This window comes from Homo sapiens, chromosome 18, assembly GCF_000001405.40.
Source record: "Homo sapiens chromosome 18, GRCh38.p14 Primary Assembly".
Lineage (NCBI taxonomy): Eukaryota > Metazoa > Chordata > Mammalia > Primates > Hominidae > Homo > Homo sapiens.
Window position 1 is genome coordinate 35,220,580 of NC_000018.10, and position 130,560 is coordinate 35,351,139.

The 130,560-nt window shown below is 40.0% G+C and overlaps 3 protein-coding genes, 1 long non-coding RNA gene and 1 pseudogene across 24 annotated transcripts, besides 8 other annotated features; 3 read left to right on the top strand and 2 right to left on the bottom strand.

The window, feature by feature from the left end:
- Nucleotides 20,137-20,246: an enhancer, noted in NCBI's record as "active region_13221". NCBI's record gives its function as "activates an Ori minimal core promoter by ATAC-STARR-seq in GM12878 lymphoblastoid cells {active_cell/tissue: GM12878}" and the evidence as "EXISTENCE:reporter gene assay evidence [ECO:0000049][PMID:35858748]".
- Nucleotides 20,137-20,717: a biological region, named in NCBI's record as "NANOG-H3K27ac-H3K4me1 hESC enhancer GRCh37_chr18:32820735-32821260".
- Nucleotides 20,192-20,717: an enhancer, noted in NCBI's record as "NANOG-H3K27ac-H3K4me1 hESC enhancer chr18:32820735-32821260 (GRCh37/hg19 assembly coordinates)". NCBI's record gives its function as "activates a minimal SCP1, AML or CMV promoter by ChIP-STARR-seq in naive H9 embryonic stem cells {active_cell/tissue: H9 hESC(naive)}" and the evidence as "EXISTENCE:reporter gene assay evidence [ECO:0000049][PMID:30033119]".
- ZNF397 (zinc finger protein 397) lies at nucleotides 20,455-38,648 on the top strand. 10 transcript variants are annotated; one of them, NM_032347.3, is made up of 6 exons: nucleotides 20,455-20,530; nucleotides 21,812-22,305; nucleotides 22,573-22,714; nucleotides 24,683-24,772; nucleotides 33,653-33,823; nucleotides 37,349-38,648. In NM_032347.3, the coding sequence occupies exons 2-6, from the start codon at nucleotides 21,892-21,894 to the stop codon at nucleotides 37,357-37,359; spliced, it is 828 nt and encodes a 275-aa protein (NP_115723.1). In that variant the 5' UTR covers nucleotides 20,455-20,530; nucleotides 21,812-21,891; the 3' UTR covers nucleotides 37,360-38,648. The 10 variants fall into 10 exon arrangements, with proteins under 10 accessions (NP_115723.1, XP_011524531.1, XP_047293844.1 ...); XM_011526229.3 differs by lacking the exons at nucleotides 33,653-33,823; nucleotides 37,349-38,648 and adding an exon at nucleotides 21,023-21,111 and having other exon boundaries at nucleotides 21,812-22,362; nucleotides 24,683-29,229; XM_047437888.1 differs by lacking the exons at nucleotides 33,653-33,823; nucleotides 37,349-38,648 and adding an exon at nucleotides 21,023-21,111 and having other exon boundaries at nucleotides 24,683-29,229.
- Nucleotides 20,507-20,636: a silencer, noted in NCBI's record as "silent region_9395". NCBI's record gives its function as "represses an Ori minimal core promoter by ATAC-STARR-seq in GM12878 lymphoblastoid cells {active_cell/tissue: GM12878}" and the evidence as "EXISTENCE:reporter gene assay evidence [ECO:0000049][PMID:35858748]".
- Nucleotides 30,483-69,650, bottom strand: ZSCAN30 (zinc finger and SCAN domain containing 30). Of its 8 annotated transcripts, none has more exons than XM_047437267.1 (5): nucleotides 69,552-69,650; nucleotides 46,929-47,103; nucleotides 43,366-43,876; nucleotides 42,934-43,078; nucleotides 30,483-33,802 (listed from the first exon to the last, which is right to left on the bottom strand). In XM_047437267.1, the coding sequence occupies exons 3-5, from the start codon at nucleotides 43,771-43,773 to the stop codon at nucleotides 32,871-32,873; spliced, it is 1,485 nt and encodes a 494-aa protein (XP_047293223.1). In that variant the 5' UTR covers nucleotides 43,774-43,876; nucleotides 46,929-47,103; nucleotides 69,552-69,650; the 3' UTR covers nucleotides 30,483-32,870. The 8 variants fall into 8 exon arrangements, with proteins under 8 accessions (XP_047293223.1, NP_001159484.1, XP_047293222.1 ...); NM_001166012.3 differs by having other exon boundaries at nucleotides 46,897-47,100; nucleotides 69,505-69,650; XM_047437266.1 differs by having other exon boundaries at nucleotides 69,505-69,650.
- Nucleotides 69,693-90,187, top strand: ZNF271P (zinc finger protein 271, pseudogene; annotated as a pseudogene). 2 transcript variants are annotated; one of them, NR_024565.1, is made up of 3 exons: nucleotides 69,693-69,812; nucleotides 70,431-70,653; nucleotides 85,397-90,187. The product of NR_024565.1 is annotated as a zinc finger protein 271, pseudogene, transcript variant 1 (transcript). The 2 variants fall into 2 exon arrangements; NR_024566.1 differs by lacking the exon at nucleotides 70,431-70,653.
- Nucleotides 69,767-69,926: an enhancer, noted in NCBI's record as "active region_13222". NCBI's record gives its function as "activates an Ori minimal core promoter by ATAC-STARR-seq in GM12878 lymphoblastoid cells {active_cell/tissue: GM12878}" and the evidence as "EXISTENCE:reporter gene assay evidence [ECO:0000049][PMID:35858748]".
- Nucleotides 104,316-105,011: an enhancer, noted in NCBI's record as "OCT4-NANOG hESC enhancer chr18:32904859-32905554 (GRCh37/hg19 assembly coordinates)". NCBI's record gives its function as "activates a minimal SCP1, AML or CMV promoter by ChIP-STARR-seq in naive H9 embryonic stem cells {active_cell/tissue: H9 hESC(naive)}" and the evidence as "EXISTENCE:reporter gene assay evidence [ECO:0000049][PMID:30033119]".
- ZNF24 (zinc finger protein 24) lies at nucleotides 111,648-123,841 on the bottom strand. Of its 3 annotated transcripts, none has more exons than NM_001375815.1 (4): nucleotides 123,791-123,841; nucleotides 119,652-120,154; nucleotides 119,250-119,397; nucleotides 111,648-117,191 (listed from the first exon to the last, which is right to left on the bottom strand). In NM_001375815.1, exons 2-4 carry the CDS (start codon nucleotides 120,069-120,071, stop codon nucleotides 116,653-116,655), a joined length of 1,107 nt encoding a protein of 368 aa, NP_001362744.1. In that variant the 5' UTR covers nucleotides 120,072-120,154; nucleotides 123,791-123,841; the 3' UTR covers nucleotides 111,648-116,652. The 3 variants fall into 3 exon arrangements, with proteins under 3 accessions (NP_001362744.1, NP_001295052.1, NP_008896.2); NM_001308123.2 differs by having other exon boundaries at nucleotides 111,648-118,494; NM_006965.4 differs by having other exon boundaries at nucleotides 123,781-123,841.
- Nucleotides 123,159-123,218: an enhancer, noted in NCBI's record as "active region_13223". NCBI's record gives its function as "activates an Ori minimal core promoter by ATAC-STARR-seq in GM12878 lymphoblastoid cells {active_cell/tissue: GM12878}" and the evidence as "EXISTENCE:reporter gene assay evidence [ECO:0000049][PMID:35858748]".
- Nucleotides 123,475-128,300, top strand: LOC124904283 (uncharacterized). Its single transcript, XR_007066337.1, has 2 exons — nucleotides 123,475-124,160; nucleotides 125,849-128,300. It is a non-coding gene; the product is annotated as an uncharacterized LOC124904283 (long non-coding RNA).
- Nucleotides 123,899-124,068: a silencer, noted in NCBI's record as "silent region_9396". NCBI's record gives its function as "represses an Ori minimal core promoter by ATAC-STARR-seq in GM12878 lymphoblastoid cells {active_cell/tissue: GM12878}" and the evidence as "EXISTENCE:reporter gene assay evidence [ECO:0000049][PMID:35858748]".
- Nucleotides 128,301-130,560: the final 2,260 nt, after the last annotated feature.

Consider the following 130,560-nt stretch of genomic DNA (forward strand, 5'->3'; position numbering starts at 1 on the left):
CACATCAGCAAGCTGCCGCCCCCCTCCGTACTTACTTAAAAAACTTTTCTCCTTATGTCAACTCTACTCCTCCCATATTTACACTTCTCACAACACAAACTACTACTCCTGTGGCCACTCCTTTATGTATCTTTGGGCAAAGACCCACTGGAATTCCCCTAAGTAACCTTTCACCTTCTCAATGTTCCTTCACTCTTCATCTCCAAAGCCTAACTACACACATCACTGAAACAATTGGAGCCTTCCAGCTCCGTATTACAGACAAGCCCTCTATCAATACTGGCAAACTTAAAAACATTAGCAGTAATTATTGCTTAGGAAGACACCCTGTATTTCACTCCATCCTTGGCTACCTTCCCCTTGCTCATCAGACTCTCCTCCCAGGCCCTCTTCTTGTTTACTTATACCCAGCCCCGAAAATAACAGTGAAAGGTTGCTCGTAGACACTCGACGATTTTCTCTTACACCATGAAAATTGAACCTCCCCCTCTACGTAGTTACCTCATCAGTCCCCATTACAACCTCTGACAGCTGCCGTCCTAGCTGGATCCCTAGGAGTCTGGGTACAAGACACCCCTTTCAGCACTCCTTCTCATCTTTTTACTTTGCATCTCCAGTTTTGCCTAGCACAAGGTCTATTCTTCCTCTGTGGATCCTCTGCCTACACGTGTCTACCTGCTAATTGGACAGGCACATGCACACTAGTTTTTCTTAGTCCCAAAATTCAATTTGCAAATAGGACCGAAGAGCTCCCTGTTCCCCCTCATGACACCAACATGACAAAAAAGAGTTATTCCATGAATTCCCTTGCTTGTCAGTTTAGGACTTTCTGCCTCCACTATTGCTCTCGGTACTGGAATAGCAGGCGTTTCAACCTCTGTCACGACCTTCCACAGCCTCTCTAATGACTTCTCTGCTAGCATCACAGACATATCACAAACTTTATCAGTCCTCCAGGCCCAAGTTTACTCTTTAGCTGCAGTTGTCCTCCAAAACCGCTGAGGCCTTGACTTACTCACTGCTGAAAAAGGACAACTCTGTATATTCTTAAATGAAGACTGTTATTTTTACCTAAATCAATCTGACCTGGTGTATGACAACATAAAAAAACTTCAGGATAGAGCCCAAAAACTTGCCAACCAAGCAAGTAATTACGCTGAACCCCCCTTGGGTACTCTCTAATTGGATGTCCTGGGTCCTCAATTCTTAGTCCTTTAATACCTGTTTTTCTCCTTCTCTTATTCTGTTTAGTTTTTCAATTCATACAAAACCATATCTAGGCCATCACCAATAATTCTACATGACAAATGTTTCTTCTAACAACCCCACAATATCATCCCTTACCACAAAATCTTCCTTCAGCTTAATCTTTCCCACTCTAGGTTCCCACACCTCCCCAATCCCGCTTGAAACAGCCCTGAGAAACATCGTCCATTTCTCTCCATATCACTCCCAAAAATTTTCACCACCCCAACACTCACTTTACCACTATTTCGTTTTATTTTTCATATTAATATAAGAAGACAGGAATGTCAGGCCTCTGAGCCCAAGCTAAGCCGTCATATCCCCTGTGATCTGCACGTACACATCCAGATGGCTAATTCCTGCCTTAACTGATGACATTCCACCACAAAGAAGTGAAAATGGCCTGTTCCTGCCCTAACTGATGATATTACCTTGTGAAATTCCTTCTCCTGGCTCATCCTGGCTCAAAAGCTCCCCTGCTGAGCACCTTGTGACCCCCCCACCCCTGCCCACCAGAGAACAACCCCACTTTTTTCCTTTACCTACCCAAATCTTATAAAACGGCCCCACCCCTATCTCCCTTCGATGACTCTCTTTTAGGACTCAGCCTGCCTGCACCCAGGTGATTAAAAAGCTTTATTTCTCACACAAAGACTGTTTGGTGGTCTCTTCACATGGACGCGAGTGAAAGGGGATATGAACTGTTACTGTCCTAAGGGCTGAAATTGATTTAACTTAACCGCAATTTACTTGTGCAAGCCATTCTATAGGAGTTGTAAGCCTTCAATTCAATAGATGCCAGAGTTCCAAAAATATTTACATCAGACAGATTCTGCCGGTGCAGTTGCTGTCTAGGTGAGGAGACAGATTCCTGAGACTTTTTACTCTGCCATCTTCCCAGAATCCTCCTAGTTTTAATATTGTACTCTCTAATGAGATGTAACTCTTTACCCAGTTTCCCCAATTGCTGCAACTTACGGTTAAATAAGATGGTTATATAAATTATATAAATGTTTACATCTTATGTGCATCTTCTCCAATGACAAAACCACTGGGGAAAACTTGGTAAAGTGTACATAGGACCTCTCTACCATTTTTGCAGCTAACTGTGAATATTTATTTATCTCAAAAACAAAACAAAAAACAAATAGGAAAAAAAAATGCCAAACTTGAAATTTAGGCTCTAACACTGTCTGTGTGAACTTGGGCTCATTTAACCAATCTGTGACTTCGTCATCCATAAAATAACAGTATCTACCAAGTTATGGTAAGAAATAACTGAAATAACATATCAAAAGAAAAACTGTTTACTTAGATCCCAGTTGTCACTTTTTGCTTTTGTTGCAATTGCTTTTGGCGTCTTCATCATGAAATCTTTGCCTGTGCCTATGTCTTGAATGGTATCGTCTAGGTTGTCTTCCAGGATTTTTATAGTTTTGGGTTTTACATTTAAGGTATTTCAAGTTAATTTTTGTATATGGTGTAAGGAAGTGGTCCAGTTTCAATCTTCTGCATATGGCTAGCCAATTCTTCTGCATCACTTATTGAATAAGGAATCCTTTCCCCATTGCTTGCTTTTGTCAGATTTGTCAGAGATCAGATAGTTGCAGGTATGTGGTCTTATTTCTGGGATCTCTATTCTGTTCCATTGGTCTATGTGTCTGTTTTTGTACCAGTACCATGCTGGTTTTGGTTACTATAGCCTTATGATATAGATTCAAGTTGAATAGTGTGATGCCTCCAGGTTTTTTCTTTTTGCTTAGGATTGCCTTGGCTATCCAGGCTCTGTTTTTGTTCCATATGAATTGTAAAATAGTTTTCTCTAGATCTGGGAAGAATGTCAATAGTGGTTTAATAGTAATAGCATTGAATCTATAAATTGCTTTGGGCAATATGACTGTTTTAATAAAATTGATTCTACCTATCCATGATCATGGGATGATTTTCCATTTGTTTGCGTCTTCTGTGTTTTCTTTGAGCAGTGTTTTGTAGTTCTCCTTGTAGAGATCTTTCACCTCCCTAGTTAGCCGTGTTACTATGTATTTTATTTCTTTTGTGGCAATTGTGAATGGGAGTTCATTCCTGATTTGGTCCTTGGCTTAACTATTGTTGGTGTATGGGGATGCTAGTGACTTTTGCACATTAATTTTGTATCCTGAGACTTTTTGCTGACATTGTTATTATTAAAAAAAATCAAAAGATAACGGATGCTGGTGAGGCTGTGGAGAAAGGGGATAGCTTATACACTGTTGGCGGGAGTGTAAATTAGTTCAGCCATTGTGGAAGACAGTGTGGTGATTCCTCAAAGACATAAAGACAAAAATACCATTCAATCAGCAATCCCATTACTGGGATCCCATTATACCCAAAGGAATATAAATCATTCTACCATAAAGACACATGCATGTGTATGTTTTTGCAGCACTATTCACAATAGCAAAGACATGAAACCAAGTCAAATGCCCATCAATGACAGATTGGATAAAGAAAATGTGGTACATATATACCATGGAATACTATGCATCCACAAAAGAGAACAAAATCATGTCCTTTGCTGGGACATGGATGGAGCTGGAGGCCATTATCCTTAGCAAACTAACACAGGAACAAAAAAACCAAATACCACATGTTCTCAGTTATAAGTGGAAGCTAAATGATGAGAACACATGGACACATAGTGGAGAACAACACAAACAGGGGCCTTTTGGAGGGTGAAGGGTAGGAGAAGGGAGAAGATCTTAAAAAATAACTAATGAGTACTAGGCTTAATATCTGGGTGATAATCTGTATGACAAACCTCCATGACACAAGTTTACCTTTGTAACAAATCACTTGTACCCCTGAACTTAAAAGTCAAAATAATAAAATAAATAAAAAAGAAAAAAAAATAAAAGAAAAACCGTTCTGTGAGTACTAAGTGATTACTCTTATATTTCTGTTTTTCCTGTGTTGTAGAGCTGGGCAAGATCAATCCTTCTTTCAATCTTTGATTATTTGCATGATCTAGTGCATGTCCAAATTATACAACTATTATCCAGAGCCTACATGACTAATAAAATGTTTTCAGCATTTCTCCATCACATCTTAGAAAACATTGTCCTTCAGGATAAACACAAAAGGACTAGACACTGAGTATGCCAAGGTGCAGGCACAAGCAGGCTTATCATCTGACTTTATTCACACCTTACCTTAATGATCAAAATATGCCTTCCAAAGCACAGGATGCTTACAACCCCTTGTTATTCATCAAACAAAAATAAATGAAAACCATATTAATGTTTAATAGCTCAAAAGACAATTAGGAAAAGTGGCACATGTATAGCCAGACAAATCCAGAGGAAAAGAATAAAACATGAAGCCAAGAAATAAGTCAAGCGCATATGGGGAGTTAGTATATGAAAAGGTTGTCATCTGAAATTAATGGGGGGAACGATGAACTATTTAATAAATGGCATTGTAATAATTAGATAGCCACCTAGAAAAATATATATGTTACACCCACATTCTACATCAGGACAAATTCTAAATGGATCAAATATTTAGATGTGAAAATATAACAATAAAATTCTAGAAGAAAATATAATTTTTTTTATAATCTTGAAGTAAGAAAGACTTTTCTAACCATGACACAAAATGAAGAACCCATAGAAGAAACAAATAATAAAATTCACTATGTGAAAATCAAGAAGTTCTGCATGGTAAAAACAAAAACAAATCCAAAAACTGAAAAAAAAAAAGAGGAAAAAATACTCATATAACACAATAACAGGTCAATAATCTTCTTTTGAAATGCATATGGTTATTTCTTATAACGTTGCTTATAACAGTGAAACATTGGAAACAACCTAAATTTTCATCACTAGGAGGCTGATTGAATAAATTATGGTTTAATAAATTATATGTTATAGAATATTAGGCAATTGTAAAAAAACTGAGAAAGCTCTTTAAGTAAATAATATGGAAAGATCTTTAGGTATATTATTAGCTTTCTAAAAAGCAAAGTGAAAACCGGGTGTATAGTATGCTACCTTTTGAGTAAAAGGGGTAGAATAAGGAAACGTATTTTTTCATTGCTTCTGCAGACATAAAGAAACTCTGGAATGACTTATAATAAACCAATTATGCTGGCTATCCAGAGGGTAGGCAGGTAAGTGGGAAATGAATAGGTAATTACAATTTTTCATCTTATACCTTTTGCAATTTTTTGAACCATTAAAAAATTTATCTGTTCAAAAATTGGATTACAACAACATTTAAGCAGATGAGAAAATGTTATTTTATTCATTTTAACCTCCACTAAAAAATATCCCAAGAGATTCTTTTTTAGACTGAAAATATTCTGGAAAACACCTTCTAATCGGAGACCAGGAGACTTAAGATACTACAAAAAGCCCCTGGATTAAAATGCTGAAAGATGACTTCCCATTCAGCTGTCTAAGAAATTAGTTAAAATTTACTTTAAAATACGAACAATGGGCTTGGCGCAGTGGCTCATGCCATAATCCCAGCACTTTGGGAAGTTGAGGTGGAAAGATTGCTTGAGCTCCGGAGTTCAAGACCAGTCTGGGCAACATGTCAAGTCTCCGACTCTACAAAAAATACAAAAATTAGCCAGGTGTGGGGGCACATACCTTCAATCCCAGATACTTGGGAGGCTGAAGCAGGAGAATCCTTGAGCCCAGAAGGCGAAAGCTGCAGTGAGCCATGATTGTGCCACTACACTCTGGGTGACAGAGCCAGGCCTTGTCTAAAAAACTAATAATGGTAAAGTAAAATAAAATAAAACATGAACATCGTATAATTTTTTGCAAATCTTAAAGGTATTAACAATTGAACCATATAAAATTCTGAGACCTAGCAATGCCATACTATATTAAAGGAACATAAAACATAAGAAAAAGATAACAATGAAGGTAAGCAATTGTAGGAGAGGAGAAAAAGGCTTTGCAGTAGACAGGTGAATAGTAGAAAAATATCAAAGATCTGCAGTTCATTACAGGAGTAACTAAAGTTTGAGAAAAATATTCCAGCAGGTCATTATATGTGTGTACTCTGTGTGTGTGTGCTTGTTTATTTGTTTATTTATTTATTTATTTATTTTATTCATTCCAAACTGGCAACTTTTCCTTTCATTTTAAATACACAATTTAAAAGCAGGAGGGAACTGTATTCCCAAAACTTATAGACCTACAGAAATAAAAATTGACTTAGAGGCCAGGAGCCCTGGCTCATGCCTGTAATCCCAGTGTTACTGGTGGAGGGTGTCCAGATTCTTGGCGTCTTGAACAAAGAATTGGACAAAATGCACAAACAAAGCAAGGAAAGAATGAATCGACAAAAGCAGAGATTTATTGAAAACAAAAGTACACTCCACAGGGCAGGAATGGGCCTGAGCATAGGGGCTTAAGAGCCCCAGTTAAATAATTTTCTGGGGCTTAAATACCCTGTAGAAATTTCCTGTTGGTGACTTGATGTACACCCTATGTAAATGAACCAGTCCTAGTGGTTGCAGAAAGCAGCCAATCAAAGGCTGAAGTGAAGTTACAGAGTTACATCCTATGCAAACGTCTGATTGGTTTTGGAAAGCAACCAATCAGAGGCTTAAGTGAAGTTACAAAGTTATACTCCTATGCAAATGAAGACTTGGCCCACTACCAGCCTGATTGGTTGCATGAGGGGACCAATCAGAGGTACTTTCAATTTTTCATCTGCCAGGCAGAAAAGCAGGGGCAATACAAAGGGAATAGCCTCTGGTCCTTTCCTTTTGCTTTACTTCTAGGAAGTCAGTGTGAATTGGCCTTAGGTTCTCTGCCTCCAGACCCTATTCTTCTGCCTTGCCAGCACTTTGGGAGGCCAAGGAAGGCAGATCCCTTGAGGCCAGGAGTTCAAGACCAATTTGGCCAACATGGCAGAACCATGTCTCTACAAAAAATACAAAAATTAGCCAGATGTGATGGCACATGCCTGTAATCCCAGCTGCTCGGAAGGCTGAGGCATGAGAATCGCTTGAACCTGGGAGGTGGAGGTTGCAGTAAGCCAAGATCACTCCACTGTAATCCAGCCTGGGTGACAGAGTGAGACTCTGTCTCAAAACAAACAAACAAACAAAATCTATTTAGAGAAGAAGTCTTTACAAAACATTAACCTAAATTATAAGATGGGGGACAGCATAATTATAATATTGGTAAGTGACCACAAAAAGTAAACATGATCATTCCTGAAACACTGACTATTAAGTCCAGAGAGATTATAAACATACACACTTTTATAACTGCTAGTCATTTCTGTCTAAGCTTTAGTTATTAAGTTAAATTATTTACATCTAAACCATGAAAAGAATTCACAATTTTTCTGAAGTTAAGTTTTCTCTTCAAGAGAAGAGGAAATTTTACAATGAAACATACTCTTTAGATGGAAATCTGACAATATAAAATTGGAGTTTAAATTTTTTGTGGGGCTGGGCACGGTGGCTCATGCCTGTAATCTCAGCACTTTGGGGGACAGAGGTGGGTGGATCACGAGGTCAGGAGATCGAGACCAGCCTGCCCAACATGGTGAAACCCCATCTCTACTAAAAATACAAAAATTAGCTACGCGTGGTAGTGCACACTTGTAGTCCCAGCTACTTAGGAGGCTGAGGCAGGAGAATCACTTGAACCCGGGAGGCAGAGGTTGCAGTGAGCCGAGATCCTGCCACTGCACTCCAGCCTAGGCAACAGAGCAAGACTCCGTCTCAAAAAAAAAAAAAAATTGTCGAAGATGTAAATTTAAGTCTGTATTTGTCAGCTATAAAGTAGCTTACCAATTAAAAAAATTTACATTAATCTGGTGATATGGTTTAGCTATATCCCCACCCAAATCTCATCTTGAATTGTAGTTCCAATAATCCCCACATGTCATGGGAGGGCTCCAGTGGGAGGTAACTGAAACATGGGGGCGGTTTACCCCATGCAGTTCTCATGATAGTGAGTGAGTTCTCATGAGATCTGATGGTTTTATAAGGGTCTTTTTCCTCTTTGCTTGGCACCTCTCCTTCCTGCCATCATGTGAAAAAGGATGTGTTTGCTTCCCTTTCCTCCATGATTTTAAGTTTCCTGGAGGCCTCCCCAGCCATGCGGAACTGGGAGTCAATTAGACCTCTTTCCTTTATCAGTTATCCAGTCTTGGGCAGTTCTTTATAGCAGCATGAAAATGGACTAATACATCTGGTTTGTTTCTTATTTTCCATAATCTAAGTTGGGGTTCAGAGTTCTTCCTCAATTCTTCCCAAGCACTCTAAACTCTACCTACTTTTGTTGTTCTAGAATACTCTTGATGTCTCTGTCTTACCCTAGATGGATTCTAGAGGCCCAGTCCATGTGTCTTTTATTTACAGTTGACCCTTAAACAAAAAACAATTTTTGAACTCTGTGGGCCTGCTTATATGTGGATTTCTTCAACCTTTGCCATCCCTGAGACAGCAAGACCAACCCCTCCACTTCCTCCTACTCCTCGGCCTACTCAACATGAAGATGAGAAGGTTGAAGACCTTTATGATGATCCACTTCCACTTAATGGATAGTAAATATATTTCTCTTCCTTATGATTTTCTTAATAACATTTTCTTTTCTCTAGCTTACTTTATTATAAGAATACAGTATATAATCATATAACATACAAAATATATGTTAATCAACTGTTTATGTTATGGGCAAGGCTTGCAGCCAACAGTAGGCTATCAGTAGTTAAGTTTGGGGGGAGTCGACTGTGGGCTGGGGCACTGTGGTTCATGCCTGTAATCCCAGCACTTTGGGACGCTGACACCAAGGCATGAGGAGCACTTGAGGCCAGACATCAAGACCAGCCTGAGCAACTTAGCAAGACTCCCCCATCACTCTCCCCACAAAAAATGTATATGTATATGTCAGTCTGGCCTGGTGGTACACACCTATAATCCCAATTACTCAGAAGCTGAGGCAGGGGGGTCATTTGAGCCCAGGAGTTCAAGCCTGCAGTGAGCTATGGTATGCCACTGCACTCCAGCCTGGACAACAGAGTGAGATTCTGTCTCAAAAAAAAAAAAAAAAATTATATGCTTTTTTTTTTTTTTTTGAGACAGGTTCTCTCTCTGTCACCCAGGCTGGAGTGTGGTGGCGTGATCTCAGCTCATTGCAGCCTCAACCTCTGAGGCTCAGGTGATTCTCCTACCTCAGCCTCCCAAGTAGCTGGTACTCAGGTGTGTGCCACCACGCCTGGCTAATTTTTTATATTTTTAGTAGAGATGGGGTTTTGTTATGTTGCCCAGGCTGGTCCTGAGCTCCTGGACTCAAGCAATACCCCCACTTCAGCCTCCCAGAGTGCTGGGATTACAGGTGTGAGCCACTGTGTCTGGCCGATATGCAGATTTTTTACCTATATGTAGGTGTATGAGTTCCCCTAACCCCCAAGTTGTTCAAGGGTCAACTGGTACTGTGGTATTCACAGAACCTAGTACAGTGCCTGGCTCATTGATGCTCAATAAACATTTTTTGAATTTAATTAAGTATTTAAAAATTAAGACATAGTAATATTTTGTATATTAATGACATTTTAAATACCCAACATTTTCATTTAGGCCAAAGTTATTTAGTTTTCACATACACCATCACTTAATAAGTGATGCTGAATTTATAAGACTAAATAAGTTTACGAGAAATTCAGCCTTAGGAGATTCACTGTAAAATTCTAGTAAACAAATTCTTCAGGGCTAATTTTCTTTCTCTGTTCATATAACTCAAAAGTAGCTATAATAAAATTTGGTTTTTTTTGTTTGTTTTTTGTTTTTGTTTGGATGGAGTTTCGCTCTTGTTGCCCAAGCTGGAGTGCAATGGTGCAACCTCGGCTCACTGCAACCTCCATCTCCCAGGTTCAAGCAATTCTCCTGCCTCAGCCTCCCGAGTAGCTGGGATTACAGGTGCTCGCCACCACGCCCGGCTAATTTTTTGTATTTTTGGTAGAAACGGGGTATCACTATCTTAGCTAGGCTGGTCTCGAACTCCTGACCTCAGGTGATCCGCCGGCCTCGGCCTACCAAAGTGCTGGGATTACAGGAGTGAGCCACTGCACTCGGCCATAAAATTTATTCTTTTACAGCATCTTTATATTCAAGTATTTTGTAGAAAGTATTCAAGATTATTTGGTTCCTTAGGATGTTATATAATTTTTATTTATAATTAAAATATTTGATAAAGCCTTTAGACATTTAAAATCCAAATTTCTATGTCCAGAAATTATGTGTTACTGGGAATGAGAAATTACACTGCAGGCTCCGCTAGGATCCTTCTGAACGTGCCCTGCTTTAAATGGCCAACAGGGGGCAGCATGTTCTAGGGCAATGTCTCGAATCCTGCAACAGTCTTTGTGACGAAAAACAGTCGCCGAACTGCCACCAGAACTCTTGGACTGTGGAATGCAGGGTAAACAAAAATCTATTTACTGGCTCCAGTCAAACTACTTCTAAAGCAGTAGAGGTCATCTTATGGTTTCAATCATTTTACAATTAGTTTCAATACCACCACTAATTATCACCTGCTTGTTAATGCATAATAATAGGTGAATATAACACAAAATAGCAAGTTTCCTGTCAAGCCAGAGAGGAGAGAAGAAAGAGCTAAAAGAATCTTGGGAACATGAAATATTGAAAAATGCTTAAGTAATCTGGAACACTTATTACCTGCACACTTAATGATTTTTCAGTCTAATAAACATGATTAATATGTGATTTTTTACTGTTTATAATACTAACGCCTTATATATATTATTAACATAGATACTAATAATAGTAATGCACTCAAATAACTATAAGAACTAGTGAGGATTTTTAGGCTAATGTATTCATTCTTTGTACAAGTAAATTCTGTAAAAACAGAAAAATTTATCCTATGAAATAGATTGACATTCAATATCATATATTTTACTATAACTGTAGGATGTTACTAGTATGGGGTCCTTTTATAGACTAATATACAGTAGTAAAAATTATGGTAAAATCGTAGGCAAGTTAGATTAGAAAGATAATTACTTTTTTATTTTGTTCAATTTGGTTAGATTTGTTCTTTAGCAAAAGGCATTCATTTGTGTATATTCTTAATTTTACTCTGCTATGTTGTCATGCTTACCCACACAAACTGTTAATTAATAGTACCCTTGATTTTGAAGCTTGAAGAGATCCTGACATTCCCTCTATTTAAAGAGTCTTTGAGTCCCTACTTTTGATGCAGTTTCCTAGGATACTGAGAAATCAGTTGCTATTTAAACATTGGCTAGACTTGTCTAACTTCAAATAATTTACTTGAGACTTGTTTAAAATTATATTAGCCACTAAGCTTAGAAATGTGTCAAGTAGGAGTCAGGTTATGACCTCATACTTCAAATGAGACTTGAAGACTTGGTTGGCTCTCATAATCTCAGCTAGTCCTCACTGATGGCTCTATGGCAGTGCAGCACTGAAGAAGTACAATCAGGAAACATCACTCTAGCTCTATTATACAGTTCACTTAGTTGATGAGTATTGAACCAATTATTAAATTTTTCTGTACCTCAATTGTATGTAAACAGTGTAGACATTTTTTAAATGTTTGTCAAAGTGATTATGACCATCATATTACTTTGGTTTTCTAAGAAATCAAAAAGGAGATTTACAAATAAAGAACTAAATGGTAATGAAAAGTTCCTTTTAAGGGTAATTTCTAAATATGAGTAATTTTAATTTTAAAAAGAAATTAACAGTGTGCTCAAAGTGCTTTGCCAGGTCCTGAGAAGACTAACATAAATAAGTTAAGAGGAGCAGTGGCTCACGCCTATAATCCCAGCACTCTGGGAGGCAGACATGGGTGGATCCCTTGAGCTTGGTATTGGATCCCAGGAGTTCAATACCAGCCTGGGCAACACGGCAAACCCCATTTCTACCAAATACACACACACACACACACACACACACACACACACACACGCGCGCGCGCGCGCGCACTTATTAGCTGGGTGTGGTGTCTCACGCCTGTAGTCCCAGCTACTCTGGAGGCTGAGGTGGGAGGATTGCTTGAGTTGGTGAGGCAGAGATTGCAGTAAGCAGAGATCAGGCCACTGCACATAGCCTGGGCAACAGAGTGAGACCCTGTCTCAAATAAATAAGTCAAGAGGAGCATATCATAGCAGAGCCCTTCCTAGGGAGCTGAGGAAGGTTTCACAAGGAAAATAACATAATGTGGCCTGAAGGATGCTGAAAATTTCAACCAAAAGCAAAAAGATTATTAAAAATAATAGGCCCGGTGCAGTGGCTCACGCCTGTAATCCCAGCACTTTGGGAGGCCGAGGTGGGCGGATCATGAGGTCAGGAGATCGAGACAATCCTGGCTAACACGGTGAAACCCCGTCTCCACTGAAAAATACAAAAAAATTAGCCGGGCGTGGTGGCAGGTGCCTGTAGTTCCAGCTACTCGGGATGCTGAGCCAGAAGAACGGCGTGAACCCGGGAGGCGGAGCTTGCAGTGAGCAGAGATCGCTCCACTGCACTCCAGCATGGACGACAGAGCTAGACTCCGTCTCAAAATAATAATAATAATATTCGGAGCAAATTCAAGGAAGTTGGACAGAATAGGATAACAGAAATGGCATATCACCTTTAGTGCCTGAGTATGTGGGGTGTACATGAGTATGGGTCAGAAGAAGGAAGATGTTGGATGGTATGTCAAGGGTATGTACCTTATATTCAGTGGACATGGCAAAGCAGCAAATATTTATAAAATAGCATGATTACATAATCAAATTCATATTAAGACTCTGGCAGCAATCTGAAAGATGCATTGGAATAAGAGGAGAGATAGGAGACAAGGACTGAAAAGCTATTACAAGAAAGACAGCGAAGACCGGAATTGAAACAGCAGTAAGAAAAAGAAGATAAATTTGAGTTATTTCAAATGATGCTTTAATAGGACCACAGTTAAAGAATGGCCAATTTTTCTGGTCCCTTACACTGGCCCTAAAATTTCTACTTAGTCTTGACAGTGTGAGGCAAAAAGGAAAGTTAAGAAAGTAAGATAATTATTCTATTTTAATAATTCATAATAATAACATGATTAATAATAAAATTTAAGATAGAGGAAGGTAGTCGAATTGGATTTGGCTGTGTGAATGTCGAGGCATTGGTGAATTGTCCAGAACAGACGCTCACACAAATTGGATATTAAGATTTAGGGCTTGGTAGACAAGTCAGGGTTGGAAGTAGAAATTTGGGGACAGTTTATGCATAAGTGGAAGAATGAAATCACTGCCAGAGAAGGAATATATATGGAAAAGAGAGGAGTGTTGAAGATGACCTCAGAAGGAAGTAAGCAGAAAAGAGGAGGCAGCTGTAAGGCAAAGGTGTGGATGGAGAGGTAGAGAAAAAATAGTGCCCTAGAATCTAAAAAAATGGACAAGTTATCAGCAGTGATAAATGCTAAAATGCAGGAAGGCTAAGGATTGAGATGTCATTATGTTCAAGGAGGCAACTTAAGTGGAATGGTAAGAGGAAAGTGGATTGCCTCAGGTTGAACAGTAAATGAGAAGTGAGTTTGTATCCTTATTTCCATACTTCCATAATTTCCAAAAATCATACTTTGTGTGAAAGTAAATTATAGCCCTAAGAGTGTTCAATATACTCTGTAAAGAGATGGAAATGTACAACATAACTAGAATGTGCAAAAATGTGATAACTCTGGCTCTTAAAGAGGTAAGCTTCAGCTATCTAAAATGCCACTAGAATGAACATCTCATTTCCTCCACAGCAATGTCCAAAATGCATGTTTGTTTTTAATGTTTTTTAATACTGTACTTAATGCATGAGCACCAACAGTAGAAAGAATAGAAAACCACCATAGCCAGTGGGAGATATATCCAGAATCTGCAAATCAAAGGATAAAAACTGCAATACTCAAAAGATTCCAAGAAAATAGTATTTTATCTTTAATGTCTATTTTTCACAGTATTAAATTAAATAGCACTCTTACATTGATCTTAATACTAGTGTTCTTTAATTCATTTACTAAAAAACAAACAAAACAGGGTTTCTGTTCCTATTTTGATCTTAGAAGTAGATAAGGACACCAATTATATTAAATGAACTCCAATTCAAACCACTGTCAAATACTTTTTGGTATTACAAATTTGGTAAATATGGGCCGGGCATGGTGGCTGACACCTGTAATCCCAACACTTTGGGAGACCAAGCCAGACAGACTGCTGAGCCCAGAAGCTCGATAACAGCCAGGGCAACATGGTGAGACCCCATCTCTACAAAAAAAAAAAAAATTACAAAAATTAGCCAGGCTCGGAGATGGGCACCTGTCATCCCAGCTACTCAGGAGTTGAGACAGGAGGATCAAATGAGCAGATTGACAGAGTAAGACTATGTCTCTAAACTAAAAAAATAAAAAATAAGTCCATTAAAGTCACTCAGTGAGGCCCTGGTTGGTGCCTTAGAGTCGTAATCCCAGTATATACTATAAGGTCTATAAGGATAAATGTAGAAATATTTTTTATCAGATTTAGTATCTGCTGTAGCCAAAGAATGGTACACGTAGACATTTACACATAATTGTTTAATGGATGGATCAGAATCCACATCTGTCTGACCCTAAAGCCTGTACTCTGTCTACCATATCACAGTTTCCTAAACTAATTGATACTAAGAATCATCTGGGGTAATTGCTAAAAAATAGATAAAACCCCCTCCCCAGGTGTTCTGATTGAAGGCCTAGAAATGTTTATTTTTAATAATGACCCTAAATTGTTCTTATCATTGGGCATATCCAAACCTGCAGAAATATTCCTTCTTCTAGCCTCCGCATTCTCCCCACTGACTCAATACCTCCTCCCACAAATAACAATACACATCCACTGACTCAATATCTCCTCCCACAAATAATAATACACATTTATTGTGCACTGTTCTAAATGTATTGATTCACTTGATGCTTACAACAACGTTATGAGGTAGACACAATAATTATCCTTATTTTTCAGAAGAAGAAACTGAGGTATACAGAGTTTAAGAAACTTGTACAAGGTCACAGAGCTAAGAATTAAGAGAGCAGAGATTTGAACCAGGCTTTCTCCAGAACCTGAACTTTTAATCATTATATTATTCTGTCCATACTCACTTGCCCCTTCCTCCCCAAGGTGCTAGCCCCAAAAGTTCCCTTTGGATAATCATTTCCATAACCGGTAATGAAAGTCAATTTATTGTCTCTGTATACTTGATTACAATTTCAAACTGGTAGATTATAAATAAAGGAAGTTCCACAAGAAGGTATTCAACTAGATATTTTAAATATAAGAAGTAGCCATTTATAAGAAAAGTATTACCTGCAGCAGTATAATCCCAGTCATAAAAACATAATGTGTAAAATAATATATATAAAATAACTTTTAAAAGCTACACATATCCAAAAAGATAAGCAAATTATATTGTACCACCTGAAAGATATTTAAAAATAAAAGTATATTTGGCATTTAGGGGGCTTTAAGGTAATTTGGGGGAATATATAAATTAGTTATTCATTTACCACTATGTTGCCAAGCAAGATTAAAAGAAATAAATTTCTTATTAGACACTGTCAAACAGAAACCCAATGAGTATTCAATAAATTCACTGTATATCAAGAATTCAATTAAAATCTAAATCTCCTTTTAATAATGATAGCTACAACAAAATAATTTAGGCAAATAATACAAGCTCAAGGCAACCAGATTAGATTATTAAACATATCCACAGATTAGATTTTTAAACATATCCACCTTATCACATATAATAGGTGTAATGAAATGGGGTGAGTGTCTTTTATCACTTAATTCCTACAGCTTTTTTTTAATGCTTTCTCTCCAAATGCTCAAGGTTCCTACCCACAAAACTATGAGAACATGTGTTTTTCTTTTTATTACTCATACGCCATGCTTTTAGGCATTGCCTTTTTTTAAAAAAAGTTCTTAGAATGTATCTATGTATCATGGTTGAATTATCCCTAAGACAGAACAGAATCCCAGTGGAAGATCTTTCTGAAGTGGCTGACAGAATTAAGAGTTGGGGTGGGACCCTGTCAAATGATTTATCATTGTGATTAACCTGAAAAAAATAAAACAATAATAACAGCCTACCTGAAGCTTTAACTCTGTTCTATACATGATAAATACAAGAATGAATGTCAGGAGAAACCTCAAAGGCTTTCTTTGACATTAGCAGCAAACAGAAACAACAGTAACAGAAACAACAGTAACTAAGGCCTTTGTTTACTGTTTTGGATACTACAAATAAGCACTGTCATGCTCTGTTAATACATCCTATTATCTGTCTCTAAAAAATACAACTGCTAAATTAGTGACATCATAGAAGAGCCATAGAATACATTGTGAGTAATAAAAAACTCTTTTTGTAAAGGCAATGGCCTCTGTGTCTGTCATCTTACCATAACTGATAAAAACAAATCCTGGGTTCATATTAAAATAGTCTAAGCATATTATTAAAAATGTTCCTACCTGTATACTCCGTTTCTTTGAATGCTTCAAATACTGTCACTAGTTTTTGCATCAATACTTCCTCTTGTATATATGTATTATATATTCATTCATTTATTCATCAAAATATCTACACAATGCTAGGCCATACAGGAGAGACAACAATGGAAGACAAAATCCTTCCCCTCATGGAATTTATACTCTAGGAATTACAGTGATGAGTGAGGTGAAAGGGTATATATTTTACTTCATTTGAATCCCTACTTTTCTTCTCAGTGTTTCACATATACAAATATTTCATAACATTTGCTGAATGAGAAAATGATTTGGCCAGGCGTGGTGTCTCATGTCTGTAATCCTAGTACTTTGGGAGGCTGAGATGGGAGGATCACTTGAGCCCAGGAGTTTAAGACCATCCTGGGCAATATATTGAGACCTCGTCTCTATGAAAAAAAATGTTTTCTATAAAAAATAAAAATAAAAGAAAATGATTCCTTTCCTTTGTGCATCAGAAGCCATTTTCTCTATCCTTTATTATTGAATGGTTGTTTATAGTTAAGAGACTTTCAATGGGCTTATCTCACTTGATAAATATCATAAAGTAGACCAATGTTGTATGATACAGTAATTCAAGCAGTTGGACTTCACTGAATGAGCAACCTTACTCACTAATCACTGGTAATGCCTGGAGCTGACATTATTTCACACCTGTCATACATATCATTAAAAAAACAGAAACAAAAATCAAGAACATCTGAAGGAGGAGAAAAAAATTATACTTCTCTACCCTTGATTCAATAATTTTGCAAATATTTTCACATTAAAGCAGACTGGATATATGTGAAACTGGGGATGGGGGAAGATAGAGGGAATGATTTCAAGGGCATTGATATAACCGATAGCACTGAAAGTTAAATAAGTCATGGAAATTGTTGGCTAAGGTCCTTAAGGGGCTCTAAGGAGGCCCTAAGGCCCTACAGTCCTATGGGGTAATCAGTTGCTCTCTCAGTGGGAACTTAAACTATGTCCCAGAAACTGGCTCTAGATCTCTAATCTACATCTCTTGCAAGTAAGTAATTACTAATATTTTATATTTTAAACATAGGTAACATCTTATAAGGAAGGACAGGAGTCTGGATTTTTTCTCAGTGTCTCACTTTCTTACCTATACAAGGGAATCAGATTACCTATCAAAGCAGATATTACTGTTGCAAATTCAACATTCATCTATTTATCTCCCTTTTCTGCCTTTTTAACACAGCCCTAATTTCATGCATTCTCCCCAGAGTGTCTGTGTCCTTTAGGAGAGGCTGGCCTTCTCCTTAGCCCTGGGATATAAATTTCAATTGTCCTAATCCCACCATGGAGGCCTTACCTCCCTTGTTAGTGATAGACATAAGCACTCAAAGCAATTTCAGTTAATAAGACATGATGGAGAAATCTATCAGGGAAAAAGAGTTTCCTTAATCGTATAAAGGGGCAAAAGATAAAGGTGTTCCCCTTTTTGGTCTCTGAACATTATCTGTAATCTGGAACTGAGGAAATCATTTTAGGACCATAAAGGAAGCCAGACTGGAGAACAACACACTTAAAGATGGCAGAGCCAAAAGAAGGAAGAAACCTGTGTCCTTGACAATATTGTCCAGATGCAGAAGTAACCAACCCTGGGAATGATTTTATCTCCATGCATCTAGCTATTAGGATTTGTTTTTAAAAGGCTTGAACAATAAGGACATTTAGTAAGGTTCCTGTTACTGCAGCCAAAAGCATTTCAACTGATATGCCTTCTCTCTTTCAATAGTTTCACTCTTACATAGTAGGTTTCTCAATATAACAAGGTGTGTTAGGTTGGATGCAAAGATAACTGCCAAAATTTCCTCCTATGATCAAGCTGCTTAATGTCTATTTCCCTTTTCCACCATTCTAGTCCTTCTGTCATGGAATACTGCAGAAAAATATAATGCCAGTTCCAGACTCAGGCTTTAAGAGAATTAGCATCTTTCCTCCTCCTTAACTCTCTTGGAAGCCAGTCACCATGTAAGAAAGCTTAGGCTAAACTCCTGAATGGAGAGAGGCCTTGTGGAGAAGAATCAAGTAACTTCAACCAAGAGGCAACACCAAGACTTCAGCAATTTGAGTGAAGCCATCTTGGACCTTCCACCCCAGTTAAGTGAAGATAGCTGACACATCATAAAGCAGACTAGCCATCTCCGCTAAGCCCTTCCTGAATTCCTGGCAACAGAACTGTGAGCAATAAAACATCTGCTGTTTTTAGTCACTAAGTCTTGAAGTGGTTCATTATGAAGCAATTGATAATTTATAAACAAATTAATATTATTTGGTTTTTTGCTTTGTAAAATTGCTGTAGTCATTTCACAATGATAAAATTATTTAGTGAGTCACTAATAGCTTTGAATGCTAACGAACATTTTTCTCAAATATGTGTTTTAAGTCTTGGCTCACAAAGGAGAATTTGTTTCTATGTATGTATGTATCGCTTTGTTATTATCCTGTGTACTTTTTTAATATAACATTTTAAAAATATGTAACATTTAAACATGTAAAATGTAACGTTTTAAAAATAAATACAAATAAATGGGAAACGATTTGCAACAAACGAGTTGCTATCCTTAATAAGCAAAAAATTCTCACAAATAAAAAAGAAAAATCTTACTCCCTTAATTTTTTAAATGGGAAAAGCCATCTCTGAAGAACCATAAATGGTCAGTAAACATGAAGGGGGACTATCTTAAGCTCACAAAGTTGAAACATGAGGCATCATTTTTCACCGACTAAATAGCCAAAGAAAAATTTAAACAGTGAGACAATACCAGCAAGCTTCCACTGAAGAACGGGAAGACCCTAAGATAGGCTCCAGGAGTCTACGATACCAGTCTCCTTGAACTATGGGGACGTGGACGTCCCTGGTCACAAGTTGCCTGACTTTGGGCGATGTCTACGGCTGTAAATTTGGGATTATATAGCCACAGCACAGAACTGTTGTAAGGCTCCAGTGATACTCATAGGCAAAAGCAATATAAGTGACTGTTAGTTTTTGTTCAGCCTATTCATCCTTACATTTACTTTTGTCGGAAAAGAACTGGAATCACAGGAAAATCTGAGGTTTTTTTTTTTTTTTTTTTTTTGAGACAGAGTCTCGCTCTGTCGCCCAGGCTGGAGTGCAGCACATCTCAGTTCACTGCAAGCTCCGCCTCCCGGGTTCACGCCATTCTCCTGCCTCAGCCTCCCGAGTAGCTGGAACTACAGGCGCCCGCCAACATGCCCAGCTAAATTTTTGTATTTTTAGTAGAGACGGGGTTTCACCGTGTTAGCCAGGATGGTCTCTATCTCCTGACCTCGTGATCCGCCCGCCTCGGCCACCGCGCCCGGCCGAAAATCTGAATATTTTAATGGAAAACTGGGAGTGAGATTCGGGAATTACTTGAGACCAACAATGATGGGTGGTGCCAGGAGAAAGCCAGGGTGGGAACGGCCCAGGCGAGATGCGGGACCCTCCAGGTGCCGCCGCTCACAAGGACCCCTGACTCCTAGCGCACCCTCCCCTGGCCTTGGAGATTCCGCCGGGCTAGCGGCTACCGGGAGAAGGCGGTGGAAACTGTAGAGCCCGCGGCTCTGATTGGCTACCTCAGAGCAAGGGGCGGGGCGGCGGAGGACCCGAAGGGCGCGAGAGCGGAACACTGCGTACGCGCACTTCCGGTCTTTGTGGCTTGCAGCTCGGGGTGGGTGGCTCATTTCCTGGCCGCTCCTGGGCTTCGCGGTGAGGGACGTGGGCCCCTAGGAAGAGGGAGGTGGGGTTGGGAGCGCGCGCCGGACAGTGGAGGAGCTCCGCTCCTCGGCCTGCCCATCCCCAGGTCGCGGCCCTTTGGCCCGCGCGGCGTCTCCAAGCGACTGGGGAACTCAGAGGAGGCCAGCACTCAAACTCCTGCTTTCCAAAGGAAAACGCAGTTCCGCTGACCCCGTGACTTCGTAAATGCTGCGGTTTAACCAAGGATATAAAAATAGAAGGGCTAGTTAGTTAGTTAGTTAGTGCGGCCGGACTGGTTAAACCTTAAATTTGTAGGCTAAATATTTTAATTCATCTCTTAACGTTAACCGTAGTGTGAGGAATGAATTTTACTCATCTGTCCTGACAAACTAAGGGCATACATTCCTATCGATATCTCGCCATCCTAAAAGCAGGTCAAGTTTGGTCTGTGTCACAACATTTAATACCTATTTGTTACCATATTTTGCTTTTGAACATTTTTAGTCTTGGGATATTCTAAGCTTTTTCAGAACTGATACGGATCTCTTTGCTGCTTTTGTGTATGTGATACCTATCATGTTTTTGAACACATGGTAAGCATTTTACAGATACGTCTTGGTTCTTGGTCAATTCCTCTGTAGACTCGTTTATTCATAAGCAAAAATCTTAATGCTCAGTAAGTGCCTCAGTGTTTGTTGAAGTAATTCGGTAAACACCAAATGCGATCAAATGACAAATATCCAATATTTACATCAACTCATGTTTAATGTGAACTTTTAAAAAAACGTTATTACTGCCTTAAATGAAAATCAACATTACTTGCTTTAGATAGAAAGTAAGTAAAAATAAATGTTTAAAATCAGTATTACTAAATTCTGCCTAAATATTTTTACTCTTGGAAGTCTGATTCTGAAGCCTGTATTTTATTTAAAAGAGAGTTCTACAAGTTTTATTAATACATACATGTTAAAGATAGACTTTTCTCCTTGATACAATCAGAATTGAAAGAATTGGAAAGGAAATTTTCTCACTATGTGATTGATGTTAATGTTGCATTCACATTCTTAGGCTTCTAAAATAGTTTTTTCTAACATTAGTGGTAGGAATTCTTCATAATGGGAGACACTAATTGAGGTTAATGATTTTTAGTTTATCATCACATTATTGTTTTATTTAGTGATAGCCCCAAATCTACTCCCTTTCAATATATTACTAAAGTTACTCATCTTTCTTATTACAAGTACTTAGAGATTTTATTGATTGCTGTAAGTTAACTGCTTTTATATCCTTCAGGAAAGAAGAGATTACTCACACTCCTTCGCAAGCACAGAACCAGTTGTACTGAGCTTTTTGCTAAGCTGTTTCAGCCAAGAATGGCTGTGGAATCTGGAGTGATTTCAACCCTGATACCTCAGGATCCTCCGGAACAAGAACTAATACTAGTGAAAGTAGAAGATAACTTTTCCTGGGATGAGAAATTTAAGCAGAATGGGAGTACTCAATCCTGCCAAGAATTGTTTCGTCAGCAATTCAGAAAATTTTGCTACCAGGAGACACCTGGGCCCCGGGAGGCTCTGAGCCGACTCCAGGAACTTTGCTATCAGTGGCTAATGCCAGAGTTGCACACAAAGGAGCAGATCTTAGAACTGCTGGTACTGGAGCAGTTCCTGAGCATTCTGCCTGAGGAGCTGCAGATCTGGGTTCAGCAACATAATCCAGAAAGCGGCGAGGAAGCTGTGACCCTGTTGGAGGATTTAGAGAGGGAGTTTGATGACCCAGGGCAGCAGGTGGGAACGGAGAAAAGTGATGTGGGAAAAGGAATTTACAGCCTGGAGCATGTAATGGTATCATAACAGTAGGATAAAAATTTTTATGTCTCTACTGAACCCTAACCTGAAGTGACTAATAGAGCCATACTTGTCTATACCCTTGAATGGTCTTTTTCCCCTGTCCTTCATCCCTGGAGATGTCATCATTGACCTCTTTGAGATTTTTACTAAGCAAGTTTTCTTAGGGATTTTCTCACAAAGCTAACCATATTTTACTGATTTCAGGTCCCAGCTAGTCCACAGGGACCAGCAGTGCCATGGAAGGATTTAACATGTCTCAGAGCATCCCAAGAGTCAACAGACATCCACCTCCAGCCCTTAAAGACACAGCTGAAATCCTGGAAACCATGCCTTTCCCCTAAAAGTGGTGAGGAATGGGAAATCATCTGGAAACTCTTGACACTTAGGCCTCTGTTTTTGAGAATGCAGAATTAATTGCACTTGACAAACTTGCCACATGTGAGCATCACCTTTATTATTCTAAACCAGAGGTGCTCGCTTTAGCGGCTTTGTATTCACCCCTCATGAATTGCTGTCAGCCCTCCTGTGTGAGTTTCCCTGTTATTCATTCATTCATTTCATTATGTTGTAACTTTATAAAGCGTCAATACATGTCTGGTACTGTGGTAGGCCCCAGGAGAGGTTTCAGGTCTAGGTGGGTGATGGACAAATAAAAAGGCAGTTGCAATGTAGTAAATTATAGAATATAAGTAGGCAGTGGGTACTGTTGGAGCACATCTAAAGGCACCTAACCCAATCTTAGAGGATCAAGGAACACTTCCTGAAGGAAGAAAATCTAAGCTAAGACTTGAACTATGAGTAAGAGAAAGCCAGGTAAATAGGTGGGAGGAGGAGTAGCCCAAGTAAAGGCCATACCATCCCGAAGGTGTGAGAATATAACCCATTCTGAAAATTGCAGGTAGTTTAATTTGACTTGAATGGAGAATTGACAGGTGGTAAGAGAAGAACCAGAGAGGAAAATAGGATCCAAGTCATGAAGACCTGTATGTCATGTTAATTTGTTTGTATAGTTTCTTAAGTGCAGTGGGATGCAGTTGAAGGATTTTGGACAAGGAGTGACATAGTTTGATTTGCAGTTTAGAAGTTAGCTGCAAATGGAGAATCATGTAAGGAAGGCAAGAGTATAGTCCTATTAAAGACTGCTGTAATCCAAGTGGCCACAGTGTATTCAATCAATATGTGTTATGGTAAGCGGTGGAGAACATAAAAGCTGACTCCTGTTCAACAGCATTTAAGTTGTTTTGCAACATCTGGTAATTATTAAAACTAGAGTGTGAGGGAGAGGAGTTGAGGATGATACTGAGGTTTCAGTCTTCAACAGTCTGGTTAATGGTAGTACTGTTCATGTGAATGAGAAAACATAAGGAAAAACAGATACATCTGATGATGTGTTTAGGTTGGTACATTTGGTGCTTGTGAAATATTCAAAAGTAAAATGCCCAATTAGCATAAGACTCTAGAGCTTAATAAAATATGGATATAATTGGGGATCTGGGCAGACATTAGTCAGACAATAGCTTACAATGTAAGATGTAATGGAAGCCAAGGGTAGAGAGTTTGTAGAGTAAGGATACATGAGAGCCCAAAACAGAATCTGGAGGAACGCTCGTGTTTGAGTGATTTACCCTAGAATCTAAGAAGGAACAGCCACAGAAATCAGGCTAATATCACTGGAAGAGAATGTCTCTAGAAGGAAGGTGTGATCCTCAGTGTCAATGCTACAGAGAGGCTAAGTAATAATCTAGAAAGTACTTAGTGGATTAAAGAGCTATGAAGTGATCTTGATGAGAGTAGTATCAGTGGAAGTAGGGGACGGGGCGGTGGGGGGCGGGGGAGGACAGTAAGGCAGAAACCAGATTGTGGAATGAGGATACTTTCACTTGAAAGGCTGCAGACAACTCTTTCAAGAAATCACTATGAGAGAGTGAGGTTGCGAAACCACTTGAGAGAGAGTGAGGTTGCTTGAGGGAGATATGTAGGCAAGAAGGTTGATTTTAAAAGGTGAGAGACACTTAAGCTTATTTAAAAGCTGATGAACAGGAATCAGTTGAGAAAGAGATTGTAAATAGTAGAAAAAAATTGTAGGTAATTTATCAGTTGATGTCTCAAAAGAGGCAGGAAAGGATGGAATTCGAAGTGTAGATGTAGACTTTATTATTAGATAAGAGAGACCCTCTTTTGGCCAGTTGAAAAAAAAGATACTGGAGGACAGTGACATCTTTGTAGGTAGAAGCTTCTGTTTTCTCTCATGTAGAAAGTTTTGACGGTGACAAGAGAAATGTAATATCTGTTTTTTTGCTACTTATTGTTTCAGATTGTGAGAACAGTGAAACAGCAACAAAAGAGGGCATCTCAGAAGAAAAATCACAGGGACTCCCTCAGGAACCTTCATTTCGAGGAATTAGTGAGCATGAAAGCAATTTAGTGTGGAAGCAAGGAAGTGCTACAGGGGAGAAACTAAGATCTCCTTCCCAAGGGGGCAGTTTTAGTCAAGTGATCTTCACAAACAAATCTCTAGGAAAGAGAGACCTTTATGATGAGGCTGAAAGATGCTTGATTCTAACTACAGACTCTATAATGTGTCAGAAAGTTCCTCCAGAAGAGAGACCTTATAGATGTGATGTATGTGGGCACAGCTTCAAGCAGCATTCCTCTCTAACACAACATCAGAGAATCCATACTGGAGAAAAGCCCTATAAATGTAACCAGTGTGGGAAGGCCTTTAGTTTGAGGTCCTATCTTATTATTCATCAGAGAATTCATAGTGGTGAGAAAGCATATGAATGTAGTGAATGTGGGAAAGCTTTCAATCAGAGCTCAGCCCTCATTAGACATCGGAAAATCCATACTGGTGAGAAAGCTTGTAAATGTAATGAGTGTGGCAAAGCATTCAGTCAAAGTTCATATCTCATTATACATCAAAGAATTCACACTGGTGAGAAACCTTATGAGTGTAATGAATGTGGGAAAACCTTTAGCCAGAGCTCAAAACTCATTAGACATCAGCGAATTCACACAGGAGAGAGACCCTATGAATGTAATGAATGTGGAAAAGCTTTCAGGCAGAGCTCAGAGCTGATTACTCATCAGAGAATACATAGTGGAGAGAAACCCTATGAATGTAGTGAATGTGGAAAAGCTTTCAGTTTGAGCTCAAACCTTATCAGACATCAGAGAATTCATAGTGGGGAGGAACCTTATCAGTGTAATGAATGTGGCAAAACTTTCAAAAGGAGCTCAGCCCTTGTTCAGCATCAGAGAATTCATTCTGGGGATGAAGCTTATATATGTAATGAATGTGGGAAGGCTTTCAGGCACAGATCGGTCCTTATGCGCCATCAAAGAGTCCACACTATAAAGTAATTTGTGAATACTGTGAATAGTGTAAATACTTCAGTCAGATTTTTAAGTTTGTTAGTCAAAAGAGTTTACTTTGGAGCAAAACTCCATAAAGGTTATAAAATACTAGGTCTTGAGTCTAGCTTGCTTTGTGCAGCATTTCCCAGTGCTAATGTAAAGTGTCCCTTGAAAGCTTTTCCTGTGACTAATCAGAACAGAATACAGAAGAATCATTACTTCCAGCTCTTCTCTTATTAGGAATACTCAGGAAATACGAAAAGTGGGAATGTAACATTGAAACCTCATTTTGTATGAAAGTGTCATGAATATAGCAACCCAGGCTCTGTCACTGCATCTGATTGTTAGTGTGCCAGGTTATGGGGCTGGTGTGGACTGTGTGAGGCACTTCGTCTCAGGAACTAAAAAAAAAAAAAAAACTGACCCAATAAAGAACAGTGACAGAGCAGCAGGAAAGGTGGGGAAATGGCTTCATCAATGATTTGTTGAGCCCAGGGCAGGCCAGGAATTAGATAGGCATGAGAAGAAAGAATATAATTTACCCAAAGGTTATTTTTTGAGTACCTACTTTGTCCCAGGAACTAGGAATACAGTGGAAAACAAGACTGTAGTCTCTACAGTCTAATGGGCAAGGCAGCCAGACAGGCAGTGAAAGTGGAATGCTCCTATGTGACCTTAAGGAGCACCTGACTCAGCCTTGGATAAGGAAATGGGGGAAATGGCCTGAAGGATGAGGAGGAGTTAGCCAAGGTGGTACTCTAGGGAAGTGGTACCCCAGTAAAGAACAGTAGCCAAAGGCCAGAAACAAAGTGTGGAGCATTCCTTGAGTTCCTGTTGTAGTGAGGTCTTGTCTGTCAGAGAAGTCTGGGTCTGGCCAGACTCTTAAGCAGTGCCAATGGAGAAGTTCCTGTTAATAGACAAAACCTGGAGCCCTTGGGCCACAGGGTAGTCAAGAGCTTTGTCTTGGTTTATGTGACCCCAGGGAAAGGGCAAATATGTGGTTTCCTTGCCCAACCTGTAGGCTATCCTAGAACTTCCATGAGGGTGGTGGTGGGAATGAGGGTGAGAAAGAGCCCAGCCTATACCTCAAGAGTCTGCTAGAGTGTTAAGACTCTATTCTCCTTTGATTCTAAAGACAATATCAGAGCTGCTGTCAGGTTTCTTAAAATTCCCAACGCTCTGGATCAGAAGCTGCCATATCATTTGTTTCTGGGGCTATACGCCCACAATTCCTAGTACATTCCCTTGGGCTTTGGTGCTCAAAAAATATTTGTCAGTTGCTGGGTCTGTGACATTCTTTGGGCACCTCGCACATGTTCAGTTTTGTCTTATGTCACCAGTATTTCACAATATCTTTTGCAATTTTTTTTTTTTTTTTTTTTTTTTTGAGATGGAGTTCGCTCTTGTCCAGGCTGGAGTGCAATGGCACGATCTTGGCTCACCGCAAACTCTGCCTCCTGGGTTCAAGCGATTCTCCTGCCTCAGCCTTCTGAGTAGCTGGGATTACAGGCATGCACCACCACAGCTGGCTAATTTTGTATTTTTAGGAAAGACAGGGTTTCTCCATGTTGGTCAGGCTGGTCTCGAATTCTCGATCTCAGGTGATCCGCCCGCCTCGGCCCCCCAAAGTGCTGGGATTACAGGCGTGAGCCATGGCGCCCAACCATCTTTTGCAAATTTTATTAAAGACAATGCTAAAAGGAAGTGACAACTGAAACTAATGGTCACAGTCAGTCAAGACTTCCCTTTTCTGAGGGGCCTAGCAGGAAGAGAATATTTAGACTGATGCTTAGTGTAAGAAGGAATGTTGTACAGGTTAACCAGCAACACAAAGACATATTCAAAAGACCTAATAGGTCAGAAGAATAACATACCACACCAAAAACAAATCTGTATGGAAATCTAGAATCATGTGCATAGAAAAAGAATTTTCATGAGGATAAAAAGAAGCAAAGAGAAGTAATGCTCTTATTGGGGCGTGCATCAGTGGACATGTGCTAACCAGTAAGAACAGCAGGAGGCCTAAATGCCCATGTTTAGGGAGAGAATATGGAAAAAATGGATGGGATTATTTGGAAAAGATGTAAGAGATTAAAATACGTGGTAAGAGCTACTCAACTCTTGTTTTTCTCCTTTTCCATAGATAAAGACCTGAACAAACTGAAAAGGTAGGACGTAAAGTAGGAATTGTAAAACGGAAATACTCTTTATATAAGAAAGCTCTACTGTATGTCAGAAAGCAATGTAATAGATAGACCAAGCACAGTGGCTCACACCTATAATGCCAGCACTTTGGGAGGCCAAGGCTGGAGGATTGCTTGAGTCTAGGAGTTCAAGCCGAGCCTGGGCAGCATAGTGAGACCCCATCTCTACAAAAAATAAACAGAATTTGCCAGACGTGGTAGTGCATGCCTGTAGACCCAAGTATTTGGGAGGCTGAGGTGAGAGGTTCGCTTGAGCCCTGGAAGTCGAGGCTTCAGTGAGGCAAGATCACACCACTGCACTCCAGCCTGGGAGAGCAAGACCCTGTCTCCAAACCAAAAAAAAAGGAAAAAAGTAAATGTAATAGATACTTGCTAAGGGCTTTGTATATACTTATTATTGTTATTTCTCAGCACGTATGTAGCAGATGAGGAAATGAAGGCTAAAGGTCATATATCTACAAAGTGGGGAGGTCAGACTTTGAACCCACAACCTGACTGTGGAGCCACTTCAGTATACTCTCTCCCCATAAGAAAGTTCCAATAGAAAAAAAATGCTACTTAAGTAGGGAAATCACAAAATAAGTGCCAATGAACAATAAATGTTCAACCTCACTACAGTTAAAATGTATATTAAAGCAAGAGTTGAGATGACACTTTTCCTTATAAAACAGACAGGGATTCAGGGACATTGGGACTCTAATGCTGCTGGTAAGACATGAATAAATACATACCATCTCTGGCAATCAATACCAGAAGCTTTAAGCATTGCCTTTTGACTTTGAAATTGTACCTGGAAATGTATGTTTCAGTAACCATCATGAATGTACACAAAATCCTGAAACTCTTAAAACTGATGTCACAGGCCAGGCACAGTGGCTCATGCCTGTAATCCCAGCACTTTGGGAGGCTGAGGCGGGTGGATCACCTGAGATCAGGAGTTCGAGACCAGCCTGACCAATATGGTGAAACCCCGTCTCTACTAAAAATACAAAACAATTAGCTGGTGTGGTGGCATGTGCCTGTAGTCCCAGCTACTTGGGAGGCTGAGACAGGAGAATTGCATGAACCCGGGAGGTGGAGGTTGCAGTGAGCCGAGATTGTACCACTGTATTCCAGCCTGGGTGACAGAGTGAGACTGTGTCTCAAAAAAAAAAAAAAAAAAAAAAAAAACACTGATGTCAATTAATATTAAATGAAGTATTCATGATATATTGTTAAGTAAAAATATTACAAAACAATATGTACAGTATGATCCTATGTAAAATATATATTTATGTATTAAAAATACTGAAAACATAAAGTGCTATACTGGTTATGTGTGGGTGCTGAGGTTGTAGGTGATGTAATTTTTTTCTTGTGCTTTTTTGTGTTTTCCAAATTTTTCTATAGTAAACCTCTAATACTCTTAAAATTAGGGGGCAAGAGTGAATGGAATCCCAGGATGCTTGAGAAAATATTTTAAAAGCACTTGCTTTTCATAGCATCTCTTGTCTCTTCCAAGTTTCAGGAAATTAGCTAACTTGTTAACTCTGATCCCTTCATCACTGGTAAAATGACAATGGTAAACATAACCATCTCACACCTAGTATATTAAAAAGTCTACAAAGTATAAATCTGGGTGCAAAAGGAATTCTTGCCTGAAAGATTTACAGTTGAGAAAAGCAATAGCTTTGAAGTGGAGATCTTTGATTATTAGAGTTTTTCCATGTATTCCATAGCCATAAGCAAGTCATCTTCCAACTCTAGACCCTCACTTAAAGGAGCTGATGTAGATGATCTCTTATGGTCAAAACTTCAACATTCCACTTTTTATGAAATGGAAGGGGCACCAATATAGGGTGGATGTCAAAGGAAATTTTTTCGTCTTCACCACTCTTGCTTGGAAGAAAAGTAATTCATGCCTTTCCCTTCTGCTCAGGGCTGTCCTGTTTCTCTTGGTATAGAAGCAGTCCAGGGAATAATAATGTCTACCTTAAATGAGTCTTAAACAGATTTTAAAAGATAATGTGCAATTTAGTGTACTTAACTTTGATTTCCTGCCTTTCCCCTTCCCTCATTTCCATAGCCTGCAACTAATACATCCAGCTGAAAGGATTGGAAATTTAAAGCAAATCTGACCCTCATCTCTCCAAGCTCATTGAAGACCTGCTGAGGGAGGAGGTGGTCATGGCAGGTCCACAGGTCTAAGCTTGGTCCTTCTCAGCAATTAGTGTTGAAGATTCCAGTCTGGTGCATACAGCCACCTCCACTAAAGGGAAGAGAGAGTCCTAATTCTGGTGAACACAGGACGTGTTTGTGTTTAAGAGGCTCCTTCTTGCTCTCATTCCCATTGTCTTCCAACAACAACTAAATCTCAGATGCCCCCTCACTTTGGTTAACTGCAGCCCCAGAGACTGTCTCTTTTAGTTTCCCGACACTTTTTGGCTCAGAAAATAGAAACTGAGAACACCAGTTCCCTATCTTCTTCCCACAACCTCTTCCCCATCGTCCTAGCATTATCTCTGTTCATGTTATTGTGTTCCGTATTCCTGAATGAATAATTTCAAAGCAAACTTTTAAAACTCAAGTTTTATTGCAATACATCTTGCATTACATTCTAATAATAAACGGTTGAAGTATAAATTTTGAAATTAGTTACCAAAAATCATTTACTAAACAGTAGTTTTACTAAAAATACTAGGATTGGGAAAAATAAACACTAATAGAAAGTACTCCAAAATGTTAACAACGTTTCTATGGGCATTGGGATTGGGGGTGGTTTATACTTTCTCATTTTCTGTATTACCAACACTTACAATTCACAATCAGGAGAAAAACCTATTATATGATACTTAAAACATTAAATCTCTGATTGTCACCTATAGGAAAAGGCAACTCACTATCCATTTGAAAGATCCCTTTAGACTTCTGATCGACCTCACTCGATAACTGCACAACCTCTGGACACAAAGAGGCCGAATTGTCCCCCCAATTTCACCTCCCCTATTACCCACAACAGCAGTGATATGGTTTGGCTCTTGTGTCCCCACCCAAATCTCCAATAGTAATCCCCAGGTGTTGAGGGAGGGTCGTGGTGGGAGGTGATTAGATCATGGGAGCAGATTTCCCCCTTGTTCTCATGATAGTGAATTCTCATGAGATTTGGCTGATTGATAAGTGCCTAGCATTTCCCCTGCACTCTCTCTTGCCACCTTGTGAAGAAGGTGCTTGCTTCCCCTTCGCCTTCCACCATGATTTAAGTTTCCTGAGGCCTCCCCAGCCCTGCAGAACTGTCAGTCAATTAAACCTCTTTTTTTTTTTTAATAAATTACCCAGTATCAGGTAGTATCTTCATAGCACTGTGAAAATGGACTAATACAAGCAGTGATCACCAAGTCTTCTTTAGAAATGACACTACCTAGGATATCTTAGAAGAGGAATCAAACTTTCTTTTAGGTATTAATTGCCCTCAGCAATTGTGGGTTAATTAAAACTGCCAAAATAAAAATTAGCAGAGAGAGTTACAGGCAGAGGTTATAGCCCATACAATGGCATGAAGATAAGATAGGATCTGGAGACAGCCCATCATCAGGACTCTTCTCTCCAGCAGGAATTAGTTGTCATAAAGCCTGGCTCAGAATCCCCATGTGTTGCTTTTCCTCTTCCTACTTATAATCACTGAGTTGGGGAGCCTATTCTAGACCCAGAATGACCTGTGAGACTCTGAAGTACTCAGAATTAGTGTGGTGAGAGACTGGTGCATTTTATGGGAAAAGGCATGTATATACACAGGGAAAGAATGCATATCAGAGGCTAGAGAGACAGTGGGGACTGGAGTGTTTGTGTCCCATGACTCTGGGACTCAGGCAGTGGGAAGTATAAAGGAACACGGTGATCTGCCTTCCCAGGCTCTGCTATTCCCCATTCCCTGCCCACACCCCTCCTTACCAGGCTTGCAGGCCCTGAGCTATTATACTTGAGGGCAATAAATATTTGTTGAATTACTCCTTCAGATTCATTTTTTTAAAAATTAGGTCTATGACAATTTCTGCAGTAGAGAAGAGTCTTCATGGAGTGTCTCCAGATCCTGTTCTCTTCTCCCCTGCCCTTGCTACCTTCTACCCACCTTTATGTCTGAGATACCATCATATCCAGGAAGTCTTTAGTGACTCATAGACCAGATTTAGGTATCCCTGCCATGTACTTTGATGGAAACCCGCATTTTTCCTACCAAAGCACTTACCACACTTTACTGTAATTACTGTTTAGTATATATGCATATCCTATTAGCCCTTAACTCTGGGAGGGCAATGACCAGGTCTACCTCAATGCCTAGCACATAGCAGGTGCTCAATAAACTAGTAGACTTGAATTAACCTCAGCAGGAAGCTCAGGATTGAGGAGACAACTGGCAAGGGGGCAGAATGAGGCACCATTCCTCAGGTACTATTTTACTGCCTCAGATATTATTAAACTAATAGCATAATTCAATATTTTCACAACCTCCAAATTCAACATTTCAGATAGTTGAATAACTCTCAGCACATGCCTCCACCTGACAAAATACAAATGCTCTTGCCAGGCACATTTGCCATCTTATAAGAAGCTCTTTCAGGATCTCTGCCCCAATCCTGGCATTACTGTGAAGGTGCCCAATGGAAATTATATCTGAGTTGGCAGAGAGTGGAGTGAAGGGGATATTGATGAGTCTCATCCAGAAATGGGTTAGGCATTTCAAGGAAATATCTACCATTCTTTTTGGAGAAGACTTGGGTAACATTTTTCTTCCATTTAACACTTCAATAATCATAACAAACATCTTTGTGTGCATGTCTTCTTATAGTACCGAACTGGGAGGGAAGGACAGAAGTTCTGCTCTCAGGAAACTTTTCTTTTCTGTGGAGTCTCACCCCTACAGTGAACTCCTTGCATTTCACAATTGTACAACTCTTACCCACAGAGTTAAACTCTGGTGTGTGTTCTCTGATGCTGCATAAGGCCTGACCTATGCCTAAATGTTTTTCTACATTCACTACATTCATAAGGCTTCTCTCCAGTGTGAATTCTCTGGTGCTGGGTGAGGGCTGAGCTCTGATTGAAGGATTTTCCACATTCATTACATTCATAAGGTTTCTCTCCAGTGTGAATTCTTTGATGTTCAATAAGGATAGAACTCCTACCAAAAGCCTTACCACATGCAATACATTCATAGCTTTTATCTCCAGTGTGAATTTTCTTATGCTGAATAAGGGCTGAGCTCCGGCTGAAGGCCTTCCCACATTCTCCACATTCATAAGGCTTCTCTCCAGTGTGGATTCTCCGATGCCTGATGAGCTCTGAACTGCCCCTGAAGGCTTTTCCACATTCACAACATTCATAGGGTTTTTCACCACTATGAATTCTCTGATGTCTAACAAGGTCTGAGCTCAAACTGAAGGCTTTGCCACATTCTTTACATGCATAAGGTCTCTCTCCAGTATGAATTCTCTGATGTCTAATCAGCTTTGAGCTCTGGCAAAAGGCCTTCCCACAGTCAAAGCACTCATAGAGCTTTTCCCTAGTGTCAACGCTCTGTTGTGTAATATCATTTGAATTCATACTGAAACTTCCTTCACTCTCATGAGATTCAAGGACACTGTGTTCTGTGGGGATTCTTCTGTTGAAGGTTGCCAGACTGAAATGTCTGTCCTGGGAAGGAAGCTGACTGATTTTGTTCCCTGCAGCATTTCCCTTTTGCTTCTTAGAGTTGTCCAGACCTCCCAAAGCTTCTTCAGCTATCCGTTGGGAATGTGTTTCTCCAGGAAGTTTTCCCGGCGATATCATAGCTGCTGAGGCTACACATTCAACAATTTCTTGCTTTGCCATCAACACTTTGCCAGCCACCATCCTGCCATCTAAAAATGTGAATAGAAAGTGTAAGTATCATTTACTTCCCATGACAGAAGAAACTGTTGTAGCAGGAACACAAACTCAATGAAATAGGTATTTATTTATTAGGAGGACAGTTCTCAAAACTAGATTCCCAATCTAGAATTCAGAGAAGTGGCCTGGGGTAGCCAAATATGGCCCCCTTGGAGAGTAAGGTAGACAAAGAAATGAATTAGTATTGGAGAAGAGGGATGGTGAACAAGGAAAGACATTAGTTAGAGGGAATGGTGACAAACAGGAATATTGGCGATAAACCAGGAAGCTAGGAGACAATCTTGGGTTAGAGAAGATACGTTTTTAGGTAATGAGATAATCAGGAAAAAAAAGTTAAAAGGAATGATCAGGATAAAGAAAGATATCTAAGAGTCTTAAATCTGTGGTCTTCTATCAATATAGGAGAGCAGAAGATATGATTAGGAAATGCTTTGGGAGTTAGCACTGAACAGAGGTAGCTGGGCAGCAACTAGAAAGCATTAAGGCAATTTCAGATTCTGATAGGTTCCAAATGAATTAAATAATTATAAGCAAATAGAATAAGACACAGACCCAGAGAAAAGAAATACAGGTTCCTGACTCATTCTCAGGTCAGGTGGGAATTTTTTTTAACTTTAAAAAAAATTTTGCACTTAAATCATCCATGGAATACAAAAGAATCTTATAGTTTTACTTTTTAAAATGTATAAGTATCAAAGAAGGGGATGGAGACAACTCCTTCTTTGAGCATTTATACCTAAAAACATGACTGCCCAGAGCCAGACCTTCTGGCTCTCACAAAACATGCCCCATCTCTAGTAGTCTCCTGTTATGAGTTACTGGAAATCTCTCTAGATAACTACAGTAACTCATAACAGAAGGCTACTAGAGATGGGGCATATTATGTCAGCCATCTACTAGTTATATCTAGAGATTTCTAGTAACTAGAAATGGCTGATATAACTTGAATTATTTTATTCTGAAAAATACATCTTCCCAAAAGCCCTCTAAATGTATATGCATTTTACATATCAGGAAACTGAGGCTCAGAGAAGCTAAGTCTGGCCATAGAAGTAATAATTGCTAAGAGTTAGGATTCAAATAAACATTCTTAACATCAAAACTTGTAATCTTTATGCTATCTGCCTTCCATATTGGAAGGATGCAGGGCTGTAGTTGCACTGAAACAAAATATAACTTAAAAATCATTTAAATTTGGCTTTGGAAAAGCATTATGCTTTTATATAAAAATGAATACCTATTTCTGATATTAAGTTCACAACACTTCAAACACAACAATAAAGCACCACAATTGATACCTGATCAAAGCAGAGGGTTGTCTGGCTTCCCGTTTTCCCCATTCCTTACCAGAAATTAAACACAGATGACATCACCTCTAAAATTCATATTGTCCTTGGATTTTAGATAGAAATTTAAATTATTCATTGTTTCATTCAAAAAGAAAACATTTATGAAAAATATACTTGCATACAATAGAGGCATAAAAATTAAAAGTACCAAATAGGTTAAAGTCAGAGACCCAACAACCTAATGAGAAATTTTCTGAAAGTAATAAATAGGTCAAATTATTAAGAGCATCAATTATAGGGTATAAAGTGGCAATATAATTGTGTAGGGACAAAATTAAGGGCAATGAAAATTAGAAAAGCAATGTAACTTATGGGATTTAAATACGTCTTCAAATTCTGTAACTATATGAAGTCAAATTATGAGACTAGAGAAAAATTTTGTCCTCAGATGTATACATCAGGAAGACATCAAGATTTTTATTTGTTCAACTATACATTTATTATTATATTTAAAAAGTTGGAATAAATAGCTAACTAGAGTAATTCTTAGAAAAGACAAATAGAGATTACAAGTAGAGACTGGGCACGGTGGCTCACACCTGTAATCCCAGCACTTTTGGAGGCTGAGGCAGGCAGATCGCTTGAGGCCAGGGGAGTTCAAAACCAACTTGGCCAACATGGCAAAACCCCATCTCTACTAAAAGTATAAAAAATTAGCCAGGCATGGTGGTGCACGCCTGTAATACCAGCTACTCGGGAGGATGAGGCACGAGAATCACTTGAACCAGGGACGTGGAGGTTGCAGTGAACCAAGATCACACCACTGCATGACAGAACAAGACTGTCTCAAAAAGAAAAAAAAAAAGATTACAATAAGAAATGGTCACTTGATTATTCAGAAATACTTGCATAGAGAGAACCCAATTACTATCTCCCAAGAATGAAAACTAATTTGTAATCAGGCTCAAGTCTGGAGGCTGGAGGGTGGGGTACAGATTTATAAGAGGCTCTTTGGAGGAGAAATAAGGCACAGGTATCTCTGTTAGAAGAGCTCTTCTGTTTTTGTTGTTGTTGTTGTTGTTTGTTTGTTTTTGAAACAGAGTCTTGCTCTGTCACTCAGGCTGGAGTTCAGTGGTACAATTATCAGCCACTGCAGCCTTGAAATCCTGGACTCAAGGGATCCTCCCACCTCAGTCTCCCCAGTAACTAAGAGTACAGGTGCGCATCATTGCATCCAGTTAATTAAAAAATTTTTTTTGTAGACACGGGGTCTTGCCATGTTGCCCAGACTGGTCTTGAACTCCTGGTCTCAAGCAATCCTCCTGCCTCAGCCTCCCAAAGTGATGGAACTACAGGCACGAGCCACCACACCCAGCTAGCTTTTCTCTTTAACACACCTCCTGCTTTTCTTACTTGTTCTCTGGGGTGGCTCCTCAGTGAGTTCTGCCAGCTCAGCAGTTCAGTGAGCAATTCCATCCTGTTTAGTTTAAAATCCTTTTAACTAGGGATGTGGCCTTCAATTGCATATTGACGAGTATGCTTTTAGCCTTAATGCTATGTCAGTGATGCTCCACTGCCCACCCAGTTCCCCTTTACCAATATGATGCCTCCTTCCCTCAGCCACTGTGAATGTTGGCTCCTCCAATGATGTGAATGTCTGTGTCTCCCCAAAATTCATATGTTGAAGTCCTAACCCCCAAGGTGATGGTATTAGGAAGTGCGGACCTTTGGAAGGTGACTAGGTCATGAGGGCTTAGTGATCTTATAAAATAGGCCCTATGGTGCTCATTTGCCCCTTCCACCACGTGAGGACACAGTGAAAAGGTGCCATCCATGAGAAAGTGGGACCTTACCAAATACAAAATCTGCTAGCACCTTGAACTTCTCAGCCTCCAGAACTGTGAGAAGTAAATCCGTGTTGTTTACAAGCCACTCAGTTGATGGTATTTTGTTATAGCAGTCCTAACCGATTAAGACAGCTCCTAACTATACAGAGATGCCTCCTTCTGTGGAGAATTACCCAGGCTGATGAGAGCCACTTGGCCCAGGAAGTAACTTCCACCTTCATTGCCCCATCTCTGCGTCAAGAAGAGACAACTCTGCAGTGCAATTATGCTTCAGCGGCCCATGAAATGCTCCAAGGATTAGACCAAGCCTAGACTGTAACTGAGACCACATCATTGCTTGCTCTTTTCCCTTCCTAATCCTGCTTCTCTCTCTCCATTACAGATTTTTCCTGAAGAACACATCGTCAATAAATCACCTGCACCCAAATCTCCATCTCAGGCGCTACTTCTGGCAAGGCATATCATGAGGCTAGTGAAGCACCTACAAGAAACTTATAACTCAAGGTTGTAAAAATGGCATGGTGACTCTTACAATCATATCACAGTGGGCCTCTCCAACAATTTAAACCTCATGACCTAGGTGAAAGCTGTGAAAGGATCCACATTAATTCTTCAGAGGCAGGGCTAAGACTTTCAAGACTGAAAAGAGACTAGCATAAGGAGACTTAACAGGAACCCAGTCAAGGCCATTCATGGCCATGGGACCACGCATAAATGGAGAACGAGTAAATTTTGCTAAGTCCAAGGACATTGGAGAGATAGAGTCACTATTACTGATATGGTGACTGAGTCAACAACATACTGCCACTATGAAGTAATAAGAAAATAAAAAGTTAAAAAATGTAACAGATAACAGTTGGAGGGTGAATATATTTTAAATCAATCAGATTCTCATTAGAGTATTTTATTTTGTCTTGATCCCCAAACTTCAGATGAATGTGGAGAAACTGAAGCATGTCCAGAGAAAAGTGGCAAGATATCCAAACAGACAGAACACAGATGGGATCAGAGGGAGTGAGAGGCTTAGTTAAAACAAGGTCAGGAGGCTGGGCACGGTGGCTCATGCCTGTAATTCCAGCACTTTGGGAGGCCGAGGCGGGTGGATAACAAGGTCAGGAGTTTGAGAACAGCCTGGCCAATATGGTGAAACCCCATCTCTACTAAAAATACAAAAATTAGCCAGGCGTGGTGGCGGGTGCCTGTAGTCCCAGCTACTCGGGAGGCTGAGGCAGGAGAATCACTTGAACCCAGGAGTTGGAGGTTGTAGTGAGCCAAGATCACACCACTGCACTCTAGCTTGGGCGACAGAGCCAGACTCCATCTCAAAAAAAAAAAAAAAAAAAAAAAAAAAAAAAAGGTCAAAGTGCAGTGTACTCACTGCATTCAAGTATAGATTGTGTTTTATGAGGACTCTGTAAACTAAAGAAAGTGGATTATGAATAAATTAAAGTTGGGAGTATTTCATATGGACATAAGGAAGAATTTTAATATAGTATGTTTACTAGGGTTTCCACAACAAAATACCACAGAATGGGTGGTAAACAACAGAAATCTCTTTTCTCACAATTCTAGAGACTAGAAGTCCAAGATCAATGTGTCAGCAGGTTTGGTTTCTTCTCTCTCCTTGGCTTGCAGATGATGGCCACCTTCTTTTCTTGTTGTTGTTGAGATAGTCTCACTCTGTCATCCAGGCTGGAGTGCAGTGGCGCAATCTTAGCTCACTGCAACCTCCACCTTCTGGGCTCAGGTGACCCTCCTGTCTCAGCCTCCCAAGTAGCTGGGGCTATAGGCATGCACCACCATCCCTGGCTAATTTTTGTATTTTTAGTAAAGACAGGGTTTCACAGTGGTCTTGAACTCCTGACCTCAAGTAATCTGCCTGCCTCAACCTCTTAAAGCGCTGGCATTACAGGCATAAGCCACTGCACCCGGCCACAGATGGCCACTTTCTTGCTAGGTCCTCACAAGATCATCCCTTGGTCTGTGTTGTGTCCTAATCTCCTCTTCTTTTAAGGACATCAATTATTTTGGATTAAGGCCAACCCTAATGACCCCATTTTAACCTTTATAAAGGCCCTATCTCTAAAAAAATGCAGTCATACTCTAAGGTTCTGGCTGGGGGTTACAGCTTCAACATATGAATTTTGAAGGGACACAACTCATCCCATAACAAATAACAATATGAAAAGCCCAAGAAACACTTACCACAGTCTCTGTTCCTTAAGATTTTAAAAAAAGAAAGTAAAAATAGTCTACCTAAATGATTTCGTCATTTACCTGATTTAAGGCAGGGGACCTGATGAGATGAATTTTCTTTTTTAAAAGTTTAATTTAAGTTCCAGGATGCATGTGCAGGACATGCAGGTTTGTTACGTAGGTAAATGTGTGCCATGGTGGTTTGCTGCACCTATCAACCCATCACCTAGGTATTAAGCCCCACATGCATTAGCTATTTATCCTGATGCTTTCTCTCCCACCCCCACAGGCCCCAGTGTGTGTTGTTCCTCTCTCTGTTTCTATGTGTTCTCATTGTTCAGCTCCCACTTATAAGTGAGAACACGTGGTGTTTGGTTTTCTGTTCCTGTGTTAGTTTGCTGAGGATAATGGCTTCAGGCTCCATCTATGTCCCTGCAAAGGACATGAACTCATTCCTGCTTATGGCTGTATAGTATTCGATGGTGTATACATACCACATTTTCTTTATCCACTCTATCACTGGTAGGCATTTGAGTTGAATCCATGTCTTTGCTATTGTGAGTAGTACTGCAATGAACATATGCATGCATATATCTTTATAATAGGATAATTTATATTCCTTTCAGTATATACCCAGTAATGGGATTGCTGGGTCAAGTGGTATTTCTGGTTCTAGGTCTTTGAGGAATCACCACACTGTCTTCCACAATGGTTGAACTAATTTACATTCCCACCAACACTGTAAAAGTGTTCCTACTCCTCCACAGCATTGCCAGCATCTGTTGTTTCTCGACTTTTTAATAATCGCCATTCTGACTGCCATGAGATTGTTTCTCATTGTGGTCTTGATTTGCATTTCTCTAATGATCAGTGATGTTGAGCTATTTTTTATATATTTTTTGGTGCATAAATGTCTTCTTTTGAGGTCTCTGTTCATGTCCTTTGCCCACTTTTTAATGGGGTTGTTTTTTTCTTGTAAATTTGTTTAAGTTTCTTGTAGATCCTGGATATTAGACCTTTGTCAGATGGATAGATTGCAAAAATTTTCTCCCATTCTGTACATTGTCTGTTCACTCTTATAATAGGTTCTTTTGCTGTGCAAAAGCTCTTTAATTACGTCCCATTTGTCAATTTTTGCTTCTATTGCAATTGCTTTTGACATTTTCATCATGAAATCTTTGCCCATGCCTATGTCCTGAATGGTATTACCTAGATTTTTTTACTAGGGATTTTATAGTTTTGGGTTTTACATTTAAGTCTTTAGTCCATGTTGAGTTTATTTTTGTACAAGGTGTAAAGGAGGGATCCAGTTTCAGTTTTCTGCATATGGCTAGCCAGTTTTCCCAGCACCATTTATCAAATAGGTAATCCTTTCCCCATTGCTTGTTTGTGTCAGGTTTGTCAAATATCAAGTGGTTGTAGATGTGCAGTCTTATTTCTCAGATCTCTATTCTGTTCCATTGGTCTATGTGTCTGTTTTTGTACCAGTACCATGCTGTTTGGGTTATAGTAGCCTTGTAGTACAGATTGAAGGCAGGTGGCATGATGCCTCCAGCTTTGTTCTTTTTGCTTAGGATTGTCTTGGCTATAAGGGCTCTTTTTTTTGTACCATATGAATTTTAAAGTATTTTTTTCTAATTCTGTGAAGAATGTCAATGGTAGTTTAATGGGAATAACACTGAATCTATAAATTACTTTGGGCAGTATGGCCATTTTCATGATATTAATTCTTCCTATCCATAAGCATGGAATGTTTCTCCATTTGTTTGTGTCCTCTCTGATTTCCTTGAGCAGTGGTTTGTAGTTCTCCTTGAAGAGGCCCTTCACCTCCCTTGTTAGCTGTATTCCTAGGTATTTTATTCTCTTTGTAGCAATTGTGAATGGGAGTTAATCATGTTTGGCTCTCTGGTTGTCTTATTGTTGTTCAGGTGTGCAGTACAGACACAGAGATATAGGAATCTCTGTATATAGGAATGCTTATGATTTTTGCACATTAATTTTGTATCCTGAGACTTTGCTGTAGTTGCTTCTTGGCTTAAGAAGCTTTGGGGCTGAGACGATAGGGTTTTCTAGACATGGGATCATATTATCTGCAAATAGAGACAGCTTGATTTCCTTGAGATGAATTTTCAAAACCCGTTTTAATGTAGCACCTGCTTGGTGCAGAAGATACTTAAGAGGGCCTGCTTGGCTAATGGTAGTATCAGGGTATGATGCCTGGGGAAGGTTGGGAAGCAGTTTCCCAGAAGAATTCAGTGGATGGATGGTATGGATTCCTTTGGTGAACTGCCGAGGTCCAGGGTCTGGCCTTTGGGCTTAGGTCCTCATATACCTAATTTTATCATCATACAAAAAATAGATTTATCTCTTGGGGTAGACTCTTAATAACTAAGCCCGTGAAACTCAGTAATAAAAACAGAATGAGAATTAATGAGTAATGTAACCATCACATGGACCAGACTGAACAAATGCAATTTTCTTATTACAGCTAAGCTTCATAGGAAGTTAATAAGATTGCTTGGTGAAGACAAAATCAGAAGGGTAGTCAGATTTAACAAAAGATTAATGAGAACAAGCTGGTATACCTGATATATCTGCTGCCCATAAGGATGATTTTGCCAATAACATAATCAAAGTCCTTTCAGTTCTAATCCCTGGCATCTGTGACAGCTATCAATTTATTGCCTCAGTTTCAAATCTACGCTTCATTGCCCTGTCTGTGATACTGGACTATTTGCCAGCTGGCATGCTGTGAGCTTTATCAATAGAGGGGGTTGCAGAGGAACTGGAAGAAAGGGCTTTTCTTCCTGGTTCTGGCATGTTCTTTGTGTTTGTTTCTGTAGCACATGGGACACCCAGCAGTGCACATCCCAATGAGTTCCAAAGGCCCCATCCCTATGGGTAGCTTCCCAGCAAGTTCTGTACCAGGTCAGCTCCCCATGGGGAGCTTCTAGCACCCCAGAGTGTGGCTCCTCAGTGAGTTCTGCCAGCTCAGCACTGCAGTGGCATCTCCATCCAGTGGGCTGTGGCTGTGCCCTCTCCAACAAGGCCTGGATCTAAGACCTGGCAGGAAAGGGGAAGTTGTGGCACCCTCCTGCAAATTTGTTCTTACCTTTGATGTTCTGCCTCAGCCCTAGAGACACTCTATATCTGTTATTGCTGTATTCTTTTGAGTTTCACTTTTTGTTATAACACTTAGTAGTTAATAATTCTTAACATTAAACTTTCCCTGTTCAAATGATTATGTGGTTTCTATTACTGAAAATGTATTCATCTCCATCTTAGGGACTGTCTTGCCAATGAAGCCAAAATTAAATAACAGAATACTGAGCTTTGAATATTATGGATATTTAGCCAGGCATGGTGGTGTACAACTGTAGTCCTAGCTACTCTGGAGGCTGAGGCAGGAGGATCACTTTAACCCAGGGGTTCAAGGCTGCTGCAGTGAGCTGTGGTTGCACCACTGCACTCCAACCTGGGTGATAGAGTGAGACCCCATCTAAAAAAAAAAAAAAGAAAAAAGAAAAAGAAAAAAAATAATTATGGGTATTAGAGAATTTTACTAAAGACTTTAATTCTTAACCCAAAGTTACAAATGATACTGGAATTTCAGATTCTAGGCAGAGCCTAAGGAAGAATATTTCTAGGCAAAGAAGCCTTTCCACAATACTTAGTGATAGCCACAAGTGGCTGTCGTTAAGAAAATGAACCGTGCCACAGTTGATAGCTCTCACCTCCATCCTCAACCCCACATGGACTGGGGCTTCTCACCTCTCTCCTGGAAAGCCTGGGACTCCTGAGTCTCAGTCTTGCACTGGTTCTCTAAGGGCTGCACCGGGCTATTCAGAGACAGAGACTTCAGTGCTCCTGTGGATGTCATTTCCTGCCAGAACATTTCTTGGCCATGAGTTGTGTCCTAGGAGTAATCAAGTACCAGCACTATCATTCTGAGGATACACAAGCAGAAAACTCCTAGAGCAACAGGGCAGGAACAGAAGAATCAAAAACTCATTCAAATGATTAGAGAGAAAAAAAACAGGACCTTAAGAGCCCTAGTGACTTGAACCCAATGAGTGAATAATTAATAACCCAAAAGAAAGAAACTGTATAATTCTCTGAGAGCTGAGTCAATGCCCCAGTCATAATTATGGCTTCCCCATTAACTTACAATAGATCAAACAAACAAAAATGTTTACTTCTTACCTGTTGCCTTGGCTCCTCCAGTTCTTTTTCCAGCTCCTCCAGCATAGTCACAGCTTCCTCTCCATTCTCTGGCCGATGCTCTCGCAGCCAAGCTTGCAGCTCCTCAGGAAGGATGGCCAGGAACTGCTCCAACATCAGCAGCTCCAGGATCTGCTCCTTGGAGTGCACCTCCGGCCTCAACCACTGACAGCAAAGCTCTCGCAGCCGGCTCAGAGCCTCCCGAGGGCCAGTGGAGTCAGAGTAACTAAACTGCCTGAACTTCTGCCGGAATACCTCTTGGCTCCAGGGGTTTTCCTGAAGGCCAAAGTCCTGGTCCAAAACATAATTTTCTTCTTCAACCTTGACAACTAGAAGTCCTTCCTGTTCTTCTGGAGCATGGTAGGCCAAGACTGTGGCCTCTCCTGACATTCTGGGCAGAGACAGTCTGAAAAGGCTGCCCAGGTGAGGCAGGGAGGAGATGGAGATTTGCGTCTGAGAGATTCCTTCTGAATTCCAACTCCCCAGGACGCTCCTGAGGGTGGACAATGCTCATGTTACACAGGGAAAATAATGTACTTGGAATATAAATACAGGTTTTTGAAGCCCAGTTGCCAGGGAGCATAGCATTGTAAAGAAAACTGACTAACAGGGCACTTCCACATAAATGATACATTTATAGATGACTCAGGATTTTTTTAGGATGTGAAAGAAAAATGTTAGTATGGCTGAAATCAATTTGGCCTTTAGTAATACTGTTAGGAACAACATTAGGGATAATAAAATAGTGCTTGTAGATTATAGAGAGCAAGAAAAGCACTATAGTATATGATTACATCTCAGAAATAACCACCATTTTATTGATCACTAGCTTGATACTTAACATAAATTTTATATGCTTTTCCTAACAACTCTATAAGGACAATCAAAATTATGCCCATTTTTGCCAGGCACGGTGGCTCACGCCTGTAATCCTAGCACTTTGGGAGGCCGAGGCGGGAGGATCACGAGGTCAGAAGATCGAGACCATCCTGGCTAACATGGTGAAACCCCATCTCTACTAAAAATACAAAAAATTAGCCGGGCGTGGTGGCGGGCGCCTATAGTCCCAGCTACTTGGGAGGCTGAGGCAGGAGAATGGCATGAACCCGGGAGGGGGAGCTTGCAGTGAGCCAAGATGGCGCCACTGCACTCCAGCCTGGGCAACAGAGACTCCGCCTCAGAAAAAAAAAAAAAAATTACGCCCATTTTCCTAACGAGGCTACTAAGTCATAAGTTGACCAAAGACAGCCAGGGAGCAGCAGAACTGGGCTCTGCAACCAAAGTCTTTAGCTCTTTCTATTATGCTATGGGGCATCCCAAAAGAAGGGAACTCACACTTAATAAACACCTACTATGGGCCAAGCACTTTACAAATACTATTTTACTGGAGCTTGACAATAACACCATCAGGTATTATCATCTCAATTTTACAAATGAGGAAACTAAGGTTCTTAAAAGCCAAGTAATTTGTCCAAGGCTACAAACTGGTAAATAGCAAAGTCGAGACATGAACCCAGGCTGCAACTCTACAGTACTTGCTCTTTTTATTTCTTTTTATTACAGAATGGGTTGATGCCCAGGACAATCTTGGCTGATACTAAATCAGAAATGATGGTGAAAATGTTAGGAAGGGATCATGGAGAATGGGCAAGGTGAATGTAGAAACAAGGAAAAATTATTCTTGACTTTTAAGTCGCAAGGTTCTGAAACAGCACAAAGAAAAATGGATTCTTTCAACAAATACTTCAGCATTTACTCTGTGCTAGATAGCGTACCAAAGAGCAGTCTCAGAATTAAAAGATGTGTACCAAAGGACTCTTAGTTTATTATGGGAAAGCAACACGTAAACACAGTGATAAATCCAAGGACGGAGCGAAGTAGACAAGGTAGCACAAGGGAAAGATGACTGACCAAGACCAAGGAGAAAGGGATGGGAAGAGCCAGAAAGAGCTGCCTGGAGGAGACATCTCAGCAGAGTCTGATATGAGTGAGCTGAGTGAGATGGAGAGGAAGGTCACCCAGGCAAAGTGAAAATGGGTATGAGAGAATGTGGCCCACTGAGGAAACTGAAGGTAGTTTGGGGAGACCAGATTAATGGCTGTCACTTCTGACTACGGCTCAAAATCAGCCATGAAACATGAACCGCAAGGCAGACTTCCTGAGTCAGAATCTCCATGGGACAGGGCTTTAGTAAGTGCCACAAGAGCTTCTGATGAGCAGCCAGGTTAAGAACCCGGTGCCAGACCCTGGGGCACAGTTAATGAATGGTGAGAGAGGAGGTCTGAGAGGTTGAACTACAGAGTTTGCATTGATCCCCATGGCCACAGTGATGGCTGGAAGGTCTGTGTGCCCACCCAGAGAGTGGCGTGGAGAAGACATGGGAAGGGGTTTGTTGCAACCATTCAGAAGAGAGACTGTGAGAGACTGAGCTATGGGAGGCAAAAGACAAAAAGACGGGAGATTTGACAGGACTTGACACACCGTATAAGGGCTTGGAAGAGAGAGGGGTCAAGGACTCAAGTTTGTGGTTGGCCCTTGTGACTAGAGGATGATGGTGCTATTTGCTGAGCTATTCATTAAGAAAGTTAGGTCTGAGATGCCTACGAAGCAGCGTCTCCTAAACCGTGCTTTGCCAGGTATTAATAGATTTTTCATACATATCTAAACACAAGAACCCTGGGGATATTTCTCCTAATTTTTTTTTTTTTTTTTTTTTTTTTTTTGAGACAGAGTCCACTCTTTCGCCCAGGCCAGACTGCAGTGGCGCTATCTCGGCTCACTGAAAGCTCCGCCTCCCGGGTTCACGCCATTCTCCTGCCTCAGCCTCCCGAGTAGCTGGGACTACAGGCGCCCGCCACTGCGCCTGGCTAATTTTTTGTATTTTTAGTACAGACAGGGTTTCACTGTGTTAGCCAGGATGGTCTCGATCTCCTGACCTCGTGATCCTCCCGCCTCGGCCTCCCAAAGTGCTGGGATTACAGGCATGAGCCACCGTGCAGGGCCTTCTCTTAATTTTTTAGTGTAAAATACTAGAGACCAAGCACAGTGGCTCATGCCTGTAATCCCAGCATTTTGGGAGGCCAAAGGCAGGAGGATCACTTGAGTCCAGGAGTTTGAGACCAGCCTGGGCAACACAGTGAGATCCTGTCCCCTCTTGGCTTCCTCGGGGAGCCAAGAGGAAGGCTGAGACCCGTCTCAAAACCGAGCTTTGGCCACGTGAGAAGTGGCAGGAAGGAGCCCATTGGCGAGTGTCAGACTCCTGAGCCTGCAGCCCGACACAAGACACGCTGGGTAAGCGCCTGAGGAGTCAGCTGACCAAAAAGGCGGGGTGGCTGAGTGGGCAAGTGGAAATGGATGGCGGGACTGACCGACGGAGAGGCGGGCGGGACCCCAGATACAGCCGAGCCCCGGCCTGTGGCCGAGGGGTCGAAGAAAGGCGGCGCGGAGGCCGGATGCGGGACAGGGGCGGTTTGGGAAGCACCCGGGACCGCCCTGCTGGACCGCCCCACTCACCCTTCGCTCTACCGGCGGCGGCGGGAACCCACCCCCGGGAGCGAGAACAATGCCCGGCCGCACGCGCGCCGGAAGTGGGAGAGTGCCCCTCTAGGAGCCCGGAGGACCGCAGCTCTGTGGCAGGCGCGGGTCGTGTCTCGCAGGAGGGGCGCGGGTCCGGCTCAGACCTGGCGGGGGCATCGCAGAGTACAAGCGGTTGACGCGCTGCTGAAAGGGTGGGGAGCATAAGATACATATTAAATATAATTATATATTCTATATATTTTAATACATAAAAATATACGTATATATTCAAACATATTTTTCCTCGTTATGTCGCGGGCTGGTATACCATCGAGAAAATAAAAACCGAGAACCCATGATCTCTACATTTTGAGAGGAAGAGGAGCTGACCACGCTCACCGCGGACGTGCTGACTGCGAAGACGACAGTCCTAGGAGCTGCGGAAGGGCTGGGGCGGGGACGGGTCCTGCCCACGAATGCCGAGGACGCCAGGTGCTGCGGAGGGGTCGGGATGGGGGGCAGGAGAAGCTGTAAAGATTTCCTGGTGGACTCTGCCCTCGAGCTGCCCGTGGCCGCGTGCTGGATGCTGACACAGCAGGAGGAGGAGCGCCACGGGTTTCCCGCGTAGGAAGCGACAGGAGCCAGGGCACAGCGGGGCGGGGTTCAGGGCACGCTCGGAATTGGCCCGGCATCTTAGCTGGCCAGAAACTAGGCCAAGGGGTTGGTTAGAGTGAGTTAGGTTGTGGAGAGTGTCAAATACCAGGCTCAGGTGTTAGAAATGCATTGAATCATCAGTGCAGGGTATTCACATATAACATGGCTGGAACAGTGTTCAGGGCGGTGTCTGTACCGTATAGAGTGGATTAAAGGACAAAAGAGATGAAAGAATACAGGTGACCCATGAATTTAGCAAAATGTAATAATCTGTGAAAGTATGATTGAAAATAGGGCAAGGGATGACATCGCCAAGGGAGGTCTTTTGGAAAATAAACGGGATTGTGAAATACCAACGTTTTGGAATGGGGAAGAAAAGGAGTTCGAGAAGAGGAGCTACTTAGGGAGCGCCCAGATGGTTCAAACATCATAAAAACAACAGTGTTTCAGGAGACGGAACACTGTTGCTTTGCTGCAGAGAGCCGAAAGAGGGTGAGAACTAAGCTGATGGTGGAATTTGGGGGAATGACAGAGGAGGGCAAGAGAGAGAGATGTTACCTGTGGACTGTCCTTTCGAGTGGTTCAGAAGAGTTGGTAAGACTAAAAATAGACAATAATCTCTTTTGAGAATTGTGATACTGCAAGAAAAGAAAAAGAATATTGGTTGAACTAAGCAACCGGATTTAAAGTATTCTTATTTTCAAGGGTAGTGGAAAGCTAATTTGTAGAAAAGAAAAGGTAAAGTTTAGTAGGCACAAGAAATTGAAGATGGAAGAAAAGAGATACAGCTGATGGGGAGGAAATGAGACCAGATGGGCTGGTGAAGTAGTTTGTCTCAGAAAAGAAGGAAGTGATTTGTTCCTGAATAGGAGGAAAGTGGAGGGTGAGTGCAAGAGAAAAGGGAGAAGTTGAAGATGTTTATGTCAGATGACTCTGACCACAAAGGTGTTAATCAGAAGATGTTACAGTTGAGCCAGACTTTGAAGAATGTTACAACGGCCAATGACTGGAAGAGACGACTTCAAGTGATGTTCTGTATCTACTATCCAATATGGAAGCCATTAGCCATTTATGGCTATGTGTAGGAAAGCTGCCTGTTGCATGGCAAGAGTAATGCTATCTTGAAGTGAAACATCATAATAACCAGTGTTTGACTCTTGCATACCAAGGCATTCCCCCAGCAAGGTGAAGAAACAATGCCTATAACATAGATAACCCCTCATAAAGAAACAATACCTGTAGCATAGAAAACCCCTCATAAAGATCCTTATCTAATTTTCCCACTGGTCAGAGTTTTGCAAGAGGGTCTCAGACATGACAAGCTGCACGTTTTACCAAAAAAAAAAAAAAAGCTTGCAATAGAAAGAATAATATCTGCAGGGCAGGTATGGGGATCCACCATCTTAAGTCCTTTTATCCCTACCAAATGTTTCCTTCTGAGAAACTGCATTTGTCAGCTCAGCTCTCTCAACCTCTGGGAGTAGGTTTACATATATTTGCTCACTTGATATATGGCTGATAGGAACTGAGCAAGTAAAATTTTCATTTCATTGAATTTTAATTAATTTACATTTAAATTGCTACATGGGATTAGTGGTTCCATACTAGACAGTGAAGCTAGCCTGTACTTGTTAAAAAGAACCCAATGAGTGAAATGAACAAAGTAAACATAGCACATTTCTAATGAAGCACATAAAATAATGAGTGGCCAAAAAAAAAAAAAAAGACTGTAAAGTTGTCTTCTATGTAAAAAGTCCATAAGGTTTATACACAGAACATACTCAATTTGTTCATTCCCTTAAAGGATCTAGCAACACACTTTTTAATGTAAGTACCCAATTTCCCCATTTTTAATGAACAGATGAATACCAGTATCTGCTAACACTGTGGGGTGGGGAGGGGAGAGTGATATATACCTAAGAAAATTAGCAACTTCATCAATAATAAACACTTCTCTATCATTTATTTATTTTCTTTTAAAAAATGTATTAACACCTGAATAATGCATGGATTTTAGATAATGAAGTATCAATTTTGGTCAACTAATTTTGACAAATATGTCACATCAGTGAAAGATGTTAATAAAAAGAAATGAATGCGAAAGTATATGGGATCTCTCTGTACTATCTTTGCAATAATAGATAAATTGAATTTTAAAATATCTTAATAAAAAGAAGGCAGAAATAGGGGAACGAGGGAACAAATACCTTGTCTGCCTTTCTTTGCTGTGGGGTTTCAATAACCTGTTAGACTTACACGCCATATCCTCTGTATCTCTTATCTGCTCTTTTTAATTTTTGTTTCTCATTTGCATATTTTACCACCTATTTTCCAATCACTAATTCTTTCTTTAGTGATAATGTACTTTTAAACATATTCCTTGAGTTCTCAATTTCTGTCATTGGATTTTTTAATTCAGAATTTCTCTTTGGTTCAAGTTCACATCCATTATTTTATTTATTTTTTGAGACAGGGTCTCACTCTCTTGCCTAGACTGGAGTGGAGTGGCACCATCTCAGCTCACTGCAACCTCCCCCTCCGCGGCTCAAGCAATTCTCCTGTCTCAGTCTCGCAAGTAGCTGGGATTACAGGCACAGGCCACTACTGTGTCCAGAATTGGTGGGTTCTTGATCTCACTGACTTCAAGAATAAAGCCGCGGACCCTCGCAGTGAGTGTTAACAGTTCTTAAAGATGGTGTGTCCTGAGTTTGTTCCTTCTAATGTTCGGACATGTTCAGAGTTTCTTTCTTCTGATGGGTTCGTGGTCTTGCTGGCTTCAGGAGTGAAGCTGCAGAACTTTGCAGTGAGTGTTAACAACTCTTAAGGTGGTGCATCTGGAGTTTGTTCCTTCCTCCCGTCCGGAGTTGTTCATTCCTCCCAGTAGGTTTGTGGTCTTGCTAGCCTCAGGAGTGAAACTGCAGACCTTCACAGTGAGTGTTACAGCTCATAAAGGCAGTGCAGACCCAAAGAGTGAACAGCAGCAAGATTTATTGCAAAAAGCAAAAAAACCCTCCGCACTGTGGAAAAGGACCCCACCAGGTTCCTGCTGCTTGCTGGGGCAGCCGGCTTTTATTCCCTTATCTGGCCCCACCCACATCCTACTGATTGGTCCATTTTACAGAGAGCTGATTGGTCCGTTTTATAGAGTGCTGATTGGTCAATTTTGACAGGGTGCTGATTGGTGCGTTTACAATCCCTGAGCTAGACACAGAGTGCTGATTGGTGTATTTACAATCCTCTAGCTAGACTTAAAAGTTCTCCAAGTCCACACTAGATTAGCTAGACAAAGAGCACTGATTGGTACATTTACAAACCTTAAGCTAGACACAGAGTGCTGATTGGTGTGTTTACAAACCTTGAACTAGACACAGAGTGCTGATTGGTGCATATACAACTCTCTGGCTAGACATAAAAGTTCTCCAAGTCCCCACCTGACTCAGGAGCCCAGCTGGCTTTGCCTAGTGGAACCCGTGCCAGGGCCGTGGGCGTAGCTGCCTGCCAGTCCTGCACCGCGTGCCTGCACTCCTCAGCCCTTGGGCAGTCGATCGGACCGGGCACCACGGAGCAGGGGGCGGCACCCGCCGGGGAGGCTCCAGCTGCGTGGGAGCCCATTGCGGGGAGGGGGGGCGCTTGGGCATGGCGGGCTGCAGGTCCTAAGCCCTGCCCCATGGGGAGGCGGCTAAGGCCCAGCAAGAATTTGATTGTGGCGCAGGCAGTTCTGTGGGACCCCGCGCCCCCTCCGCAGCTGCTGGCCCGGGTGCTAAGCCCCTTACTGCCTGGGGCCGGCGGCGCTGGCCGGCCGCTCCAAGTGCGGGGCCCGCCGAGCCCGCGCCCACCCGGAACTCGCGCTGGCACGGTTCCCGCCCACGCCTCTCTCTCCACAGCTCCCCGCAAGCAGAGGGAGCCAGCTCCCCCTCGGCCAGCCCAGAGAGGGGCTTCCACAGTGCAGCGGCTGGCTGAAGGGCCCCTCAAGCATGGCAAGAGCAGACGCTGAGGCCAAGGAGGTGCTGAGAGCGAGCGAGGGCTGCTAGCCCGTTGTCACCTCTCACTACCACCTGGCTAATTTTTTGTATTTTTAGTAGAGACAAGCTTTCACCATGTTAGCCAGGCTGGTCTCGAACTCCTGACCTCAAATGATCCACCTGCCTTGGCCTCCCAAAGTGCTGGGATTACAGGTGTGAGCCACCGTGCCCGGCCCATATCCATCATTTTAGAAAGTTTTTTTTTTTTTTTTAGATGGAGTCTCGCTCTGTGGACCAGGCTGCAGTGCAGTGGCACAATCTCGGCTCACTGCAACCTCAGCCTCCCAGCTTCAAGCGATTCTCCTGCCTCATCCTAGCTGGGATTACAGGTGTGTGTTACCACACCCAGTTAATTTTTGTATTTTTAGTAGACACGGGGTTTCACCATATTGGTTGGCCAGGCTGTTCTCAAACTCCTGACCTCAAATGATCTGCCTGCCTCAGCATCCCAAAGTGCTGGGATTACAGGCATGAGCCTCCGTGCCCGGCCCATTTTAGAAAGATTTTTATGGTAAAACACACATGCCATTAAATTTACCATTTTAACCATTTTTAAGTGTACATTTCTGTATTAGTCCGTTTTCACGCTGCTGATAAAGACGTGCCCAAAACTGGGCAATTTACCAAAGAAAGAGATTTAACTGGACTTACAGTTACACGTAGCTGGGGAGGTCTCACAAACATGGTGGAAGGTGAAAGGCATGTCTCACATGACAACAGCACAAGGGAGAATGAGAGCCAAGCAAAATGGGTTTCCCCTTATCAAACCATCAGATCTCATGAGACTTATTCACTTCCACGAGAACAGTATGAGGGAAACCACCCCCATGATTTAATTATCTCCCATTCCCTCCCACAACACATGGGAATTATGGGAGTACAATTCAAGATGAGATCTGGGTGGGGACACAGAGCCAAACCGTATCAACTTCAGTGGCATTAAGTGCATTCACAGTGTTGTACAACCTTCACAAACATCCATCTCCAGAACTTTTTTATCTTCCCAAACTGAAACTCCATACCAATTAAACAGTGATTCCCCATTTCTCCCTCCCCTGAGCCCCTGGCAACCACCATTCTACTTTCTGTCTCTATAAATTTGACTACCCTTAAGTACCTCAAATAAGTGGGATCGTACAATATTTGCCTTTTTGTGACTGGCTTATTTTACTTAACATAATGTCTCCAGGTTTATCCATGTTGTAGTATATGTCAGATTTTCCTTTCTTTTTAGGGCTGAATAATATTCTATTACATGTATACACCACATTTTATTTATCCATTCATCTGTTAACGGACACTTGGGTGGCTTCGCCCTTTTGGCTGTTTTGAATAATGCTACTATCATTATAACAGTACCTTTAATCCATTTTTAATTTTTGTATATGGTGTAAGGCAAGAGTCCAACTTCATTCCATTGTATGTATCCGGTTTTCCCAGTATCATTTCATGAAAAGACCACCATTTCCACCATTGAATGGTCTTAGCAACCTTGTTAAAAATCAGTTGACCACGTGTGAGGGTTTACTTCTGAGTGCTCTATTTCATTGGCCTGTATGTCTATTCTTATGCCAGTACCACACTGTTTTGATAATTGTAGCTTAATTAAATCAGGAATTAGAGTCTAATAAGTCATTCTAAAAATAGCTTCTGGTTTTCCATCAAATTCTTTTCAATCTTGTCTTTTACGTCCCTGAATAAAAAACAGTATTTTATCCAAATCTAATTATCCTAACATAAGAAACTCCAGTGATTCTACTTCTATCGTCAATTGTTTCTGCTGGTTGTTCTTAGCTCGGTTGCCTGGTTATCTTTTATCAGGAATTTTCATGAAAAGTTGATGGGGAAATAATTTGAAGGTACTCCTCTTCTTTATTTTTTGAGACGGAGTCTTGCTGTTGCTCAGGCTGGAGTGCAGTGGTGCGATCTCGGCTCACTGCAAGCTCCGTCTCCTGGGTTCACACCATTCTCCTGCCTCAGCCTCCCAAGTAGCTGGGACTACGGGCGCCCGCCACCATGCCCAGCTAATTTTTGGGGGCTTTTTTTTGCTTGTTTTTTGTTTTGGGTAGAGACAGGGTCTCACCGTGTTAGCCAGGATGGTCTCGATCTCCTGACCTCGTGATCTGCCCGCCTCAGCCTCCCAAAGTGCTGGGATTATAGGCATGAGCCACCGTGCCCGGCCGAAGGTACTCCTCTTCTAGAGAGAATCATTGTTTGCTTCTGCCAGCTATCTGGGAGCTCCAATAATTGTTGGTCATCACAAACCAGTTTTAGGTATTGAGATTTTTCTGGGTCAACCAGATGACTTGCAGTTGGGCTACAGTCTGTGGAAGGGCTGGTTTACTACAAGTTCACCTTTATTCCTAGAATGTAGTTGATTTTGGGTATAATTCAAAGTACCAAGGTCCCAACCCTTAGTCTCTGATTCCAACTTTCTTCTCTCTAGTCCTATGAGGCTATCAAAAATGCCATTCAGTACCCTCAGCTGCCTCTTCCAGATAAGCAAATAATCTGAAAGTGAAAGCCCACTAGATGCTTTGGTTCACCTCACTGGACTTAGATCATTTCTTGGATCTTGTTCTAGTATTCTGTACTACCTTGACAGTTCTAATGCCTTCCAGCTGATTTCATATTTTTATATGGATTTACTGGTTGTCCTTAAGGGAAGTGTGATCCACATTACTCACTGTACCAATAATGGAAGCTGAGTTCTGTGACTTTAATTTTCCCCTAAAAGATAGTATCTTTTGAAGAATAATAAGTTTTTAATTTTAATGTAGTCCAATTGAAATTTCCTTTTTATATATATTGGGCTTTACTGTCTTTTTTAAAGATTTCCTTCCCTACTCTGAAGTCATAAATATACTTTCACATATTTTCTTCTACAAATTTTACAAAAAGTTTGCTTTTCTCCCATGTATTTAATATACTTGCTATTTGCTTTGTGTGCAGTTATGAGGCAGAGATCTACAATAAGTATTTCTAGATGAATAACTAATTATCCATTAATCACTTACTGAATTGTCCTTCTTATCTATGCTGGTTTTCATGCCAGCTCATTCAACTACATTATTCATCTTTGATCCCACATATAGTGTTATGATGGAGATGGCTATAGGCTATTCCATCCATCTATAAAGTTAGCATCATAAGAATGATTAAGAATACATGAACACTACAGGTCACTCAGTATTGCTTATCAATCTTATGTTTTTCTAGTAAGCTCACCTTTGCACGAAGTTTATTTCAAGCCATTTTCTCAAGCATTATTCTCCTCACCCCTCATTCTTAAATGATGATATAACCTCCTTCTTCCCAATGAATTGGAATGTCCTCAGTTTCCCACTAACTTACCTGAGCTTGCACCCATTCTCTCCTATCATCTTAGCATAGGAGAAGGGCCACTCATATCTAAAGACCTATTCTTCCACTTGTATCTTGGATCCCATCTCCTTCCCCATCAATCATATGCCATCAACAGTTCATTCTCTTCCTGTGTTATCTACTCTCTCTCTCCTGGATTCTTCCTGCTATCTTTTACACATTACATATCTTTCCTATCTTAAAAATTATCAAGCCACCAACCAAGCAAATAAACCATCCCTAAACTCCACTATTACCCTATTTCTTATTTTCTTTTATTCATAACTGACTTATTGAAGTTGGTCTGTAATGACATTCTCCATTTCCAGATATCCCATTTTTTTCTCATACTGGTTCTCTTCAACGTTTGTTTTTTATGAAGAGGTGTTGGATTTTGTCAAATGCTTTTTCTGCATATTTTGTCCTTTATTCTGTTGATATGGATTTGGTTGATTTTTAAACTGATGCTCAGATGGATTCCTGGGATAAATTCCACTTGGTCGTAGTAGAAAATCCTTTTTTATATGTTACTGAATTCAGTTTACTAGTATTTTGTTGAGAATAAGACATACTGGTCTGTAGTTTATGTTTCTTGTGATGTATTTGACTGATTTGGATATCAAAGTAATATTAGCCTCATGAAATGAGATGGAAGATATTCCTTCTTCTTGTTTTGGGGAGGGGAAGAGTTTGTGAAGAACTGGTATTAATTCTTCTTTAAATGTTTGGTAGAATTCACCAGTGAAGCCCTTGGGGCCTGGGCTTTTCTTTGTGTGCCTTTTTTTTTTTTAAATTACTAACTCAATCTCTTTATTATACATCTATTCACATTTTCTATTTCTTCTTTAGTCAGTTTTCTGTCTGCAGGGCATGTCAGAGACCTTCACAGCAGCCCCTCCCATCACAGGGCTTGGGGCTTAGGAGGAAAAAATGGTTTTGTGGGTGGGGCCTAGGGCTCCCCTGCTGTGTGCAGCCTAGGGACTTGTTGCCCTGCATCCTAGCCGCTCCAGCCATGGCTGAAAGGGGCCAACGTAAAGCTCGGGCTGTGGGTTTAGAGAGTGCAAGCCCCAAGCCTTGGCAGCTTCCACATGGTGTTGAGCCTGTGGACACACAGAAGTTAAGAATTGAGGTTTGGGAACCTCTGCCTAGATTTCAGAGGATATATGAAATGCCTGGCTGTCAAAGCAAAAGTTTGCTGCAGGGGCAGAGTCCTCATGGAGAATCTCTGCTAGAGCAGTATGGAAGGGAAATGTGGGGATGGAGTCCCCACACAGAGTCCCCAACAGGGAACTGCCTAGTGGAGCTGTGAGAAGAGGACCTCTGTCCTCCAGACCCCAGAATGTTAGATCCACTGAAAGCTTGCACCATGCACCTGGAAAAGCCACAGACACTCAATGCCAGCCTGTGAAAGCAGCCAGGAGGGGTGCTGTACCCTGCAAAGCCACAGGGGCAGAGCTGCCCAAGGCTATGCAAGCCCACCTCTTACATCAGTGTGCCCTGGATGTGAGACATGAAGTCAAAGGAGATCATTTCAGAGCTTTAAGATTTGACTGCTCCAATGGATTTCAGACTTGCATGGGGCCTGTACCCCCTTTGTTTTGGCCAATTTCTCCCATTTGGAATAGGTGTATTTACCCAGTGCCTGTATCCCCATCATATCCAGGAAGTAACTAACTTACTTTTGATTTTACAGGCTCATAGGCAGAAGGGATTTGCCTTGTCTCAGACTTTGGATTTGGACTTTTGGGTTAATGCTGGAATGAGCTAAGACTTTGGGGGACTGTTGGAAAGGCATGATCATGTTTTGAAATGTGAGGACATGAGATTTGGGAGGGGCCAGGGGCAAAATGATATGATTTGGCTGCGTCCCCACCCAAATCTCATCTTGAATTGTAGGTCCCATAATCCCCATGTGTCATGAGAGGGACCCAGTGGGAGGTAATTGAATCATGGGGACAGCTACCTCCATGCTGTTCTTATGACAGTGAGTTCTCATGAGATTTGATGGTTTTATAAGGGGCTTTTCCCCTTTTGCTTGGCACTTCTTCTTACCACCATGTGAAGAAGGATATGTTTGCTTCCCCTTCTGCCATGATTGTAAGTTTCCCGAAGCCTCCCCAGTCATGCTGAACTGTGAGCCAATTAAACATCTTTCCTTTATATATTACCCAGTCTCAGGTATGTCTTTATTGGCAGCATGAGAACAGACTAATACAGTAGGCTATACCATCTAGGTTTGTGGATGTATACTCTATGATGTTCACACAAAGACAAAAGCACCTGATGATGCATTTATCAGAATGTATCCCTAGCATCAAGCAAAAGATGACTGTACTTCCTTCCTTCTGCTGTTCTGTTGCTGTTGTTTTTAAGTTTGCTCTCATTTTTAGTTTCTTAAGGTGGAAGCTTAGGTTTAGATAATTTTTTTTCTAAAATAGACATATTAAAGCTATAATATTTCCTCTAACCATTACTTTTGCAGCATCCCATAAAATATTTTATGTTGTACTTCACTTTTATTCAGTTTAAAGAATTTTCTAATTTCTCTTATGATTTCTTCTTTGGATCATGGTTATTTATATTATGTTATTTAATTTCCAAATATTTGTGGAGTTCTCAAATTATGCTGACTCAATATGCCCTCTGGGTCAGTGGAATCCTCACTGTCCCCAACCTCTTGGTCTATAGATACCCAACTGGTCCTATCTTCTAGACTCTAAGAGGCTTCACTGGTCCCTGAGCCACCCTCAGCTGAGGTGGCCCTGCCATCTCTGCCCTTGGTAGTGTCCCCACCCTCTGGGTACCTCGTTTCCTGCTTTTGTAATACCAGAAGTTGGACAGCTTTTCTTCTTTTCATCCTGTCTCTGTCCTCTTCAAAATTAGCAGTGTTTCTGGTGATAGCATTGTCAAAATCCTTGTCAGTTTTCCATAGATTTTAAGAGAATCCATACAATTAGGCACAAGGATTCTCTATGGATCCTTCCTGGATAACCCAATTTCTATCCTGGATTCTGCTGAAATAGTTAATTGGATCCATAAATCACACACCTAATCGCTTCACCAAAACGTTTGTCCCAGTGCTGTCTCCAGAGCATGCTATCTGAGATAGGCTGAGAAATTTCCAAATCATCAAATGATTTTTGCTTAACAGTTTCCTCCTCAGTGTATCTCTTTCCTCTCATATTTTACCATAAGAAGGAAGGAAAAAACAAGCTACACCTTCTACTCCTTGCTTGGAAATATCCTCAGCTAAATACTCAGGTTCATTAGTTACAAGTTCTACTTTCCACCCAATAGCACAGCATGATTCAGCCAAGTTTCTGCCACTTCTAACAAGGATTGCTTGTTCTCTAGTTTCTAATACATGTTCCTCCTTTCATCTGAGATCTCACCAGAAGTATCTTTAATGTTCATTATTTCTAGCAGCATTCTCTTCATAGCAATGTATGTATTCCCTAAAATGTAACTTTCTCTACTGTCCTCTTTACTTCCTTCTGAGCCCTTACCAGAATCACCTTTAATCCTCCTATTTCTACAGTCTCTTCAAGGCTTTTTCTATTAAGAATTTCAAAACTCTTCCAGCTCAATCACTTACTCAATTCCAAAGCCACATCTATATTTTTAGATATTTGTACATAGCACCCCACTTCTGGTACCACAAACAAGATGGCATAATAGAAATGTATTCTCTCATAGTCTGGAGGTTAGAAGTACAAGATCAAGGTGCCAGCAGGGCCATACTCTCTCTGAAAGCTCTAGGGAAGTGTCTGTTCCATCCCACTGTCTTAGCTTCAGGTTGCTGGCAATCATTTGCATTCTTTGCCTTTTGGATGCATTACTCCAATCTCTGCCTCCATCATCACATGCATTCTCCTCTGTCTCCTCTGTGTCTGAATTTGCCTATCTCATAAGAACACCAGGCATTGGATTAAGGCCCACTCTAATCCTTTATGACCTTAACTTGATTATATCTGCAAGGGCCCTGTCTTAGGCCATTCAGGCTGCTATAACAAAAAATAGCATAGCCTGGGTAGCTTATAAACAACAGAAATTTATTTCTCATAGTACTGGAGGCTGGAAAGTACAAGATCAAGGCACTGAAAGATTTGGTGTCTGGAGAGGGTCTGCTTCCTGGTTCATAGAAGCCATCTTCTCACTGTGTCCTCATACGGCAGAAAGCCTTGGAGCACTCCAAGTCCTATTTTATAAAGACACTTAATCCCACTCATAAAGGCTCTGCCCTTATAACCTAATTACCTCCCATAGGCCCATGTCCAAATACTATCACATGAGGAGTTACAATTTAATATATGAATTTTGGGGGGACATAACATTCAGCCTACACAGACCCTATTTTCAAGTAAAGTTACATTCACAGGTAATGGAGGTTAGGGCTTGAACCTATCTTTTGGGGGGATACAATTCAATCCACAACAATGTGATTAACATAAACCAAGATTTATTTAAACCACTGTGGGCCAGAAGCAGTGGCTCATGCCTGTAATCCCAGCAGTTTGGGAGACTGAGGTGGGTAGACTGATTGAGCCCAGGAGTTCAAGACCAGCCTGGGCAACATAGTAAACCCTGACTCTACAAAAAAATAGAAAAATTAGCCAGTCATGGTGGCATGCGCCTATATTCCCAGCCACTTAGAAGGTTGAGGTGGGAGGATCACTTAAGCCCAGGAGGTTGAGGCTGCAGTGAGCTGTGATCACACCACTGCACTCCGGCCTGGGTGACACAGTGATACTTTGTCTCAAAAAAAAAAAAAAAATAGAGAGGAGAGAGACAGAGAAGGCAACCACCATTTATAAAAAGAGAGAGAGAGGCAGAGAGAGAGACATAGAAGGCAAGCAACACTTACTGAAAAAAAAGAAAGAAAACACACACATACACACACACACACAAAACACCATGACTTGGCTTTCAGTTATTTAACAGATAAAGATTTTTCAAGGTGATGCCAATGACCTTACTGATAAAAAACAAAGGGAATTATCTGACCTGAACTCAACTTTAAAGATCTTGGGGAATTATAGTATTTCTTGATACAAGGCCAGTCACTTCTGTCAAAGTGAACCTTGGGAACTGTGATTACACTGGCCATTATTTTCTTTTCTGAATCAGAGTTTTCAGCACTGGTTCTGAGTTTTAGGAAGTCAGTGTCAACTGGACATGCACACTGACATGTCAAAGATGTCTTATTACCCATAATTTAAAGATCTTATTCACAACAAACATGTTAATACTTGTTAATATTTATTTGAGCAGCAGCCTACTTGTTAATATGAGCAAAAGGCAAGTTAATTTTTAATGTGGCTTCACAATTTTGATTTATTTCCTTTTTTTCCCCAGAACTGGAAATTGATTTTTAAATTGAAATCCCTTCCTTGTGAAAATTGTTTACACAGTCTAAGTATCAAAGAAAATTAATTTCCAATACAATACATGATAAGCAAAAGTCCACATGTAGGTCTTTATGTTCATTTATCTGAGGAAGAAGTCTGCAGTTTTCATCCTTTTCTCAAATAAATTTACTATCTCAAAAAGATTGAGAATCACTGCTCTAGAGCGTATGCCTAAGTTAGACATATATTAGTACACATGTTAGTTTGACCTAGTTTCCCCCAAGTGAAATGAGAAATAGAATTCAGGTAGAATATTGGTGGTGGCCTATCAGTTTCATTCTTGAGAATTTTATATCACTTCCCATGCCTGTATTATCACTGCTAATCTCTCTGGAAACCCTTCAATTCCATTTACTTCATTGAGAGGAACTTCTTCAGTGTCAGCTGATATGGACCATAGTTGGCTCAGATTTGTTTTGGCCAGTCCAACAAACAAACTCCAGGTTAGCTCATCAAACTCACACACAGAAAGCAACATCTCTGGCAACACTCCACAAAGCTACAAATCTAACATAATCTGAAAGAATGGTTTGGCTTCCTTGGTCAAACACCCAAAAAAATCTACATTCATATCATCACTTTTGGGTAAAAGGTTAACAAAACACTTTACCTTTGTACATGAGAATTAACCTTTGGTTAATTTTCTCATTCTGTTTTATTGAAAACTTATTAATAGGTCAATTATGTTACCCAACAATATTGTTTATGGTAAAAATGTTTCCTGATTACCAAAAGAATTATAAATGAACTATAAATATTGACTATGCTAATGGATACTATAACTTTGGGCCTCCCTGAGTATAGTGACTCTTGTAATTGGCATGTCTCTTACAGAAATTCTAGAAGCTATGTCCATGGAGTTGCTATAAGACATATTAGCTCCTGTGGAAGTTTCTAATCCAGATGCATCCCACAGGTTCCCAATGTAAGTCTCATCTCCTTGCATCTGAGCTGTCAACTTGGAATGGGAAGGCCAAAAAAAAAAAAAAACCCTGCATGCTTGTGTAAAATACTGTGAGTACCACTACCACCGAAGAGGGGTAGGTGCTGCCTACTGGTCAGCTGTGGCTTCTGTCCTATCCTTCTAAGTTAATCTGATGCCAAGGGTGATCTGCAGTAGTCTTGAAGGTCTAAAAGTCTAGTTGAATTCAAGAAGAACATTCTGGTGGGCAATGATATACACCCAGCTTCTTTTGGAAACTACTTGAAAATTTATGTTTCTTCCTTCTCTCATCTTATCATCTAACACAATATGTGTTAATAGTTAACTTTATATGTCAGTATTTAAGTTATAGGATATGAAAGAAGGAGGGTTATCATCTGGGAGCAGAATGAATGCCATTCATGGACCAACAAAAAGACTATTTTCCTCTTTTGGGAAATGGTTAGCATGTTAATAGTTATGTGATAGTAGTGTTATGTAAGGTGAAAGCACAACTTCATTGTTATCATAATTTGGAGAATTAAAGTATGGCTTAAAGAAACATGTATGGTACTAAGTTGACAAGGGGCAGACCATGATGCTTTTATAATGTGTCATCTTGCTTAAAGTGCACCAGTTTTCCTAGAATTATTTATTTTATGTTTACAGTTTGGGCGGGCCAAAAAGGCAATTTTTGGGAGATGTGTAATGTGGAAAGGAAATAGTAGCCATTTGTAGTTCACATATGTTGTTGCTGACTGGTGACTCACTTTGTTGACTCATTTTGTAGCAGCTTGGCCTGCAACTACTCTACCATCCTCTAGATCCTCCTTCAGCTTCTCCAACTCCTGGCCTATGTATGTGTGTTTATGACAAACAGCCCCAGCTTCTGAAGGATACCCTCACCACCAAGGTCAAAGGCAACAAGAACTAACATGGATTTCAGTCCATTTTCATGAGGTTCAAGTTTGTACTTGTGACTTCCAGCCTGACCTTGACTTCTCCCACTTTACTTCCATCTTCCTTTCTGACTACTCTGCCAACATCAAATTCTAGCATCAGACACAACAGCATTATAAGAGTGCCTAACTAGCTCTCATAATTGTGTAAGCCAATTCTCTTTAACAAATCCATATGTACATATACATATATTCAATTACTTGTTTTGTGTCTCTGGTTGAACACTGACTGATATATCAGGGATAAAGAAGGTCATTTCATTATGAAAAAGGAGTCAATCAAGAGGCATAACAGGCTGGGCATGGTAGGCCACACCTGAAATCCCAGCACTTTGGAAGGCTGAGGCAGGCGGATCACCTGAAGTCAGGAGTTTGAGACCAGCCTGGTCAACATGGTGAGACCCCGTCTCTACTAAAAAAAAAAAAATACAAAAATTAGATAGATGTGGTGGCACGCACCTGTAGCCCCAGCTACACCAGAAGCTGAGGCACAAGAATAGCTTGAACCCAGGAGGTGGAGGTTGCAATGAGATGAGATCATGCCACTGTGTCACAGGATACTTGGGGTGTTGCTTTTCTAGTCAGAAACCTCTGTGGCCAGTGGTGCCTTTGCCTGAGTTTTGCTTGGGCCCACTGGGATCGTTCTGCCCACTCAGCCTGGCAGGCTGTGCTTGGCTAATGCTACCAGCCTGTATCTCGCCCCTGCCAAGGGTGAGCCAGGCGTGAAGTAGCAAGGGATGTGTGAGCGAAAGAGTGTGGGGTCTGGCCACTGCACACAGTCAGGCACGCTGGCTGCTGCAGCAGGGTGGGCAGCTCCAGGTGCCAGTACGGGCCCTGGCTCACTGCAAGGCTGTGACTGGACTAAGTACACCACAGTGGTGCCCAGAAGCTTGGAGACTCCAGGAAATGCAGGGCCCCAACGGGAGTCACAATCCTGGCTCAGGGAGCTTCCTGGTCTGGGCTTCCTGAAGGGCCACAGCTCTTCTCTCCTCTTTGCCTGCAATGTGGTGAGCAAGGGGCATGTTTCAGCTCTGTTTGTGTTACAGCTCTTTCAGCCCCACCATTCAGCAGGTCTCAAGTTCTTGTCCTGCATCCAGATAGAATGAGGTATGTAGACAAGTGGAGGCTGAGCAAAGTGAAGAGGAGCTTTACTGAGAAGGAGGAGCTTTACTGAGCAACAGAATAGCTCAGAGGAGACCCTGGAGTGGGTAGCTCCTCTCTGCAGGCAGCTTGTCCCATCATCGCTGCAGCTGTCAGCAAAGAGGAGGCCCTGAAGTGGGTAGCTCCTCTCTGCAGGTTGGTCCTCCTGTTGTCTCTGCAGCTCTCAGCAGAAAAGAGGCCCTGGAGTAGGTAGCTCCTCTCTGCTGGCAGGTCTTCTCCCCCAGTCTGGCTGAGTCCAGGGAATTTTATGGGCCTCAGAGAGGAAGAAGTGCATGCTGATTGGTCCATTGGTGGCCATGGGCAGGTCCAAGAAAAAGCACCACCAGTTCCCCCTCCAGTCAGGGGGACTGGTGGCCTGGCCATTAGGCTTCAGGCCTTCTGGGGACCCGCCCCTTTCTGCCTCAGAGCATGTCGCCTCCTACTGCTTTCTATGGTGCCCAGGCTGTTCGTGGGGACAAGCACCTGCAGGCAAATGCTGAACTGCCTTCAGCCTTCCCTCAGCCTCCCTTCTATGTTTGTCAGCACCCAAAGTCTGGAGGGGGCTGAAGCAGCAGAGGAATGGCCTGTCAGCACTGCCTCAAGTATGCGCACAACTGGCTGGGCTGCAACAGCACCCTGGCTCGGCCCCAACCTTGCTCCTAGATCAGAGCAGTCACCAGGAGCAGGGAGAGGCCAGGCAGCAGAAGCAGATACCTCCAAGCCTGCTGAGGTGGGGGTGCCTTCCCAGGCCCCTAGAGTGCAGAGATATCCAGGTTGGTCCGCAGCCACAACCTGGGTGGCTACAGCTGCACAAAGGAGGTGGGGGATGCAGGAAGGGCTCATGCCTGCTCCAGCACTCCTGCCTGCTTTGGCACTCCTGCCTGCTCCCAGCCTCCAAGAACACGGTCTGTAGCAAGGACTTGGGTGGCTGCAGTTGCACCCAGGAGAGCAGGGCTCCTGCCTGCTCCTGGTCTCCAAGAACACAGGGAGGCTCAGCCAGCAGCCATGACTTGGGCAGCTGCAGCTATGCCTGGGGAGCTCCCACCCGCCAACTTGGAAGGAGCTGGGCTCCTGCTTGTCCCCGCTCCCTCTGGCTCTGTGAAGCTCACAGCATGGGCAGAGCCTCCTGGCTGCAGCCAGCATCTTGGCAGTGGCCACTCCAGATGGTCCAGATGGCCCACTGTTGCCATCAACAACACTCCAGCCTGGGCAACAGAGTGAGAGACTCCATCTCAAAAAAAGAGAAAAAGGAAAAGGAATAACAATCCTAAACATTTATGCAAATTGTGAGCTTCAAAATACATAAAATTAAAACTGATAGAATCACAAGGAGAATAGACAAAACCACAATTATTGACAGAGAATTCAATACTCATCTTTCAATAATTACTTTTAAAATTAGTAGAAAATCAGCAAAGTATATAGTAAACTTCAGTAATACCATTAACCAACTAACAATAATCAAATAGTCAACCCAACAGCAGCAGAATATATTAATATATCCTTCTCAAATGTGCATGGAACATTTATGAAGACAGACCATGTTTTGGGCCATTAATGAGTCTCAATAGATTTTAAAGGATTCAAGTCATACACAGTATGTTCTTTGACTACAATAAAATTAAATTAGAAATAAATATCAGAAAAATCTCTAGAAACCCCCCAAATATTTAGAAACTGAAATAATCCAAGTTCAAAGTATTCTGAACTGAATGAAAATAAAAAGACAACACATCAGAATTTGTGAGATGCTGCTAAGGCAGTACTTAGGGGAAAATTTATAGCACCAAATTTCTATAACACAAAATAAGAAATATTACAAATCAGAGGCCTCAACTTCCACTTAAAGTAACCAGAAAAAAAAAAGCAAGTTAAACCCAAAGCAAGGAGAAAAAAGGAAATAATAAGGAACAGAGTGGACATTAATAGACCAGAAAATGAAAGACAATTTTTAAATAAATGAAAAGCTGGTTCTCTGTAAAGATAAAAATGACAAAGCTCTGGCCTATCCGACAAGGGGAAATGGGAGAAGATACAAATTACTAATAGCAAGAATGAAAGAGGTAACATCACTGCAGATTCAACAGATACAAAAAGGACAAAGTAATATTATAAACAACTTTATGCCAACTTATACAAAATTGGCTGATTCTTTAAATGATACAAAATACTAAAGCTTACCCTATAAGAAATATATAACCTGAATAGCACCATATCTATTAAAGAAACTGAATTTGTAATTTAAAACCTTCCCACAAAAAAACTCTAGGTCCAGATAGGTTCACTGTGAATTCTGCCAAATATTTAAGGAAGAAATAATACCAATTCTGTACAAACTCTTCAACAATACTGAAGACAATGGGATGCTTTTTGAATCATTCTTTGAGGCCCACGTTACCTTGATCCCAAAACTAGACAACGACATTACAAGAAAACTATAGGCCAATATTCTTCATGAAAAATCCAACAATATATAAAAAGGATAATACATCACAGTGAAGCAGGGTTTTTTACAGGAATGCAGGTTTGGTTTAATGTTCAAAAATCAATCATTGTAAATCACCATATTAACAAACTGTCTTCTCAAAAGATACAGAAAAGGCAATTGACAAAATCCATCCTACATTCCTGATATAAATTCTCACCAAACTAGAATTAGAAAAAAACTTCCTCAGTCTGTTAAAGGGTACCAATAAAAAAAACCACAGCTAACATCATGCTTAACAGAGAAAGGATGCTTAAGATTAAAAAAAAAGACAAAGATCTTCACTTAAGATTGGAAAAAAGACAAAGATTTCCCCTTTCTTCATTTCTACCGAACACTGATATACATAAAGATCAATTTTACTTCTTCTTTTCCAATCTGAATGCCTTTCTCCACCTCCCTTTGCCTGCCTTACTGCGCTGAAAATAAGAAAGGCATCCAGATTGGAAAGGAAGGAGTAAAACTGATCTCATATGTAGAATATCTGATAGAATCTACAAAAACAGCTACTAGAACTAATAAATGAATTTAACAAAGTTGCAAGATACAAGATTAATATACAAAAATCAATTGTATTTCTCTATTATATTACCAACAAACAATCTGAAATTAAAGGAAAAATACAATAGCATCAAAATATATTAAATACTTAGGAATAGATCTGTCAAAAGTTATGAAAGATCTGTAAAATATTAAAAAGAACTATAAAATATTGGTGAGAGATATTAAGGAAGACCTAAATAAATTGAGAAAAATATTGTGTTCATGGATCAGATGACTCAATATTGCTTTAACATGTCAATTCTCCCCATATTGATCTACAGATTCAATCCAATCCCAATCAAAATCTCAGATAGCTTCTTTGTAGAAGTTGACAAACTGATTCAGAAATTGATATGGAAATGCAATGGGCTTAGAATAACCAAAACAACAAAATTAGAGGTCTCACACTACCTGATTTCAAGCCTTATTATAAAGCTAGAGTAATTAAGTGTGGTGTTGGACTAAAGAGACAAGTAGATCAATGAAAAAATAGAGAGGCCAGAAATAGACCCACACATATATGGATAACTGATTTTACAAAGCTTAAAGGAAACTCAGAGGAGAAAGAAATGGTACAGAACAACTGAATATCCACATACCAAAAAAAAAAAAAAAAAAAAATTAACTTTACCCTAAATCTCAGAGTTGTATGGGTAGAAACAAATTAATTCCAGATGGATCAGAGACCAAAATGTAAAACCTAAAAATCCTGGAGGAAATCTTGGTGAACTTATTTTAGGCAAAGATTTCTCAAATATCATACAAAAAGCATGATCCATAAAAGAGCCAATTGATAAACTGTGCTTCATCAAAACTTAAAACTGATGCTATTCAAAAAATATTAACAGAAAGAAAACTGAAGGCACAATATATTTGCAAAGCATATATCTTCTTCCTCTTCTTTTTTTTTTTTTTTGCAACAGGGTCCTGCTCTGTTGCCCAGGCTGGAGTACCGTGGCATGATCACCACCCACTGCAAGCTCCACCTTCCAGGCTCAAGCAATCCTCCCACCTCAGCCTCCCAAGTAGCTGGGACCACAGGCACACACCACCACATCCGACAATTTTTTGTATTCTGGGTGGAGAAAGGGTGTCACCGCGTTGCCCAGGCTGGTCTCCAGCTCCTAGACTCAAGCAATCCACCCACCTTGGCCTACAAAAAGTGCAGGAATTACACGCTTGGGCCATGGCACCTGGCCACAAAGCATATATTTGACAAAAGACTAGTGTCCAGAATGGACGAAAGATTTGTACAGATACTTCACCAAAGAATATATACAGATGGCATATAAGCACATTACAAAATGCTAAATATTATTAGTCAGTATGGAAATGCAAATTGAAACCACAGTGAGATACACAGTGAGTTGGTAAGGATGTGGAGGAACCGGAACTCTCATGTACTCATGTTAGGAATGCAAAATGATACAGCCACTCTGAAAAGTAGTGTGGGTTTTTTTAAACATTAAATGTACATCTACCATGAGAGAGGGGGAAAAAAGCATATGTCCATATAAAGACGTGTGTACATGAATGTTCTCAGCTTTACTTGTAACAGTAAAAACCTGGAATAACCCAAATGCCCATGAACTGGTGATTGGATAAACAAACTGTGGTATATACATACAATGGAATATTATTCAGCAACAAAAATTAACTATTGATACACACAGCAATAAAGATAAATCTCAAAATAAAAGCTTAGTGAAACAACTCTGACAAAAACAAGGACATTCTGTATGATTCCATTTAAATAAATATCTAGAAAATGCAAACTAATCTCTAGTAACAGCTGACCAGTGGAGGGGGCATTGGGAGAGAGGCTTACCAACGGGCAGGAGGAAACTTTTGGGGTTTAGATGTAATAAACATATTATTTTGATTGCAGTGATAGTTCCACAGCTGTATTCATTTAACAAGCCTTATCAAATTATATCCTTTAAATATTTGCTGTTTATGTCAGTTATACCTCAATAAAGCTGTTTTGTTTTGTTTTGTTTTGTTTTGTTTTGAGACAAAGTCTCGCTTTGTCACCCAGGCTGGAGTGCAGTGGCGCAATCTCGGCTCACTGCAACCTCCGCCTCCTGGGTTCATGGGTTCACGCGATTCTCCTGACTCGGCCTCCCAAGTAGCTGGGATTAAAGGCGCACACCACCATGCCCAGCTAATTTTTGTATTTGTAGTAGAGACAGGGTTTCACCTTGTTGGCCAGGCTGGTCTCCAACTCCTGATCTCAGGTGATCCACCTGCCTCAACCTCCCAAAGTTTTAGGATTACAGGCCTAAGCTGCGCCTGGCCAAAAAGAAAGCTGTTTTTTTAAAACTATCTGCACTCCCTACTTGGGAGGGTTGGACTCAAGTTCCCACATCTCTTTCCTCTTACGGTTATATTAAGGGCTTAGTCATACATCCCTAAATTTCATATATCCCAACAGGGACTTGGGCTGGGACAGGAAGCCCTCTTCCTCCACCTCAACTACCACTTAGCCACCCACCATTTTCTCAAACCTCTTCCTTTCCCCACCGGACAGCTTAAACCAAGTCACACGTCTCATTGGTCTCAACAGAAATGAGGTCCCAACTCCTCATTTCCCAAGATATTTCCATGAACACAGCAATATCCTTTCCTACCCTGATTACCCCGCACCCTCCATTTCGGGTCCTTCTCACCCTGATCAGTGAGAATTGTTCTAGCAAGCAAACCTTAAATAGACCTCGTACCCTTTCTAGATTGCAAAGTAGATAAAAATCCAACTTTCCGTTAATTCAGGGATTAATTACTGAGCATCACTTATTTCTTGGGCAGTGGTTCTCAAAATGTGGTCCCAGGACCAACAGCTTCAGGATCACCTGAGAACCTGGGCTGCCACCGCCCCCTCCCCCACTACTAAATCAGCAACTCCGGAGTTGTGGGGCAGAAGTCAGTATTTTAACAAGGCCTCCAGGTGATTCTGATGCGCGCTACTCTTCTGGGGGTGTGAAAAACCAGAGAGGACAGGAAGAAAGTTAGAATTAAAGCATACCTACGAATCAGATAAGCGATAGGGGGAGGGGTGGTTATTTAAAAAACGATAACTAATTAAGAACTTGTATGTAGTAAGAAAACCTACCCTGCCCCAGAGAGCTTTCCCGAAAGATAATGGATTCCGACATTCACCTCAAGAACCGGCAGACAGAGCAGCAAAGGATCTGTCGCTGGCCAAGCAGGTCCCTGGCTAAGGCACTGCTAGGGACAGCTCGCGGCGGTTCGGGGGTTAATTCTCGGCAGCCCTCCGTCACCCGGTGCCCCACCCCCGCCCTGCGCCTGCGCGGTGAAGCGCCATAGAGCTGAGCACTCCTCCCAGATTCCTAGAGCGGACAGGGCGATGGCAGGTTCGCCGGGTGTGAGGCTTCACAGCGGTCCGGTGACCAAGTCGAGGTAAGGGTGATGTCGGCTCGCGGATAGCAGAGGAGTTCCGGGTGATCTTGCCTAACGAGCAGGAAACTGTGCATGGTTTCTCGAGTCCTTGGAGAGTGAAGGCCCCCGGGGTCGCTCCCGGGCACGGAGAGACGATTGGTTCACGGCCTAGTGTTCGGTTTGTTCCCAGTCAGCCCTTGCTGGCCTTGGGTTCAACCGAATGAACGCCAGAAACTCTGTGGGGTGGGGGGAGTCACCAACCGTGGTGCATCCATACGAATCAGCCTACCGTACTGGGAAAGAGCCACCTGAATTTGTGAATGTTGTAAAAGCAAAAGGAAGAAAAATGATCAGTAGTGTCATTTTTGGATAGGAAGGGCAGCGAATAACATAGTGTTAACCACTAGAATTCACTGTAAAATTCCCCTCTCTGCGTTATCTTTCCAGTTATACCTTTTTTTGGTAGCATTAACCCCTAATTTTGTTTGAACATCTCTAGACTTGGAATGGGGAATGTGTGTCTTAAGTGGGTTAATCCCTGGCTCTTGGATGATGGGGAGGAAGCCTAATACATTCTGAGAGAAAAGCAACTGGAAGTCAAATGAGATTTTTTGTTTTCTCCTTCTTTTATATCTTGAGGATTTTTCTGGTGGTCTAGTCTCAGAGATTACATCTGTAGTCAGCACAATGATTCCCTTCCAAGCCCAGTGGTGCCCAGTTGCCTCCAGGTCCCAGACCTTTATGTGGACAAGAAAAGCTTACAGAGGAAATGGTAATTCTCCACTTGCACACTGAGGTGTCCAGTTGCAGCCCATGGAGATCCAGTTCAATTATGAATCTCAGGAACACCACCTTCTGTCAGGTGAGAGGCAGGGTATTATATCTTTCTTAGTGGCTTTGGCGGGGTGGGGAGGATGAGGGGGTGTCACTCTATGCTAGTGTCTTCAAATGATCCCCCTTAACTCTGTTAGGCAGTATTACCTCTTTAGTGTACCAAGCATAGTCACATGACTTTATTTCAAAATCTGGCGATCAAATTCTCATGCAGCTCTCTCCACTTTTTTAAGACCCCAAAGTCATTCATTTTTCCCTGTATAATGACCTCATTGCTAATCTGTCAGTTTTGGTCATTTTTCTTATCTACTGTAGGGGCATAGTTAAAAGTTCTGGAGTCTGACAACCTAGATTCAAACAGTAGTTTTGTCACTTAACTGGCTCCAGTAAGTTACTCATATATTTTACGATTCTGTTTCCTCACTTTTCAAGTGCATAGTACTTCATACCTTGAAGTTATTTTGAGATTTGTATCTATGTATTACTCCAGAATAAAGAACCCCAAAATTTAGTGACCTAAAACATCAGACTTCTTAAACCACATTATTTCTTATGATTCTGTAGGTCATCAACTTGAGCTGGGTTCACCTGGGCATTTTTTTTTCTCTTGGTCTTTTCTGGGGTCATTTTGCAGTCATCTCAAGGCTGACTCTACTGGGGCCAGGGTCTAAGATGGTTTCAATCACGTTGTCTCAATGTCAAACTGTTAGTGCCGGCTATGGCTTGAGTCCTCATGTCTTCAGCAGGTGACGCTGGACTTTTTCACAGGACAGCTTGTTTCCAGTCAGAGAAGGCAAGCTCTTTTCATACCTATGTTTGTGTTTCATCTGTTAATGTGTTTCATCTGTTAATGTCTCATTGATGAAAGCAGGTCATATGACCAGTTCTAAAGTCATTATAGAAGGAAACTACACAGGGATATGGGTACTGGGAGATAGGATTCACTGGGGTACACTAATACTATAACAGGCCAGGTGCAGTGGCTCACACCTGTAATCCCAACACTTTGGGAGGCCAAGGCAGGAGGAATGCTTGAAGCCAGGAGTTGAGGACCAGCCTGGGCAACAAAGTGAGACCCCATTTCTACAAAAATTTAAAAAATTAGCCAGGCATGGTGGTGTGTGTGTGCCTGTAGTCCTAGCTATTTAGAAGGCTGAGGTGAGAGGATTGCTTGAGCCCAGGAGTTCAGAGGCAGCAGTGACTTATGATTGCACCGCTGCACTCCAGCTTGGGTGACAGAATAAAATGCGATCTCCAAAAAAACACCAAGAAAAAAAAAAACTAAACAAGATCCTTAACGTAAAACTCTGAGCACAGATTTTGCTTACAGTAAATTCTTTATAATTGGTAGCCACTATTATTTTAAGTAAGATAATTTTGATCTCAACGTTTTTCAGGTGTTCTGTAGGGTCTCATTTCCACATCATATGTTACTTCTTTTTGGTTTGTCCTCTCATTGCGCTGTTTTTCCTGTGAGTCACCTTCAGTTGTCCCTTTTCTCACTCTAGATCTTCTGCTTCTTTTTAGTCTTGGAGCATCTTTATTTTATTTTACTTAGTTTTTCTCTCCTATGTGTAGAACTTGTCCTTCCTTAATAATCTATTCCAAGACATCCAGCTCTTTCCTGAGAATCACTGCAGAATTAGACCTTCTCCTTGCAGTTTTGCATAAATTGATATACTTAGTCTTTGTGTTTATGTCTCTTAGAATATGTATAAAATAACATTTTATTATAGAGAAATACAGTTATACTAAAGTCAATTTGTAAAGAATAGGAGAACACAAAACAAAATTTAAATAACCTTCAGCTCCACCCTCTAGAAATAGTCACTGCTAACATTAATATATCCTTAAAATCATTCATCTAATTCACCAAATATTTATTATTGATAAATGTTTACTAATAAGATCATACCTTATTAATTACTAGCCATATAATATTAGTTATTAAGGGTTTGCTCTGTGCCAATAACTGTTCTAAGTGCTGGGGATATAGCAGTGAGCTGAACACACAAAGCCTTTGCTGTCAAAGTGCTTACATGCTAGTGGAGGGAAGGAGAAAATAAATGAATGCTCATTATATTATCAAATAATGATAATGGTTATGGAGAAATTAAACCGGGATATATCAGTGAGGATTCTAGCAGGAAACAGATGGCTCATTCGAGTGCAGTAATTCAAAGTTTCATGAAGAGGATGGGCATGATTACAGAAATCAGCAAGGGATGGAGAACAGCCATGGATCAGACAACACTGGGGAGCAGTTACTACCTGTAGGTCTTCAGGGACCAGGGGAAAGATTGATTACCAGGCCCTGGAAAGTATAGCTGTAGGATTTAGCCATCTGATAGGAGCTCTGGCCTTTGCTAAAAGGCTCAGCTAGTAGCCCAGCGAGGAGAGAGCCAGGATATAGGGTGACCAGTTCATCCCAGTTTGCCTGGAATTTAGCACTGAAATCTGCAATAGCCCCTTCAGTTTTAGGCAAACCATTACAGTTAGTCACTCTACTATTTTCCCACTTGTGCCCAAATCTACTTGCATACCAGAGGGCATGGAACCCCAGGTGGTGCAGTCTGTCAACATCAGTCTCCTGGTACAGAGCAGAGTGGGGCACAGAGCAAGGTGGAGAGTAGATCTGGAGGGGTAAAAGGACAATATTCATTATAATCCACCACTTTTATCCTGCAATATCCACCCCAACATAGCAGAAAAACAAAGTCCCTTAAGCTGCCATTTCATTTCAGGTTGACATAATTAAATCATATTCCCACCGGAAACCTGGAATTTAACTACCACTAGTGCCCTTCATATAAAATGGTGAAGGAGAGGGGGGAAAGGCATAATTAACATAAAACATGACAGCCACTGTTTTTGCTATTCACAAAGCCTAAATTGATAATCCTAATTATCTTCTTCCATTACCCATTTTATATCTCCCTTACTCTCTGCCAGCACCTCAGTGGCATAAATTTCTTTACGTAGTTAAGTAATATAAAGCTGCTTTCCTGGATGATCTGAGTCCTCGGTAATCCTGCTTCTTTCAGGCTGCTTCAGTGTACCATTGATTAGGCCTACTAGACATGAGAGGACTAAGACGCATCCTATTGAATCCTCTTGAGTTCCAGACATACTCTTTCTTGCCCTTCCTATGTTGCAGCAATCAATTCCCCCTTGGTAATTGAGATCAGTCATCCTGTCCAGTAAAGTGATCCCTTCTGTGTTGGTTCAGCAGCATGAGGATCCCAGAATGACCAGGAGACAGTTTCATTTTTTTTTTTTTTTTTGAAATTAACAAAATGATGACTTTGTTCCATGGTGGAAATTTCTCCTTTGAGCACTAGAACTTCAAACTCACCATGCCAACAATTATGGTGATAGGAAGCAAAAATAATACAAGCAAATTATTAGGTCTCTAATAAGAGGAACCATTCTCACTCTTCCTCCACCCTTGGTTCCTGTACCTGTGTATGTATTCTGGCCATGGTGAAAAAAACAATATTTATTGTCCTTTGATTTAAGGCATATATTGCATCTATATGACAGCACCCCAGACTTACAGGGTATTGTGTTGTTGACATAACTCAGCCTTTAGCAGATCATTCCACATATTCTGGATTAATGGGCGTATGGCAAGACCTATGAATTACATGTACGTGAATTCATTGCTATACTTTCTTTCCTGAAAAATGAGTTATTTGGAGGCAACAGAGTATCGAATACCGTGGTAATAAACAACCTTAAGTCAATGCAAATTTGTATCTGGACTATGTATTTAATACTTTGTAAACAAATTGCTGCCCTCTTTTTGATAGAAGTGGTTCAGTGTAATGAATCTGCCCCCATTTCCAGGAAATGGTTTTGGTCTTGGCTTTTAGGGGCTTGGTTTTGGTCTTGGCTGTTAGCTGCTTGGCCACATAGCAGTTGTGATAGGCATATCAACCTTAATGAGGGGAGGTCCATATTATTGAGCCCATATATAGTTTTCATTCCCACTGCCATGACTACTTTGTACATGAGCCTATTGGATAAGCATTGGAAAAGAGACTGGTTGACAGTCATAAAGTAGATCATCATGTCTGTCTGATGGAAAGGCTTCTTCACAGTGGATGCCCTTTGGTGAGGATTCACATGGGACACAAATATATTCACATTCATTGCCCATTCTGGGAATTCCATCCTCATACTTTTCCCCCAGAATCTTTGCTTCCAGTCCTCCAATCTTGTTCTTTCCAGGTACCTACATAATCAAATAACCAATTAGTCACTACCCATGAATCAATATAAACATATATCTTAGGCTATGTTACCTTTCATGAAAAGTGGACAACTAGGTACATACGTGAAATTCTGCCCACTGGGAGGATTTGCCTTCACCAGTGTGTTTGAGGCCACTTCTGAGTAGGGGTGTAAGTGAAAGCTATTTACTTTTGGCTGGTGCCACTCCCCACCATTTGTAAACCAGTTCTGTAATTTTTCCTTGGCTGTTAACTGGTAATAGGGAATTCCCATGAGACCATAAACATAAATTGAAGGGGAGAGGTAGTGAAGCAGTAGGACCAGGTACTGTGGAATCCTAGTCACTTGCATATGGAATTTACTTTTCTTCTAGACTTTCTTTTGCAATGGAACGTTGCTTTGTGTGTGATTTGGTGGAATAACAACCAATACACAATGAGCAGTCTAATGTGTAGTCATTTGGTGCTCTGTGTTCAAGTGTGAAATCTCTATCAGTGCCCAATAGTAAGCCAGGGTCTGCTTTTCATATAGAAAATGGTTGCTGACAGAAGAAGATGTGGCCGTACTCCAGGGTGGTTCTCTATGGAGGCTTGTGAGAGTCTCTATACAGCATCCATGACTGCCACCGGCACTTCCAATACCATTAGTTATCCTGGTAATAAGAGTCTCACTCAAAAGTAGCAACCTTACAAGTTAATTAAATTGGTCATTTCAGCTCATTGAGCTGTGGTATCTGTCACCTCAAAAATGCAGAGGCGCTCCAAGTCTTGCACCTCCTTGCAATGGTAACATTTGGGTAGAGCTATAAATGAAGTGAGAAAACAAGCCATATGACTATCTGAGAGTGTTCCAGGAAGAGGGAGTAGCAAATGCCAGTGGCTCCTAAATGTATCAGGAACAGAGGGAGCCTGGGGTAGACAGGTATTAGGGGTGGTAGTGGAATGAAATGAGGGCAGAGAGAAAGAAAGGGACCAGATAATGTGGAACCTTATAAACCATAGTAAGGACTTGGAATTTTATTCCCAATATAATAGGAAGCCATTGGGGTTCTTTATACAGGATAATGAGAAAGGTAAGTTAGGGAGAAGAAATCAAATGTTTCAAGAAGAGAGTAATCAACTATTCAAATCAATCCAGAATAAGATTGAGAAGTGACCATTGGCTTTGTCAAGATAGAGCCTATTAGGGACTTTAATAAATCCAGTTTTGATGGAGTTTCAGAGATAAAAGCCTAATGACAATGGACTAAAAAGAGAATAGACCAAATGTTGGTTACAGCATAGAACAATGTGAACTCCTCATACACCATCCTGATGGAAGTCTAAATTGGTTCAACTACTTTGGAAATACCTAGTTGAGACCCAAACAAGTCAAGGTTATATAAACTTGATATATAACTTATAGTTTATATAACCTAGAGAAACATTTGTATATGTGTACCAAGATAGATATACAAGCATATTCATAACAGCATTGTTTATAATAGCAAAATGTTATTGTTTATTGAAGGAGAATAGGTAAATAAATTGTAGTGTATGTTACGCTGTAGTAGCAAACATGAATGGACTACAGGTAAACTACATCAACGTGGGTGGATCCTCCAGGTGTAATGTTGAGCAAACAAAGCAAGCCACAGAATACAAGTAGAATTCCATAAATATATAAAGTTAAAAAACATCCTGTTTTAGTCTGCTAGTGCTACCATAAGAAAATACCATCTACTGGGTAGCTTAAACAACAGAAATTTATTTTCTTACAGTCCTGGAGGCTGAAAGTCCCAAATCAAGGGACCAGCAAAGTTGGTTTCTCCTGAGGCCTCTCTCCATGGCTTGCATATGACTTTTCTCTGCACGCAGAGAGTGGCTTTTCTCTGCATGCATGCCTCCTGGTTCCTCTTCATCTTCTCCTGAGAACACTGGTCTTATTGGATTAGAGCCCTCCCTATGACCTCATTTAACCTTAATTACCTTCTTAAGGGCCCTCTCTACAATCGCATTGGGAGTTAGGGGTTCAACATACGAATTGGGGATGGTGACAGGGAGGGAGGGGGCAGTGCACAAGCACAAGTCAGTCTATAACACATGCAAAACCAAACAATACTTTCTTAAAAATACAAATATTTGGTAAAGCTCTGAAGAAAGCCAGAGAAGGATAAACACAAAATTTAGCACAGTAATTACAAGAGTAGGTGGGGGAAAGAGATTGGAGGAGGAAGTCAGGAACAGGGAAGCATGCAGAAGGGAATTCTAGCATGTTGGAAACCTTCTGGTAATTTTTTTTTAAGTTGAATGGAAGGTTCAATTTTGTTTGTTGTATTATTCATTTTTTAATTGTACATATATGCATATAGATGTATCCATATTTTTGTATATAAAATAATAAAAAATGAGAAAGTAAAGTTTTTCAAGGAGAATTGCTATAAAGGGAAACAGAAATGAAGCAATAGAAGGATGGAATATAAGGTCAAGGTTTTTTGTGTTGTTGCTTTTTAATATATTTTTACTGACTTTTGTTAAATCTACTTTAGTCAGGCATAGTTTATGGACCATAAAACATACCTCTTTTAATTGTGCATTTAGATGAGGTTTTAGATGAGAATAGAGTCTGCCTCTGTCACCCCAGCTGGTGTGCAGTGGCACAATCATAGCTCACTGCAGCCTGAGCCTCCCAGGCTCAGCTCAATTGATCTCCCACCTCAGCCTCCCAAATAGCTGGCATTACAGTTGCACATCATCATGCCAAACTAATTTCTTTTATTTTATAGAGACCAGATATTGCTATGTTGCCAGGGCTAGTCTCGAACTCCTGGGCTCAAGCAATCCTCCCACCTCAGCCTTTCTGAGTGCTGGGATTACAGGTGTGAACCACCACACCCAGCTTGCTTTAGATGAGTTTTGACATATTTATACACCATGTCCACTACCCTCACAAGCAAAACATAGAATCTTTATATCAACACCCTTCTTCCAAATTTCCTTCTAGTCCATCCCCATCCCTAGACAACCATTAATATGCTCTCTGTCACTACATATTTGCTTTGGCTTCTCTAACATTTCATGTAAATGGAATCATACTTGCCTGCCTTTAGTTCAGCATAATGTTTTTGAGATTCATCCATATTTTGCTTTATCAGTAATTCTTTTTTATTGCTAAATAATATTCCATTGTATGGCTATATTATAATTTGTTTATTGATTCACTTGATAATGAACATTTGGATTGCTTTCATTTCTGGCTGTTAATAAAGCTGCTCTAAACATTTGTGTACAAGTCCTTGTGTGGACATACGTTTTCATTTCTCTTGGATAAATATTAATATCTAGAAGTAGAATTGCTGGGTTGTATGGTAAGAAAATGTTTAACTTTATGAAAAGCTGCTAGAATTTTCTAAAGTAGGTATACCATTTTGTATTTTCATCAGCAGTGTTTGAGAGTGCCAGTTGGTCCACAGACTAGTCAGTATTTAGCCATTAACTATGTTAGTTGTATTGTCAGTAATGGGTACCAGTAGCTCCTTGAGGTTGAATTTTATTTCCCTGATAACTAGTGATACTGAGCATTTTGTCATATGCTTACTAACTATTCATATAACTTATTTTGCGAACTGTGTATTCTAATCTTTTGTTCGAGTTGTATTATTTTTAAGGTGTAAAAGTTCCTTGTATATTGTAGATATATAATCGTCAAATATATGCTTTATGAATATTTTCTCCCAATCTGTAGCTTGAATTTTTTTCTCAGTAATGTCTTTTGAAGAACAGAGGTTTATAATTTTGATGAAGTATAACTTACATTTTTTATTTTATGATTCATGCTTTTGGTGTCCTATCTAATATCTTTGCCTGCCCCCAAATCATAAAGATGGTCATCTGTGCTTTCTTCTAGAAGTTACATACTTTTAGCTTCAATGCTTGGATTTATGTTACATTTGCAGTTAATTTTTGTGTATAGTGTGAGGAAAAAGTTGGGATTCATTTTTGTCATTATGATATCTACTTCTGACACTTCTGTTTTATTTGTGTGTTCATTTGTTTTTGGAGACAGGGTCTTGCTCTGTTGCCCAGGCTGGAGTGCCGTGGTGCGATCACAGCTCACTGCAGCCTCAACCTCCCAGGCTCAAGCGATTCTCCCACCTCAGCTTCCCAAGTAGCTGGGACTACAGGTGTGCGCCACCACACCTGGCTAACTTTTATATTTTTTATAAAGACAGGGTTTCACCATGTTGCCCAGGCTGGTCTTGAACTGTTGTACTCAAGCGACCTACCTGCCTCAGCCTCCCAAAGAGCTGGGATTACAGGCATGGGCCACCGTGCCTGGCTTAGTTTCAACACTTTTTGTTGAAAAGAGTTTGTCCTTTCAATACTGAATTACCTTGCCACGTTTGTTGAAGATCAGTGGTACATACGTTTTTGGATCTATTTCTGAAATCTGTTCTGTTCCACTAATAGGTATGTCTGCACTTATGCCAATGCCACCCTGCCTTGATTACCGTGGCTTTAGAGTAAAGCTTGAAATCTGGTAGTGTAACTACTCCAGTTTTGTTCTTTCTCAAAAGTGTTTAGCCTCTTCTGTGCCTTTCTACATAGAGTTTAAAACTAATTTGTGTTCCCCAGTGGGCAGGTAGATGCATACCTGCCCCCAAAAGCCAAGGGAGCTGATCGGCCATATAAAGAGGCTAACAAATCCAGTTTCCTAGAAAGAATCACTTACTAGAGATGAGGAGAAGTCACGTCTGAGGTGGCCGCAAGATTTTGGATCCCCACCCTTGTCCTCAAGAAAGCATTCTTTATGTAGCAAGCTTTTTTTTTTTTTTTTTTTTTTTTTGGTAAACATTTGCAGCTTGTCATGTCTCAGACCCTCTTAAAAACTCCGACCACTGGGGAAGTTAGATAAGCATCTTTATGAGGGGTTATCCCTGCTACAGGCAACATTTCTTTGTGAGGGGCTATATCTATGCTACAGGAATACCTTGGCATACAGGAGTCAAACACAGGTAATTATGGTGGTTTCATTTCAAGATGGCATTACTCTTATCATCAACAGGCTGTTTTCCTCGAGTTTGTCAGTTCGTCCTAAAAAAGACCTGCTGGGATTTTGATTGGCGTTGCTTTGAATCTGTAGATCAGTTTGGCGAGAATTACCATCTTAACAATATTAAATGTTCTTATTTATAAGTAATTGTATATTTCTGTTCCTTTTTAGTTTTTCTGAGCAGTTTTGTTTTCATTATGCAAATGTTGCACATATTTTGTTGAATTTCTAAGTATTTCATTTTGGGGTACAATTGAAAAAAACATTTTAGACTGTGATTGTTAATTGCTTGAATATATAAATACAGTTGGGTTTTGTATTCTATTCTAGTAAACTGATTTAAAAGTTCCAATAGCTTTTTTGAGATAGGGATTTTTCGGTATATGTGGTTGTGTGGTCTCTAAAGACAGTATGACTGTTTTCTTTCCTATTTGTATGTGTCAGTTATTTTTCATGTCTTATCTTTTTGGCTAGGAATGTTGAGTAGAAGTGGTACAATATTGAAGAGAAGTGATAAGAGTAGGCATCTTTGCCTTACCCCCTTGTTCCTAGGAGAAAGGCATTCAGTATTTAACCATTAACTATGTTAGCTGTAGGTTTTTCTTTGCTTTTTATTGGAGTAGTCAATTTGCGTAGAATATAATTGATATGCTTAGATTTAAATGTACCAGCTTCTTATTTTGTTTTCTTTTTTATTCCATTTATTTCTTTTTTTCCTTTTTGTCCAATTTTAGATTATCAGGTTTTTGCACTTTTTCTTCTGTTAGCTTATTATTTACATAGTCTTCTATTATTTTAACGGTTACCTCATCCTAGGCTTTCTCACATGTGATTCTGTGAAAGAATTAAACCCCAATGCTATCAGGCTCTCTTATACATCTACTATGGTATTAACTGTGTACCATCATTGGAGAATTAAGAAAATAGTCACTCAGTTCATTTTCTGTTTCATTCTCTTTTGGAACTCTGGTTGAAAAAGGCTGCCTTAGAAATTAGAACGTGTACACTGGATTTATTACAGTTTAATTTACTACTTCTAAGACAATGCTGAGACCCTATAATACTGTAGTTCTTCCTATCCCCTCCTCTTGTGCTATTTTTGCCATATATTTTAATTCTATGTATTTTATAAACTCCACAAAACATTCATATTGCTTTAATCAGTAAGTACACATTTAGATTTACCCGGACACTTTACTTTTCCAGTGCTCTTCATTCCTGCATTACCTTGCTTGCATCTGGGATATTTTTTATTCTTGAAGAATTCTGTTTAGTATTTATTTTAGTGCAGGTATATTTTTAAAAACCTTTCTTGGTTTTTATTTAACTGAAAATATCTTTATTTTAACTTTTCTTTCAGGCATTTTATCTTCTTATGCAAGTCTATGTTGGCACTTCTTTTCCTTAAGCACTTGGCAGATGACATTCCATTATCTTCTGGTTTTCATCATTTCTATTAAAGTTAGGGTTGAGAGAGAATTCTCCATGGGCTCTTGTGGGTCTGCACATCTTTTAAGCAAAGGAATTGCCTGCATTTGTTCTGGACTGTTTTTTAAGAATGTTGTGGCTGAGCACAGTTGCTCACACCTGTAATCCCAGCACTTTGGGGGGCTGAGGCAGGCAGATCACGAGGTCAGGAGATCGAGACTATCCTGGCTAACACGGTGAAACGCCATCCTACTAAAAATACAAAAACAAAATTAGCCAGGCGTGGTGGCGGGCACCTGTAGACCCAGCTACTCGGGGGCTGAGGTGGGAGGATTGCTTGAACCCAGGAGGCGGAGGTTGCAGTGAGCCGAGATCGCACCACTGCAATCCAGCCTGGGCAACAGAGCAGGATCTATCTCAAAAAAAAAAAAAAAAAAAAAGTTGTATAGCAGGCAACCTTTGAATATAGTGATAGTGTCCCCCTCTAAAGCAGAGGACAGATGTCCTTATGTCCCTGCCTCAGGGTTCCTGTCCTGCAACACAACTTACTTTTGTCACCTTGTGGGAATTAGGGTTCAGGAAGGCAAATACTGCTATTCTGTCTAATGCTGTTGCTGTGTGTAATAAACTGTCATTTGTTTCTTATCTAGGATTCTCATGTCTTCTGCCAGGGGCTGTGAAACTGGGTAGATTGACTTGTTAGCTTGCACTTAGGGTAAAATCCCAGATTTTTCAGTTTTTGATAGTGTTGGTAATAACGATGGGATGCTGACAGAGACATAACTTTCTGGAAGAGGAAGTATAAGGGCCTCACGGGCTCTTTAACAGATTTTGAGGGAAGTCCATGAGAATTGGTAGTGAACATGTTGACCAAATTGTATGGTCAACAGAGCAATAAATGTTTCTTCATTTTATTGCCTGTTAATAAGTAGGAATTCAGGAGGTGGTTGCAAGCCAAATCCAGGAAGCATGTTCAAAGACAGCTATCTAAACAGTACGCTGATTGTTGCTAACTGTCCTCCGGGGGAACTTCAATTTAGTGGTCAGCCTCAGGTGTGTGCCATTGTAACAAATAGCAGTTAAGCTTCATATTGGGTGGACAAAAGTTTCCACCCACTTTCAGACAGTTACAAAGATATGTAGCTACACTGAGCATAAAAGGAGGAAAATTGATGAACACTATGGACAGAAAGCAGGTGAATTGCTAGAACTTTGGCTGGTTTGCTTGGGTTGGTTGCTTAAAGATTAAGGAAGAATGGAAATAGCTGAGCCATCTTACTACTTAGTCCCTCCTATAGTCTGTCATGCCAACCTTAGATCCCTTTGGAGATGACACTAAAAGTAATTTCAGAGTTCTTTTACAGTGGATCTAAGATGTGATAGAGGAACTTTGGCACCCTACGAGAGAGGGGGCTTTCCCTCAGACAGACAAAACTCCTGCGAGATACCATGGACAAGATATTAACTCGTATCCAGGCTCTTACAGCTCCACACTGAAATTACAGTGCTGATGAAAATGACCAACTTGATATGAAGAATTAGATAAAGTGTACTGTTGTTACTGCTTCTACATCTGAATGTTTAGTAGGTATTAGTTCTTGTATTTCAGTATCACTTAAGTGCCAGAGGGGATCCTCCCTATTGGAAAGAACTGAATATAGGGAAGTGCCAGAAGTCCTTTGGGACCCCTCACAAACCTAATGACTCCTTTGAGCTAGTCTTTATTTATAACTAATGATTCTGCTAATTGGAGCCGTTGGCAAGAGGGAAGAAGCCTCCACTTGGAAGTACCCCTTTAGGTTTTAGACTTTCGCCCGAATTGAATGTGTTTTCAGCTCTCCAGACTATTTGTAGTCTGACAGTGATATGCCTTTTGTAATAAACACCACTCAACAATGGGCTGATAGCCAAGAAATTCAGTGGGAACCGGTGCTGTGGCATAGGCCTGTAATACTAGCTACTTAGAGGGCTAAGGTAGGATTGTTTGAGCTCAGGAGTTTAAGATCAACCTGGGCAACCTAATGAGACTGCATCTCAAAGAAAGAAAAAAAAAATTCAGTGAGGCTTTCATGTGCCCTACCATCATAGGTATCTGGTATTGTTGAGTATAGGAATGGCTCCTCAAAAGTCAACTCAAAAAAGATATCTAACTCTACCTTCCTAGCCTTTTTCTGGTTCACACTCCTTAGTAAGGAAGTTTGTTCACTGAATATGGCTGTTGCCAGAAAGGGATTATGTCTTCTTGGTCACTTCCTTAGAAATAACCAGAACAAAAGAGGTAGAAATTTTTTATAGACCTGATTTTGAAAATTTAGGATTCTGTTCTGACCATTCCTGGGCATGATGTTTCTTTCTTTCCCCTAATGGCAGTTGCTGGCCAGCCTGGTTTGTGGTAGGTATACCTTCCCAGTTACAGCCTAGCCAAAATGGAGCTTATGGGGTTCAAATTTAATTCTGATCCAGCTATCTGGATTCTTTTTGTTGGATAGCATGTCCTAAATCATAAAGATAATGATCACTCAGTTGAGTGCACTGCTTGCAAAGTGGCTCATATAGACCATAACACAATACATTTTCTTGTAACCAATTTTCAGAGTGATTTATATTATCACTTTGTGGTCTGTGTTTACTGCTACAAATTGACATATACAAATATAGATCTCTTTTTTTCCCGTAATTCAACAGTTTTACTTACTTTGGTATGTGAAAGGAAAATAAATCTCCAGACCCCAAAGTCACTAAGCTTCAAGGAAAAGTCAAGCTGGGAACTCCTTAGGACAAACCTGCCTCCCATTCTATTTAAAGTCATACCTCTGCTCATTGAGAGAAATGCATATCTGATTGCTTCCTTTGGAAAGGCTAATCAGAATCTCAAAAGAATACAGCCCTTTATCTCTTATCTACCTATGATCTGGAAGCCCCCCCTTCCCTGCTTTGGTTATCCCACCTTTCAGATCAAACCAGTGTACATCTTACATATATTGATTGATGTCTCATGTGCCCCTAAAATGTATAAAACCAAACTGTGCCCTGACCACCTTGGGCACATGTCATCAGGACCTCCTGAGGCTGTGTCACGGGCATGTCCTTAACCTTGGCAAAATAAAATTTCTAAATTTACTGAGACCCATCTCAGATATTTGTGGTTCTCAGGTATATTCATTTTTAAAAATAGCTAATGCATGCAAGTGATGAAAGAGTCAAGCATTATCAAAGTGTATGCAATAAAAAGTTTCTCAGAATTCCTCATACTCCTCACCGTGTGACTCCCAGTTTTCTTCAGGTGTAATTATTGTTATTTTCGTGGATATTCTTCCTAAAGACATTCCTATGGGCAGAACTAGGATGGCCCTCCATTTGAGTGAAAATAAAAACCATAATTTTCATAGTAAGATGGAAGGTATGCAGCATTATCCCGTTTGGAAGCCTATTGATGTTTTCACATAATAAATTCAAATAGTTGTATGAAAACTCAATACTGAAGTGATTGCTGTACTTAAGGACTGGGATCATTCTTATTTATGGCTTTATTATATAAGGTATTGAGAGCATAGTAAACGCTCCACTGGTGTGTTAACAATCAGTCTTGTACCATTTCTAAAAATTGATAGAGAAGATGCAAACAAAGTAATTGAAGCATTTTCTTTTCCTTGTTTTTCTTTTTCTCTTTTTTGTTAATACCATACATTTAGCCCAAATTGCTGGGTAGTACTAGATAAAGCCGAACCAACTTCTTTATCTTTTTTGAGATTCACACTGCTTGCCTTATATATGTTAATAAAATGCTTATGTATTAGTTCTAATTTAGTCACAATTTACTAATCACTAATTAGGTTTCAGTATTCCTAGATCTCCTGTGACAAACATACAGAGCATATCTGGTACATCACTTCTATAAATGATCAATGTGATCCATTACTTATTGAATCTTTCTAGGTTTCCTCAGAGGGTAATGTTCATTTTTTGGAACACTCACACTATGATCACATTTTATAGGTAAATACTAATCTGTGTCACCTGAAACTTTCTTACAATATACAGAACACATTCCATTTGGATTTTGTTTATTGTTCCAGATGGTGAGAACAAGACCAAGATTGGAAAGCCAGCTTCAGAGGAGGGAATTACAGCAAAAATTGAACCATTGACAGAAGAGTCTAGCAGTCTCAGAATGTTCTCCAGGATTCTGAAGGCAAAGAATTCTGTGAATTTGGGGATAAATTAAATGAAAAAGATCAGAACGTCTTTAAAAGGAGACCTCATAACTGTGACGAATATGGGCAAAGCTTTGTTTGGAGTACAAGCCTTTTTAGGCATCGAAAAACGCACTGTGAGAAACCTTATGAATGGGATAAGTGTGGAAAGGCCACTGGGGAGAAACCTTATTCCTGTAATTGGTGTATTAAAAGTTTCAGTTGGAGCTCAGACCTTATTAAACACCAAAGAGTCCACACTGGTGAAAAACCTTATAAATGTGATGAGTGTGGGAAAGCCTTCAGTCAGAGCTCAGATCTTATTATACATCAGAGAATCCATATAGGAGAAAAACCCTATCAATGCCGTCATTGTAGTAAAAGTTTTAGCCAGCGCTCAGATCTGGTTAAACATCAGAGAATCCATACTGGAGAGAAGCCTTATACTTGTAACCAGTGTAACAAACATTTTAGAGTTCTGATGTGATAAAACATCAAAGAATCCACACTGGGGAGAAACCATATAAATGTGATGTGTGTGGGAAAGCCTTCAGTCAGAGCTCAGATCTTATTCTGCATCAGAGAATCCATACTGGGGAGAAACCATATCCATGTAATCAGTGTAGCAAAAGTTTCAGTCAGAATTCAGACCTTATTAAACATCGAAGGATCCACACTGGAGAGAAACCCTATAAATGTAATGAGTGTGGGAAAGCTTTTAATCAGAGCTCAGTCCTTATTTTACATCAGAGGATTCATACTGGAGAGAAACCCTATCCCTGTGATCAATGTAGCAAAACCTTCAGTAGGCTTTCAGATCTTATTAATCATCAACGAATTCACACTGGAGAGAAGCCTTACCCATGTAATCAGTGCAATAAAATGTTTAGTCGAAGATGAGATCTTGTTAAACATCACAGAATTCATACAGGTGAGAAACCCTATGAATGTGATGAATGTGGGAAAACCTTTAGTCAGAGCTCCAACCTTATTCTTCATCAGAGAATCCACACTGGAGAGAAACCTTATGCATGTAGTGATTGTACTAAAAGCTTTAGTCGCCGTTCAGATCTTGTTAAGCATCAAAGAATACACACTGGAGAGAAACCATATGCATGTAATCAGTGTGATAAAAGTTTTAGTCAAAGCTCAGACCTCACTAAACATCAGAGAGTACACTCTGGTGAAAAGCCTTATCATTGCAATAGTTGTGAGAAAGCCTTCAGTCAGAGTTCTGACCTTATTCTTCATCAGAGAATTCACACTGGAGAAAAACTATTATCTGTGCACACAGTGCAGCAAAAGTTTCAGTCAGATCTCAGACCTCATTAAACACCAGAGAATCCACACTGGGGAAAAACCATATAAATGCAGTGAGTGCAGGAAGGCTTTCAGTCAGTGCTCAGCTCTTACCCTACACCAGAGAATCCACACTGGGAAGAAACCAAATCCATGTGATGAGTGTGGCAAAAGCTTTAGTCGGCGTTCTGATCTCATTAACCATCAAAAAATACACACTGGTGAAAAGCCGTATAAGTGTGATGCATGTGGGAAAGCCTTCAGCACATGTACTGATCTTATTGAACACCAGAAAACCCATGCTGAGGAGAAACCCTACCAGTGTGTTCAGTGCAGCAGAAGTTGTAGCCAACTCTCTGAACTTACTATTCATGAGGAAGTCCATTGTGGAGAAGACAGTCAAAATGTGATGAATGTGAGAAAACCTTTAGTGTGTACACCAACTCTATTCAGTACCAGAGACACTGTACCAGAAAAAAATCTAATGAATGCTGTTGATTATTGATGAGTATGAAAAAGGTTTTAATCAGTGTTCAACTCTTATGCTACATTAAAACCACACTGGATCCGGATACGTATGGTGGCTCACGCCTGTAATCCCAACACTTTGGGAGGCAGATGTGGAAGCATCATTTGAGCCCAGGAGTTTGAGGCTGCAGTGAGCTATGATTCCACCATTGCACTCCAGTCTGGGCAACAGAGCAAGACCCTGTCTATTTAAAAAAAAAAAAAAACCACCAATACCACATGGGAGAAAACATTAATTCAGTTTTTGTAATGAAAGGTTAACTCAGAGCTCAGACATTACTAAAATTAAGAAAAATTCTCCAGCCTGACCAACATGGTGAAACCCTGTCTCTACCAAAAAATAAAAAATAATTAGCTGGGCATGGTGGCAGGCGCCTGTAGTCCCAGCTATTCGGGAGGCTGAGGCATGAGAATCACTTGAACCTGGGAGGTGGGGGTTGCAGGGAGCCGAGATCTGCCACTGCATTCCAGCCTGGGCAACAGAGTGAGACTCTCTCAAAAAAAAAAAAAAAAGAAAAAAAAACTCTGAGGAAGAGTCCTGCGAGTTGTGGGAAAACCTTCAAAGTGAAAAACATTTTTACTGAATGTCAGTATACCACAATAGAAACAAATTTCTATCTTTTCTATAAGGTTGGAAAAGCTCTAGTCTTATTCAGACATAACCTACAGGAAGAGAGTTGTATTATTGTAAGAGATCTAATGCAGAACTTATCAGATATTGTAAAAATCAGTGTGGGAGGTATTCAGTCAAAAGTCAGAAGGAAATGTATTATCGTTATAATTTCAAACCTTAAGAAAGCCTAAATTACCAATTGCATATCAAATTTTTTTGATAATGTAAGGAAAACTTAAATCCCCTCCATATCCTAATTGGCATTTATAATAATATGACACTTAACCCTGACAGCTAGAGTCTTACTTTATGCTAATGCTAGATATCTATTTTTAAATTCCACGTGTGTAAACATGCTATACTCTTCTGATATTAAACTTACTAAGTACATAATTCCAGTGCCCCCTTTTCTCAGAATTTTTTTTTGTTTTTAATTTTGGGGGGTATAGTTTTGGTTTTCCTAGTGCACATTAGTTTGTGCAAGTTCTTGCAATGTTCACAGCAAATATAGATTTATTTTGCTTTGAATAATGCAGCCCATAAACTTTATTGGTTTGAAAGTTCTTCACTACCATTTAATCACAGCTTCTAAACATGTGAAACAGGATCTTTAAAAAAATTTTCCATATGTCAAAGTGTAGAGATGTTTCTAGCAGCATTTATCTTGTCATCTATAGATTGAACAAAAAGTGGTAGCTGTGAAATTGTGATTTATAATAAATACATATTTGGTCTTCATCCCCTGGTACAGAGCTTCTAAGACCCTTGAAATTTCCTGAGTGGTAAGAGTAATTAGGATGACAAGCCCCTTTAACCACACCTGAGTTTATGTTAATGGGATTACTTTTGGAAAGACAGAACCACAGGATGGGGGCTAGTTGCCTCGAGAACCAACCATGTGATTAGAGGGTTGGAACTTTCAGATCAACCCCACCCTACCTTGACCTCTGAGAGGAGAGAGGCTGGAGACTGAATTCAGTCACCAGTGGCCAGTGATTTAATCATTCATGCCTACGTGATGTAGCCTTCATAAAAAACTGAAGGACAGGATTCAGAGAGCTTCCAGGTTGAACTTGTTGAGGTACTAGGAGGGTGGTGTACCTAGGGAGGGCATGGAAGCTCAGTGTTCTTCCCACACACCTTGCCTTATGCATCTCTTTCATCTGGCTGATCCTTAGTTGTGTTCTTTTACAAGAATCTAGTAAATAAACTTTTCCTACATTCTATGAGTCATTCTAGCTAATGCTGAAACTCAAAGAGGGGATTGTAGGAACCTTGGATTTATAGCCAGTTGGTCAGAAGCACCAGTGAAAACATGGACATGAGATTGGTGTCCAAAACTGACACAATTGGTGTCAGTTGTAGAACTGAGCCCTTAACCTGAAGCATCTATGTTGATCTGATTCCAGGTAGATAGCTTCAAAATTTAATTACAGGCACTTAGTGGGTGTCCACAGAAAATTGGAGAATTGTTTGGTTTGGGGAAACCTCATACACATCTGGTGTCAGAAATGTTGTGAGTATAGAGAAGACAATAAGTTTTTCCTATACAGTAGCTAAAGTACCTACATCATTAATTTGTATAGTATATTCTGTGTAAAAATAAGACTTTCTGATATTTTTTTCAAGTGGCAACATTTATCAGACTTTTTTGATTTCTGACATACATACTGAAAACAGGCAACATACATGCAAAGTTTTCCACTGAAAAATAGAAATAGTTTGAAAAAATAAAAAATTCAAATTGTCTTTCTGGTATTAACAATTTGATAAGTTCTGCTACTAAAAGTACTACAAAGTTGTTTCCTTTGATTATCCCCTATAATTGTCTAATTAATATTTTAATTTAGCAGACATTGTTAAATTCTATTCCTTAGGAGTGTAATGCTAAGGCAAGGCCTTTTGGGAGGTTTTGTAGTACATTAAAAGAATATACTATCTCTTCCAATGAAGTGTATATTGTATAGTGATAGAGACTAATATGTACAGAAAACACATGGCTCAATGTAATCATAAAGGTAGGACATGCTTGTAAGAACTCAGAGGAGTCAAGGTTCAATTCTGATTAGAAAGAAAAGGGAGAGCTTTGTGGAACTCCTGAAGTTTGAGCCTTGAAGGATGGGAATAGAGGCATAAAGGCAGGGAGGGAATAATCAACAAAGGCACAAAAGGAAGTGCAAGAAATGTGGAGCATGGTGGTTATCATTTATTCAATAAATATTCAGTGTCAGGCATTGTACTGGTTCCTGTTGAAGAGGGGTGAGGGAAGGGCCCCTGCCCTCAAGAAGCACACAAACAGTTACGATGCATTATGAAAATGCTTATTGAAACATACATTTCAAAGGGTAAGAATAATGTGGAAATGAAAATCAAGTGGGAAAGAAAAGGAGTGTGATGCTAAACAAGCAGACACTTTAATTTTCTGGGCTGTAGCTAATTATCTCTAAACAAAAGTACTTGGGGTGGTTAGACTAGATTTTATGTTTCTGCATTTTATTCTCAAAGTAATGAAAAGCCATTAAGGTCCTTGAATGATCTTCCTGCTTTAAAAAGAGTTTCAGATTAAAAGGGGGAGAGAAACAACAGAAAGGAAACCCATTTTTAAAGTCTGGAAATAAAATCATGAGGTCCAGAAGTAGAGGAGCTAAAAGGCATTGACATGCTGATAGGTTGAGAAGTGGGTAAGAGAAAGGTAAAATTTATTATCTGTTCTTTGGAGAATTTAAAAAGCAAAGAAGAAAAAACAGGGTGGTCTCCAAATTTATTTCTGAAGTTTAGCTATCTCTCCTGAGAATACATTTTGAGAGCCTACTACACATTTCTCTATTTAGTGTCCTACGGGTAAACTGAAATTCATGAACTTAACACACACACACACACACACACACACATACATGATTTCTTCCTCCAGAATTCCCTATCTTTATGAATTACACTACTAAACACCTTGTCATCCACATAAAATAACTGGTAATCAACCTACACTCCTGACCTCCAGTTTTCCAAATCTGGTTGCTTACTAGGTCTTAGAAGTGAGTTGCAAAATTGCAAAATTCAAACAACTGTCAAGAATATAGAGTGGAAGGGAAATACAGAGAATTGGGCCTGACACTTTATGTCGGTTGATTCTTCCAGGCATTTGCTGATTCTTGAACTGACAGGGCAAAGGGCCAAGAAATCTATTCAAAGAATGCTGGAAGGTTAAATGAAACTCAGCTGACTCATGCTAGGGAATAAAAATTAGAGTATAAATTGCGCCAAGTAGGTGGTGTCCTTGTGAACACCCCACATTCTCAATGTAAACATTATATGGCTACACCCCAAGAGAGGATAAAACCTGACCAAGTCTTAAAAAGACTGAATGCAATGTCAAGTAAGGTCAACCTTTTAGTGAACTAAGTTATCTTGCCCTAATCTGGCTGCCAGCTAGAAAAGAGGAAAGGGTGAATCCTCTCTGGAGGATGGCTATCCAGATTCTACAATTTTTCATGCACAGTATGTTCAATCAAAAATTACCAAAACCATTAGAATCAGAAACATCAATATGAATTCATACATTTTATGCACACACAGGTGGATTACGCAGAAACAATTATAGAACATACCTCTATACATATGTTATGCATACATACACTACCTAGCTCTTTGAGAGGATCTAGAAGAAATGACACCCAAGCATCAATGAGCATAACTAGATCTTGGTTTCTAAATAGCATTCTCCAAATAAAAGGAACCAGGGCTCCTTTGAGAAATGACTGGTTGTAGGGCTAGGGCAGGGAAAACTCAAGATGAGCCTAGAGCATCTTGTAGTACAGAAAGTAGGTAAGAGTTCAAAAAACAAAAGGATAGGGGCATGTCAAAGGAACATAGGAGACAAACTGAAGGAGTTCCCAAGGCCAAATAAGCATACATGCATCCATACTGATAACATAGGTATGGGAGAAGAGACAACTCTTCCTTATGGAAAAATTCCAAATTATATATTTAGATTCCTCCTCCAGAGGAAGCTGGAACTGTTGACCTACTTCCAAAGAATAGAGTATGGAAAAGGAAAAACTAACTACAGTGGAGAAATCTGACAAAAACTATCATAAGGCAGGGCTTGTCAACCTTAGCACTATTGACATTTTGGGGCACATAATTTTTTGCTGTGGGGAGCCGTCCTGTGGACTTATTGGACATTTGATACTATCCTTGGCCTCTATCCACCAGATACCAGTGGCAACCCTCCCCCAGTTACGACAGTCAGCCAAAAATGTCTCCAGCCACTGCCAAATGTCACCTGACGGGCTTCTCACCTGCCTAAGATGCACCACCTAAAGGGTAACATCACCAGTGAGTGATGTTATGTGAATATTATGTACCACTTGGTATGATGTTACAAGAAAGTCACTTCAAATTGTAGTATTCTTTTTAAAAACCTATAATCCCCAAATTAACTAAAATTAGAAATAAAAGAGGGCATGTTACTGCTGTAATTTCAGAAATAAAAAGGATTAGAAGAAACTGCTAGGAATAATTGTACACCACAAATTGGATAACCTAGATGAAATAGACAAGATCCTAGAAACACACAGCCTACCAATGAATTGTGAAAAAGTAGAAAATCTGAATAGAACTATGGCTAGTAAGATTAAATCAGTAATCAAATACCTACCAAAAAAATAGCCCAGGACCAGGTGGCTTCACTGGTGAATTCTATCAAAGAAGTAACACTGGCTGGGCGTGGTGGCTCACGCCTATAATCCCAGCACTTTGGGAGGCCGAGGCGGGCGGATCACAAGGTCAGGAGATCAAGACCATCCTGGCTAACACGGTGAAACCCCGCCTCTACTAAAAATACAAAAAAAAAAAAAAAAAAAAAAAAATTAGCCAGGCGTGGCAACATGCGCCTGTAGTCCCAGCTACTCAGGAGGCTGAGGCAGGAGAATGGCGTGAACCTGGGAGGCGGAGCTTACAGTGAGCCGAGATCGCGCCACTGCACTCCAGCCTGGGCGACAGAGTGAGACTGTCTCAAAAAAAGAAGTAACACCAACTTTTATTAAATTCCTACAAAATATTACAAAGGAAGGAACAATTCCAAATTCATTTTATGAAGCCAGCATTAATCTGACACCACGCCAGACAAAGACACTACAAGAAAGCTACAGACCAATGTCCCCTATAAATAATCCTCAACAAAATTCTAGAAAACACAATCCAACAATGCTTTAAAATAATTATACACCATGTCCAGGTAAGATTTATTTTTGAAATTCAGAATGATTCAACATACAAAAATCAATCAATGTACTACATCACAGTAACAGAATGAAGGAAAAAAGTGTGATTAACTCGACTGATGCAAAAAAGCTGACAAAATTCAATGCTTTTATGATACACTCAACAAACAAGGAGTATAAGGAAACTACCTCAGTATAATAAAGGCCATATTTAAAAAAAAAAAAACTACAGTGAGCATCATAATGGTAAAAGACTGAAAGCTTTTTCTCTAAGAGAAACAATATGCCTGCTTTCACCACTTCAACATAATACTGGAAGTCCTAGGCAGATCAGTTTGGCAAATAAAAAATAAAAGACATCCAAATTGGAAAGGAGGAAGTAAAATTATCTCTATTTGCAGATGACATAATCTTATATGCAAAAAACCCTTAAGATCACACACACACACACACACACACACACACACACACACGAACTAATAAGTGAATTCAGCCAAGTTGCAGGATACAAAATCAACACCCAAAAATCAGTTACATTTCTATATACTGACAATCTACAATCTAAAAAGGAAATGAAGAAAACAATTTCATTTACAATACCATCAAAAAGACTAAAATACTTAGCAATAAACTTAACCAAGTAAGTGAATGACTTGTTCCCTGAAAACTACAAAACATTGCTGGAAAATGCGAAAGAAGGCACATATAATTGGGAAGATACCCTATGTTCAGTCTACCCAAAGAAATCTACAGATTCAGTGCAATCCCTATTAAAATTCCAGTGACAAGTTTTGCATTAATAGAAAAACTAATTCTAAAACTTGTATGGAACGTAAAGGGATCTCAATTAGCCAGAACAATCCTGAGAAGCAATAAAGTTGGAGGTCTCACACTGCTGATTTCAAAACTTACTATAGCCAGGCATGGTGATGCGTACCTATAGTCCAAGCTACTCAGGAGGCTGAGGTAGGAGGATCCCTTGAGCCTGGAAGTTTGAGAACAGCCTGGTCAACAGAGTGAGACCCAGTCTTTGAAAAAAAAAAAAAAAAAAAACTTAGTACAAAGCCACAGTAATCAAAATAGTGTGGTACTGGCATAAAGACAGACACTTGAGGAAGACAAGAAACTTTTAATTTGAGGAATGTGAACTTCCTTTAAATTATCAGGCCCAAATAGACATTGAAATGTGACAGTAGTCACCTTTTACTCCACGCTTGAGCTGACTATTTCTAACCTACCTGCTATAGGGACTCTAGACTGTCACCACCAAGTAGCCATAAACCTAACAATGCCTTACGCTGGACACCATAGCTCATACCCTGTAGTTCAACAATGTATAGCTAATCACTAATCAGTGTTATTTCTGTAAACCAATGACAATTCCTGAAACTTTTGTAAATTGCTTTCTCTTTTGATTCATCCTTTTCTTTTTACTTTAAAAGACTCAAGACTCTCCTTTGCTCTCTGAAGCACTTCCCAGTGGTTCCCAAATTCCAGTCCTCAACCTTGGCCAAAATATACTCTTTACATTAATTTTCCCTCATTTTCTTCCTTCAGGTCAATACACATAGACCAATGAAATATAATAGAGAGCCTAGAAATAAACCCTCCCATATATGATGAAATGATTTTTGACAAGGGTGTCAAGACCATCCAATGAGGAAAGGACTATTTTCTCAACAAATAGAATTGGGAAAACTGCATATTCACATGCAAAAGAATGAAGTTTGACCCTTACATTGTACCATATACAAAATTTAACAACAAAAAAAAAAAGATCAAAGACCTAAACATGAGAGCTAAAAATATAAAGCTCTTACAAGAAAACAGGGGAAAACCTTCATGACATTGGATTTTTCAATGATTTTATTGGATATGACAGTAAAAGCACAGGCAACAACAAAACCCGATTTTAAAATGGGCAAATTGCTTGAATAGATATTCCTCCAAAGAAGATATATAAATGGTCAATAATCACATGACAAGATGCTCAACATCATTAATCATTAGGAAAATACAAATCAAAACCATGATGAAGGCTGGGTGCGGTGGCTTACGCCTGTAATTCCAGCACTTTGGGAGGCCGAGGCGGGTGGATCACGAGGTCAGGAGATTGAGACCATCCTGGCTAACACAGTGAAACCCTGGCTCTACTAAAAATACAAAAATATTAGTCGGGCATGGTGGCACGTGCCTATAGACCCAGCTACTCGGGAGGCTGAGACAGGAGAATTGCTTGAACCCGGGAGGTGGAGGTTGCAGTGAGCCGAGATCGTGCCACTGCACTCCAGCTTGGGTGACACAGTGAGACTCCGTCTCAAAAATAAATAAATAAATAAATAATAAAAAACCATGATGAGATACCACTTCAAATCCATTAGGCTGGGTATTTTCCAAAGAAACAAACAAAATCAGAACTTGTTAGCAAGTATGTGGGGACATTGGAACCCTTGGGCATTGCTGATGGGAATGTTGCTGTCTCCTGAAAAACTTAAAAATAGAATTGCCATATGATCCAGCAATTCTACTTCTTGATATATACCCAAAAGAAGTAAAATCAGGGACTCAAGCAGATATTGTACATCAATGTGCATGGTGATTACTACTCATAATAGCCAAAAATTAAGGAAAAATATCCTGTCCTGTAAAACAATTTTAGGAAGAAATGAAGAGGCATGGAAAGAGTAAATCTGAAGGTAAGTGTAAATGAATATTGACTGCAAGATAATAATCCCTAAAATCAGAACATTCTCAAGGAAGTAGTAAAAGTATCAATTTATAATGGATTCTAATAAAAACCAAGGAGGCATGTTATAATCTCTAGGGTAAAACAGGAGTATATCTAGCAACTTAATAGAAGGTAAAATGCATTAATTAAAAGTATTGATTAAAAGAACGCAACAAAAATAGAAAAAAAACAGAACAGGGAAGACAAATAGAAACACGGTAGATATAAACCCAAATACATCCGTAATTATATTACATGTAAGTGAACTAAATGACAAATATTCTCCACTAGAAACTTTTTTAAAAAATTAATTATATGCCACTTACACAGGACACACAATAACTATAAGGACTCAGGAAATTTAACATTAAGAGTATGGAAAAAGATACAATATTCAAACACTGAAGAGAGCTCTTAAATAGCTTTACTAATATCAGACAAGAAGTAGACCTTAAGGCAAAAATATTATTAGAGATAAAGTAGAACATTCTATTGATTAAAGAGTCAATTTGGCAAAAATATATTCTTAAAGTATATACATCTAATAATGAGACAGAGTAGGGATGGGACTCAGCCTACCCCCACCAATGTATTTTTTCATAACATACTTGCTGAATGGAGGTTAGTGAGCTCTCTGAAAAAAACTAAGATAAGCAGCATCCCACCATAAATCTCACTCAAAGGAGTTAACCCTGTTGCCCTGATGTGCACAAGACCAGAAGAATGATCTTTAACACATGCTTCATTATAATACTAAATTTCCCACATATCTGCCATTTTGTTTCGTTGAGGTGGTGTTGTTTTTAGGAGGGGGTGTTGTTTGTTTGTTTGTTTGTTTTGAGACAGGATGTCACTCAGTCACCCAGGCTAGAGGGCAGTGACATGATCACAGCTTATTGCAGCCTTGACCTTCTGGGCTTGAGTGATCCTTCCACCTTAGCCTCCCAAGTAGCTGGGACTACAGGTGCACACCACCATGCCCTCCCTAATTTTTTTATTTTTGTAGAGACGGGGTCTCACCATGTTGCCCAGGCTGGTCTCAAACTCCTGGGCTTAAGTGATCCTCCCATCTCACCCTCCCAAACTGCTGGGATTACAGGTGTGAGCCACCGCACTCGGCTTATCTGCCATTTTGATCATGTGACATGTATGTTACCATGATTCCTTACTGCATCTGCCCACTCTGCATTCCATCCTGCACATGTAGTGATGCTCACCTACCTCATGAATTATGCATGTCATCCTCGTTAAGACACCGTGATGCAGTCTCCTCAGGGACTCAGCCAGAGAACCCTTTTTCCTGTGCTGTTTCCCTTATGCCCAACATTTCTGGGCATAAATCTTAATAAAACTTAATCTCAGAAAAGTTTGTCTGGCCTGATATTAATTTCTATTACATTGAGAGCTGAAAATGTCATACCAATAACATATTTCTTGGCAACCATGAAGGGGTTGTGAGGATTTTTGTACTTATTCTGGGGGGTTGAGAGCTAGCAGGACTGGTTGATGTGACCCCTTTTTGCAGCTAATGAGGAGGTACCTGAACTTTTGATTCAGCGTCACCACAAATGGTAAGTCTTCCTCTGGCCTCACGGGGCTCCTTGCTCACCCATAAACAATGTTCTCTTTTCCTTTCTATCTTCATTTGCTCCTTTCAGCACTCCTTTTGTTTTTTCTTCACTTTCCCCATAGTTTTACTATTTTGGATTGCCTTAATAGACATCTGTGAGAGATGAATTAAAACAGTTTCCCCCAGGGTCTGATTAACCTGGCAGGCAGCAGGACAGGTTGCATCCCTCCCTTGGCCTACATGGTCTGGTTTGGGTTTCAGTCCCGAAGAATCAGGCAGACTGGTTTGGGCTGGAGTCCCAAAGAATCTGGTTTCTGGCACTCTGGCTGTTGACTCTGTAACTTTGTTTAAAAGCCCTCTCTACTTCATTTCCCTGTGCCACACTTAGTGGGGAGGAGAGATCTGTGACTCTTCCTGATGTTTGTCTGTCCAGTGTGTAGTCCTGTCAGTTTGGGGAGACTGCCTGAGATGGTGCCGGGGACACCTGGCTGGACTTAAGGAAAGCATCAGGGATGCCTGGATGTGACAGTCAGTGTTGGTTTTCTGCACAGTAAGAAAAGTTGAGAGCTCAAATGATTAACCTGCAACTATGGAGTTAAGTTGAGTCTTCTAATACTATCTTCCTCTCTTCTGCCTGCTTTGAATCTGTTGCTACTAAGCTGTTGGTGCTGAGGTAAGACTCATTATTTATGGTCTAACTGAAATATAAACATTGGAAACTCATTTGAAACTGAAGGAAACAACGGGTAAAAGAGGTTTTTTAAAACAAACTGTCATAGAGACTGCTTTACCCAAATTTTGGTCCACAACTTTCCTTAGATTATCTATTGGGGTAAACAAAATTTAGCCATGTGAACAGGTTCCAATTTTGTACAAAAAAAAAAAAAATCATTTGGCTCCATCTATCTTTTATGATGTGTTGACTTTGTATTGCTATCATATATGGATAGAATTCTGAGGTAAGAGCTATCGGATCTTTATGTGTATATATACGTGTTTAGATGTGTTTATGTGTGTATACATGCATTATGTTAAGTGTTGTGTCTAGCATGCTCCTAAATTGGCTTATAAGTAAATGAATACTCATAAATTAAGTCCAATGCTGTTTTAGTTTATATGACTTTAGCAATCTTTGACAAATAAAGATCATTTTAAAGATTATTGGCAAAATAAAAACATCTTCAAAATTCATACCTTTGGCCTCAATTAGGCAGGTTAAAAGACTGTGCTTGCTAGATGCTATAACATCATAAACTGATACTGTAATTTTTGATAACTGTTCAACTTGCCTGCTTGGAAGCCATTAGATTCTAGGCAAGGCCCGGGGACATGTGGAGTTAGCCATGCCCCTCACTATGATGGAAAAGAGTCAGATATTATCTTCAGTTCCTGTGTCCTAGGCTCTGCACCTGGTACATAATTAAAATTGCTTACACTAAAAATAAAAGTGATGTGTTTTTTTTTATAAAAAGGCATGGGGATGTGGTTTATTAAAGAGAAAGTAATTTTTTCCAGTTTAGAGGGTTTAAAAATTATTTTGAATTAAAGATAGGATAAAACTAAAGGTTTAAATGAATTGTAAAAGATTTATAAAAGACTACTCTTGTAAAAAAAATTACATGTGGGAGCAAGTTGAGTTACAATTAAAAGGGTATTATTTACTTTTTCCACAAATTAAACATTAAAATAAAAGCACATGATGCAAAGCCAAAATGTGGGCCCATGTGTCAAAATAAAAAGGGTTTCTTGGAACGTTAAGTTGCTCTAACCAAAAATTGTAGAGTTATTTATGGGCATCTTACCTTGTGGTCAAACTAAGTAAAATTAGATAGATTTGTTTATAAGATTTTATTTAAAATTAACCTTAATGCTAATAATGCATTAATACAAAGGTAGAATTTGGTTTTCTCTTTTAAACAAGATTTTTCTGTAATAATTAAAAGGATAATAAAAGATTTCAAAAGGAGACAGATTCAGTTGGCCTTATGATGTCTTCACCAGATCTTATTGTCTGGAAAACCAAGTCTCTACCAAAGAATAAAAGTTTTGCTTTTAAAATATCTTTAAATTATTATTATTTGGCTAAATAAATGGCTTATAGTGACCTGGGATTCTATTTTGTGATATCAAGTGTTTTAAACATTTGCTATCGACAAATTTTCCAAGATCAATTTCTAAATTAAATCTGTTTTTTTGGTCCTAATTAACTTTTTAACTATTAGGTCCCCTGAAGTCCAAAAAAGACATATTGAGCTTAGTTGGTATATTAAGATCATATAGAAAACACTGTCAAATATAAAATGGTGTTTAAATTTCTTTGGGTCATAATCATATAAATGTTATTAATTTGTATTCCAAAATTGTATTTTTGGAACAAAATACAATTTTTTTCCTAATTCTCATTCTGATTTGTCTATAATTCTGATTTGTCTCAGTATTTGTTATCAGTAATAATTATGGTTATGTGAAATTACTGTGTGCCACAGAGATGGCTAGATTTCCTTGTTAATTGTGGCTTTAACTGTGACTGTCCTAAGACTTTTGTCATCCATGGATAATTGTTGTCTTGATCCTTTTCAAAAGGTGGCTTATAATCAGCTATAAAACTCTCATGGGTGCCCTTGAATGAAGGTTTCTGATAACTTTAGTGGTTGTGCCATTGAAATAGAAAAAAAAAAAAAAAACTTCCAGGACTTGCATAGAGAGCCAATGTGTTCATGCGGACTATTGGCCCAATATTGGGCAGAACAAGAGTTAATTGCATGGACTTACCTAGTAGAAGACTGAAATAGGCCAGGCACAGTAGCTCATGCCTGTAATCCCAGCACTTTGGGCGGCTAAGGCCAGAGGATCACTTGAGCCCAGGAGTTTGAGACCAGCCTGGGCAATATAGGGAGACCCTGTCTCTACAATCAATCAATCAATAAGCTGGGTATAGTGGCATATGCCTGTGGTCCCAGCTACTCAAGAGGCTAAAGTAGGAGGGTTGCTCTAGCCCGGGAGGATGAGGATGCAGTGAGCTGTGATCACACCACTGCACTCTAGTCTGAGTGACAGAGCCAGACCCTGTTTCAAAACAACAAAAAAAGACTGAAATAATCTTTCTTAGACCTTTTTATTTAAAACATTGCTGATCCTTCTAAGTTTTTCAGAATCAAGAAAACTTTTTTCTCTGTTAAGCTATTTATACCTTTTAACAACTGAGTAAAGTAGACTTCTGTAAGCAAAATTTGGGGCATTATTTCTTTCTGTCTAGTTAACTTCTCCAGAATTTGAAAATTATTTGTGAGTATTCCTAACTTGCAGCAATATAGTTGTTTGCCTAAGTGCAATAAGAATCTGTCTTCTTTTGTAACAGGCATAATTAGAGACACTTTTTGTTTTAAGGCTTTGACTGGAATAGCATGCTTTCAGATTGCTTTTAAAAATTGGGGATTACTTAGAGAACCAATAAAAGCTCCTTGGAGGAAATGGTCTCATACTTTGTCTATGCAGTCCCTGCACAGGGTTCCTGACCTGTGGAAAAGAATGTCACTTTCTGACAGGTCCAGGAGCCCCCAAACTATTATAAGACTTGTAGAGGAAAGGAGTTCACCCAATTCATACAAGTATTTGTAGGCGCAAATACATCCACAGTGGGGCTCAAGGCTTTAAAAAGTCTAACCAGAGATTCCTATGGAAGTTTCAGCAAAACCAGTTTTTTTTAAAAAAAGGATACTACATGGCAAATGATTATTCTTGCTGTACTTTATGCAAATAATCACAGCAAGTATAATAAGATAAAACAGCCAGACATGGTGGCTCACACCTATAATTCTAGCACTTTGGGAGGCCAAGGCAGGTGGATCACCCGAGGCCAGGACTTCGAGACCAGCCTGGCCAACATGGAAAAAAAAACCTTTTCTCTACTAAAAATACAAAAATTAGCTGGGCATGGTGATGCACATCTGCAATCCCAGATACTCGGGAGGCTGAGGCACGAGAATCACTTGAACCCAGGAGGCAGTGGTTGCAGTGAGCTGAGAGTGCACACTGCACTCCAGCCTGAGTGACAGAGCAAGCTTCTGTCTCAAAAAAAAAAGACTAAAACTTACCGCAAGATAAGTTTTAGTCTTGTTATACCATATTCCAGCATGATTTATCTTTGGTAAAACTGGGAGACTGGACAGGAAGATTACGTTTTGTTTAAAAAGAAAATGTATAGTGCACCAGTTATTGGATTCCAGTTCTTGTCTGTTGTTTTTGAGTTTTTATTATTTTCTACAATTTGGATTGGCTCTTCAATTCTTTCTGGGCTCCAAACCAACATTTTCAAAATTTTCTTCTATTTTTCAGACTAGGACTCAATGAAATTGCTGCCCCCATGTTCCTGAGGCTCTGCAAGCTGAAGCTTATTTCTCATGATATAGGCAAGAAAAATGTGTCAGGTTGCCACCACCTTCCTCCCTGGTAACTAAAGATATTTTGAGTCTAACATCTAGATACATTGTGTCCAACATTAACCTTTGTTTTTCTTCTGTTTCCATAAAAATGCCTCTTATTAAAAACCTGTTTGCCTTCATTAATATAGAGGCTCAGCCTGTTTGCAATGCCACCTCCTGGAATGAGACACAGTTGTTTAAACTAATCTATTCTCAGGACTAGGAAGCTGACTCAACAAGGGTGTGGATGGTTGAAGCTCGTATCTTCCAGGCTTCAACAGTCCCCAGTCAAGCTGATGATGGAACAACATATACTATACTAGGAGTATCTAAGTCCCTATAAATCATTAGATCAGTCAGCAAGAGATTTTTACAACCTCCAATGTTAGGCAACGACAACAGTCCAGTTCAGGAAGAAGCAGCTCCAGAAGACAAGACCTCCATCCCCTTCTCCTTAAGAATAAGGAGGGTAAAATCTCTCAGGGGGAATGAAACAGGGTAGAGGTGGGACTCAGCCAGCCCCCACCAATGTATTTTTTCATACATACCTGCTGACCAGACCTTGCAAACTCTCTGAAGAAACTAAGATAAGCAGCATCCCACCATAAATCTTACTCAAGGCACCATATCTGCTGATTGTGGGACCTTGAAAAACCACAATAAGCAACACCCAAACATGAATTTCACTCAAAGGAGTTAACCCTATCACCTACATGTGCACAAAACCAGAAGAATGACCAATCTTTGACCCATGCTTCATTATAATACTAAAATTCCTGCCCAAGGAGGGGCTTATCTGCCCTTTTATGGTCATATATGTTACCAAGATTCCTTACTGTATCTGCACACTGCATTCTACCCTGCACATATAGTGACACTCACCTACCTCATGAATTCTGCATGCCACCCTCCTTAAGACATCACGATGCACTCCCCTTGGGGAGTCAGCCCAAGAACTTTTTCCTTTTCTGTCTTCCTTATGCCCAGCCTTTCTGGGGGTAAGTCTTAATAACCCTTGTCTAGGAAAAGTTTGCCTGGCCTCATCTTCATTTCTATTACTAATTTCTATTGAGAGCCAAGAACCTCATGTACATAACAATAATTTCACTCCAAAATATATAAAGCTTAAATTGACAAAACTAAAATAAGTGATAATTCTGTAATCCTAGTAGGAGACTTTCACAATTCTCACAATATTTTCTTTTATGTATTTATTATCATGACCTCTACACACTGAAACAACTCTCACATTTGTAAAATATAGAACAAACAGAAAAAAAATTCTAAGGAATTACAGTGTAGGTTGACAATTTAATTAATAAAATGGCCTCACGGATGTATAGATAACAGTGCAACCAATGACAGAAAACTTATTCTTTTTAGATGCACAGAGAAAATTTACCAAAACTTAGCATGAACTGGTTCATAAAGCAACTTACAACAAATCTCATCAGATGGAAATCATTTAGAGTAGTGCTGTCCAATAGGACTATTTTTGTCCTATTTATATTGTTGAATACAGTAGTCACTATAGTCAACACAGCAGTTACTAGCCAGATGTGGTTATTGAACACTAATATATGACTGGTGTGGCTGATGAACTAAATTTCATTTCTAATTAGTTCAAATAGCCACATGTGGTTATGGCTATCATATTGGAAAGCACAGACTCACCGTATATTTAGACAATCACACACACACTCACACACATACAGTGTAAATAACCCATGGGTCAAAGAAGTAAGCACAATAGAAATTAGAACATATTTTTATCTGAATGATAGTAAAAATTGTGGCATACAGCTAAAGTCCTGATTAAAGATAAATGTATTCAGTGTATGTATTAGGGGAAAAAGGCTAAAATGCAATGATCTAACTATTCCAAGTTATAAAAAGAAAGCAAATAAATCTAATGAAAGTAGAAAGAGTTAAATGGTAAGGAGTATGAATTAATGAAATAGAAAATAAACATTTAAAAAAGGAAAATAAAGGCAAAATGGATTTTTTGAGAATAATAAAATTGATAGTCTCCCAGTAAAACTGATCAAGAAAAAAAGGACTATTTGTCAAACAAAGAATGCAAAAATGTCCATCAGCCCAGATCCTGTGGTCATTACAGATATAATATAAGGGATAATACAAAATTAGCCAGGCATGGTGGTGCATGCCTGTAATCCCAGCTACTCCGGAGGCTGAGACACGAGAATCACTTGAACCCGGGAGGCAGAGGTTGTGGTGAGCCGAGATTGCGCCATTGCACTCCAGCCTGGGGAACAAGAGCAAAACTCCGTCTCTAAATAAATAAATTAAATAACCTTAAAAAATTGAAAATCTGTCCAAAATATACACAAGAAGAAATCTAAAATCTGAATAGCTCTGAGTCTCTTAAGGAAATTAATTATAGTTTAAAATTTGCTCATAAAATGTATTCTAGGCTAGATAGTTCAATGAAGAATACTTTCAGCATTAAAGGAAAAAATAATTAATTGTACGCAATCTCTTCAAGGTAATGGGAGAAGATGGTATACTACCCAACTAATTTTATGGCATCTGTGGATTATGCTCTTTAGAAAGGAAGATTTCCTCCCTCAAACAAGACCAGAAGGAGCCTGGTTTTCCCTAGAATTCTCCTCACATCTCCCCAGGACACCCTCCAGGCCTTTGTCAGGTAGTTACTGCTGAGCCTTTCATCATCATTTAAAGGAATCTCTTTCCAACAGTTAGCATTCACTTCTCTGGCAGACTGAATCTAACTAACTATCTACAATATGACAAAATATACATTTATCACTTACATTACACTCCTCTACACAAGGTGCTTGTTATTTGTAAAGATCGTTTTCATTTAATTTCTTTTGGTCTGTTTACTCAATAATATAACTAATTACACAGGACCAGTCAAAATTCCAGACTGCCAGTTGGTCTAGGGGGCTGGCTCCACAGGAAGCTCCAAAGCAATGAGAACATTCCTTCCCAGTAAGCCATGCTATAGGGAAATAAGTGGCTATATAAACCATGAGTTAGCAAACTATTTTAGGAAGGCCAGATAGCCACTTGTTTTTGCAAATAAAAAGTTTTCATGGAACATAGTCATGCCCATGTTATCTAAGGCTGCTTTCTGCTATGATGGCAGAGTTAAATACTTGGAACAGAAACTCTATGGTCCTCAAAGCTGAACATATTTACTATCATGTCCTTCAGAGAAAATGTTTGCTGACCCCTGATCTAAATGAGAATTTTCTTCCTTTTAAAATGTTTTACTGATTTCCTGCTGATTATAAATTTACTGATAGCTTATTGTAAAAAAAAAAAAAAAAGAAAAAATAACATGTAAGAGAATAAAGATAAAAGTCACTTATTGCCAGAAGCCTACTTAGCAAATTGTATGTATAATGGTAAACTAATTTTTTTCCTATTGTTATGTCATATTTTACATGTCCATAACATAGTTCTATAACATCATTTAAAATTATGTCTATAATGGGTGGATGTTAGTAATTCCTTTCTTGATATTCCTCCTTCCCCCTCCCTGACCCAAGCTTTCTCAGTAGCCACACCTGCCCTGATTTTCCTTTAAGTAATTCGCTCTTTTCCTGAGACATTAAGTTTTGTTAACTTTGAATTTTGACAATTTCAAAATTATATAAAAATTGAAAGAATAATACAGAGAATTCCTGTATATCCTTTACCCAGAGTCCTCGAATGTTAACATTTTACCATATTTACTTTATAATCCTCCATCCTACCAACTCTATCTAATCTACTTACCTATCTAGACATATATCTATATATAACACATCTAGACATACTACTATACCTATTACTGTTACATATACCTATCTAGGCATATTTTATATATATGCAATATGTACATATATACATTATATGTATATATATATTTAATTTTGGAGGGGAGAAAATGTATACAAATTTATTTAACATGTATACACGGGGAGAATCACAGAATGATTGCCCCACATATGTAGAATATTTGTCTGAATTATTTAAGAGTAAGTTGCAGACACTATGCCCCTTTGACATTTATGTAGAGTAAAATGGGAGAGCATTTCGAGCAGAGGAGTGACATGGTCTGACTTATATGATCTAGGGGCTGTGTTGAGAACTGAGTAACATAGGGCAAGCAGAGAAGCAGGGAGGCTATTAGCCTGAGCAACTGGAAGGACAAAATTACCATTTTCTAAGAGGAGGAAGACTAAAGGAGGACACGTTTGGGGAAGAAATTTGCTTCTGGGTATATTAGGTTTATTATGCCTAATCAGTCATGGTACCAAAGCCAATTTATAAGGCTCCTTATGTTTTCAGGGCCAGAATTTTCTGCTCTTACGATGCTGATGATTGTCTAAGATTGCACCATCCACCCTGGAGGTTGCTGACTCCCATTTGATTGCTGGCCTGCCACTCATCCTGTGCTGTTTTCTTGGAGCCTGACCTCCTCAGTGATTGCTGCTGGAGAGACTGAATGGTGCAACCTGGAAGTGCGGTGTAGCTGATGCTCTGTGGTGGAAACTGACCAGATGGAGAGAGGAGTCTGCAGAGAAGTCTTCTCTTTCTTCCTCACCCCATAGTAAGGTAAGATGCAGTACTTTAGTTCACATGGCTTGTGCCCTGAAAATGATCAGTGAGACTAAGCAAACAGCTGTGCCTTTAGAAGCTACAGACAGCTCAATAACACCTACTCATATTTGCTTTCTCTCCTCTGCTTCACTTCTCATTTACCTTCAGTCATGCTTTTCTTGAATTGCATCACCCTAATATTGTCTTAGTAATAAGGTTTTGTCTTAGGCCCTATTTTCTCAGGAATCCAGACTAAGACAGGTTTCATAGTGGAGATGTTTATTAGGCAAAGGGATACATGAGTCTGAAGTTCAGAGAAGAGGTCTCTGGGCTGGGGATATAGATTTTGGATTTGTAGATAGTATTTAACAAGATAAGACCATGAAATCAACTAGGAAGTGGATATAGCTAGAAAAGAAAAGAGAGCTGAACACTGAGCCCTCAGGCACTCCAATATGTAGAAAGAAGTCCAGAGAGGTGAGGAAATACCAGCATTGAGACTGAGAAGAAACAGCTCATGAGGTAGAGAGAAATCAAGAGTGTTGTTCTGGAAGCCAAACTAAAATATGTCAATTATACAAAATACTATTCATTGGTAAGCAATGTAAGTCTGAGAAATGAGAATTGGAATCATCAACACTGAGGTTATCAAACTTGGCTAGAACTCTATGTTGAGAAAAATTGTATAATATATAATAATGTCACACCTCTCACTCCTGATATAATTTGTATCTTCTTTTTCTCCTGATCAGTTTGGCTAGAAGTTTATCAATTTTACTATTATTTTTACAAGATACTTTTGGTTTAAATTGAGTATAGAAATTCATTTTTTGCTCGTTTTTCCGTTTCCTATTTTATTGATTTCAAATCTAATCTTTATTTCTTTTCCTCTCTTTATCTTGGGTTTACTTTATTCTTATTCTATCTTATTAAGTTGGAAGCTGAGGTAATTGAGAAATTTTTTCTACTATAATTGCTTTATTGCTATGAATTTCCCTCTAAGTAATACTTTGACTGTATCTCATAGATGATGATGAAGTTAATGATGATGATAATAATTTTAATATATATTTTTTGAAGAACTGTTTTAGGTTCACAGCAAAATGGAGCAGAAGGTACAGAGATTTCCCATATACGCCCTACCCCGACACATGCATAGCCTCCTCCATTGTCAACATCCCCCACCAGAGTGGTATATTTGTTACAACTGATGAACCTACGTTAACACTACATTATCACCCCAAATCCATAATTTACATTAGGGTTCACTTTTGGTGGTGTACACTACAAGGGTTTGGACAAATTTATAATGACATATATCTACTATTATAATATATACAGTAGTTTTACTGTCCTAAAAATTCTCTGTGCTTTGTGTATTCATTTGTATTCATCCTCTCTCCCCTCTACCAACCCCTGCAACCACTGATCTTTCGAATGTCTCCAGAGTTTTGATTTTCCAGAATGTTATATAATTGGAATCATACAGTATGTAACCCTTTCATACTGGCTTCTTTCACTTAATAATATGCATTTACATTTCCTCTGTTTTTTCATGGCTTGATAGCCCATTTATTTTTAGCACTGAATAATATCCCACTGTCTAGATATTCCATAGTTTATTTATCCATTCACCTACCAAAGGACGTTTTGGTAGTAAATGTAAATCTAATCTTTATTTCAAATCTAATCTTTATTTCTTTTCCTCTCTTTATCTTGGGTTTACTTTATTCTTTATTCTTATTCTATCTTATTAAGATAGATAATTCTGGCCCAGAATGTGGCCTATCTTGGTGAATATTCCATGTGAACTTGAGAATAATGTGTATTCTGCCATGTTAGATGAAATGGTATATAGATGTTCATTATATCCAGTTATTGGATATAACTGGATATAAGTATCTTGTTGAGTTCAACTATGTCCTTACCTGCTGGATCTGTTCATGTCTGATATAGGGGCATTGAAGTCTGCAAGTGTGACTTCATGGTGGATTCATCTATTGCTCTTTGCATTGTCATCAGTTTTTGCCTCATGTATTTTGACAATGTTGTCAGGCACATACATGTTAAGAATTGTTATGTCTTCTAGGAGAATTAATCCCTCTATCATTTTGTAATACTCTTGGTTGTCCCTGATACCATTCCTTGTTTTGAAGTCTGCATTGTCTGAAATTGATATAGATGCTTCCACTTTCTTTTGATTAACATTAGTATGGCACAGCTCTCTCCATCCATTTACTTTTAATCTATTTTTGTTTTTATATTTAAGGTGGGTTGCATTGCTTGTAGACAATATATACTTGGGTATTGTTTTTGATCGACTCTGACAATCTCTTCCAATTGATGCATTTAGACCATTGATATTTCAAAGTGATTATTGACATACTTGAACTACCATCATATTCGTTACTGTTTTCTATTTGTTGTCCTTGTTTTTTGTTACTATTTTTGTCTTCCACTCTTTCTATGCCTCTTGTGATTTTTCTTTTTTTAAAAAAATGTGGTCTTACTATGTTGCCTGGCTGGTCTCAAACTCCTTGGTTTAAGTGATCCTCCTGCCTCAGCCGCCTGAGTAGCTGGGCCGATAGGCATGGGCCACTGCACCTGGCTCATGGGTCTTGTGATTTTAATTGAGCATTTTATATGATCCGCCCGCCTCGGCCTCCCAAAGTGCTGGGATTACAGGTGTGAGCCGCTGGTATTACAGGTGTGAGCCAATGCGCCCGGCCAGGTGTTGGGTATTTAAAAAATACACACACATACACACGTTCGTGTCCGATACAGGGACATTGTATTCTTGAACTTTCTTCTGGGATGTGTTTAAGTTTTATCTTCTCAGGTCTTGCTTTTAAGTTTTAAGCAGTGTTTAGGGTTTATTTTTCTCCACAAAGTAGGCAAGATCCTTCCCTAGTACTCTAACCAGGAGTTTTTTCAAACCTCAGCACTACTGCCATTTGGGGCTAATTCATTATTATAAATTGTAGGATACTTAGTAGCATTTCTGGTCTCTACCCACTAAATGCCAGTAGTGCCCATCTCCTCTGGTTGTGACAACCAAAAATGTCTCCTGGGGGACAGAATTGCTTTTGAGAATCACTGCTCTGATGCTCTATGAATTATGAGGTTTTCTACTCTGGCTGATACCATTCCTGTCTCTTTGTGAGTTCCGGTGATTTTTCCCTCTAATCCTTTTGGATAGTTCTTTTCCCAAACTCAGGTAGTCTCCTTACATATATGTTTATTAAGTACTCAACTGAATACTTGAGAGGGACTCTGCAGATCTCCACTGTTGTCTTTCTGTGCACTTATCTCCTCTCTGATACTCTGTCCTGCAAAAGCTAGCCACCTTGGCCTCCCAGGACTTCTTGCTCCATCTTCTCAACTTAAGAAAACTGCCAGTCTCTGCCTGAGCCACCCTCCCTGTGCTGAGGCCTGGAAATTCTCCCCAGGCAAGTAAATGGGCAATCCAAGTTTGCCTCATTTGTTTTTTGTCTCTTGGGAATCCCATCTTCCCATTCTTTGCCTCTGTCTGCTATATTTTGTCTGATATTTTATTTATTCAGGCAGGTTAGATCTGATCCCTGTACTCCATCTTGGCCTGAAGGTTTTTGTGTGATAAAAACAGCATATTTTTATGTTAATTAGAGAATTTCAGAAGACAGGAAAAACTGAAATGTGGGAAAGGTGAGGACTATTGGAGTATGTCTTTCCGAGGTGTGAGAAGACAGCTTGGATCCAGTGGAGAGGTTAGCCTTAGGCAGAAGCAGACAGTTGATCTAAAGTTCAGAGGAAAGAAGGAAGCCGTATATAGACATATAGACACACTTTTTTTTCCTAAATATGTATTTGTTGTGAATAATGGTGTGATATAGATGGGGAGAGGTATATAGATAGAACATTTATATAGGTGTATAGAGAATAAAAAATGTTACTGGGATGTTATTAGGATTATGGATTCGCATGACTTTTTGGGTGATTTTTATTTCTAAACTTTTCCTATTATATTACCTTCATAAGAAAATATGTAAAGAAATATTTTAAGAATTTAGATAAACTAGATGGAGATTTTGTTTTGCTCAGCTGTTCTCAGCACCTTGTCACATTACTCATTTGCTTAAAACCTCTAATGGTCTCTCATTACAAAGAAAAAGTTATAGTTCTATCAATGGCTAACCAGGTCCTCCATGATCCAGCTTCTCCCTGCCACCCTCACCACATTTGTCTTTGGCCTCACCTAATTCCCCCCATGTTCATTCTGCTCTAGCCGTACGGGCCTCTTTGGTTTCTTGCACAAATGAGGCATTGCTCTTACATCAGCTTGCTTTGCAGTTGGTGTTTTCATGCCTGGAACACTCTCCAGTCTCATGGCTTGCTTCCTTATACTATCTTTTCTCCAATGTCACTTTCTCAGTGAAAACCTTCCCTGGCCAGCCTATCTAAATTGCACTATCTTTCCTTCTTGACATTTTGTATCCCTTTCCTATTTTCTCCCTAACCACTTCTCATCATATGACATACAATATGCTTTCTTAAAAAACTGTTTCTCATTTACTTTTGGTTTTCCACTGCCACGTGTAGTTTTTCACACACGCAAGCAACAGATGTAAATCCCATAACAGTGCCTGACCCAGAGTAGGCATTTAAATGTGTTGAATAAAAGCTTGCAAAATGTTTTCCTCAATTTTGAAAGACATCTCTTTGAAAACTCCATCTTAGGAGATGTGATTAATAGAGGTGCCAGGTGACATAGAGCGCTGCTACATTTCTGGCCATAGAAAAGAGCCCACAGGGTGAGGCTGCTCAGGTCTGTGTGTGCTCATTCACGTCTTGAGTCCACAGGCCTGAGAATGAAACAAAGAGCCAGAGAACCATGGAGTTGGGATGGAGGTCATTGGAAGGGCTCCAAGGGTTGTATACAGGGAATGCTTGAGGGGAATCCCCCAAGAACAATGGTAGGAGATGGGTACAGCTCTCAGCAGTGTAACCCTTAAAGTCCCAGGTTAATGAGTCTAGAGGAAGAATAAGAAGAGAACTGCCAAAGAGGCAATTGTGTAAAAAGCTGTTCATCCACATTCCCAACATCAATGTTGTTACTATTGGAATGTAAAGTGTATGTGTGTGGGGTGTGTGTTATAGGGAGAATGGAGTAACAAATGGCAAAAGTTGACACAGGCCAAATCATGGAAGGCCATGCTAATTTTATTAACTTATATAGTGCATAAAGTCTAGAATTTAAAATTACAAAGGTTTTCTACAAATCAATAAGAAAATACAAATAACCTATATTAATCAGAACAGAAACTCAATTCAATTATCTTAAACAAGAAAGGGACTTTATTGGCTCACAAAACTTTAAAGTCCGGAGGTAGGGCAGGCTTTAGGCACAGCTGGATCTAGGGCCTCCAGAAAAATGACATCAGAACTTAGTTCTCTTTCCATTTCTGCTAGCATCCGAGTTTCTCCTCAGACAGACTCTCTCCACATGGCACAAATTCAGGCTTACATGGTCCTTGGTTCCTGGGATCTCCATAAAGCCTTCTTTCCAGTAGTTCCAGCAGAAGTTCTGTTAAGGGCTTTCCTTAGCCTGGCTTAAGTTATATACCCATTCTTTTATCACTGTGGCTAGGAAGCTGTGGGACTCAGGAGGCCAGGCCTGGTCACATGCTCACCTAAGCCACAGGGAATAGGTTCCCCACAAATAAATAAAGGTTGTGTTACCAGAAGATGGGGAAGGAGATGCTGAACAAATAAAAACAATATATCCACACATAACCCAATAGAAAGCAGGTAAGGGATACAAACAATCCACAGTAAACTATAAATGGCCAATAAACATGAAAATAACCCCAATCTCACCATTTTTTTTTATAATCAGGGAAATGCAAAATAAGAAAAGGTTCTTTTTCGCCCAACAGATAAAAACTATCAAGTGTAGGTATGGTTATATGGGGAAATGAACATTCTCCATACACTTGGTGAAAATACAGTTATGAAGGCCTTTGGGAAGACTGAAGGTGGACAGAGAACAAACCCTTTGATCCAAAAATCCACCTTACTGGACTCCAGACTAAAGAAATATTCACACACATGCACAAAGACATCTGAATAGGATGTTTACTTTGGCAATGTAATAGCGAGAGGAAAAAAATTAAGGGAATAAATAATGGCATTTTCATAGTATTTAATCATATTCAACCATTAAAGAAATTTAAAGACCTGTTATCTTTTTTTGAGACCAAAATTTTAAAAAGCTACAGAATATGAGATCCTATTTATGTAAAAAGTGTTTTTATGTGTATGTATATTCGTACGGAAAGGTGACTAGAGGATGTATGTTAAACTGTGGTAAGTGGAATGTGATTGGTAGCATTGGAGAAAAGGGTCTCTCTATTCAAAGAACTGTGTTTTTTATACAATGAGAAGGTAGTCATTAGACTTTCATAATTAAAAAAAGGAAAATGGGCAAAAGCAATTCATAATAGGAAATGCAAATGGCCAAGAAACATGAAAAGATGTTCCTCCTCATTAATATTCAAAGAAAAGAAAGAAATTTTGCCTACCAGATTGGCAAAAATTTTTAAGGATTCAGGGTTGGCAGACTATAGGCAAACAGGCATTCTTACTAATGATGGAGTTGTAAATTGGTGAAATCTTTTTGGTAGTAGTTTTCAAAACTGCAAATGTGAAACCTGATCCAATAAATTTCTAGTTATTCATCCTACAGAAATACCCACACAAGTAGCAAAATACATGTACAGGAATGTTAATTACACTTCTATCTATAATGAACCTAATTATCAATCCATAGGGGATTAAATAAATTACAGAATATTCATGCAATGGAATAGTATATAGTTATGAAAAAAGAACATCTTCAATGTGGGGGGAGAGGAGGCAAGTCTCAGTGTAGTGCATGTGAAATGGGGTTATGTCCTACTTTATACGGTAGCTGAGGATTAAGAGTTAATCCATGATAAAGCACTTCAAATAGTGCCTGTCACAGCAACCACAGGTGTCAGCTGTTAACACATTATTGATTAAATAAGTATATGCCTAAATCTGGAAGAACAAACGAAATTATCATGACTTCTCGGTAACACTGTGAAAGGAAATATCCTTTTTCATTTTACATTTCTGCACTGTAAAAAATTCAAACCAGCAATGTTTAATAGCTTTCACATTTGTTAACCATAAACACAAATTTATCAAGGTTTAATAGCCACCACCCATGGCATGGTGAATATGTCCCTGGAGTCTACAGAACCAGATTTGAATTTTATCTCTAGGCCACATGCAAGTCACATGATCTCTGAATCTTGCTTTCCTAGTCCACAAATCTAAGTGAGATAGGTACGGTGTCTAAGCCAATGCCTAGCATGCAGATTATTTCAGTACATGTAACCCTCCCTTCAATTTACATGAATATGAGACATATTGCTAAAGATCAAGTACCAACTGGGTATGACTACAGAGAGCTTAACCTCCAAGAAAGCCAGAAGAAAAAACCAGCAAATGCTCAGTGGCTACTGGGCAGATATCAGCAATCTGCATGACCTAAAATGACTGCTCATTTGCTAACCAAACAGATACTCTGGCGATGCCACTGCTTGGCACTGCCATATCACCACTTCATCAGAAGCTAGGCACTCCCCCAAATTTCTATGATTATCTGTGTGGGTAATGAATGTGTGGATGGAATTTAAAAATCACTACATAGTATTTAAAATCAATTTGTCTAGTGGGGACTAAGCCTAACCAGAGATAGAAAGTACACATCTCATCATTTCCTCTTCTTGTGTGCCACCATCCAGTTTTTTTTGGTCCAGTCCCTTTTTCCCACAGAGCTTTGCCTTAGCCTCAGAATCCTTTCTGAACAATGCAGATATTAGAGCTGCCAAGACAAAAACAGTATTTGCCAACCCTCATACTACTTTTTCTACACTCACATTACCAAATATCTTTGGCATTTATGACAAATCTACCACAGGGAAGCTTCCTTGTATATAGGAACCGCATACGATCTTAAAAAGCATGACATAATAGCCATTGAGAGGTTGCTCCCTTCTTACCTACTCTGATACAAGAATTCTGTCATTCCAGCCGTCTTCCAAATATGCCACCTGAAAACCTACTTGGAAAGAAGCCAGTTATAAATAAATAAATCACATCATTTATCTTAGAGCAGAGGAGTTTACAGCTTTATTGGACACTGACTTGTTTCCCCTCAGCCACAAAGAGAAAAAGACCCAAACAAAAGTCCCTACATTTTCTTGTATAACTTAAAATACATTATATCATTACTACATATTTATACTTCAATAAATCTTAATCTATAAAGCACATTTTTTATAATTGTTATCAGAAAACCTATAAACAAGCTCCATTCTGCCTCACTTTTCCACCAGCTGGCCTTGCATTTATTACTATGCTTTTTAATAGGCTCATGCAAAATCTCACCTTCCATTTTTAAACTTGATCCAAGCACCAGATATAACCAAAATCTCTGAACTAGGAAATATTTGTATTCACATGGGTCATTTTCCACACAATGATGCCCATTATAAAAAAGCCTCCTCTCATATTCTATATTTTAACTTCCAGAGTTTTCCACTAAACAGTAGAACCACAGTACTTGGAATTCTCAGCCAAGGAGTATATAATCCTACTACTACAATGTATTACTTTAATACATTTTAAAAAATGTGTTAAGACTGAAAATTAAAAAAAAATTCAATTGTGATAGGTTAATAAACTAGTTAATTGTCTAGTTGTTTATTTTTTAAATAGAACAGTCCATTCAACTTAATATGTAGGTACAACCTCAATGCTATTAGAGATTGATTAGTTCTTTAAAAAGATTCACAAACTTCCAAATTGTGGTAAGAGTATCGTGGACTCACCTCTGAACACTGGAGAGCCAGCTAGCTCTTTTGAGCCGAGTCCTCCTCCCCCTCCAAATACAACACCCTGGTAAAAAAAACTACAGTTCTGGGAACCTCACAGGTGACCTCCCCTGAGGAATGCTCAGACAAGGGGAAGAGGCTAACTCACATAAAACAGCAAACCCCTATGATTTACAGTGGAAGAAATACCTACCTACTTATGGTAGGATTACAGTACCTAGCACAGTGCCTTGTCGGTAGAAAATGTTTAATAATAAATGCATGGCTGCTTTTTTAGCCTGACGTTCAACCCTTTTGTACCAAAGGAATAAAAAATAGGTAACCTGATACTTGCCCACCTGTCAGGGAATTTTCTGTCCTTAACAAAGATGAAGGCAAAATAATGATGAACTCTATCATCTTTTTCTAAAAGCCATGACAGACCATTACCCTTATGTTTACATTTGCCTTCAACACTGCCATCCGCTACAAATTTTTCCCTAGTGTTATAATTTCTACCTTCATTATTTTACAACTGTTTATTATTTAGACTGTATGCTTTTTAATAATATATGGGAAAACATTATTTTCATTAGTAAGATGACTCCAAATTATAGAGAGGATGAGTAGCTTTTGAATTTTCCTGCAGGCAAAATATAAATTCTTGATACATTTCAATTCTTAGATCAAAGTATTTGCATATCTTCCCCAATCAAGGTGTTCCATTCACTTTTTGATGTTTTATCACCATCACTTCTTATCTGAGATCTTATGGTTCATTTTGAGGCTCTTAGCCATCCTTTATCCTCTTATTTTCTCAAATGCATATTCAAATTAGGTAAAAGGAAATAAGGGTAAATTTTTAAAAGATGGTTTAAAATGGTTTTCAGACTTTGTAATTCCTGTTGCCTTTTAATATATAAGGGAATGTATCCATATAAAGAACATTTCAATGATCAATGCAGAAATAATGTATTTGTCTTAAAAAAGAAACTTTCAAGAAAGGGACAATGAATCAGGTAGTTCATTATTTGGAGAAGTAATACAGACTATAAACATCACATGGAAAATTTAGGCATTAAGACCTGAATTAAGTTTAAAATTTCAGTTTCTAGGCAGGTATGACACCATTTCTTTCAAGATAAATATCATAATGGTGAGTGAAGATTTTTACATTTCCCAGTGGATTTTCTGACAGTCAATAGGGAAAAAACTATTCTGCATCATTTCATATTTTAAATTTTGTCTTCATTTCTGAAGAAAAAGACCTGAGTGCTGATTCTTTTTTTTTTTTCAATTTCTTAAACTTTCACAACATTCAGAAGTTTTTCTGCATTGTGTCTTCTCTGATGTCTAAAAAGATTTGAGCTTTGACTATACGATTTCCCACACTGAACGCATTCATAAGGTTTCTCCCCAGTATGGATTCTCTGATGATTAATAAGCCCCGAATTCTGGCTAAAGGCTTTCCCACATTCAAGACATTTGTAAGGTTTTTCTCCAGTGTGGACTCTCTGGTGTTGCACAAGAATGGAACTTCGGCTGAATGCTTTCCCACACTCAACACATCCATAAGGTTTCTCCCCACTGTGAATTCTTTGATGAAGAATAAGGGCTGAGCCCTGACTGAAGTGTTTTCCACATTCATCACATATATGTTGTTTCTTTCGAGAGGGATTTCTCTTTCTTTCAAACCTGCCCTTGGGGAAACAGGTTTCTCCATATTTAAAAATTTGAGGAACACCCATATTGAGAGTGCCAGGAACTTCATGGGATTCTAATGCTGAAGGAAGCTCCTGCTTTGGAGCTAGTGCTCCATTTTCAGTCCTACCATCATCATCTGAAATAAACAGAAAATGTAAATATCATTCATTATCTATTAAGGGAAAAGAAACCTAAAAAAAATTTTTTTTTTAATGAACTAAAATAGCTAGCACACATCTATAAACCACTCTGACACTGGTGTTAAGGCCTATTCTCAAAAAAGAAAAAATGAAATTACTCTGAATAACAGTATAACATCATGATATAAGGGATATCTGAATAAAACATAGGCAAGTGGTTTACAAATGGTAGTCAGAAAACAAAGGTCAGAAAGATGGTAGATTCTAAGATGGTTAGGGAGATAGTCAAAATGATGTGGCTAGGTATGGATGAAACTTTGTAAGAATAAAAATAAAATAAAATTGGCCACTAGGAAATCATTATAATGTTCTTTTACTTTGAGAAAGGGAGAAATTACATCAAAATACAAAGATGTAAATTAGAAAAACATGTCAGAAAGTGGCTATTTCTGAAATGAACAAGCCAAGTCAGGTCACAGCCAATGTTAGCCTAAAAGCAGAACACAGGAGTCTTGACAAGAAGGGGCTGAAGATAAGCTGGGGGCCTCCTGTGTTAACCAAAGACATGACATAAAAATTCAGTATGCCCCTAATAAATGAAAGTTTTCCAATAAAAGCAGCTTCTCCCATGTGGTATTTGTCATGGTACTTAGAAAAATCGTTATTTCTAAGCCTCAGTGAAACGTGTCCAATGAAAGAAAAGCCTGAATTACCAACATGGGTTAGCATCACTCACACGCAGGCAGAGATAACAGCAAGTGTCATTTAAGACTTTTCTAAAACTTCATGCCTTAAGGAGTAAAGATCCAGTTCATATAGGGTTAGCAACTGCCTTCAGCGAAGAGGAAAACAGTAAATAATTAACAAAAAGATCAAGTCAGGAGATAAGGCTAAGAGAGAGAGACTGAAAGGTTAGAGGAGGATAGTGAGGCTTGGAGACTTGAAAAACAGAGGAGCGTGAAGATTAAGTGGAGACAAACGGCACACAGGAAACAGAAATTCCCAAGTGTGGAAGAGACTAGACAGCTGAAATAAGGAACGCAGGTGAAAAGTCACTCTAAAATTCAGATGATGAGAAGTTGAAAATATCAGCCCCATATATCAAGAATGATACTTCTCAAACTTTATTGCACAGAAGAATGTCCCATGAAACATGTAAAACTGCAGATTTTCAGCAGACTTCAGCCCCACCCCAAAAGTTGACTGGCTGGCACTGTCCCCTCAGATGTGAAGAAAACCTGCTCAGACCTCATTCAGTGGCATACCAGCACCATCTCCAACTACTTCAAGGAATGATTACTAAAGCAGAGTCAAACAAAATTTCATTTTAGTTCACATAAACATGAGAAAGCAATCTAGCAGTTTTAGGAATATACTGGGCCATATCAAAGGATACACATAAGTATATGGTGTTAATGGCTAATATATTGGGAAAGACTGGTCTCGTGAATTAATACAACTTTGAGCTTTTAAAAAAGATTTTTCTGCATTTAAAGCATGTTATAGCTAAGGAGGCTTTTTTTGCATAAATACTTAGAAAAAGGAAAAAAATTACTCCAAATATTTCTACAAAAGAAGCTTCTTAGAAGAAAATGACTCTAGGTAGACGTTGAAGGAAATCAGAAATAAATATTTAGAAAGATTTCAGTGATATACAACAAAGAGATTAGAAGAGGTTTTCAGGTAAGCTTACTGTACCAATGGAATTAGGCAGGAGATTGAAAGTAAAAGGATGTAAAACAGATGACAAGTAATACTGAATGCAAAATAGAGGGACTTGGTCCATGGGTGGGTGCTGGCTCAAAGTAAGGCAAATGCTAGCCTGACATGGGCAACTCTTTTTAGGAAGGAGACTGAAAGGGAAGAAAAGGCTGAAGATGTTAATGTCTAGGAATAAAAGGTCTGAGGCCAGCAAAATCAACTTAATCAGAAAAAAACTGAGATATTAGATTAAGAGTGATATGATCCCCCCACCAGTGAGAACAAGCAAAGTTCTGAACAAAAGGCCTATACTCTCTTTCACCCTCTAGCCCACACAGAGTTCTGGTCCTCACCACAGTGCCTTAGGGAATGGAGCTCCCAGGATGCCCACTTGAGCTGGTTCTCCACAGCATCAAGCTCAGAACTTGGTAATCCCTGAGCTTCTTCTTGAGATACCATGTCTTCTACTAGTACTTCCCGTTTTCGTCGACGGAGAGAAACCTGGAAACAGAAAGATTTGATTCAGAGAAGGAACTGTAATGAGAATCAGAACTAAAAACACGTAAGAGAAACCCCATGAAACAAATACTGCAGAAGCCTAGATGGCAAAGCGGCACAGATAACAAGGAGTGGTAGGGGAATGGGGGAAAAGGCATAAACATAATTCTAACTTAGTTGAGTGGAATTAATTCAGCAGCTTTGCCTACTACCTATGCCAGTGCTTCTGACACAGGAAATGACACAAGCAGGCTCACCGGTTGTCCAGGGTCATCAAGTTCACTCTCCAAATCCTCCAGCACTGTCACTGCCTCCTCTCCATTCTCTGGATGATGATCTCGAACCCAAGTCTGTAGCTCTTTGGGTAGGATGGCAACAAACTGCTCCAGCACTACCAGCTCCAAGATTTGTTCTTTTGTGTGCGTCTCTGGCCTGAGCCACAGACGGCAAAGTTCTCGGAGCTGGCTCACAGCCTCACGGGGCCCAGGTGAATCCTGGTATCCAAACTGCCTGAATCGCTGTCGGAAAATCTCTGGGTCTGGGAGATGGTTCCAGGGGATACTTGATCCCTCTTCGCCATCAGGATCCTCCTCCAACTTCACTCTCAGAATTTTTTCCTCTTCATCTGGAGTTGGGATGATAAGTATTGAATCTTCTTCCACTGACTGTGCAGACATTCTGATTTATAATATTTCAAGAAAAGACAACTGAGGCAGAATATAAGCCTCAGGGCAATACCCCGTTTTCTTCACAGGCACTCCTGAGGCATAAGAAATAAAAGATATATAAATAAGCAAAAATATCCTAAGAATTTGAACTTATACTGGTAAAAGTAAAAGATACTTGTTCTTTGAGTTAAAAATTCCAATCAATAACCTACACCAGGAATTGGCAAACTACAGCTTCACGGCCAAATCTAGCCTGCCACCCATTTCTGTACAACACTTGCACCAACAATAATTTTCACATTTTTAAATGGCTGTGGTCTTCATCACAGTGCCTTACGGAGCGGAGATCCCTAAAATCAAATGAATACCTAATGATATTTAGGGAATGGAGCTCCCCAAAATCAAATGAATACCTCATGACACGTGAAAATGATATGAAATTAACATGACTGTGTCCATAAATAATTGTACTTACTCATACTTCACGCTACAATAGCAGAGTTGAGTAGTTTCAACAGACTAGATGGCCTAAAAAAAACCCAACACAGTCATGCACTACAAAATGATGTTTGGGTCAATGAAGGACCACCTAGATGACAGTGCTCCCATAAGATTATAATGGAGCTGAAAAATTCAAGATTCACCTAGTGACACTGTAGCTGTTGTAAGGTCAATACATTACTCACATGTTTGTGGTGATGCTGGTGTAAACAAACCTGCTGTGTTGCCAGTTTAACACATACAGTTATGTATGGTACATAAAACTTGATAACAATAATAAACGACTATGTTACTGGTTTATGTATTTACTATACTTTTTATACTATATTATTTTAGAGTGTGCTCCTTCTACTTACTAAATAAAAAAGTTAACTGCAAAATGGCCTCAGGCAGGTCCTTCAGGAGGTATTACAGAAGGCACTGTTATTATGGAGATGACAGCTCCATGTATGTTACTGCTCCTGAAAACCTTCCAGTGGGACAAGATATGGAGGTAGAAGGCAATGATACTGATAATCCAGACCCTGTGTAAGCCTAAGCTAATGTGTTTATCTTAGCTTTTAACAAAAACAGTTCCAAAAGAAAAAAAAAATTGGCCAGGTGCAATGGTTCACACCTGTAATCCCAGCACTATAGGAGGCTGAGGCAGGAGGATCACTAAAGACCAGGAGTTCAAGGCTCCACTGAGCTATGATCACACCACTGCATTCCAGCCTGGGCAACAGAGTATGACCCTGTCTCTAAAAAATGAATTTAAAAATAGCAAAAAGCTGTGCCGGGCACGGTGGCTCAGGCCTGTAATCCCAGCACTTTGGGAGGCTGAGGCAGGCAGATCACGAGGTCAAGAGATCAAGACCATCCTGGCCAACATGGTGAAACCCTGTCTCTACTAAAAATACAAAAATTAGCTGGGCGTGGTGGATTGCGCCTGTAGTCCCAGCTACTGGGGAGATTGAGGCAGGAGAATCTCTTGAACCCGCGAGGTGGAGGCTGCAGTGAGCCAAGATCGCGCCACTGCACTCTAGCCTGGCGACAGAGCGAGACTCTGTCTATAAAAAAAAAAAAGCAAAAAGCTTACAGAATAAGGATATAAATATATTTGTACAGCTGTACAATGTGTTTGTATTTTAAGTGAAGTGTTATCACAAAAGAGTAAAAAAGTTAAAAAAAAATGTAAAAGTTTGTAAGTGAAAAAGTTCCAGTAAGCTAAGGTTAATTATTGAAGAAAAATGTTTTCTTAATAAATTTAGTGTAGCCTAAGTGTTCAGTGTTTATATGGTCTATAGGAATGTACAATAATGTCCCAGGCCTCCAAATTCACCACTCACTCACTGACTTCTTAGAGCAACTTCCAATCCAGCGAGGTCCATTCATGGTAAGTGCCCTGTACAGGCATATCTTTTTTTTTTTTCAAACATTTTATATCATATTTTACTCTTATCTTTTCTATGTTTTGATACACAAATAGTTAGCATTGTGTTACAATTCTCTACAGTATTCAGTACAGCAACATGCCGTACCGGTTTGTAGCCTAGGCGCAATAGGCTATACCAGATAGCCTAAGTGTGTAGTAGGCTACGCCATTTAGGTTTGTGCAAGTACATTCTATGACGTTCACACAAGGATGAAATAGCCTAACATATTTCTCAGACCATAGCACTATCGTTGAGTTATGCATGACCTTATTTACTATATGGCCGCTTACAGAAAAAGTTTGCCAATCATGACCTACTAAGACGACAAACCCTATGTCAATAATCAAAAGAATCCAAGTAAGAACCAGACTACTTCAGTGCTTTCTAAATGTGCCTGACCCTGGAACGCATTATTTCCAATTCAGGATTGGTGTTTCCTGACACACACAAGTCAACTCAAAAGGAAGGTTCGCTTTATTATTATGTGCTTAAAAAAATTTTCTTTACCATTTAAAAAATATTTTTAAGGTGTTTAAGAACTCCTTGGACTTATATGTGAAAAAATGTTCACTTGCTGAGTAGCAGATCACATAATATTGAAAAGATCATATGTGAAAAACATCACATAATTTTGAAAAATTATCTTGCACATAATACGTAAATATTCAGTCTTCCACCACACCATACGTACATTTATATTTATAATGATAGGCATTAATCACAGAAACTTCTATTAAGAAAAGGCACTCGCATAAGCACCTTGACTTCCTGCAGTGGTCCAGTGTCTTGTCCTTACACTGGAGGACTCACAGTTTCCCCAGCTTCTACCTTCAGTGAAACTGTATACTGCTTCTGGACCTTTATTATTTGCACGATCATGCCCGTGCTGTTGTTTACGACACATACTAGCAATGAGCCATTCAGCCTATTTATTTATTCAGGGCCCAAAATCTGAACAATAACAACTTAAAAAAACTTATTGTAACCCAAGCAAGATGAAGACTAGAATCAGAAAAGGCCTTATCAGACAAGTAATACATACTGGTTTAATTAAATACCCTGGAGTGTGGTGGCCTTATACATAAGGTCTAGCCAACATTCATTCGTTCCTATTCCAAGACCCTGCTTATCAACGGTGCAAGTATTTCTACATAATTTTCTCTTCCTTTTATGCTGTAGAGCATACCGCTTGTGGGAAATGGAGGGAAGGCCCACGGTCCCGACAATGTTTGGGCAGGGTACCTCGTCCCAGGTGGATCGCCCACCTTACTGCTGCATAGACCTGCTGTGTATCCCGGCCCCGGCCCCGGCCCCGGCCCGACGTCCTCTAGCCCCTCTTCCCAGCACTCAGGACCGCGGATTTCAGATGACCAAAGGCCACCCTGTGACAACAGCGTCGGAACCACGGCACTTCCGCCTGCGGCCGGTGAGACTACAAATCCCAGAAGCCCCGCGCAAGTCTCGTCCCACTACCACCCCCTCCCATCACGACTCCCAGAACCCTCCGCGAGACGCCAGGGCCTCGAAATAGAACAAAACCGGCCGGTGGGGGAGGGGGAAGGTGAGGGTCTCGGAGGACACAGGGGGTTAGAGAGCTCTCTGCAAATGCCGAAGACCCAAGCAGGCCTGCCGCCTACCCCTCCCCGCCCCACAACTGCTAGGCGCGGAGACCGCGGCCTGTTCCCCGCGCCTCCCGGGAAGCTGAGGAAGGTCCCGGACAGGCTTCCCCGCCGGCTCCTGCTAAGAGGTCCGCAGACCCTAGCCCGGTGTCCCCCCTCCCTCTCATAACGTTCCCCGCACACCGGCGCAAACCTCCGGCTCAGGAACCGCAGCAGCTTCGCTGTCCACGGCAGACGCAGAAACGCCGTTCACAAGCCTTTTCCCAGAAGCCCCCGGCGCGGGCTGCTTCCGGTCTGCGGGCCTGAGGAGGCGGGGAGAGGTAAAGCCCACGTTGCCATGGAGAAGCGCCCCGGGCGGGGGAGGGGCGGCCCCACGACAATGACCGCATTGAGGCTGCGCTTGGCCTCGCGCCTCTCCTCGAACAGCCCAGCGTCCTCTGGACCGTTTAAAAGAAAACATAAAGAGGACTCTACCATTAAGATAGTCCTTACAATTTCGCAAGCCCTTTCACGTGCATTATCTTGTGGATCCTCTCAGTAATCCCCTGCAAGAAGGAATGAAAGTGAGTGTTTGTGAAAGCTTACTACATTGTGCCAGGCGCTCTCGTCGTGCTTTACATGTCATTTTTTTTTCCACAAATAAATGATGTAGGAACTTTCATTATCCCCATTTCACAGCTGAGATAGTTGAGGCACAAATACAGTAAATAACCTGACAAGAGCTCACAACTCATTTGTGGGTAGCAAGATTTGAAACCAAGACGTGATTCAAATCTTTGGCTCCCACTAGTTATGTCATGGAGCTTTATTCCGACCTATTTATCTGTCAGGAAAACTAGATAAGACAGGTTAAGAGTTTTGGCAGTGATGTCACGGTGAATTTGTAGAATGCATGGTCATCTTAAAGCTGGGCATTTTATACCATAAAACAACTGCTGACGCGATCATTTAAAATTACAAATCAGACCACTTCACTCCCCTATTTAAAGCCCTCCAATTTATGTCATAATAATTTATGACATAAAAACTCCTTATAATGGCCTGTAAGTCCCCTGTGGTCTGTTGCCTGCCCGCACCCCCAGACCCTGGCGCCCCCAGTCACCTCAGCTCCTCGGCTCATTGTGGCCCAAGATCCTCAGCCTCACCACCTGCCTTTCATGGCGCATGACCCTTCATGGCACTGTTATTAATGGAAGTGATCTCATTTATTTACTTGTTTTATTTTTTGTTTTGTTTTGTCTTTAAGTCCCTTAAGGGCAGGGACCTTGTCTGTCTTGCTCACCACAGTATCCCATCCTAGATCCTGGAAGCTGACTGCCTGGTAAATAGAGAACTCAATAAATATTTGTTGAATAAATAAATGAATTGTGGGATGGTTACATTGCTGCCTTTAGCTAGGTCACATGATTGGCATCAGACACCACACAAAGGAGCCCTGTTGTTTAAGGACTGGTCAAAAGTGTAGATCCAGCCTAACATAAGCATTTCAAGATCCTCAGGCTTTGACTTTTTGCCTCATTGGAGAAAATGCCCTCTGAAAAGTGCCGTCAGGCTCCGCTGGATTCGTGCATGAGAGAGCAAGTGAGCGAGCAGCTGATGGTATACCACTGCTTTTCATTCCGACCAGAGCTCTTCTCACAACCCCTGCTAACACTTCTCTCCATTGCAGGAAGCTTCAGAAGTACAGCCTTTTCACTCTGCTACTTGGATACGGCCCCTAAGCAACTTGGCTGCTCTTCCCAACCTTTCCCTCTTATCTGATTTGTAAAGGCTAGCTGAAGGCATTTTTGTTTTAAGAGTTTTTACATCTAATTAATGTTGGAAAACAAAAATAATAAATCTGAAACCTAACCTTGAGGAAGTTAAAAATGTTGCAAAATTTTACAAAACCCTTTTCCTGTGATTATATTGTTTGTTTTGTTTTTGAGACAGGGTCTTGCTCTGTCACCCAGGCTGTAGGGCAATGGTGCAGTCTTGGCTCACTGCAGCTTCAACCTCCCAGACTCAGTGATCCTCCCGCCTCAGCCTCCTAACTGGGCATTTTATACCATAAAACAGCTGTTGATGCAATCATTTAAAATTACAAATCAAACCACTTCATTCTCCTATTTAAAGGCCTCCATTTTATGCTGTAATAATTTATCTTGAAATGCTTATGGAAGGCTGGACTTACACTTTTGATAAGTCCTTAAACAACAGGTGTGCTCCACCATGCCCAGCTAATTTGTTTGTTTGTTTGTTTGTTTTTCAGAGATGAGTTCTTCCTATGTTTCCCAGGCTGCTCTCCAACTCCTGGGCACAAGTGACCCTCCTGCCTTGGCCTCCTAAATTGCTAGGATTGCAGGCATGAGCCACCGTGCCTGGCCTCCATTCTATTATTATTAATTATTTGTAAACTACTAAATGGAAACCACAGTAAGGTTTTCCTCACTAAGTTACTCCTTTGAGGGCAGGGGCTACTAACACCCGCTTTGAAACACCATCCTTCTGAGGTCCTCTGGGATTTTTTCCTGAATGGTGGCCCTTGTTGCCATCTTAAAGATCTAGTCAAGATAAAACATGTTCCTCTGGACAACCTGAATGGAGGGAGCAGCTTCATACCCGGGCCTGACAACCTTGCACATATCCACATAGGCCACATAGGCAATGCCTGAACCACAGCTGATCTGAGTCTTGGCAGAACACCTTGGGATCTTCCCAGAAGATGAGTGCATGAGAGGCTTGTAAGCAGCTAGTGCAAGGCCATTTCCCACTCAGCTCTCTGTCTTCCAAAGAGACTATCATGAGGCAGTTTCTATTGCTTCCTGGGTTCCAACGAGCCATTCTGCCTTACCCTCTTAGAGTACAGCTGCAGGTTATAACAAGGCTTAGCTGCAGCATGGCATTAACCCCTCAGCAACAAGGTGTCCACAGTGTATGCTGTAGTCATCCAGCCCCTTCTGTTTTGGTGTCATCATTTTGGTATCTGAGACAAAAGCTCATGGAGAGCTGGCACTTGCTTTTGCTTTCAATGTCTGTGCAAATAATAATATGTCTAAATTCAAAAAGGGTTCATTTCTTTACCAGCCAAATCTTTCAACCTTGCCTTGATACCAAACATCTGATTCATTAATTAATGGTAAAACGAACAAAATGACCAGACAGATACTACCTGGGTACCAGAGATAATAGAGATGAATAAAATGAAGTCATGATTCCGTCTTTGTTTTTCCCTTTAAAAGAGATGAGATCTCACTCTGTTGCCCAGGCTGGAGTGCAGTGGCATAATCACAGCTTGCTGCAGCCTGGAACTCCTGGTAGGGATCCTCCCGCCTCAGCCTTCTAAAACGCTAGGAGTACAGTTGTGAGCCACCATGTCCAGTTTGATTCCTTCTTTTAACATTACCATCTTGTTAAGGAAATAAACAACAACAACAGAAAAAAACAAGTATTCACAAGGCAGTGTAGAAGTGCTACAGTAGAGAAAAGCAGAAGGCCTGTAAGGGCTCCTAAATGAGATAGTGTGCTAAGAGGGAAGGGAGGCACCCTGAAATGGAGGAAGCCAGCCAGAAAAGTTTTCAGGCTGGGCATAGTGGCCTGCACCTTTGGTCCCAGGTACTCAGGAGACTGAGGTGGGAGGATTTCTTGAACCTGAGGGGTTGAGGATGCAGTGAGCTCTGATCGCATCACTGTACTTAAGCCTTGTGGACAGAGTGAGATCCTGATCAAAAAAAAAAAAAAAGTGTTCACACTGGAAGGAAAGCATAGACCTTCAGATTTGGTGTTATCAGATTCCATCCAAGACTGATTTTTTTTCCAGGCTTTGGAGCTCTCAGTCCCCTTCAGCTCAAAAGTATCTCCCTCTGGGCACTTTAAGTACATTGCTTAAAGATTCCATTTTAGCTAGTAAGTATACAGTATGAGGAGTCTTTTGATTGCAAGTGACTGAAAACCTAATAGGCAAGCATCGTTAGCTTCCCACACAAAGTGCTTTCCCTTGCTTCTAATACACTCCTGATTTTTTTGGATGGAGAGGGGGAACAGTGTGCCCAGCTGTAAGCAATAAAGTGTAATTGAGCTAAGCTATCCATGACCATTCTGCTTCCCTGTGCCAGACCCTCGCTTTGCCTTGCTGGCACCGAGGAATGAGTATGTGATTCATTTCTGGTCCATGAGATATAAGGGGAAATGGTTTGTATCTTTGAAGAAATCTGTCTAATTCATTTAAGTTGTCAGATTTATTGGCATAAAGTTGTTCACAATTATTTCCTTAATATCATTAATGTGAGTTCCTTAATATCTTTTTAATGTTTGTAGGGATGTCCCCTCTTTCATTCCTGACATTGCTAATTTCTGGTTTCTTTTTTCTTAATCAAGACTTCAAGTTTTGCTTGAGGCTTATCAATTTTATTAATTTTTCAAAGAATCAACTTTTGGCTTTGTTTATTTGTTTCATTATTTGTTCTCTATTTATGGAGTTCTTCTCTTAATAAAATTAACAGACAGCAAAATATGGCACTTTTGGGGGGGCAGATATTTCTGAGTTTTAGATTTGTGAAACGACCACCAAAATCATGACACAGAATAGTTCCATCATTCTATAAAACTCCATCAAGTTGTACTCATGCCTTCGCCACATCCCAATTCATGGCAACCACAGATTTGTCATCTGTCACAATAGTATTGACTTGTCCAGAATGTAATAAAAATGGAATCATAAAGTATGTTATCTTTTAAGGCTGGTTTCTTTGATTCATCATAATGCCTTTGAGATTCATCTGTGTTGTCACATGTATCAATAGTCGATTCCAGTCTATTACTGAGTAATATTCCACTTGTATCTATCATAGTTTGTTTATCCATTCAACCACTGAAGGACTTTGGGGTTGTTTCTGGATTTGGGTGATTATGAATAGAACTACTATAAATATTCATGGACAGAGGCTAGGCGTGGTGGCTCATGCCTGTAATCCCAGCACTTTGGGAGGCCAAGGCAGGCGGATCACCTAAGGTCAGGAGTTCGACCAGCCTGGCCAACATGGTGAAACCCTGTCTCTACTAAACTAAAAATTAGCCGGGCATGGTGGCACGTGCCTGTAATCCCAGCTACTTGGGAGGCTTAGATAGGAGAATCGCTTGAACCTGGGAGGCGGAGGTTGCAGTGAGCCGAGATTGCGCCATTGCACTCCAGCTTGGGCGACAGAGTGCGACTCTGTCTCAAAAAAAAAAAAAAAAATTCATGGACAGGTTTTTATATGAACATAGATTTTATTTCTCTAGAGTAAATATCTAGAGGTGGGATTGGTGGGTCATATGGTAAGTACATGGTTAACTTTCAAGGAAACTGCTGAACTGTTTTCCAGAGTGTCTGCACCATTTTGCACCACCAGCAATGCATGAGTGCTCCAAATGCTCCCCATCCTTAACAGCACTTGGTATTGTCTTTTGCTGCTGCCATTTATCCATTCTAATGTATGTGTTGTCATAGCTCATCATGGTTTTAATTTGCATTTCCCTAAAGGCTAATGATGTTGGACAACTTTTCAGGTGCTTTTTGCCACCCATAAGTACTCTTTTATGAAGTGTCTGCTCAAGTCTCCCTCCCCATTAAAATTTTTTTTCTTACTATTGAGTTTTGGGAATTCTATGTTGGACATAAGTCTTTTGTCTAATTTGTGATTTGAAAATATCTGAGTCTGTAGCTTATATTTTCTTCTCTTACTAGTGTGTTTTGCAGAGCAACACTTGTTAATTTTTATGAACATCAATTTATTTTTTAGTGCTTTTAGTGTCATATCTAATAATACCTAATACCAGACCATGAAGACTCTCTCTTATGTTTTCTTCTAAGAGTTTTACAGTTTTACATTTCACATGAATATATGATTTAGTTTGCATGAATTTTAGTATAAGGCATGAACTATATCTTACACTAAAGGGTTTTTTGTTTTTGTTTTGCATGGAGATGCCCAATTGTTCTATTTGATAAAAAGTTCATCCTTTGTCCATTGAACTGCCTTTACATCTTTATAAAAAATCAATTGGTCATATTTCTCAATTCTCTAATCTGTTATATTATCAAGCATGTTATCTCACATGCTTGATTACTGTAGCCTTATGATAATTGTCAAAAACCTGGGCTGGGCATGGTGGCTTATGCCTGTAATCCCAGCACTTTGGGAGGCCAAGGTGGGAGAATCACTTGAGGCCAGGAGTTCAAGATCAGCCTGGTCTACATAGAGAGACCCCCATCTCTACAAAAATATAGAAAAAATTATCTGGATGTGGTCGTGCACACCTGTAGTCCCAGCTACTAAGGAGGTTAAGGCAGGAGGACTGCTTGAACCCAGAAGATTGAGACTGCAGTGAGCTACGATTGTGCCACTGTACTTCAGCCTAGGTGACAGAGCAAGACCCTGTTTGTTTAAAAAAAAAAATCTGGTAGTTTGAATCCATTTAGCATTCCATATATCTTTTAGAATCAGCTTGCCTATATTTACAAAAACACCCTATTCTATTGGAAATTCTATTGGAATTACATTAAATCTATTGTTCAATTTAGTGATGTCCATGAACACTCTACATCTCCCCATTTATTTTGATATTCTTTGATTTTCTTCATCATCATTTTGTAGATTTCAGTATACAAATTCTACCCATGCTTTGTTCAATTTATTCTTAAATACTTAGTGTTTTATGAGCTATTTTAAATGTTTTTCTTTTGAGACAGTGTCTTGCTTTGTCACCCAGGCTGGAGTGCAGTGGTGCAATCTAAGCTCACTGCAGCCTCCACCTCCTGGATGCAAGGATTCTCATTCCTCAACCTCCTGAGTAGCTGGGATTACAGGCAAGTGACACCACGCCCAGCTAATCTGTGTGTGTATGTATATTTAATAGAGATGAGGTTTCGCTATGCCAGCCAGGCTGGTCTCAAACTCCTGGCCTCAAGTGATCCACCAGCCTCAGCCTCCCAAAGTGCTGGGA

Coding starts and splice junctions, on each gene's coding strand:
- ZNF397 (XM_011526229.3), top strand. CDS start 21,892: ATGGCTGTGGAATCTGGAGTGATTTCAACCCTGATACCTCAGGATCCT. Junction 22,363..22,572: donor ACAGCCTGGAGCATGTAATG/GTATCATAACAG, acceptor TACTGATTTCAG/GTCCCAGCTAGTCCACAGGG. Junction 22,715..24,682: donor ATGCCTTTCCCCTAAAAGTG/GTGAGGAATGGG, acceptor TTATTGTTTCAG/ATTGTGAGAACAGTGAAACA.
- ZSCAN30 (XM_047437266.1), bottom strand. CDS start 69,547: ATGTCGGAATCCATTATCTTTCGGGAAAGCTCTCTGGGGCAGG. Junction 43,079..43,365: donor TGGAGGAGCCAAGGCAACAG/GTAAGAAGTAAA, acceptor GATTACTCCTAG/GACACAACTCATGGCCAAGA. Junction 33,803..42,933: donor CCAGGCTTTCCAGGAGAGAG/GTGAGAAGCCCC, acceptor TCACATTTTTAG/ATGGCAGGATGGTGGCTGGC.
- ZNF24 (NM_001375815.1), bottom strand. CDS start 120,071: ATGTCTGCACAGTCAGTGGAAGAAGATTCAATACTTATCATCCCAACT. Junction 119,398..119,651: donor TTGATGACCCTGGACAACCG/GTGAGCCTGCTT, acceptor TTCTGTTTCCAG/GTTTCTCTCCGTCGACGAAA. Junction 117,192..119,249: donor CCATTCCCTAAGGCACTGTG/GTGAGGACCAGA, acceptor TGTTTATTTCAG/ATGATGATGGTAGGACTGAA.